Source organism: Dromiciops gliroides, chromosome 3, assembly GCF_019393635.1.
Source record: "Dromiciops gliroides isolate mDroGli1 chromosome 3, mDroGli1.pri, whole genome shotgun sequence".
NCBI lineage: Eukaryota > Metazoa > Chordata > Mammalia > Microbiotheria > Microbiotheriidae > Dromiciops > Dromiciops gliroides.
Genome location: NC_057863.1, coordinates 203,577,445 through 203,721,623, shown reverse-complemented (window position 1 = coordinate 203,721,623; position 144,179 = coordinate 203,577,445). Strand labels below are relative to the sequence as shown.

The 144,179-nt window shown below is 35.5% G+C and overlaps 1 protein-coding gene across 1 annotated transcript; it reads right to left on the bottom strand.

Annotated features, from left to right (window-relative positions):
- Positions 1 to 26,608: 26,608 nt before the first annotated feature.
- LOC122747344 (proto-oncogene tyrosine-protein kinase ROS-like) lies at positions 26,609 to 122,607 on the bottom strand. The gene is made up of 8 exons (XM_043993425.1): positions 122,425 to 122,607; positions 121,431 to 121,531; positions 56,245 to 56,540; positions 52,225 to 52,401; positions 50,506 to 50,720; positions 48,182 to 48,320; positions 30,604 to 30,833; positions 26,609 to 26,668 (listed from the first exon to the last, which is right to left on the bottom strand). The coding sequence occupies exons 1-8, from the start codon at positions 122,605 to 122,607 to the stop codon at positions 26,609 to 26,611; spliced, it is 1,401 nt and encodes a 466-aa protein (XP_043849360.1).
- Positions 122,608 to 144,179: the final 21,572 nt, after the last annotated feature.

The window sequence follows — 144,179 nt, the reverse complement described above, 5'->3', positions numbered from 1 at the left end:
TTTGAAAAGCCCTAGACCAGAAATAGGATTTTATATGAGGAACCTGGGATTCCCTGGAGATAAGATTACTTAGAGACCATATGATAGCTGTCTTTAAATTTATGAAGGTCAGCCTTATGTAACAAATATCAGAACTCTTCTAGCTGGCCCCAGAGACTAACATATCAAAGAAGACTTAACAATAAGGAAAAAACTGCCTACTAATTAGAGATACCCAAATGGGATAGGTTGCCTCAAGTTCTAGTGGGATTTCTCTTTGCTTGAAATAAAAGACATGAGGATTTGAATTGGATGCTGTATGGGGGAGTTGGGGGTATATAGCCAGTTTGGACTATATGCTCTCTGAAGACTCCACCAACTCAGAGACTTCTAGGATCCTGTGAAAATTAGCACAATATGTCCTTTCTACCTCAAAGGGTTGTTGTGAATATTCAATTCTATTCAATACAGCAAGTATTGATTAAACCACATTATGTATGCCAAGAACTATGCTCACTGATGAGGATACAAAAATAAAACAAAATGTCTGTGCCCTCAAGTAGTTTATATTGGGGGGGGGGCGGATTAAAATGCACAAATAAATATTCAGTCAACGTTAATGAGCTCTCTCAAGCTCTAGCTTATATAGACTGACTAATCTCAGGTGGTTTTTTTGTTTTTTGTTTTTCCTTCCCGGCTCATTATGTTCCCATTCAAAGTTTGCTCTGGAAAATATCCAATATACTTTTGTCTAGACTTACACAATTATGAAAATGTTATTCTTGATTGAAACAGAATCACTCAAGGTGGAAAGGGTTATGACCTTTGGAAAACACTGCCTGTAGTCTCTTGGGCTAATCATTTAACCAGTTGGGCCTCAGATTCCTTATTTGTAGATTGAGTGAGTTGGACTAGAAGGTCTCCAAGGTACTTTTCTACTCTAGATTTGTAAACTTGTAATCCTAAAGTTAAAAAAAAAAGCCATTACCCTGTAGAACCTCTCCTTCAACCCAGAGGAAATTAGAAGGCATAAAAAAGCACAAGAGCCCGAAACAGATAGAGATCCCATAAAGCACTCTCAGTGGCACATAAACCTCCTTCCAGAAGGCAAACATACTCTGGGGCTTCTGTATGTATAAACAAATCCCTTTTCATCAGGCATACACAGCATGAATCATTTCACGGGCAGTTAGTTCTGGTATAATGCAACTTATGTGTTCCCCCAAATCACAACACTATGCAAAATCATGCACATAAAAAATGGAAAGCTTATCAGTATAATGGGATTAGTAGGGAGAATGCTCAAAAATTTCATCAATGACACATAAAAAATCAGGTAAAGACTATTCACAGTTGAATATGTGTTAAATGGTTAAGATAGATAGATAGACAAACAGACAGAGATAGAGATGATAGACAGAGATAGAGATGAGAGTGAGGAGAGAGAGAGAGCGAGAGAGGAAAGAGAGAGAGAGAGAGAGAGAGAGCGAGAGAGAGAGAGAGAGAGAGAGAGAGAGAGAGAGAGAGAGAGAGAGGATAAAACTACTGTAAGAAGTAGTGGCTTCATTCATGGCCCAAGGCTAATGTCTGGCTTGCACTCTGGCCTCCAAGAACAAGCTACCAGGCTCTGGGCCTTGTGGCTTAAGTCATGTTAGAATGGGTAGAGTGAGGGTTAGTAGGTTAGCACCAGCCCTTCTGGACCACAGCTCCCACTGTATCTGAAGATATTCAATAAAACATGGAACTTTACCTTCACAAAGACCTGAAATTTACCTGTAGAATAGGTATAGTAATGGTTGCAGCTTGAGAGGTTTATTGCAAAGTGCTTCAGTTTTCCTGAATTCTTTTTGCTGCTTCTCAGGGAAGAAATTGGGCAGAAGCAAACTAGAAATTCATGTTATGCTCAAAATGTTCCCTAATTATCAATCATGTTGGAACAAATTCACATTTTGAAATACACATTATAAAAGAAGTGACTGCAGTAGCAGAGAGCAAAGTACATGTTCTTCCATCTCACGGCTGTCATTCTTTACTGCCTTCCAGTAATCCTCTTGTTTTTATAAGAAGCATGTTTCTTTCTCTATAAGGTCTGATTATTTTGCACTTTTGCATTTGGGGTTACTTGAGCTAATTTTCTAGACTGGCACTGGCCAAGAAATCTTCCTTCTATGAAGGAAAGCTAGATACTAGATTTGTGCTGCCTAAGAAAATTAATTTCCCACCCTGCATCTTACAATTGGTTCACGAGACTGTCCACACATATGTATATGTATCTATATCCTATATGCCCAATTACCTGTTTTATAATATAGTATACACTATAATTCATACTGTTATACAGAATGTGTGTACATATATAGACACAATATTTTTATATTTATTGTGTGTATATATATTATACATATAAATACATACATATAGATAGCTATGACAATAAATTATCTGTATCAGTCAATCATCTGTTTCTATAGGAACTGTCTCAGATATTTCTTACAGACTGCAAAAGGGAAAATATGTTACCAATTCCCAGATTGTTTCACTAGGAAGTTATTGCTTCAAAAAGCTGAAATCCACAATAATAATTTTAACTACTTAAACTCAACTTTTTAGATATTTGCATCACCTTAGTTAACATTTACAAAGTTTCTTTTTTAAAATTGTGTTATCAGTATGTAGGTACTTTCAAAAGTAGTTGACCAGGACACCACTATCAATTGATACTCATTCCCTTCTCCAGTCAAATTACAGAAGGGGCAGGTAATGGCCAATGAGATGCTATGGTCATAAATTCGGTCCTAAAGAAAAAAAATACATATCCCCTTATAAGGTGAGATGTTCACTGATCAAAAGTGATGGTATTTTAGAGGCAGTTAGCTATGCAAGATCAAGCATCATCTATGTGTCTGTTTGACCATTTAAGTTGCTAGGCACACTCTCTAGTGAGAGTAAGAGACAGCTTTTATGACCTCTATGAATCAAAAAGAGAACCATCCCTGTATGTCATAAGTTGAGTTGCAAAGAGGAACCAGTACAAGGATCCCAGATGATTTGATATGCTCAACAAAAACACATCATCATCATCACCATCACCACCATCTTCCATCACAATAATAGTACATACTAATACTTCTACAGTGCCTATTCCAGGTACTACACAGGTAGTAATTATCTGAGGCCAGATCTGAACTAAAGTGTTCCTAACTCCAGACCCAGTGCTATAATTCACTATGTCACCTTGCTTCTAGGTGAATAGCATGAGGACTCCATAAAAGAAAGGGAATGACCAACCATCAGTGTACTACAGAGTAGAAGGTTTGAATTGCCTTGGCCACATGTTATTTAAGCATATTCTTTCATTATTAACATTTTGCTCTATTAGCAACATTTATGCTACATGTCAATATGGGAGCATCTCAGGCATATAGGAAGAAGATTTGGAAGCCATTTTTTTTGTGTGTGATAACATCTTAGTAAATCCTTTTTTCTTTGAATTAATTCCTTCTACTGCCAGAATGTTAGAGGTTAGCACACTGATGAGGGTTCATGAGTTAGAGTTTTAGGACTGTGGGCCAACAAAGTTCCTCAAGCTTGAAAGTAGCTGCCCCACTGAGAACCCAACTTTTATACATAAGTAGGATAAGAGAAGGTAGCCTAGAGTAAATGCTATATAAGTCAAGATCATATAAGATTTTTTGAAAGATATAAAAAAGGGAAAATTTGGATAATTTCCTGATTATTAACTTGGATGAGATCTAAAAGAGATGCTTGGCAAAGGTATTTTCTATTGTTATAGAGGATTTTCAGTATAAAATCCAAATGAAAAAAGTAATTCTTCACAGATAATAAAGTCCTACATATCCTCCTTTTGGCAGATGACACTGTAATGAGAGTATCAAGCCTGGGAATACTGCATTGTCTCCTAAATGAGATGCACAACCCCTCAAAAAAATCACGTTTAATTATACACCCCCACACCTCAGAAAAGAGAATGAAGACTATGGTCTAGAATGATATGAAGTAGTAAGGAAAACTCATGGAAGGGTTGCTAGCTTGAGTCGGTAGAACACTGGATCTGCCATCAAGAGCTTAAGTTCAAATCCAGCATCCGACACTTAGTGTTTTTGTGACCCTGGGCAAGTCAATGAACCTTCCTCTGCTTCAATTTCCTCATCTATAAAATAAGGGTAATAATAGCACCCACTTCCTAGAATTGTTGGAAAGAAAAAAATGAGATAGTATTTGTGAAGTACTTTGCAAATCTTCAACTACTACATGAAGGATCATTTCACAATGACATAGAGCACTGGCCCTGAAGTTGTGAAAACCTAAGTTCAAATCTCACCTCAGACACTAGCTGTGTGGCCCTAGGCAAGTCACTTAACCCTCATTGCCCTGAAAAAGAATTGGAGATCTCAGGAGGTTAAATTTTTAGGACAACAAGAGTTGAACCTGATAAACAGACATGGATGGGCTGAGATTGGACACTGCTTGAAATTTACCCCCATCCATTAAACCATACCTCCATCAAAGTCTATAAAAATATATTATTTAGGAACATCTACTTACCATTTCATTTTTGCCATATCAATTGAATTCAAGAACTCTTAATAAGTGCTTAATAATCTATTTAAGAAGATAGGATCAGTACATGGATAACAATCACACCTTACAGGAGTGCTCCGACACATCCAGGAGGAATCAGATTCCCCCCCTTCTCCCTCTTCTATCTTTTGACAAGGTGTGAATTCCCTAGACAAAATGAGGTTTTTTCTTCTTGTATGTGATCCCCAATGAATCACTGTTTCAAGTTTCTAAGATTAATTCACATTTCTGAGCTATAACCTTGGGTTTGAGCTTCCAAAGGAGATCAGAACCAGAGAGGAGAGTGTGAAAGAAATAGAAAGTGAGGTTAAGGTCAGACCACAAGCTGGATTTGATTCTCCACACAGTCATTCAGCACCTCAGGGAATATATGTGTACATCAAGGAACAGATCCAAGTGGAAACCTAGATGGATGGGGATTCAGAGACACAGAGGAATGTAAAGAAACAGTTCACATGAAGATTTAGAGAAAGAGATATATAGAACTGAACCTGGACTGTATACTGTATGCTTTAGCCAAATTTCAAGAAGAGAAAGGAGGTAACTGGTTCATCAGGGAATAGGGAAAAGACTTTGAGGGAAAATGAAACAAAATATTCTAAGCCCTGGAAGTGCAAACATGGACGACGGCCCTTATCTGGCCCTCCAGAAATGGCTGTGTAATTACTTTTCCAGGGTCCTAGGAAAAGCTGGCCCACCCAAAAAAGAAGGGTATCTTTGTTCCACTATAAATGACTCCTATCTCTCATTCTTTCTTGTTGGGGGAAGAACACACAATATAACATATATGCTCTAGAATTATATAATTCTTTAGTGGAGAAAGTGTTCTACCACACATAGTTCCATTAGAGGGACTACTTAGTTCAATTAGCATATGGATTATAATAACCCTATGGCTTTGACATTAGGGGATCAGATTCACTTTGGGTTCTCTCTCAAATTTCTGGCCTTATATTTCCAAATAGGATTCTCTGGGATCAGCACTTAGCACATAGTATGGGCTTTAAAATGCTTGTTGACTAACTAATTGGAAACATCAGAATGTGGTTCATGCCATTCCATAAAAGGGCCCTCAGCTTTCATATCAGGGCAAAGCATTAAACATAGGAGAGATTTAATTTGAACTGCAAAGCTCAATTGCAAAGGACTTCTACCAAGTTTTTTTTTCTTCCCCAGAGAACCTCCTCTTCTCTTTGTATAGAGCTAACTTTTCATAATCTTACAGAATTATAAGGACTAACTTGTGTTGAGCTCTTACTCAGCATTGATAAGTAACTTGAACCCATCCCAAACCTTCACTTACAGGCCTCTGTTTGGAGGGCCTCCATAGGAGCTTTGCAATTTATAGTACTCCCCTGGGTGAGCCACTCATAAGAATAAAAAAATTGGTGTTCACTAGGAAATCCCAAGTTGATCCTCCACCTGGTGGGTCAATGCTGCCAAGGGATGTGCAACTAAAAACCAGTACTTCATTCCTTCTTTCTTCATCTCTTTCCTATGGCAGGTCTGTCTTTACTGGAAGTGGAGGTATGGATTAGCAACTGCCTGTATGAACTTCTACCTAATTCAAGATCCCTATGTGTATTCATCTCTGTGATTCCCTGACAGTTTGTATTTCCCATTTCCTATCAGATTGTGTTTTCATGAGGCATTGTTTCCTTGGTGTGGTATTAGAGTTATTTTTCATTGTGATATTCAAAGAAACTAGGACAATACAATGTACAAAATAAGAACCCTAGAAATATTCTTATTTCATGAATTATGTTGCTACATTATCAGATTTAAATTGAGATCATGACTTATGGAAAGAATGTTACTCCAAATAAGATGCTAATGAAAATTTTAAAAATTCTTCTATCTATTAATTGCTCATCTTTATGGAGTAACTTGGGCCCTAAGTCAGGTCACTTCTAAAGATTTTTACTTAAAAATCAGATATTCCCATTATCATTTAACATGTAAATAACTATGGGTTCTATAGAACAATATAAGTTATGTGAGATTTAAAATTGGATATTAGATCATAAATCTCCCCTACTTAACCTTTCCCTTAATTTATCTCCCAGACTAGTAAATGGAAGAAGCTTTTGGTTTTCTAGATGTACCTTTTATTGTTATGGTAGTCACAAGGTGATGTTGATTAGAAGGATAGGAGAGTAGAAACACAATACAAATCGTCTTAAGTCTAAGCTTAGTCTACATTCCTTATAAAAACTCACCCAAACCGAAGACCACCTTTGGAGAGAGTGAGACCGTCTGTGCAGTGCAGTCAGGAGACCAGCAGAGGAGGAAAAAGCCCCACTTCCGTTCTCTCCTTGCCTTTTCAGCTCGCACCCCAGAAGTCCAGTGCATAGCAGGAAGTCTGACATGCGCAGCAGGCGCACTGGCGTGCGTAGCTCATGCCATTGGTCTCCTCCCGAAAGGGTGGTTCTTCAAAAAACTGGCGTCTTTCAGTTATCCTAACTGACTGTTAAAAAACTTTCATATTTTTTTTACCACAGTTCCATGTGTATCTAATACGTTACCCCTCCTGTTTTATATATGCTAAGTCATATACACACATGTATCATGCCTACTCATCACAGGAGTGGGGACCAATTTATAATTGGGGAGTGTAGCTAAGCTGCTCGCACACACTATTGGGGCAAGGAAGGAGACCGGCAGCCCTCCCTCAAAACAGAACAAGATTTATTCTAACAACAAGAATGAACTTAAAAAAACACAAACAAACAACAGGATCAGTAGATCAAGGGAAAGAACTAAACTCGTGAAAGGGAAATTATAATACCTGAAACAAACTACCACCCGCCAGGAATCAGCTGAAATACACAGCAGAACACTGTGGCCTTTCCAGCTTCCACCCCCCTCGAATGCCAAATCTCCTCCCCCCAACTAGAAACACCCCCACACAGCCCCAGTCAATGGGGATGGCCCGCTCTGGACAGTCACATTGACTGCCCTCACTAGGCTTCCCAATCATTATAATTATGCCAGGCCCCATGTAGGCATTGGCGAGTGGTCATGACCTGAGGTGCCAGAGCCCTGGCAAGGGCTACAACCAGTGGGTGGGGCACTGTGTGGTTTGCGGAGCCCCAGGCCAGTGCGCGCCAATGCATAAAAACCTCAAATAACAATTAATTCTTTACAAAGGGTTAAATAAGATAACATATGGATATACTTTGTGTATCTTAAAGTGCTCTATTAGATATTATTATTGATTAATATATAAATATATAGACATGTTTAATATAAACAGATCAGTGCACTATTTCAGAACATTATAACTATACATATTAAATTATGAAATATCATATACTCTCCTGAATGAAAAACAGAAATGTAAAACTCTAGTTTGGAATTCTCCATTTTTATATATTGTATATAAATTATTCATATAGACACTAATGACAAAAAATAGGGATCCATTAAAATTATGAATATTAAGAAGAAGCAAAGTCAATTAAATTGGATGGAATTTTTAAAAAGTCTCAATATTTAATAACTTAGTAAAAAAAATTGTTTTCCTCCTCAGTGTATTAAATAACAATAAAAGCATTTAATTGTCTTCTGATTTTAGTGGCCACATGAAACTGCTTTCGAACAACACTTGGAACATGTAACTGTGCCAAAAGTAAAATCTAGAAATGGAATATTTAAATATGTTTATTTCTTTGTTGTATTTGAATTTTTTCTGTTTTATATGGTAATTTTATTTGTCAAAAGATAATTTAAAATCCCTTTATAAAGTGCAAAAATGCTCAGTGAATTATAATGGCATTATTTAATTGCCTTTACCCTCATTTTACTCTTCACCTACTTTCTCTTCTTTCCCTACTTTTATTCTTCATTTTGTCATCATAATTTCAAGGGTAGGCTGTAAAACATTTACCTGTAAATGTGCTTGACATTAACCTCCCTCTAATACATTCAAATTAAAGATGAGATATAAATCTATTGGTGACAAACAAATTCTTGTGATGGCTCAATGCACTTCTTAATTTTTTTTCTTTTAAATATATCTTCCCACCCATTTTAACATTTCTCACCAGAAAGGCAGTAGAAAAAGCACAAGTAGCATGACAGTCCATGGACAACCTTGCTTTCCCAGTCCTGACACTAGCACTTCCTAAGTGACCTTAGGAAATTCAGTCGAGTCAATTAGTCAATACAATATTTTTATAAGCACCTACTATGTGCCAGTGCTATGCCAAGCTCTAGAGATACAAAGAAAGGTATAAGACAGTCCCTGCCCCTTAAGGATCTCATATCCTAATGGGCAGACAAGATGCAAACAAACCAAATATGCACAACAAAGGCTATATATGAGATAAATTGGAAAGTCAGCCTTTATGAGCTTCCCTCTACATACTTATAATATGGGAATAATGATTCAATCCAGTATTTATTCAAGTACTTTCATGCTAGGCACTATATTAGTTATGGGGATAAAATACAAAGACACATAAAACAATCACTTTCCTTCAGGAGTTATATTTTACTAGATTATTCCTATCCTAACTTTATGTCACAGGACTACGTGAAAACCATTTGAAAAGTAGAAAATGATTATGACAATGCAAATTATTAAAACTTGATAAACATTAACATGGTTATTACTGTGCCTGGCACTAATGAATGAATGAATGAGCTTAATGAATATATAACTTTTTATCATAGGATTATGGATTTAGAGATATTAGGGACCAGAGAAGGTCAGCTAGTCCAATCTACTAATTTTACAGGTAAAACAGGAACAAAGGGTTTGTGACCAGGTCCAGAGCTGGTAAGTGTAATACCCGAGAACTCAGCTCCTATGATTTCAAATTTAGCACATTTTCCCACTATGTTCTAAGCACCAATCTAAACTAGGTGTACAAATAGAAAAGTATGACAGAGTTTCCTCTCAAAGAGTTCACAATTTTGTTGAAGGAACAACGATATAGGTGGGTACAGGTTCACAACAAATGGAAGCTCTGTTGGTCCTTAGGGTATTGTGCCAGGCAAATAAAGGAACTAGGTATCTTTAGAATATATTGCTAGAGTAGATGACGATGCCTTGCATTACAGAGGGTATAGTCACAGGGTAAATCATCAGAATTGATAATTCTTCAAGTTCCTGTGAGAGCTAGCCTAAGTACATTTTCATTCATTCATTCATTCATTCATTCATACAATGGCAAAAAATGGAACAGTGCCTACTCTCAGGTAACTAAGTAAACTCTGTAGGGGAAGATGTCATAGAAATATGTATAATGTGTGTTTATATATCATCAATCAAACAAACATTTTATAAGTACTTACTATGTGACTAGCATGGTGCTATGGGCAGAGAATAAAAAGAAAGGCAAAAATAATCCCTATATTTCAAGGGGCTCAGAAGGGAGGGTTGGGTGGAGGCATTCAGACAATAGATACAAACAAGATAGATAAACCAATAAATTGGAGATAATCTTGGAGGGAAGGCATTAAAAAGGATTAGGAAAAACTTTACCAGGTGAGATTTTAGCTAGAGACTTGAAACCAAGCCAGACAAGGCATAAAGCTGAGGACAAGAAGGGAAAGCATTCCAGGCATGGGAAAATTAGTGAAAAATATCTAGTCAGGAGATGAAGTACCTTCTGTAAAGGATTAGCAAGAAGGCCAGTGTCACTCTATGTGGAGTAGAAGGAAGAGGAAAGCTAAAGAAGACTAGAAAGATGGGAGGGAGGACAGGTAGCTTTAAAAATCAAATGGATTAGGGGACAGCTAGGTGACACATTAGAAAAAGCACAAGCCCTGGATTCAGGAGGGCCTGAGTTCAAATTTGGCCCTCAGACACTTGACACTTACTAGCTGTGTGACCCTGGGCAAGTCACTTAACCCTCATTTCCCCACAAAAAAAAAATCAAATGGATTTTTATATTTGGTATTGAATGCAATAGAGAGACACTGGAATTTATTGAATAAAAGGTTAACATGCTCCGATAAGATCATTTTGGTAGCTTAGTAGAGGATGAATTTTAGTACAAAGAGACCTGAGACAGGTAGACCAACCAGAAAGCCCAGTCTGCGGAGATGAGAACCTGAACTAATGCAGCGGAAGTGTTAGAGGAGAGAAGGAAGCAAATGAGAAAAATGTTTAAAAGGTAGCATATAAATGACTTGGCAAAAGATTAATTTGAAGTTGGGATGTGAGAGAGAGTGAGGAGTAAAGGATGAAACTTGAATTGTCAGAACCAGCAACTGGGAAGATGTTGTTACCCTTAGTAACAATATGGAAGTTAGGAAGAAGGAGAGGGTTGGGGTGAAAAGATAATTAATTTTGGATATGCTGGTTTAAGATGTCTATGGGAGGGGCGGCTAGGTGGCGCAGTGGATAAAGCACCGGCCCTGGATTCAGGAGTACCTGAGTTCAAATCTGGCCTCAGACACTTGACACTTACTAGCTGTGTGACCCTGGGCAAGTCACTTAACCCCAATTGCCTCACTAAAAAAAAAAAAAAAAAGATGTCTATGGGAAATCCAGTTCAAAACATTCAATAAGGCAACTAGACATATGAGACTAGAAGTGAGGAGATAAATAAATTTCTGGATAAATAGTTTTAAAATATCTACATCTATAAAGATAATAATGAATTCATGGGAAACTGATGGATCATCAAGTAAGATAAAAGAGGGAGAAGAGAAGAGGACACAGGACAGAGTGTTGGTACATACATACAGTGTGGCCTAATATATATAATAAATAGGAAGTTGTTTAAACAAGAGTACTAGTAGTTGGGGGGGGGGGATCAGGAAAGTCTCCATATAGACTTCATATAATTGAGATGAAGAGGATTCTTTGAGTTTGGAGGTGCAGTGGCATAGGGAGGGTACTTTCCCAAGCATGGGGGTCATGGCTAGTGAAAAGGCATGGAGACAAAAAATGAAGTACTATATTTGAGATACAGCAATAAGACCAGCTGGCTGGACCATAGATTACATAAATGGGAATGATGTATAATGAAAATAATGTATAATGTATAATGTATAATGAAAAGGTGGATAGGAACCCCACTACCAACAAGCCAATCAGAGGTATTTTTATTTTATCTAGAAGCATAAGAGGCCATGGGATAAAGATGATGTTGTTCTAAAACCAAATACCAACTACCAAATGGGTTTCTAAAGTAGCAGTGAATGATTTAGTGGCTCCTATGAGTCATATCAAATAGATAAAAACAGATACACATGAAGATAAGAGAAAAAAACCAAGACTTGTAAGAAAACTTCTTGTCCATTCCCAACTCCTTTTAACAAACTTTGTTTAGGATATTTGTTTCTATCCTGAGTAAGATGAGTTTATCAGAACAAAGGCCTTATTAACCTATCAGTGAATTTCATGAAGTCAGGTTTCCCAAACTTCTTGGCTTGTTTAAAGGGCTTGAGAAATAGGATTAAATTAAGGGAATTAATGGAGGGAAAGTGGGGATTCCCAGTTAAAAATGGTGAATGTGAAAAGTTATAAAGAAGCCCCAGTTCTCCTACATAAATAATATTTACTTCTCTGAAAATGGTTTCCAGAAAGATAAAATGATAAAGAATCTGAAATGAAAACTGAAATAAGCTACCTCTACACAGTTATAGAAACTGTATAAAATGATTACCTGAATCATTAGATGGTGATATGATAGAGGGGGGGAAAATGACTGAAGAGATGGGAACAGGGGGTTATGTCAAGAAATCCGACATGAACTCTGGTAAATGGACTCACAAACTAATAGAAGAGAGAGGAGCCATGCCAGGAACAGTAAGTACATGTTCCCCAAAATGAATTTAAAGCCAATCATTGCTTTCATTGGCTGTCAGTTGGAGATTTGCCAGGGGTGGGGCAGTGTGAGCTCTAGTAATGGGAACCTAACTAGATCTTAAGCCTGGCCTATAAGAAGTTGTAGATGGAATAGGTCCCATTAGAGCACTGAATTAGTGAATAAATTAATGAATTAACATGCAATTTTATTAAATGCTTACTATGTTGTCAACACTTGCGATAAGCACAGGACGATAGAAATACCAAATCAAGACAGGCATTGACCTCAAACAGCTTGTATTCTAATAAAAAGACAATGCCCAAAGGAAAAAGGTTGGATAGGGAGGGGGACTATAGGTCCATAAAGTTAAATGCATGGTTATTGGGAACAAAAGTGGTAAATTGATACAAAATTTGCTGGAACAATAGCAAATATGAATTGTTCAAGGAGAGCAGTTTTGGGAGGAAAAAGAGTAGCAAGCCAGATGACAAGAAAATTGATGGAGAATAAGAAGTGAAAGCATGGCTGTTTTCTGCCTTAAACACTGGTCCAGGTAAGGCATTTGTCAATTATGACTAAAGTTGTGCATTGAGCACTGAGATCCATACTGGACAACTTGGCAAACACATCTTTTAGGTCCCAGCACCAGAGGGGCTTTGCAGGAGGTTTTAAAATCCTATTGGGGCCTGTCCTGGCCATAGAAAAGTTTTAACACTGTTAGGAATCATCAAATAGAAGAAGACAGAGCCAATTGAAATCAGTATGCACAGTGGGTCATTATGACAGAAACCAGAAACTGAAGTAAAGGGAGAGACCTAATATCAGCCACTGAATCCATGGCAGTGACATTTAGACTATAAATGGGAAAAGGACAAAAACAGGGCCTACCCAATTATCCACAAGCCCTGGAGGTGGAAAAGCTAAAAATGAAATCCAAACTCAAGAATAGTATGAAAACAAGAAAACAGAGGAAAAACACAATGGAGAAATATCATGGTCTAAGAGAAGCTAAAAAGGTAAAATGAGAAAAGAGTAATACAAATACACGTACAAACAAAGCCTTAGAGGGGGAAAATGGATAGATCAGAGGATAATAAGAGTAGCTTAGAAGAATAAAGGAAGAGATAAAAAATAAAATTAAAAATTAAATAGAATTTGGGACAAAAGGTATTTGGGGAGAATAGCTTAGAAAAGCATTTGAAACTCTTAAATGGGGGGAAAAAAAAGAAAAGCATTTGAAAAAACCTTTCCTAATTAGTAGAGGAAATAGAAATAAATGACTGGTAGCAATCACAAAGATTAGAACAAAAGAATAAAGACTGAAAAAAAATAAAAGAGAATGAACTATCCCTCAACCCCATGAGTAGACGCCACAGTTTAAAAGTCAAGAAATAAGCTGGAAAAATGACAAACAACACAAAAAATAATCTGACCTAAATCTATTACTATGGGACAGGGGAAAATCAAAACAAAACTCAGAAAAAGAAAGAAAGTCAAATTGCAACATCCAAGGCCTCAAAGGAAAATGTGAAATGGTGTCAGTCCCAAAAAGAATTCCTAGAAGTGCTCAAAAAGAATTTTAAAAATCAAATAAGATAGGGGCAGCTAGGTGGCGCAGTGGATAAAGCACCGGCCCTGGATTCAGGGGATCTGAGTTCAAATCAGGCCTCAGACGCTCGACACTTACTAGCTGTGTGACCCTGGCAAGTCCACTCTAACCCCCATTTCCCTGCCAAAAAAAAAATCAAAATGAGATAGGTAGAGGAAAAAATTGGGAAAAGAAATGACAGTGGTGAAATAAAATTATGAAAAAAAAGAAACAATAGCTTGGTAAAAGGAGGCACAAAAAATACTAAAGAAAATAATACCTAAAAAAAAAAAGAATAGTCCAAATGATAAAAATGCACTGAAGGGAAGAACCTCTTTACAAAGTAAATGGAAATAGAAAAAAAGATATACAAAAATTCACTGAAGGGAAGAACTCTTAAACAGTAGAATTGGCCAAATGGAAAAGGAGGTGCAAAAACTCAACAAAGAATATAATAGTTTAAAAATTAGAATTGGCAAGTGTAAGCTAATGATTCCATAAGATATCTGAAACAAGGACAAAATAAAAAGAATGAAAGAAAAAAAGAAACGAAAAGGTAACAATATCAATTTGGAAAAATAACTGACCTGGAAAATAGAACAAGGGAAAGATAATTTAGAATGATTGGGGGGGAGGGGGGGGAGACTGCTAGGTGGCACAGTGGATAAAGCTCTGGCCCTAGATCAGGAGGACCTGAGTTTAAATCTGGTCTCAGACACTTGACACTTACTAGCTGTGTGACCCTGGGGCAAGTCACTTAAACACTCATTGCCCTGCAAAAAAAACCAAAACCAAACAAACAAAATAGAATGATTGGATTGTGTGAAAGTTGTGATCAAAGAAAAGAACCTAAACATCATCTTTCAAGAAATTTTCAAGGAAAACTGCCCTGATATTCTAGAACCAGAGAGTCAAACAGAAATTGAAAGAATCTACTGATCACCTTCTGAAAGAAATCCTAAAATGAAAACTTCCAGGGATATTGTAACCAACTTACTAAGCTCCAGGTCAAGGAAAAAATATTGTAAGTAGCCAGAAAAAATAAATAAATTCTGTGTATCCACAGTCGGATAATACAAGATTTAGCAGCTTCTCCATTAAAGGATAGAAGGTCTTGGAATATGATATTCTGGAGTGTAACCAATTGGAGTGACACTACCTGCTGGAGAGTTACTGTGGGAAAGCTCCACCATGAGGAGAAGGCATCTGAGGGCAAGCCATGTGGCTTAGAGGTCAGTTCCTTGCCATCAGGAAGTGACATTTGCTCGTGGGTACTGTCTATGAAAGCTATCAGCCAATTAGCTTGGAGGTGTGTGTGTATGTGTGTGTGTGTGTGTGTGTGTGTGTGTGTGTGTGTGTGTGTGTATTGAATGTCCCCAATTTCAGAGGAGGTTTGTGGGATGAAGAAGGGGCGAGGCTTGCTCTCTCGCGCTCTTTTCCACAAGGACTTCAGGAGGGAGAGGAGCTGGAGATGCAGGCTCCCTGAGATAGATAGTGAATAAGGCTTCTTTCTCTCTCTCTTCACCAAATTCTTATGCTCCTTAATAAATGTTTAAAAAGTCTAAACTCTTGCTAACGCTTCCAATTTATTGGTGATGACTCATTAGATTTTATACAGTATAGCTAGATAGCAACTTTACAGGAGCTAGGATTATAACCAAGAATCATCTACCCAGCAAAATTAGGTTGCAAAAATGGATATTCAATGAAATAGAAGACTTTCAAGCATTCCTGGTGAAAAGACCAAAGCTGAATAGAAAATTTGACTTTCAATTATAACTCAAGAGAAGTATAAAAAGGTAAATAGGAACAAAAAAATCATAAGGGGAATCTATAAGGTTAAAATTTCTACATTCCTACTAAGGAAGATGATACTTGAAATGCCTAAGAATATTTCATTATTAGTAGGAGTACATTATTAGATGGAGTACACATAGACAGAGGACACAGAATATGTGTGTTGAATATGATAGGATGATTTGTTTTAAAAATAATAATATTAAAGATTGAGACAGAAGAATACACTGAAAGAAGGGGAAAGGGAGAGGTAGGATGGGTATAAATTATCTCACATAAAAATATATGAAAGAGATTTTATAATGGAGGGAAAGAAGGGGGAGGTGGGACAGGGAGAATGTGAAATTTATTCTCATTGGAATTGCTCAAAGAGGGAATAGTGCACACACTCAATAGGATATAGAAATCTATCTTACCCAAAAAGAAAGGAGAGGAAAGGGATAGAGAAAGTGATGGGGGTATAAATTGAAAAGAGGGTGAATTGAGGGGAGGCCAGTAGTCAGAAACAAAATACTTTTGAAATGCAGGGTGTAAAAGAAAGAAAGAATAATATAAACAGGGGAAAAATAGGATGGAGGAAAATATACAGTAATCATAACTGAAAAAAAAGTTACAGAAAGTTTCTCTAAAGTTCTCATTTCTCCATTATGTAGATAAACGAGTCAAATTTATAAGGGATATGTCATTTCCCAATTGGCCAAATGGCCAAAAGGATATTAAACAGGCAGTTTTCATATATAAAAATACTCTAAATAACTATTGATATTAGAGAATGCAAATTAAAACAACTCTGTGGTACCAGCCCACACCTTTCAGGTTGACTAATATTACAGAAAAGAAAATGACAAATGTTTTCTAAGGATGTGGGAACATTTAGACATTAATTCACTGTTGTGGAGTTCTGAATTGATTTAAACAGTCTGAAGAGCGATTTGGAATTATGTCCAAAGGGCTATAAAAACTACACACCATTTGACTCAGCAATGCCACTATTAGGTCTATATCCCAAAGAGATTTAAAAAAAAAAAAAGGAAAAGGATGTATATGTACAAAAATATTTATACTAGCTCTTTTTCTGTTGGCAAAGAATTGGACATTGAAGGGAAGCCCCATCAATTGGGGAATGGCAGTTGTGGTGTTGATTCTGATGAATTACTATTGTACTTTAAGTAATGCTGAGCATGATGCTCTTAGAAAAAACCTGGAAAAACTTACATGAACTGATACAAAGTAAAATAAAAAGAGCCAGTAAAATATTATACACAATAATAGCAATATTTTACAATGATCAACTGTGAATGACTTAGCTATTCTCAGCAATACAGTGATTCAAAACGATTCTGAAGGACTTATGATGAAAAATGCTATCCATGTCAAAATAAATGATGGAATTTAAGTGTAGATCAAAGCATGCTTAAAAAAAGTTATTGTTTCTTTTTTCCTTGGTCTATATTTTCTTTCATAAACATGACCACTAAGGAAATATGTTTTGCATGACTGCACATGTATAAACTATATGAAATTGTCTTCTCAATGAGGGGGTCATGGAGGTAGGGAGGTAAAGAATTTGGAAATCAAAAAAAAATTAAATGTTAAAAAATTTTACATGCAATTGAGGAAAAATAAAATATTAAATATACTTTTAAATTTTTCTGAAATAGGCTGGAACAAGGAAAGAGCAGTAATAAATGAAACTTCAACACTAAGGAGTGAATCATAAAAAGGGGATTAAAAAAGTGGGAAAGTTTAAGAACTAAAGCCTTATGATCTGGGCTTAGTGAAAAGAGGAGTGGACAGGGGTATAAGAACAGGTCATTTCAATTTTAGATTAATAATCTACTGATTTTATTTATTTATTTATTGGGCGAGGCAATTGGGGTTAAGTGACTTGCCCAGGGGTCACATAGCTGGTAAGTGTTAAGTGTCTGAGGCAGATTTGAACTCAGATCCTCCTAAATCCAGGGCCGGTACTTTATTCACTGTATCACCTAGCTGCCCCTAATCTATTGATTCTTAACCAGATTCCTTCCTCTTTCTCCATACCCTTCCTTGTAAGACCAAACAATGGTTGCTAATCAATTTATTTTGTATCTGCTGCCCCTCCCAGGAAAAACTCATCACTTCTAAACTTACTACCACACTGCTTATTCAAGCCTTGATTGACACTACCCTCACTCAGCCTTCTCTCTTCTTTGATGAGAAGGCTAGAGAATAGATTATTGAGATTTTGGGGGTAGGGTAGTGAATGGCAGAAGTGACAATATTTTTAAAAAGGAAAAGAAAGAGGATCAAATGAATCATTAAAAAATGAACAAAAATTAGCATGGGGCATTCAAAATGAGATTCAAACAAGCAGGACCAAGCTAGTAACTAGCATGTTAAATATGAAGTATACCAACAACAAAAAAAAGTGGACATGCTAACTTTTTTTATTCTATTTGTGTTCATATTTATTGATGTTTGTAAAATCATAATATAAAGTACAAATAAATAAAGTTAAAGAGAAAGATAAATAATAGAAAAGTAAAGAACAAATAAATAGGTAATGTCTTGACTTGCCTATGAATTGGATTTAAGTGAGGCAGAGCTGCACAAAGTCCTCACCTTGACTCTCCTCCAGAGTCATCAGAATCCAGTGGAAGACAAAAGTCAAGAGACTGGAGATGACCTGCAATGTAGTGGGTGACCTTGACCTACTAAATTAAAGTCTTTCTGAGGAGAGGATTCTGGGGAAGATGGAGGAGTATGTTAGAAAACTTTAGGCTCTCCAAATTTCCTCCCCTCAAAAAAAACAGAATGTTGCCTAAAATAGAGCAGTAGAAATAAACAATAGTTGGGGGTAAAGCAGATGTCCTCCTAAGACAACTTGAGAGACTCCAGGGAACTACCTGATCCATGGGATGGAGGTTTGGCCTGAATGAAGTGTAAGCCCCTCTAGGTCAACTCTGGAAGAATCAACAGACAACAAGCCCTGAGGGTATGTGAATTGGGAGGTGCTCAGGAACTTTCACTTCCCAGACAGTGAAGGGGTGTGATAGCTGGGTAGGAGAAGACTAAGGACCTCTCCACTGTCCAGGGATGCCACACACAGCTGTGCGGACCATATATGGTCCTCGGTTGTGGTTGCAGATGAAAAGGAACTAGCACATGTCTGGTGAGCATGGTACCCTAGTGGCAGGAACCCTGTTTGCTGTGGGCATGTAGAGGAGAACAGGGTCCCTTGTTTCAGTTCCAGGGCAGAGAGAAACAGTGTGAAGTTTGCAGCCACCCTAGGAACACAGGAAGCAAAGAACATTTGTGGGACAGTATGACTGGGAGCCTAGTCAAGGCATAGGGGTGGAGAGTAGTGCTCAAGGTTGTGCCCTTGGACATAGCTCAGGAAATAACAGTAAAACATCCTGAAGCTTGTCACAGAATTCCTCACATCTCTGGATTAGAACTTGATTATAATAATGTAGGGATGCCGTACATTTTAAAACACTAACCCCTAAGAAATCCTTAAACTTAGACACAAAACCAAAAGAATCCAGAAGTAAAAAAAACAGCTCTGTCTTCTATCTCAGAAATGCAGTCTAGCCAGCCCCTGTATATTCAGAGACAGTTCCATCTATGGTATAAATACCAATAAGCTGTAACGATTGGAATGACGCCACCTGCTGGAGACTTACTGTAGAAGAGTTCCGCCCATGAAGCAAAGGTCTTTGAGGGCAAGACCTTTTCTTTGGTGTCAGGAAGTGATGTTGGCTAGTGGGAGGAAGAGGGAAGAGACTGGGGCTCTGGCTAGCTCTTTCCTGAGGACTCCAGTGGAGAAGGGAGCTAGAAATGCGCTCTCCCTTTAATAGATAGGAATCTAGGCCTCTCTCTCTCTATCAAATTCTTATTCTCCTTAATAAATGCTTAAAAGTCTAACTCTTGCTAAAGCTTATAATTTATTGGTGACCACTCATTAGATATTTTAGACAAAATAGCTATAATTTTAGCCCTTAACAAAGCATACCAAGGTCTGCAAGAAACAAAGATGATATGAAAGTTTCAAACATTCAAGATACGGATTCCTTGCACATCAGGATGTGTGCTACCATATCTTACTGCTAGACCATTCAATCTCCCTGGCACCCCCTCCTCAGTTTTTTTGCAATCCTTTCACTTGGCACATAGCCTTCTTTGTCTGTAATTGTATTTAAAGATCAACTCTTTTTCAATTCAGGGAGGTAGTCCTAGCCATGTATTCCTCTCTCCTAACAAATATCTCTATTTTACAAAATTTGCTGTGAGCCTCAATTTCTTTGGGTGAGTTAGTCCTCCCAAACAAGGTTGGAGCTCCTCCCAGAACATTAAGCACCTCACAAAACAATAATAAGCCTGGTAAAACAAAATAAAACAAAATAACAATAAAATGAGTAAGCAAAGGAGAAAGAACCCAATTATAAGTGGCAACTATGGAGAGAGAGAAGATCCCAGTTCATATTCAGAGAAAGAGAGCAGAGCTAAAAAAAAACAAAAAACACTCCTTTTTTAAATGGGGAACATTATATGGTCATAAACCTGAAAAGAGTTTTGGAAGAACATAAGAAGGACTTTAAAAAATCAAATAAGAAAGATAAAGGAAATATTGAAGAAAAAAAAAGAAAAAGAAAAAAAAGAGCAATCCAAGAAAACCATGAAAAAAAAGTCAACCAATTTGAAGTAAAGAATTAAAAACTAAAGAGGCAAAGCCAAGATGGCAGAGGAAAGGCAGTGAGCTCTCAAACTCATGATGTGATTGCTTCCAAAAAAAATCTGAATAATGCCATAGGACAATTCCTGGAGCAGCAAAACCCACAGAAGAATGTGCTGAAATCATCTTCTAATCAAGGACAACTTGACAGGAAGACCTTGTCAAAGAAGAGACCCCCGCCAGAGCCTCTGAATCAGCTTCAGCACCAGAGTCATCTGGAACTAAGCTCACAGTCTGGTAAGAGGGCTGAGCCCTTGGCAGGGGGGAGATTACAGGGGTCTATGCTGGTGCTGAGGCAGAACTTGGGTTTTTCACCCCTGCTGGGAACCAGGAGTTAAGCTGGAGTAGCAGTGGCCCAGGTGGGGGAGGGGCACAGGCTCATCAGAGCTGACAACCACAAACACACAAAACTGGATGATTAGCAAGTTAGTCTTGGGTCATCTAGGGACCAGGGAACAGGCCAGGTGAGTAAAGAACCTGCTCCTCCTTAAATCGTACCACATGGGACCTTCTGAAGCTTGGGATAGTGCAGCCTGGAAACAATGCTCCACTTTAAGGAGCTAAAAGTCAAGTAAAAGAAAGGCAAGATGAGTAGACAGAGAAAGATGAGGACCATAGAAAGTTTCTTTAGTGACAAGGAAGATCTAGGTCCACCCTCAGAGAAAGATGTCAACATCAGGACCCCTATATCTAAATCTTCCAAGAAAAATATGAATTGGTCTCAGGACATAGAGGCCTTCAAAAAGGACTTTGAAGATAAAGTTAGAGAGGTAGAGGAAAAAATGGAAAGAGAAATGAGGGAGATGCAGGAAAGACATAAGAAAAAAGGCAGCAGCATGAAAAACCAGATTGGCCAAATAGAAAAGGAGGTACAAAAGCTCTCTGATGAAAATAATTGCCTAAGAATTATGATTGAACAAATGGAAGCTAGTGACTTTATGAGAAACCAAGACACAATAAAGCAAATCCAAAAGAATAAAAAATAGAGGGCAATGTGAAATATCTTCTTGGAAATACTGCTGACCTGGAAAATAGGTCCAGGAGAGATAATTTGAAAATTATTGGTCTACCTGAAAACCATGATAAAGGAAAGAGCTTAGCCATCATCTTCCAAGAAATTGTCAGAGAAAATTGCCCTCATATTCTAGAAGCAGAAGGTAAAATAGAAATTGAAAGAATCCACTGATGGGCTTCTGAAAGAGATCCCAAATAGAAAACCCCTAGAAATATTATAGTCAAATTCCAGATCTCTCAGGTCAAGGAGAAAATATTGCAAGATGCTAAAAAGAAAGAATTCAAGTACTGTGGAGCCCCAGTCAGGATAGCACAAGATCTAACAGCTTCTAAATTAAAGAACCAGAAGGCATGGAATATAATATTCCAGAGGACAAAGGAATTGGGATTACAACCAAAAATCACCTACCCAGCAAAACTGAGCATAATCTTTCTTTTTATTTTCCTTTTTCTGGGGGGGGGGGGTTGGGCAATGAGGGTTAAGTGACTTTCCCAAGGTCACAGAGCTAGTAAGTGTCAAGTGTCTGAGGCTGAATTTGAACTCAGTTCCTCCTGACTCCATGGCCGGTGTTCTATCCACTGTGCCACCAAGCTGCTCCTAAGCATAATCTTTCAGAGGAAAAAAAAGGACTTTCAGGTATTCGTGATGAAAAGACCTGAACTGAATGGCAATTCTAACTTTCAAATACAAGACCCCTAGAGAACATAAAAAATTGGAGTTGGGGGACATACCTGGCATCATGCAGTGGGTGACTGTCTTGTGTCTGAGCCCGGGTTTGGGCTGGGATCCCCGTGGGTCTAAGGTGGATGCTTTGTCCATTGTGTCACCTAGCTGCCCCATGATGACATCTTTAGGGTTAAATTGAGGGGTGAGGGGGATGCACTGGAGGAGAGGGAAGGGCAGAGGTAGCATGGGGTGAAATCCTACATGAAATAAACAGGAAAGGGCTTATGGAGTAGAGGAAGAGATGGGGGAGGAACAGGGCAGTAAATGAATTTTACACACATCAGAATAGGCTCAAAGACCTTAAACTTATCAGAGTTAACTCATGGATGCATTGACACACACACACATACACATACATACACACACATACACATACATACACACACACACACACACACACAATTAGGTGGAGTAATCTATTTAATCTGGCCAGTAAATGAGTTTAACACTCATCAGAATTGGCTCAAGGAGGGAATAACATATTCAACTCAATTCGGTGGAGTAATCTAACCCTGAAGGAAAATAGGAGGGGAAGGGGATAAAGAGAGAGGGGAAGGGGCACCTAGGTGGCACAGTGGATAGAGCACCAGCCCTGGAGTCAGGAGTACCTGAGTTCAAATCCGGCCTCAGACACTTAATACTTACCAACTGTGTGACCCTGGGCAAGTCACTTAACCCCAATTGCCTCACAAAAAAAAGAGAGAGAGAGAGAGAGAGGGAGGGGGGAAAGAAGGGAGGGTAGATTGGGGGAGAGGACAGATAGAAGCAAATCCCTTTTTAAGAGGGATATGATGAAAGAAGATAGATAATAGAGTAAATATCATGGGGAAGGGAATAGGATGGAGGGAAATAGTTAACAATAGTAATCATGAAAAAGAGAAAAGGGGGAAAATTGTACAAAAAAAATATTTATAGCAATCCTTTGTGGTGGCTAAGGACTGGGAAACCAAGGGAATGTCCATCAATTGAGGAATGACTGAAGAAGCTGTGGTATATGATTGTAGTGGAATGGTATTGTACTCTAGGAAATGACAAAGAAGATGATCTCAGAAAAACCTGGAAAGACTCATATGAACTGATGTAGTTATACATCTGGGAGGACATTTTGTATAGTGATAGCAGTATTGTTATATGAGCAATTGTGAATGACTTAACTACTCTCAGCAATACAATGATCCAAGACAATCCCAAGGGACTAATGATGGAAGTATACTATCCATCCCCATAGAAAGAATGATAAAAAGAGCACTTTTGAACTGTACATATATAACTTGGTTGATGTCTTGTGGAGAGGGGAGGAAAGGGAGGGAGGGAGAAAAATTTGGAACTCTAAATCTTATGAAAATGAATGTTGAAAACTACCCTTACATGTAACTGGAAAAAAATAAAATAAATGTTTATTGTAAGCAAATAAAGCAAATTTTAATTAAAATAAAACAAAAAACTAAAAACTAAAGGAAGAAAATAATTCCTTGGAAACTAGAATTGGGCAAATGGTATATAATGAAACATTTCATCAGAAAGTGACCTGGAAAAGAGATAATATAAGAATAGTTGGACTACCTAAAAGTTATAGTCAAAAAAAGAATCTTGGTACAATATTACAAGAAATTATTAAGGAAAATTGCCTGAAAGTTCTAGGATAAAAAAAATGAAGCAGAAATGGAAAAAAAAAATCCACCAATCACCACCTAAGAAGAATCTGTTATCGGAGGATTATGGGCCCCGGTTACCCCAACAGTTATCTGGGGAGGCTCAAGTAGGCCTCTCCTTGAGCTCAATCAAGGACATACACACCCAAAAGAGATAAGCAGCACCAGATTGAACTGAGCATGCTCAAGGACCACCACCCCACATGCTAGTCCTCCAGACTACCTGTATGAGGTAATCATGTTGGGAGAGACTACACCAGGAGAAGACCACCTGGAACTGCCCGCCACCAGACTGCTTGGACCCATCAGGACAGAGTTAATGCCCATCACCAGATTGCTGGCAGCTGATCTCTCCTACCCCAGCCCAACTCCAGAGAACCCCCAGCCCCTCACGGTGGGACAGACATTCTTACCCACACCATCTGAACCCTATAAAAGGGTGCTCCCTGAGCTAGTCGGGGAAGAAAGCATTTTGTTTCTCCAAAACCTTCCTCCCGGCCAGTTTCTCTTGTACCCCAATAAACCTGTTCTTTTATTCCTAAATAGGACTTGCGTGAGAGTGTAATTCTTTACTGAGAAATCCTAAGGACCCACGTGCTTCCTCCCCATATCAGATCCCAGGAGGGGAACTTACAGGAATATCATATTAAAGTTTCAAAACTCCCAGGTTAAGGAGAAAATATTGCAAACAATAAACAAACAATTAAATAAAGAATGAATGAATGAATAAATAAACAAATGAATGAATGAATAAACAAACAAATATATAAATAAATATCACTGAGCTACACTCAGAATTACACAAAACCTAGAAGCTTCCCATAGGACTTGAAACACTATATTTCATAGAGCAACAGAACTAAGGTTATGACCAAGGGTCACCTGCAAAGTTAAATGTAAACCTGAATCAGGGAAAAAATGGACATTTAAAAAAAAAAACAAAGACTTCTAGATGTTTGTGACAAAATGAGCAGAACATAATAGAGAATCTGACATGTAAATTCCAGGAGAAATATAAGGTAAACATTAAAGACCAATTATAAGAGACCCATAAGTTTGAACTATGTATTAAATATGAAATGTTATCAATATTCTTATGACTCATCATTATTTGGGTAGTTTGAAAGAAATGCTTGGGCTGAGCTGTGTATGATGGGTAATTCTAAAAAAAATAAACTGTAGGGAGAGATAAAAATGAGAAATCTCATAAAAAAGGGACAGGAAAGGAAAAACTGATACAGAAGAAACATTGTTGAAGAGGGCTGGTAGTGCTGAAACATTACATGGAAATGGATTAAAGAGGGAAGAACAGCTAGAGGGTATAAAAGTTCTAAATTTAGAAAGAAATAAGAGGGTGAGGCGATAGGATAAGGGAGGAACTATTAGAATTGTATGTAGTTCAAAAATTTGGAGGGGGAGGGGATACTGAGGAAACTCTTAAAATGATAGGTAGATTAAGGTGGGGGAGAGGGAGGAGATTCACCAGTACCAGACCTTAAACTCTATTATAAGCCGAGTATTGTTAAAGTGTAAAATGGATAATTTCAAATATTTTAAATTAAAATTGTCTGTACTTGTGTGTAGAGAAATGTATGTATGTGTATACATATTCACATTTAATTGTAGCCTTCTCTAGAGGGAGGGGGGTACAGGAGCCAGGAAAGACTAGAAAAAAAATAAACTAAAAAGTACACAGCAGAGAACACAAGAAAACCTAGAAGGAAACAGAAAAGCTGGGTCACTTTAAAAACAATGTATGGGATTTATTACATAGGTTTTCATTGAATGGAAATTTACTGTTTATATTGAATCCTCTCTTATGTTCTGCTATATACATGGAAATATTCTTTTTGTTTTCTTTTTGCATTTTGTCTTTATGTTTAAAATGACTAAGAAAATTTTTAAAAATTAAGATCTTTCTCTAGTCTCAGTTTGTCCGAGGAAACACCCATTCAATGACTGAGGGCAAGGTAAGAATTGAGACAAAAGATGGCCTAATTTACCATCGCAAAAATATCATTCTTGGAGGGGAAGAGACTAAAAGTTCTGGCCAGAACAGAAAACAATCGCTATTTACACTCTAAGTAATCAAAACCTAAACAATGAGCCACTAAGGCTTGGGTTGGGGGCTATTATCTCCGACGACCATGGATCAGCGCCTTGAAGAGCCACAGGCCACAGTGTGGCTGTGCAGTCCAGTACGGGAGCCATAGCTCCTGCTGCAAGGAGGACATCGGAAAACTGCTCTCTCTGTTGCCAGTCAGTTCCTGCATCTCATTCGTTTTTCTTCCTCCAGAGCTTGGAGGCCCAGCTCAACAGCGCACAAGCTGCTCCTGAGTACTGAACTCCATTGGGCACGGTCCTTGGCCATCTCCTCCTAGCTGCCAATGTCTATCCCCAGAGCCCTCAAGTCCAGCAGGTCGTTGGCCTGAGGCTAACTCACCATAGAGTAGGTCTTTAGGAATGCGCCCGTCTTGCATGTGGTGCACATGACCGAGCCAGTGCAACTGTCTGTTTCAGTAGCATGTAGATTCTCGGAAGTTACGTGTGTTGGAACACTACTGTGTTGGCAATGGGGGCTATTATTGGCCATTTAATTAAAGCTAGAATGATCTGAGTTTAAAGAGTAGTCAGGTAGCTCTATTGTCCTTACCCTTAGCCTCATTCTCATTCTCCTCTTTCTCCTCCTCTTCCTCCTCCTCCTCTTTTATTCTGTTAATACCCACTAAGTCCTTTTGATTGTCCTTTAGGTAATCTTCAGTTTCAATTATTCAGAGAGTTTAGTGTTCGATGACTTACACCACACAACATCCCCAGAAGAATCTTCATTAAAAAAGATAAGTCATTTTTAAAGGGAAAAGTTTGAGGTCATTAATTGAACTTTGCAATATCCTACAATACATCTAACCCACATTCCTTCTCATCTTTAATTCTGAGTCTAATATTAGTAACCCTTAAATTACTTAACACATTTCATAAAAAGAGTTCAGAGTAGAACATATTTTCTCACTCAGTTTAACCAGTGCCTTGTGATCAAATAATGAGATAATAAATATTCCCACATTATTCCTGTTAGAAGTCAAGTGAGCAATTAGGTGGTACAGTAAGGTTTCACAACTGGTCACTGAAATGGATATGCTTAATGAGTCATGGTACAACTGAACAAGAATATACTGTTTTAAAACAAATAATCAAGGAATTAATGTTTTATTCCCTCTTCTTAACAACCTAACCTAACTGTTACTCCCATGGGATAGAGGATTCTAACTGATTCCTTTCCATATCATATAAACTATGAATATTCATGTTTAAATGCAAACTATTAAAACAAGGCATGAATAATTCACTGGTGCCCCAGAGCTGCATTAACTTCATGGAATATTACTAATTTACAAAGGCTTTCAATGCCTACCTGAGGTCAGTTTAGCATTCATAATGCATGAATCTAAAAATACACCAAGAAAAGGTACAATTTTTACTTGGAAAAAAGCCAGTGAGAAACTCAATTGTAATGAACACTAAGATTGCATCCAGGTCAGAACACTTTTTCTTTCTTCCTTCCAGGGTAGGGACAAAGTTCAGATGGAGAAGGTATGACAATAAATACAACACTTACAGAATAGGGACATAGTCTTATTTTTTTCTGAATATCATATTCAATGCCGTCTAGATGAAATAAAGAGACAAAGAGACATGGGGAACACCCTTCAATACTGAAACTTCTATAAGGAAGGATGGTACACAGTAATATGTATGAGAAAAGGAGACATAATCTGAAGAGTTTTGTGGAATGGTAGATGCTGATTAACCTTTCTCTCCTGATTATCCTCAAAGAACATAGAGGAAAGAAAGAAGAAGTATTCTAACTTGGCTCTTTAACCAAGTTTTCATGGTAAAAATAAACATAAGGATGAGGTGGAAACCACACCACGCCATTTTAGTTCTGATAAATTAACTAGGTGAGAATCTCAATCAATCACTATATTAAAAACAACAACAAAAAATATTGGATTAAGTGGAAATTGGCCTTTGAACTAGAATGTTCTTTTAAGAAATAATCATTTGGATAAGTTGAGGAGACTTTACTACACATCAGGTGTTGTCTATAAATTATTAACTGAATTGAGAAAAGAGGAATTATAGAAGTTGGAGTGAGTGTGAAATATTAGCTGAACCCTTTAAAAAAAAGAATCTCTGGGATCTCCGAGGTAGGGCAGAGAGGGAGAAAGAGAGACCTCACTTCATCCTAATCATGACCTTGCAACAAGAGGACAAAGCCAGATTTGAAGTATCCTGAGGGTGTTGGACCTCTTCCTCTTCCCATTTGAGTCCTAGAAGCCTCCTCTAGGGATAACAGCATGGCCTATATTCCCATCAATGTTCCAAGTAGTATTTCCAATCATCTGGTTATAATGTTTTCATAATTGGGAGCCAAAGATAAACTGAACTCGTGATTATACGAGAAACTCGGCAAAGAGACTATAACATGCTAAAGGGAGAACTTGTGGAGCATAGAATATATATATATATATATATATATATATATATATATATGTATGTATGATATGATTATGGATTTGAGTCAGATTAAACTCTGACCATGGGGTCTGGAAGGTACCCAGACCTGCCCCAGTATAGTTTGTTAGAAGTTTATTGTTAGAAGTCAAATTCTCACTGTCTCCTTTAAGTTTAATTGCCAATTATTTCTTTGACTTCCCAACATAGCCGAAGATAAATTTTAACCCTGTCATCCTTATCTTTAGAGACAGGGGCCTGGAGAGGGGAGTCAGTGGGAACTGTGAGATTTGAAACATCTGACTCTCACTCCCCTGTTTCCTTTTCCTTTGGTTTGACCTTGTTCCCCCTCCCCTTTTCCCCCTTGCTCCTGGAACACGTATGCATGTCTCCATACATTGATCACGAGCTGAACACGTACCTTGGATGAGACAGGATTGGATGTTAGATTGTGAGCTCATCCACCCTAGGTGTACGTGGGGACAGTCCTTTTCAAGATTACTATAAAAACCTAGAGGATTGGGCATATCTTTGCAAGACTTCAATGTGTAATTGGGTTTTGCCCGTCCTCATGAGGATGTAATAAATCTGTCTCTGCTTGACTTGGTGGTCTCCTCGAGTTATTTGGGTAAACTGAGGCAGTTTGCTCCATACATACATATATATATATATATATATATATATATATATATATATATATATATATAGTTAAGATAATGGATTTAGCAGATAAACTGATTGAATTGATTGGATTAATGGCTGATTTCTAGTTAACTAGATTCTAAGCACATCTGGCTGGTACTTGAGAATACTTAAGAAAGCATGGTTCTCAGAAGCTAACAATTTTGAACTTTGACCACCTTCCGGCCCAGTCAACCAATCAGCTTGAAGAGCCTCCCATTTATGGAAGGGGACAGGAAGGAGGAAGCTGAGCCTGTGCAGGGAGCTCTTTCTCTCTGGCTGCAAGACATTGGCATGGTGGCAGGGAACTTCAAAGGGGAGTTTAGGAAGGCGAGGATTCCAGGCTATAAGAAATCTGTTCTCAATCTTTCTCTTTCTTTGACTATCTTTCAATAAACCCTTAAAAAACAAACTCATTTATCAGTAATTTTAGTCAGTTTCCCCCCAAAACTGGGGGGACAGATTAGAACCCACATTTAGAAATTTAAATGACTATATATATATATCTTTAAGGTTTATCAAATACTCTATGAATATTTAATGTAATCCTTACAATAATCCTGACAGATTTGTTTTAATATTATCTTCATTTTATAGATGAGGGAATGATTGTAGATTGAGGTTAAAGGACTTGCCTAGGGTCACACAGCTAGTAAGTATCTGAGGCCAGATTGGTCTTCTTTCTTTTCCTTTCTTTATTTCACTACCTTTACCAATCTCCTCCTCCCTCATCTCAAAAAAATAAATAAAAAGTCCTCCCTTTTCCAACTTCTGGTCCATCACTCTATTTACCATACCACCTAGGAGAAAAGTATTTGTAGCAATCAGGAATTGTGGGATTTCCTTTGGTCATATCTACTCTTTGAGCTTGATCCCACATTTGATTAGATGTCATTCATATGTACTTGTGGGCTAGTGTGGCACAAGCAAATCATAAGAAAAAGATACCCTAGAACCCAGAAGAAGGGGAGATGTAGCCAGTCAAGCTCTAAGAACATTACTTGTTTTTGAAAGTAGGAGTTGGGCTCAAAATGCGACAGAGGATATAGGAACTATATAAATAAATATATGGCATTCTTTTACTGAAGAAATTAGAACGTAGCTGAGATGGTGACCTATAAAATACAGAACAGGAACCCTCAGCATATTGTGGTTCAAATTTTGGAAGAACATCTTGAAGCTTTTTTTTTCCCTTTGTGTAAAGAACTAGAAATGTAAAATAATAATAATAATAATTACATAAGCAGATCACAAGAGCTGCATTTTGGATTAAGTAAATCTTTTTTTTTTTTTTTTTGCGAGTCAATGGGGGTTAAGTGACTTGCCCAGGGTCACACAGCTAGTAAGTGTCAAGTGTCTGAGGCCCGATTTGAACTCAGGTACTCCTGAATCCAGGGCCGGTGCTTTACGCACTGTGCCACCTACCTGCCCCAGATTGAGTAAATCTTAATGAAGCAATGGATTTACCTTGCAGCTGTCATTATTATAATAGGCAGATATGCGCTTTGAAAACATCAACCCAAGAGAAGTAAAGTCAAATAACAGTAAAAACCAAATCTCACCCTTAAAATGTAGTCTTTTCCACCTTGAAGATTGTCAACTTGAAAACTCTTTTGTTCATTTTTGGAGTATATTTTGACTGGAACTCCTGGTCTGAAAATATTTCCATTTATCTCCACTTGATATCGAAGCTCTTCTAAAGGCCCGTTAGGTTCCAAAGGATCTGACCAAAGCACAGTGACTATCGTATCTGATAAAACAAATACAGTAACTTGCTCAGGTGCTGAGGGCACTAGAGAAGAGGGAGAAAGCAGAAAAAAGAAGTTATGAAATTGCAGAACAGAATATGACATATCATTTTCTGGATAGATGGGCATAGTAATGCATGTGCTGATCTCAGCTCTGCAGGAATAAAACACTTGCTGCAATCTGTTTTTCACCGCCTCCTCAAACAAGCCTTCATAAAGACGTTGTCATTAAAAGTAAAAATCTGTTTTCTCTGGCCTTAAGCTCAGCATTTGAAATGTGCAGACTCTCAAAATTCAGATACTTCAGAATTAGTGAGTGGAATACTTTTTCTAGGTCTAGTTTTCTGTTTGGTTAAACTATATAGTATATATCTGACTTTCACCCACTAATGCATGGAAGGAAAAAAAAACATTTATAAATAAAAATTATGTTGACCCACATACAATGACACAGGAATTATTTTCTTTTTTTCTTTATAACCACAGCAGATATGACAATGCTTTGCACACAGTAGTAACTAAATAAATGTTGGAAGTAATAAAAAATCAATAGCATGAGTATCACTTTATTTTTCAATTTTCTTCTACAGAAGAAAAAACATAACTAGCATCTAGTCTGGGTAGCTTTAAACTTTGTTACTATTATTCAGAATTCTAAAGGGAAAGGGACAAGGAAGACTTGAGTTCAAGGATACCAAGATATTTTTACCGCTAGAGACAGTTAGAGAGTTCATGGGAGAGTAAGAAATAGAGAAAGAATCATCTTTTAACTCTGACACAGATTCGTTCTCCTGCCTTGTACCTCCAACTGTATTTTGAAGGATGAATCAGGACTTCAATTCAATTTTACATTTGATTTAATCTCAAAACAGATCTATTACAGTGATTTTCCCTTTAACCATCAGTATGTCAGTTGATCCCAGTTCCCTAATCCTCTACACAGAGAGGAAGGAACTTGTGTAGAATCAAGGAGAAAAAACCCTCTGTGTCTTTAGAAAGGAGGAACAATGTACAATATGACCTGCAGGGTAGAGCATTGTTCTCCACATGCATCTTTCGTTTCCATATTTTATAAGGCAGGATGGAAAATATGTACACCTTGGCAAGTCAATCACAGGAAGAACAGCATCCCTATAGCAATTAAGTACTTATATGAAGGCTTTCTCACAGCACAGCCAGAAATATAGTAATGTGGCACTGTGTACAAACCATTGAATGGCTTGGTGATTCATTCCTTGCTCTGATGAATTTAAGCTCAGTAGACCGGAGGATATGAGATTAGAGTGCAAGAAGAAAAGGTTTTCACCTCTCTGTCAATAGGAAGTTCATATTCCCTTGTGTAGAGAGAAGTAGGCAGAATATTTCTGATTATGAAACTTCTTCTATATTCTCTACTTCTATATCAATTTGCATATACAAAATATAGCTCAAAGAACCCAATAAAAGAGCTTAGTTTAATAATATGCAACTCATTATATAATCATGTTCATCTCTCCTCCCTATAAGGCAAATGAATATTTATCAAATTAAATTCCAAGGTACCTCTTATCTTTTCTGCATTTTGAATAATTACATGGAAGGGCAATTGTTATGATGGGTGGAGGAAGAGATTAAAAGATTTGAATGCACCTTTTTAAAATGCAAACTAATCAGATTGTTCTATCATTAATGGGCTAAAACTCAGTCTCTTCCTTTAGCTAAAAATAAGTTAGAACATTAAAGTGTAAGGATCAAAAGCATATCTATAATGTGAAGATGGTCATATTAAAATTAAGATTTTAGATTTTAAGGCCTAGATTATTAAACACTACACAAGAGATCTAATGTTTTAATTGCTGTCTGATATTACTTCACTTTAGCTCAGTAATTGTTCTTAAAGTGATTTCATTAAAGAATTATAAAACAACTATCACTGGTTAATTGGCATCTACACTTGCTTTAAAAAAAAATTGAAGGTCACAAAACCAATTAGGGAAAGAATAACCATATTTACAATTCCTATATTCCTAATGACATTCCTATGCAAGGTACTATAACTTGGATAAATTTGCTACAGAGATTTCTTTTCCCCAGTTAACTATTTCCCTCCTAATTATAAATATAGTTATTTCATCTGTGGAAAAGTTTTTAAATGTAGTCAAAATTATTCATTTTGTTTTTAATAATCTACCTATCCATAATTTAAAGATATATTCTTCCATCTTCCTTAATTTATGATATGAGCTTTTATATAGATGTCATGTATTCATTTTGTCCTTTTAGTGTGGTATACAGTATGAGCTGTGAGCCTAAACTTAATTTATGCCAGATTGTTTTTCCCCTTCTCATTGTGTTTTTTGTTGGATACAGAGTTCTTACTTCAATAATTGATGCGCTTAGACTTACCAAATGCTGCACTACAATGTTTGCTTCTAGGCCTTGTTTATCTAATTGGCTTTATTGGAAAAAAAAATTTAATCCAAAATCCAACAATTTTGACAATTAGTTCTTTGAGTATAGTTTGAGATCTGGTTCTCCTAGGATCCCTTCCTTTTGACATGTTTCTATCTTAACCTTTGAGATTCTTGACCTTTTGTTTTATAGTGTCCAAGTGTCTTTATCCTTTCTTGTTTCTTATTTGCAAACAATATTTTCCAACAACCTGTATATAGTGCTGTCCTCTCCAACACCAGTCTTTTCGTTAAAGTCATTGAATATTAAATGGGAATTAATTTCAATTATTGGACCAAAAGAGAGAAGATTAGACACTTCCTCTATTCCCCCAACCCTAGAAACTAAACAAAACAAAGGGGAATAATTATACCAGAGGTATAACTATTAAAGCTGAATCCACAGAAGGAAATCAATAAGTTGAACTAGATGATAGTCTTATGAATTAATAGTAGAGAACACTGATTCTTGCTGGACTCATTCAGCACCTCTCCCCAAAAGCCTTCTAACTAAAACAGCATGCAAAAACCAATATTCACACTCACATTTTGACATCCACTCCCAGATTTTTTCTATTGCAACAGACTCTGATGACACACCCCATCTCTGTCCTTCTACTGTCCTTTAGTTGTAACAAGCAGTAGATATCAGAGCTCTGCCCCATTAGAGGAGGAAGAAGAAGAGAAATAGAAAGGGAGGAATAGGTTGGCCTTCTGCATTTCTGCTTTAGGGAATCCAAAGCTAGAGTGATTCTTCCTGGAACGACTACTTCACCCTTCCCCAACTCTACAAAAAGTAATAGATACTGATTAAACCCAGATGGACCATTAAATAATCAAGGTGTTAAGTACCTCAGTAGCCTCCTTGCTTAACAAAAAAGTTACGTGGGTGCACAAATCTCCAAGGCACCTGTAAGTAAAGCCTAAAACAGCCACAACTCCTTTTCCAGCCACTAATCATCAGGGAGTTTGAATATCACCTAGCTCACCATTCCACAAGCATTTCCCACAGCATGAAACAGCAATAGAACCTGAGCCATGATTTGTACACCAGGCCTAAATTTTAGTTCCCTACTTATTTACGATGCCTGGTTCTTCTTGGTCCTGATAAGAACTCTATTAAAAACCCACTGGGCTTTACTGGGTTTGGTGCCATCTTGCACTAAGAAGTGACATGTATGCCTGTGCCCTCATGGTCCCTTCTTACTGTATGTCCCCTCAATAAGAATGGTTTGATTTACTTCCTTTCTGCTGACTCCTACCTAACCCTGTGTCCTATCTTGTGGAATCCAGAACCTGAAATCAAATTACAAAAAGACAGGAGAGAATAGGAGCAGGGTACTGGAATGTGAGGTTGCATCAGGTCTGAAGGAAAATAATAGGAATCTTGTTCTCCCCTCCCCAAGATACTACTTGACACAGTTGGTGAAAAGCAAATTCTCTAGCATGGGACAAGGCTGAAACATGGCCTAGCTCTCCATTATCAGATAGGTGATACAACAGGTAGAGCACTGGGTTTGGTCTCAGGAAGACCTAAGATTAAATTTAGCCTCAGACCATTTGTACTATGTGATCCTGGGAAAATCACTTAATCTCTGTCTGCCTCAATTTCCTCCATTGCAAAATGGGGATCATAAACATACCTATCTGACAGGACTGTTGTGAGGATCAAATGAAATGCCTATAAAGTGCTTAGCATAGTGCTAGTAGGCACTTAATAAATGTTTGATCCTTTCCTATCAAAAAGAGAGTGGCACAGGAATATGAGGACGGGGGAAAAACACTTGAAAAGGAAGAAAATTCAGTTAACTTAGAACAATTTATAGAAACTTAAACAATGGATTAGGGAATCCATTTTCCATAACAATTCAAACATTGATTATTCCCATTTCTTGTTACTTTTGACACACTTCTGAGTATAAATTCAAACCTCAGAATTTTTGTGATTTGAATTTATCTTAGTAGTAATATTTATGAGCATTTATTAACATAAGTATTAATATTTTGCCTTTCTTTGAGAATTGATTACTCATATCCTTTGTTTCCTTATCTTTGGGGGAATAGTTTTTGGTCTCAAATATTTCTGTTAGTTGTCTACGTAACTCACATATTCAACTGTTAAGAGATACTTAATAAAAATATATTTATTTTAAATTGCCCAGACAACATGACTAACAATATGGTAGACTAGACAATTTTCTCCAGTCCACACTAAATTAAAAAAACCCAAAACTTAAAAAGAGGAAATATGCACCACTAGAGCCATTGTAGCTATTAAATACCAAGAAATCAAGAAGCCCATCATAGAAATAGCATTATGAATTAAGAGCAGAGAATGTTAATCCCTTGTAGGCACACAACACCCTTCCCATATCATTCTTCAAACCTCAGTGAGGTGCAGGACCTTACCCAGAAGATTATGCTCTGGGACCCAGCCAGCAATTTACTTGTTGCTATAGTCTCTGCAGGCACATATTACCCCTGCTCTTATTTTAGCAATCCATTTGAAAAGTAATGGACCTCAACTCTTGAAGGCAGGTAAGGTTTAAGACTATGCTCTGACTGGGACAACCATACTCAGCCTGGGGTGGCTCCCAGGTAGGAGAACCCAAAGAAACCTTGGTCAGAACATCCACTTCATCCATAAAAAACTACAGATACTAACTTAGCAGAGCCAGAGTATAAGAATGAATATAACTGAGACAAGGGTTTTTGGTGAGGCTGCATCAGGCCTAAAGGAAAGGGAAATGACATCTAGTTGTGTCCAGGTTTGCCCAAATTGCTTATACCAAGGGGTTCCCTTGAGAAGGAAATAAGACTGTTGAAAAGTTAATTGCCCAAAATTTCAGGTCAGTAAGACATCTTTCAGCTCAAGCCCCATGGTAAACTCAGGGGAAGAAGTCAGACAGTAAATGACAGGGAAATAAAGAGGAAAAAAAGACTAAAACCAATTTTAGGAGGAACAAAACAGTTAAAAAATACAGAGCAAAACAATTAAATAAAGATACTAAAATTCAAAGGGAAGGTGGCTACCAATATATCTAAAAGATTAAAAAACTCTTTAAATTACTATTGCAAAACAAAATTGAACTAACATCTGATAAAACACAGAACCCTGAAAATTCCCAAGAGACCATGGTTAAAGAGACAAACCAAAAAGCTGAGAAAATAATTTGATGAGAATAAATATAATTTATGGCTTGCATAGCAGGATTAATTAACTTTTTTTTAAATTGAATACATGTTGGTGAGTTTCTCCAAAGAAGAAGAATATAACAAAGGATTAAGAGCACAAATACATAAGCCAAAGAACATTCTGGACAAAGAAAAGCAAAAGCCAATATTATTAAAAGAACAAATGATCTCTATACAAACAAAACACATTTATTTTGAACCATAGATACAACTTATTTGTCCTCACACAAAAATAAATAAAAAAACCTTAACACTATAAGGCAATAAATAATGCCAAAACAACAACAAGAAGCCCTGTGTAGAACTTTTGGACACAGAAACAAAGCACCAATCAAAAGAATGCACAGACTGCCTATGGGTTGGAGAGAGAAATGCTTCAGACTAAAGTAAAAAGTGGCTAAATTTGTTAACCAATAAATTTGTAAGCAACCTGCCTTTAAAATATGAAGAGAATGAAATTTAAATAAATTAAAACTAGTCTACATCCACCAGAAAATGCATAAGGAATTAGAGTAATATATTCTCAAAAGCCAAGAAGCTCAAGATGGAACCTAAATTTACATCCTAATGACCTAAACCTAATCCTATTATTTTTAATTGTGTTCAATAAGAGAAGTATTCCCACCCCAAACAAACAACACCAATGATGAGAGCAGGTTATTCTACTTGCAAAGATCTCAAACAATAATAACAATAACGATAAATAAATATGTCTATCAAAGAAAGCACAAATAGTGAAATGAACCTTTCCATTTCTATATGTTATTAAAAGCTGAAAAAGAAAGACCCATGTCAGGTTAAAAAATAAAAACAAAACCAAAAGGGAACAGTATTTTTAAAAAATTTTTAAAGTACTCAAGGGTAGGGCAACTGGATGGCACAGTGGATAAATCATGGGCCCTGGATTCAAAAGGGCCTGAGTTCGATTCCGGCCTCAGACCCTTGGCATATTACTAGTTGTATGACCTTGGGCAAGTCACTTAACCCTCATTGCCTCACCAAAAAAAAAAAAAAATAACCAAGGCCTCTGGAGCATTTTGGAACTATGCCCAAAAGATTATAAAACTGTGCATACCCTTTGATCCTATAATACCACTGCAAGGTTTATATTCCAAAGATATAAAAAAGGGAAAAGGACCTTTTTGTATAAAAATATTTAACACAGCTCTTTTTGTGGTGGCTAATTGGGGAATGGATAAACAAGCTGTTGAATATGATAGTAATAGAATATTATTGTGCTCTAAAAAATGACAAGCAGAATGGTTTAAAAAACAACTGAAAAGACTTACACGAACTGATGCAAAGTGAAGTGAGAGGAACCAGGAGAATGTTGTACACAATAACAGCAATATTTTAATATGAAGAATTGTGAATGACTTAGCCACTCTCAGCAATACAATCAACCAAGAAAATTACAAAGGATTAATGATGAAGTATACTATCCACCTTCAGAGAAAGAACTGGTATTGTTGAACACAGACTGAAGCATATTTTTACTTTCTTTCATTCTTTTTTTCTTTTATTCAAGTCTTCTTGTACAAAATGACTACTATGGAAATATTTTTCTTGATTGCACATGTGCTACCTATATTTTATTGCTTACATCTCAGGGAAGGGAGAGGGTAAGGAGTGGGGGAGGGATACAATTTAGAACTCAAAATGTAAAAAAAAAGTTTAAAAAAATTGTTTCTAACATGTATTGAAGGAAAAATAAAATGTATTAAAAATAAAATAAAAACAAGAAAAGCAAAAAATATACAAGGGGATAAATATAAAAGCAGAATGCAAATTAATGGACTAAATTCAATAACATTTCTGCAGGTGAATCAATGTATTTTCTAGGATTATATTGTAAAATAAGCAGGTGCCTAAATGGGGAGAGGGCAGAAGGGATAGAGAGGAATTTGTGAGATAGCTAATAAAGTTCATCAGTGAACAGTGAAGCAAAGATTGCAGCAAACAAAAAAGCTACAGTAGAATGGGAGAGGTGGTAGAAGGGAGCAACTAACTGAAAAGGGAAAATTAAAAAGGGGAAGTCTCACCCCACTGGTGGAAGAGCTGTATATCTAAAACATTATACTGGGATATTAAAATAGTCATAATCAGTTCCGTGAGATCATATAGCCATTGTGGAGTAAGAGCAAGCCTTTGTAGAGTGTTCCAAATACTAATGAAATATCTGAGGAGCACTAAGCAAGATTATTGTGATTTCACATATACCCAATGTACTCTAATCAAAAATGGTAGGTGGTCAGATTTTAATGGAGGGTATAACAGAGATTTCTGCTGAAATGCTACAAAATTCAAAACACGTAAAGAAACAAAACACATTTTAACTGAAAGAAACTTGGGAGAAACATTTGACCGAGGAGGAATAGAAATGAATTTCTTCTTAGAAATAGGTTATGAATTTTCATAAAACTGTATGTACATGTAGTTTGATTTGAGCTCAGGAAAAACACTCTTTTGGACTCTGGAGCCTTTTTATGAAATTGCTAATTAATTTTGATAAATCCCTTTTAATATGGCAAGGACTTCCACTTGGGTTTATCAATTTAAGAGTTATGTTTGTACTCAATGGACCAAATTCTGCCCTAAGCTAGTTATGCATAACACCTGCTAAAGTTAATAGGCGTTCCACATGAGTAGCTGATTTTGCCATGGAGTCAGGAGGAATTAACTAATAATGAAATCTGGCTGATGATATCTTCAATTTTTCCATTTAATGAGTATTTGTTTTCCTTGCCTAGCTCTCTATGAATTGTTTTTAAAGCATACTCACTATATTTTAGGTGTCTCATCATTTTTTCCTCTTACTTCAATAAGCACAGTATAATCGGGTAATGAAAATAGTTTATAGGAAAGTTCTGTTCCTATTCTGTGGCCTGATGATACTAGCAGTTAATTAACCCTATGCAGTTATTTATTGTTAAAAATAACTCTTAATAGGTTGTTTTTAGCATTGGCTATAAGAATTAGAGAGAAACCCACTGACTGGAAAAATCTGTTTAGTCCAATTCAACAAGCATTTTTAAGTGCTTATTTTGTTTCAGAAACTGGAAATATGAAAAAAAAAAAACAATCCTCTCCAAGAGGCTTATGCTCTATTAGAGAAGATATAATATGCACACAGAGAAGAAAGAATAATATAGCCAAAGGAAGAAAGAACTAACAAGCTAGTTGATTTTAAGAGATTGTATGTTTTGGTATCTGGACTGTACTTTGAAAGAAGCTGAAGAGGTATGAGGAGGCAGAATAATCCACATATGAGGGACAATGTGAATGAAACAGAATTTTATAGTGGGAGTTAATTTTACTTTTTTTCCTTTACTTTGGCAGGGCAATGAGGGTTAAGTGACATGCCCAAGGTCACACAGCTATGGGAGAGAATTTTAACAATTGTTTCTATTGCCACTGAATGTATCAAAACCATATCAAAAGTTTGACAGGTGGTATAATTTGTCAATTTTACTTGAAGCATATATAGATATAACTGCCTTAGAAGTCCAAACTGAGTTATTTTTTCTTCCTACATCTTCCACGGAAAAATGAGGGAGTAGGGCATTCTGATATATAAGGTACTTTTAGCTCTAAATCTATCATCTTATGATGTGTGTACCTGGAATTCCCTCTTTCACTTTTCTGTTCCTATGCAAATCCTTCCCATATTCCAAGAACCAGGTCAAGTATCATCTCCTCCATGACACCATCTCTGACCACCTAATCCCACAGTCATTTTTTTTCCTTACCTTGAACTTTTACAGTATGGTGTGTTATGTAACATACATTTACTTATTTATTTATTTATTTATTTATTTATTTATTTATTTATTTATTTATTTATTTATTTATTTATTTAATTTTATTTTTTTTGCGGGGCAATGGGGGTTAAGTGACTTGCCCAGGGTCACACAGTGTAACATTTATTTATTAAACATTAACTCAGCTTCTACTATATATAGAGACAAAGTTTTAGATGTAATATGGTCTCTGTCCTCATGAGACTTACATGCTAAGCAAAAGTATGACCAAAAAAATCCACAATGTGTGATAAACATTATAAATTATATTCAAAATGCTTTAGAAAGTTTCAAAACATTGTTATCATTGGCAACAAGGGCGTATGGGAATACTTAATAGTGGTATTGAGACAATTTAATATTTAAATTGATTTTAAAAGTATATAGGCTATCACTAGGTCCAGATAGTAGAAAAAGCAAAAACAAAGGCATTGGGAAGGGTGTGACAGATGTATTTCAGAAACAGAGTTGATAGATGGGTTCTGCAAGAGCATAAAATGAAGATCTCTGGAGAACTTTGACTAGACAAAGGAGTTTAAAATTTACTCAGTAGACAAGGAGGTACTAAAGATTTTTAGAGCAGTGGATTGACATGACTGCAAGAAAGAAATAAAAAGTTTGGAAAATAAAAAGTGTAGAGGTGGGAAGGTTAGTAATAATAGCTAGCATTTAATATAACACTTTATGATTTGCAAGGTGTTTTTACATATATCATCTCTTTTGGTCCTTACAACAACACTGTGAAGTAGGAATTATTATTATAGCCATTTTAAAAATAAGGAAACTGAGACTCATAGAGCTTTAAGGAATGAGGCTGTGATTGGATATGCTAAAAGAGTTAAATGAATTTTGATGTTGTTGCTTTGTTTTAGTTTTGGTTTATGTGTGTTTGTAGGCGTATGAGAAGGAGCCATTTAGAAAGGGAAATATGTGAGACACAGCAAATGTCTTCTGCTTAGCAAAGACTGAAGAAAGCAAGAGGGAATTTGACCAAAAATACAGGTGAAGTGATTATCCTTAGTGGGGAATAAAGATAATCTCTCCAGTGATTAGAAAGTTGGAGCAGATAATGAGAGAAGGATGGTGAATAGGGTCTATTTTCTTGAAATGTGGATATAGGATATGGTAATGGGTTGCAATAATAGGTGGGGAGGATGAAATAGAACACCAGAAAAAGATGGCTAGATTTCCAAATAGAAGTTTGCTTTCAGCTTTAGTTATGCACCATGAATTAGTGAACTTAAATTTATTTCATGGGGTTTTTTTGTGAGTTTTGTTTGTTTTGTTTTGTTTTGTTTTCCTGAGATACTCAGCTAGCCCACAGCAGAAGTGGAGAAAGTAAATGGTTGGTTTTTATCCAAGGACTCATCACATATCCTTATCATATCCTGTTTCTTATCTTTTCATATCTTGCCCCTTCAGTTAGATTGTAAGCTAATTGTATATGGAAACCATGTCTTTTCCTTTATTTTAATATCTCTTACAGTATTTACTACAGTGATAACACAGAGTGCTCAATTAATCACGATTGAATGATAGATTGATGCCAGATCCACCAATGTTACAATGTTATGATATATTCAACTAATATAGAAACAACTTCTGGGTAAAGAACTGATCTTTTTGACTTGCTGTATCAAATACATACACAATCATTTGCAGATGTATACAACTAGAGGATATTTACTAAAGTGGATATTTCTGAGTTGCCATCCCTCACAACCTTTTATCAAGAATTCTCAATTCAACTCAACTCAACAAGTGAATTGATTCATACTTTTTTTCTGATAAAAGTATTTTATTTTTTCCAGTTACATGTAAAGATAGTTCTCAACATTTGCTTATACAAGCTTTCCGATTTCAGATTTTTCTCCCTCCCTCCCTCCTCCCCTAGACAGCAGGTAATCTGATATAGGTTTATATATATATATATATATAAAAATATATATATATATATATATACACACACACACACACATATACATATATATATAACCTTAAACTTATTTTTGCATTAGTCATGTTATAAGAGAAGAATCAGAGCAATGAGGAAAAACGTCAAAATAGAAAAACAACAGCACCAAAAACAAAAGAAATAGTATGGTTCAATCAGCATCTATATTCCATAGTTCTTTTTTTTTTTTCTGGATTTGGAGATCCCCTTCCATCATGAGTCCCCTGGAATTCTCCTGTACCATTGCATTGGTGAGAAGAATCTAGTCCATCCAGTAGATCAACACACAATGTTGATGATACTATGTACAATGTTCTTCTGCTTCTGCTCATCTCACTCATCATCAGCCCACGCAAGACCCTCCAGGTTTCTCTGAACTCCTCCTGCTCATTGTTTCTTACAGCACAATAGAATTCCATTACATTCATATACCACAATTTGTTCAGCCATTCCCCAATTGATGGGCAACCCCTCAATTTCCAATTCCTTGCCACCAAAAAAAGAGCAGCTATAAATATTTTTGTACATGTGGGTCCTTTCCCCTTTTTTATGATCTTGAATTCATTCATACTTAAGACACTGTTCAACTTACTAGTAAAATGAAAAATAAGGGTTTACTTGGGATGACTGTTTTATATTCTCTTTCACCCTGAGATAACACAGATGTTGAATGTGATCATTTAGAATAGAATTATGCCAAATAGTTCTGTGCAGAATCAAATCTTTAGGGTTTAATGGTTTTGTTCAGATTTAATAGTTTTTCTCTTAGTTAGTAATGCTTATTGACTGCCTGCCATGTGCATAGTACTTTTGTGGACAGAAGAGGCATACAGTACAATCCCAAACTTCTAGATAACTATCAATATTATTGGGTAAACAAAATAGACAGGCACTGATACACCACCACCATAAGACAACAACTAAACAAATATTCATAAAGATTTCATTAATGATCACAAATTATGAATGATGTTTCTATATACTTTTAGGACCTATATTTTCAAGGCATCTCAGAAATAAGGTTGAAACTGATTCAAGAAAGTCAGTTATCCAATACTTTTTTTTTTGAGAATTCTAGCAGGATTTCAAAAGAGATATGTGGTATTATTGCTACTGTTTATTATAACTGTTTGAGTATTTTTTTATTATTGAATAAATTTTAAGCTCCTTGAGGGTAGAGATCAGATCTTGTTCATTTGTATCTCTTCCAGTGCCTACCCTGGTGGCTAATACATGAAAGGTATTAAGATGGTGAACAAGATTGTCTTCTAAAAAAAGAAAAACAAGGAATGTAAGGAAGCAGATAAAAAGCAGTTCTACATAGGAGAACCTAGAGTGTGTTGGCCCTGAAGCTGAGGGATTTATTTTTGAATAAATGAATTAATCGATTAGTAGAGACAAGGGGCATTCTTCAAAGGCAAGATATTATGTTCAAAAGCATGGCGTTGAGAATGGAAAATATAAATGTCACAAAATTCCAGGTTTTAGTAAGCTATTTGAATGGAACTATGTAGGAATTAAGGTATGGATATGGAAGGCATCAACATATTGATGACATTTGCAACCATTTGAAGAGATAAGCTTTTTGATTTAGTATAAATAGAAAATGTTAGAAAGCTTCAAACATTATTAATGACTAGAACAAGCAAAGCAATTAAAGACTGGCCAGAGGCAAGAATAGAGTCTGGTCTTAATGTCATGGAAGTCAACAGGAGAGTTTCAATAAGTAGCTTATGATAAATTTTATGAGATGAATATTTCTACAAAATCAGGAAGAATAAAATCTGAGTAAGGCCATTTGGGTTTGAATATTGAGTGTTCATCAGTGTTCAAAGAATAAAAATGGATAAAAAAGCATTAATGAGCTCTTACTATGTGCCAAATACTGTAATGTGTTCTGAGTATATACATTAAAAACAAGACAATAATTACTCTAAAAGAGCTTAAATTTTTAATTTAGTACAAGGAAACAACATATTTAGTATGCAAAATCATTGGAATAGTAAGTGGAACCATAGTGGAGTATTGTCTTGGAATCTGGGGCCACCTCTGTATAGTAAACTACCTGCATTGGTGTTAGCATAACCTTATGGTCCTGTTTCTAAAGCTGAATGAATTTAGACCTCATCACCGGCATGGTCTCCTAAGATCCAGTGGTCATCTGAGAGCAGCAATGTGATGAATAACAAAGAGGTCACATGGATAAGGACAGAATAGGATTAAGAGACTGTATAGATAGTGGGATATATTTCAAAGACACCTGGGTTTTAGTCTTAGTTGTTTCATTAAGTATCTGTGTGACTATGACCACAGAACATAAACTTTCATGGTCTTTGTTTCCTTCCAGTAAAATGATGAAGTTGGATTATGTGAAGAATACTAAGGTCTGTTTCAACTCACCTCCCATGTTTCCATAGTTCTAGTAAGAGTCTAATGGTATAATAGGAGGACTTCAAAGGATTAAGAAGAGGTGAGCAAACAGAAAAGGAAAATGTATGAAGTAGTATAGAGGAAACTTTCCAAATGAAATAGGGACAAGTAATATTTTGTTGTTGTTGTTTTCTTAAAATGGAAGAGCTGTACACATTTAAAGACAGATGTATATCTATAAGAGCAAATAAATAGGTGCCTAAGAGAGAAATGTATGTTTAGGAAAAGCAAAGAGTTTGGTTCTATAGGAAGACAAGGCAAAGTGTACATTCCACCCCACCTCTTCAGTGTTGCTCAGTGTATCTCCTGGAGCTTGCATAGATTTAAGCTAGGGACCAGAGGGATAAGATGAATTTAAAGGAATGTGACCATCAAAAGTAAAATAGTAGACAGAACTCAGAAAGAATGAGAGGAGTTTTAAAAAAGGCAAAATTAATGTTGGTCTAATAGCTTTTAATGGCTGATTGTCAGCAACTGAATTGTTGACAAAAGAATCAAAATGATCCTTGGGACTATGGACAAAAAAAGAAGTGACACCTCTCCATTGTGAGTAAAATGCTAGTAGCAATGATGCTAGTTGGCAATGATGAAGCAGCTGATATCTGCTGAAAATTACTAATGCCTTCTGTTGGATTATTAGTTCTGCTATATTACTGATAGAGGAGGCTAAAAGGGTTTACAGATAACCTAAGATCTGAGCTCTAATCAGCAGTAGCTAAAAGGGGTTAACAGATAACCTATAGTAGCTAAAAGGGTTAACAGAGAAACTAAGGTTTGAAGTTTTACCAAAGGGTTAGTAACCAGAGGTTTACTATCAACCAAAACTATCAACAGAAGTCTAAAGAGACAGTAAGCAGGGACCATTAACTATTTATAGTCATTAATATTCTTAGATGACAGGACATCTAGAAACCAGATCTTAAAGTAAAGAGATACCATAAACAGAGAGACCCTCAGGCTCTGACAAGTCTAAGTATGTCTTTATGAGCATGCACAGAAAGACCAAATATGTCCTTAAGTTCACCTTATGATGTTTAAACCCCAAAACACAGCCCTAGTGAAAAAGGTACTCACCTTAGAGCACATCTTATTACCCCAGGAAGTCCAAATTAGGATATGAACCTCCCTAAGGAGGAGATAACCTACTTTTCTCATTATAAACAACCATTTTCTTCTCCCTATTTGAGATACCTTACTCCTTTGGGTGCTTCTCCCTGTGACCTCAAAGTATTCTAATAAAACTTGGGAAACTGAGTCACTGAGACTTGTAATTCTTTGGCATTCCTCATGATCAATCTGATCAATTAAATCCATCACCTAATTCATTACCCTCTTATTCTCTCCACTGAGCTGCTCCATACTGGAGCAGGAGATGAGCTATAAGAGGAAAGAGGTTTCAGATAGTTTCTAAGGGAAAGACCATTGAACAATTAGTAAAGAAATTGGTAAGTTTTCAATTTCAATTGTAGCAGGAAAACCTTTAGGAAAAAATCACCCCTGTAGTTATAAGGCTTATGTAAGCATCAACAGGAATAGACATAGAAATAGATTTTTGGATTAGAGTGAATGAATATAGTAATCATAATCCAGGGCAGATAGAAATTTCCAGAAATCATTTTGTATAATAATAATCAATAAATAAACATTTATTAAGCACCTAGCAAGGCACTGTGCTAAGTGCTAGGGACACAAAAAGAGTCAAAAGACAATTTCTGTCCTTAAAGAACTTACATGCTAATTGAGGAGACAACATTCAAAGATCTAATTCTAGAGATACTATGCAAACAAAATATATACAAAGCAATTTATACATAGGGTATATATGAAATAATTAGCAGAGGGAAGACACTAGAATTAAGGTACATTGATAAAGGCTTCCTGTAACAAAATGGAATTTTAATTGGGACTTAAAGGAATCTAGGAAGTTTAGTTGTTAGAGTGGAAAAGGTAGATCATTCCAAGCATGGAGGACAGATAGAAAAAATGCCTAGAGCATCTTGTTCATGGATGAGCCTGGAAGTCAATGTCACTAGATTGAAGAATATATGGTGGAGAATAATATATAAGACTGAAAAAGTAGGAAGGGGCTATGTTATAAAGTGTTTTGAATACCTAACAGATTATTTTGTGTTTGATCCTAGAAGTGAGAGGGAGCCAGTGAATTTTATTGAATAGGGGAGAGACATATTCATATGAATATTCACTTTGATGACTGAATAGAAAATAGATCGGTTTGGGGAGAGACTTGAGGTAGACTTAGAATGACCCACAGATTACTGAAATAGCTGTGATGTGATGAGAACCCCCACTAAAGTGGTAGCAGTGTCAGAGAAGGGAACAGGCAAATACTAGGGATGCTGCTAAGGTGAAATCAACAGAGATTGGCAACAGCTTGGGTATAAGGGGTAGGAGATAGTGAAGTGTCAAGAATGACTTCTAAATTGTCAGTCAAGGGGACTGGGAGGATGGTGGTGCCAGAATATTCTCATCCACTTCACAAACATCCCTATTTTTATATTAGTATTTTATTATTTTACCAAGTCTCCATACCTGCCTTTGCATGTGATCAGCTTCCCTATTTCACTAACCCAGGATTGCCCATCAGACAGGTTCATTTCCTCACTTATCATCTGTTCTGTCACTACCTTATTTAGCAACTCTGTACCCAAAAACTAGTTTGGTCACATTAAGATGTTCACATTCAGTCTCTCCTTTCCCCTCAGAGCAATGTGCCAGTATTGGCTATGTCTCCTAGAATACCATTCCTATGTTCCTGATCTTGGAGAAGAAGTTCTTAACTTATAGTCTATGACTTTTTAAAATAATATTTTGATAATTGTATTTCAACATAATTGGTTTTGTTTGTAATTCTATGTATTTTTGTATGCATTTAGAAAGAATTATTTTGAGGAGTCTATAGGCTATATCAGAATGCCAAGGTACACTATTGTTCCCATATTAAAAAAGTATAAGAACCCATCCTAGTAGAATGGATTCTTGGCCATAAATTCCTACTAAGAGTACTTATCTCTGTTTGACCGTGAGGCAAATCTAGATTTTAATTTTTGGCTTTCTTCATTCTTTTCTGTCTTATTACCCAAAGGCCCAGCTCCAGCACAATTACTTTCCTATAGTTTTGAAAACAAGGAAACTAAAAGTGATGCTGTTAAAATACATCAATGTATACTAATAAAAATATAATGCTCTTGGCACTATATGTTTGCTTGTTTGCCAAGTTCTTTACGTAATTCTGTCATTTGAGCCTCACAACCACCATCCAAAATAGGCACTACAGGCAATATGTCTGTTTTACAGATGAGAAAACTGAATCTCAGAGAGACACATTGAATTTTAGAGCTAGAAAAGCCTTTACAAATGATCTCATCCTACTTTCACTTTATTATATGAGGAAAATGGGGCTCAGAGAGATGAAATGACCTGCCTTAGGAAACAGCCAGTTAAGGGCAAGGCGAGGTGGAACCATATCTTCTGATTATGCACTGAGTGCTCTGTCTTTCTTAGTCTATAACAAAACTAGAAAACAGTTCTCTATGACATCTTTCAAGATAATTGAGCTTTGTTACCTCCAAAACATGTCCAATTCACGGCTGGTGGACCCAAATTTCTTGACAAATCTTGATAAAAGCTTTTGACAGATACTTGAATGAGATATCTAGTATAAGAATGAAGGCCATTCAGTTCCACTCTATTGTCCTGGTTCTCCTTCAAGAAAATTATTAAGTAGACACTATTGAAGATGGTCTCTCCAAAAATGGCATTTGCCACAGGCATTGAACATCAATTGAGTTATAGTGAGTATTAAAGATCATGATACTTTTAGTGACAGCCTTCATTTTTAAAATTTCTGAGCTCTTCTTATATATTTTGCAAGAGTGATAGATTCTCTCTTTCTCAAGGCAACAGAAGCACTAATATCACACAAACACTGTTATGGTAATAAATAAGAGAAAAAGAAAATCACTTAGTGCATTATGAGGTAGATGATGATCTACCTGATATAGTAAGTCCTGACATTTCATTAATTTTATTGAAATTGATTAAAAATGTCAGCATCATAGCTACTGAGAAGGCTTAATAGTACAGATGTGCATTAAACAAAACAAAACAAAAAACAAACAAAAATCATATAGAAGAGAAAGGACATTAGACATAGCAGCAATATTCTATCATTTTCCTCACTACTTGGAAGACAAAGAGCTGAGTTTCCTCTTTTACTTCTAAAATGGGATATGAACATATTTATTACTGAATCAATCAATGAGATCTTTTTCATCAATGACTCATTTTAGTTCTTGATTTTCTAGAAAACATAATTCACATTTTCCTATTAATTTATATAAAGCTAAAGCCATTAGAATCTATTAAATAGAAGAGTATCTCAGCAGGTTTTCCATATATAGGAGAAACTGTGGCTCTTTTAGCTCTTAAGGAGCCTTCAAAGACAGGTTGAAAAAATCCACTGAGGAAAGTGTTTTTACCTCAGAAAAGGAAGATAGTCATTTTGAGTTGGGTAATCTTCCTAAATACTGATTTCTGGAGAGGTGAGAGTAACCCCAGATGTAATATTAACACTGAATAGTACTTCTTTTATAGAGCTACATCTAAGGAAAGAGGTTTTTTGGATGCACATTTTGAAAGAAGTTATAAATAATGTCATCATCTTCTGTCACAGGAGAGGGGAAAAAACAATTATGAATGTATACTAGAAGTAACAAAGAGATCATTTAGCTTGAAATTTTTGGCAAACTCATTTCTAGGAAGTAATTCATCTACAACAGGTTTTTTTTTTTAATTCAGTATTGCTTTAACGTTTTTCTCTGGCAGTGGGAATACAAAGCACATATTTTCCAACTAGGCCAATAGATTTCATTTTGTTTTTCCTCTTAAATCCTATAGGGTGCTTATACAAGCAAACAAAATATAACTTGGCAAATCAGAGGTTAAGGAATACATTACCCAATACTGTTAAGCAAAAAAGGAAAATATACAGGGTAAGGAGGAAGTAGGGGCATGGAGTGGAGGGTAATTCGGTCCATACAGGAACTGCTACAATTCCTGGGAGGCTTCCAGGAATTGATTCTAGTAGCATCTAGAATAAACACATTTGGGAGCCCAGATATTTCATTTTCAACTTTAGGGTAGGAGAATAGCAACAGCTGCTGTTGCTTTATAGTTATATTTAGTAGTTGTAGATTCCTTTGTATACATTGTCTCAATTATACCCAGAGAAGTGGGAAGACACATTATTATGCCTTGTGTTGCAGATGGGGAAACTGAAGTCCCTTCATGAGATCTTAGGTAAGTTGTTCAGTGTACCTCAGTTACTAAGTGACTTGATGAGTTTCATGGATCAAGATCACAGATTGAGAACTGTAATGTACCTTAGAGGTCACTTAGTTGAACTTCCTCATTTTGGATATGAGAAAATTGAGAAGCAGAGAGGTTACATAGCTTACCTAAGGTTACACATGTAGTCAATGAAAGAGCTGGAATTTTACCCTGAGGCTTTAGAAATCCAGGGCTCTTTCCATTGCCTTAGCATTACTTGAACCATTGTTGTCTACTGCACACTGTCTCAGGGAACAGGAGAAAAACAACCTCTAAAATATATAATGTTACTTTTGTAGAGTAGTTCAATTTTAGTGAACAAAATGTTTAGCCTACTGGAATGATCACTTTATGCTGGAAAGGAGCAAAAAAAAAAAAAAGGAACAAAACATTTGTGCAACACAAGGTAAGCATAAAATATAGTGTTCCCAATGTTAAAAAAAATTTACAGTAAATTTTTAGCTTTTTAACCCTTAATAAATTTGAATGATCTCTCTTATCTTGTTCATACTTGTAAATATACTTTATACAAACAATGAAGATACCATATATTCTTTACCTGTATTGCACATTCCAATCCATGGGAACATGTAACATTTGATTCACTGTCTTGCAGTTCTCCATAATGCACTATATATGTGAGAGTAGGTCTGCTTACATGAAGACACTGAGCCATGTACTCTACTGGAGGGATATTCAGAATCAAAGCTGAGTCTGTCTTATTGACCACTTGAACTTTATTTGTATATGGTCTTGGAATCAAGCATTCACGTTCTAGTACAGACAAAAGAAAAGAAAACAAAAATCTAATATGCGATGTTTAAGACTCCAATCAACATATAATGAAAATGTATTGTTATATAAATATTTTACTTTGAATAGTTGGAATTGCTTTTGATCACTACGTTTTATTCAAGTTGGTGTTTAATAAATGTTGAATTTCTTCATTTAATATTTGCCAATCTATGATCTTAAAATGAGTGCCTTTTTACAACTCTTCTTGTATAAATAAAATAAGAACATTCCTGTTCCTCTTTCCTTTCTATTAAAGTTACTGAAAACTTGATGTATAAGAAAAAGAATCATTCAACAATTACTTAATGAGCATTTACTATTTGCCTGGTCCTAGGTGCAGTTTTTCATACAAAAGGCCAATAAGCCATATTGTTTCTGTGGACAATAAGAACAAAATACTTGATCTTAAATAAAGTATCATACTGAAGAATTTTGGAGTTATTGGTATAGAACTGAGTCTGGGTTATGTAAACTGGTCCAAGTAGTTGAGAACTGACTGTTGGCTCAATGAGATTTTGAAGCACGGAGATCATATAATTAAAATAGTGGGGCATCTAGGTGGCACAGTGGAGGGGCAGCTAGGTGGCACAGTGGATAGAACACCGGCCCTGGAGTCAGGAGTACCTGAGTTCAAATCTGGCCTCAGACACTTAACACTTACTAGCTGTGTGACCCTGGGCAAGTCACTTAACCCCAATTGCCTCACTAAAAAAAAATAGTACTTGAAATATTAATTTTCAAGTGGTATGCAAAACACTGAGGAACACTATGGCTTTCCTAGGCTTTTCATTCCAGGATACACACACAGACACACACATATTTTATATATATATATATATATATATTTACACACACACATACACACATAGAGAGAGAGAGTTATACACACATTATATAAGTATACATTTATTTTTTTCCATTGTGTCTGACTCTTTGTGATTACATTTGGTGTTTTCTTGGCAAGAATACTGGAGTGATTTGTCATTTTCTTCTCCAACTGGAAACTGAGGCAAACAGGATTAAGTGATTTGTCCAGGGTCACATAGATAGTAAGTGTCTGAAGTTAGATTTGAAATCAGGAAGATATCTTCCTGACTGGAGACCCAGCGCTCTATCCACTGTGGCAAATGGTTGCCCCATACATAAATATACATATGTACATGTACAGAGAAATATATATATACACACAAACATATCCACATCCATATCCATTTCCATACCTATATTCATATCCATATATATGCCCATACTCATTTATATAGTTGTGATGATCTTAATATTAGGTATTATTTCTGAGTCAAATAATAATCTATTCCTCTAACTCAAAGATATTGCCTGTGCTTTAAAAGCACATTATATCTAAGTAAAATCTTGGCCCAAAAAAAAAGGAAGGAAGGAAAAAAAAGAAAAATGAAAGGTATCTGAGGAAGTTTGAAGAAAAATAAATAGAACAGGAAAATCACTTCAATGAATTTTATTTTACCTGGGTATGACTGTAAATTGTCATTGTAAGCAATCATCCTAACAACCCCAGGTAATTCAGTTTGAGATAAAATGGATCCAACAAGCTTATCTGTTTTGAATAACTTTGTGTTTCTTTCAGTTGGCTGTATCCAAAATAGAGCTTTGTTATCCATGCTCAGAGACTTGATTCTGAAACCTGAAAGAAAAGGTAATACTATATTGTCATATATTGGTCAACTGTTAATTCCCTATTAATCTCATTTCTATGATTTTTTGGGTTATGTAACGCTTCAGTATACAAATTCTAGAGAACAAAGGGATATTGCTAAGGAAATTAATTCTTAGATTATGGGAAACCTTCTTCAATAAATCAATAGAAATTTATTAAGTACTTACTATGTGCTAAGCATTGTATTAGTCACTGGAAATTCAAGGACAGAAAAATGAAAAAAGTTTCTCTCCTCAAGGAGTTTACATCATATAATAGGACACATATAAGTATGTACCAAACATTTATGAAATAAATAGATTGCAGCTAAGTGGTACAGAGGATAGAGCACTGTGCTTGGAGTCAGGAAGACCTGTGTTCAAATCTGACTTCAGATATTTAAAAGCTGTGTGATGCTGAAGAAGTCAGTTAACCCTGCTTGCCTCAGTTTCCACATCTGTAAAATCAGTTGGAGAAGAAAATGGCAAACTACTCCAGTGACTTTACCAAGAAAACCCCAAATGGGGTCATGAAGAGTCAGACATGACTGAACAACAACAATTTGCAGAAAAGAATGGATTAAAAGCTGGGAGGATCAAGAAAACCCTTATATAATGGATGAGAAATTCTGGAGAAATATAAGAACTGTCAAACCTTTGAGTGTTTTTTTCTGACTTATAACAGTCTTCCAGGTGCCAGATTTCTCTCTACAGTTTTCACTTTTTCTATGCTCTTTTAATTCTTCTAATTACACTAGAGGAAAATCCTTGATTAGGTGGTGATAGTCTTTAACATGTTCTAATCTATCTTTTCATAAGGTCATTAGCAGGCTGGAGTATTTCCAACATACTGAGCAGTCAATTTTTAAAATTACTTATCCCAAATCTGCAAATCAGGAGTGTTGCCTATTTGAGAATAATCTATAATGTAGTGAGAAACTGATCCCATATTGTTCAGTGCTGAACTCAGCATCAGGAAGGCCTCAGTTCAAATTATGCTATCCCTAGACAAATCACTTAAACATTCCAGCCTCAATTTCCCCATATGTAAAATGGGAATAGTAATCGCACTTATGTCACAGGGTTGCTGTAAGAATTAAATTATAGAAAAGTAGAATGACTTAAGAGCTATATAAATGGCAAACTGCAAATCTTTGTGGGTTTTTTGTCTTGTCTATGCCTTCTTACAGCCACAGGACAACCTTCCATATACTTAAACACAGCTGCCACACTCTAATCTTTTATTCTCCAGGCTAAACACTTCTAATTTCTTTAAGTGATCTTTATATGACATGGAATTAAAGTCCCATTCTCATGTTTACTCTCTTCTGGATGTTATATGGCTCATAATTGGGATGCATTTCATATTTTAGTAGGACTTGGACATTTAGAAATTGGCTAAATTCTAAATATCTAGTTAAAGCAGTAAATTGTGTTAAACACTTGGAATACAAACAAAAGAATGTTGCCCATTTTCCAAGGAACTTACCTTCTACCTGAGGGGATTCTATATCTATATCTATATCTATATCTATATCTATATCTATATCTATATCTATATCTATATCTATATCTATATCTATATCTATATCTATATCTATATCTATATCTATATCTATATCTATATCTATATCTATATCTATATCTATATCTATATCTATATCTATATCTATATCTATATCTGCAATCCAAGATAATTTAAGGAACTACAGAATACTAATAACTGAGGGGGAATATTGTAAAGCTTCACAGAGGAGGTATAATTCTATGTTTTATTTTTTTTAAAGTATAGGTATAACCCATAAAAAGAAAAATTAAAGAAAACCACATAACACTGATTATGTACTTATGACATGTATCCAGGGATGTTCTGGTAAATTGCTAGTTTAAGAACTACTTATTTGAAAAGCAAAAACACTTTTAAGTTTAATCTATATTATTAGTATTTTCTTCATCATTTTATTAAGTCTAGACAGGAAACAAAACAATAAATCAAGCCCCATTTTGTAACATTTGGTTGATTTCCAAGCTAAATGCTCACACTAAAAATTTATCAGCCAATTCTTGTGAGCCAATGCAATTTAAACACCATTTTGACATATCAATAGTATTTTAAAAAGTACTCATTGGTTCATGCATATATTTCTTTAAACATAAACAGAGATAAAAATGGGACTTATCTTTCTCCTTGTCTATCTGAACAGTGAATATAGGGACAGAGAACAGAAGAAATATGCCCCAGATTAGAATGCCAGTATTCAAGGACACCTCAGTTCTATTTTTTAAAAATAAAATGTGAGTCTTCTTTCAGAAGAATTTGGTAAAACAAACCATGCAAACATAGTTAACATAATATATGGCAGAGACAGAATTCAGAAAGACTGCAATAGATTTAAAAAATGAACCTAAACAAACAAAAAAATTGTTAGAAGAAATAAAAGTAGAGTCTGACATTTAAGGTAAAAAAATCAACTGCAGAAGTACAAGATGGGGTAATACTATTCTTAAAGCAGTTCACATAAGAAATGCCTAGAAATTTTAATCACCAACAGTATGACAATGATATGGATGCAAAATTGCTAATGTGATATTAAATTGCTTAAATAGATGTATAGCATTTAGATGAGAGGAGTTAATAGGTCTACTGCCCTGTGTACTAGTCCATAGCCCATAAAATACTCAGTTCTGGATGTCAAAATTTTAAAAGAATATTGATAAATTAGAGCATATACAAGAAAGTGAAAATTTTGAGAACCCCAATCTGAGGAAACTGTAGAATGCTTAGTCTGCTGAAGAGAATATTTAGTGCATGTATAATAACTATCTTCAAATATGTGAAAGTAAATAGGTAAGAGTACTGGGATAAGTGAAAGAACCCTGGTTTAAATTTTGACTCTGCTGTATTGAATCTATGACAATGGGTATATTTTTTCTGAGCCTCAGTTTCCTTATGTATAAATGAGGGAACTGGATTAGATTATGTTTAAACTTCCTTCTGTTACACTTAAAGGTATGTGATAGTGTCCTAGAATTGGAGTATAAGCAAGATCTAAGTTCAAAATTTGATTCAGACATTTACTAGCTATGTGAACCTGGCATATCATTTAACCTCTCAGTGCCTCAGTTTCTTCAACTCTAAAATGAGAAGGTTGAGTTAGATGTCCTCATATTTCTTGTAGTCCTACATATACCATTTTATGATTATATAGCCTGAGTCTATAATGCTATGCAGAAAAAAGTAGAATAATGCTAGGTGTCAGATTAGTACTAATAGATGATATTAACAAGTAGACAAATTTCAGCTAAACACAAGGAAGAGCTTTCTAACAAATATACCAAAATGTGTAAAATTAGTATACAAAGCAGTGAGCTTCCCAATCCAGAAGAACCCAGGTGACAATCTGTGAAAGATGTTGTAGAAGTATTTTTTTGTATTGTGAATTATTTTGGATTAGATGTTCACTGAAGTTCCCTTAGAAATTAAGGTTAGAGAAGTATAATTAAGTAGTGAAATATAATTGAAAGAGTGTTAATTTTGAAGTCAGAGGACTTAAATTCAGATCATATTTCCAATGTGTACTATCTGTGTGAAATTGGACAAATTATTTAATATTCCCGGACCTTACTTTCCTCAACTGTAAAACAAGAGGTTTGCACTAGATGGCCTCTGAGGTCCTTTACAGCTGGAGATCCATAATCCTATTATTTTAATAGAAGAAGAAAAGATGCTCTGGTTTCAATATCAATAATGGATTGCCATGGGGTAAAAGAAAATGTGTCTACTTGAAATCTGAGAGGGGGGAGATATTTCCCTTTAAAGAAATTATAGTACCTCTATTTCCTATAAAATTCATAATTTTCCAACACTGACAGCCATTTAAATCAGAAGACCATATCTCTTGATTCTGAGTAATGAAATAGAGTTTTGTGTCTTTATAGTTTGTAGTATCAACAACTATAGGTCCATCCAACTGAAGATTAATCAAAGTACAGTTGCAATTTCTTTCTTCAAAGCAGGAGGTGTTGCTTTCTGATTGAGAATTCAAAAGTATCTTAGCTCTTTTCTTGACTAAATCATAAGCAACCAATGCCACAGAATTCAGAGATTTCTGAGTCCAAAACATAATGCTAGAAGAAAAAAAATAAAGATTCGTGAAATAAATACATTTAATAATAAGCATACGAATGCATTATATTATTAAAATATTTTAGCATTATACATAGAAAATCCACTTGATTGTGCAAGTCCTAATGGTGACACCATGGAAAACTATATTTAAATGTTCAATATGTTAATGTGCCAATGGAATTTCTTTAGTTAATCATGCCATAAAGGGGGAAAAGATTAATATCTAGGCTACAGGCTAAAATACAACATATAATATTGTGCATATACATATAGATAGGTAAACATATGTTCTCATTCTATATAGTTGTTCAACCACAGGAATCACAGTTTCACCCATGACATAACTGAATCTTTACATGAGCCATTATAATGGGGTTCTAATTTTTCTAGTATTTAATGAGCACTCTAGTTCAGACTCACATCATTTCTTAAATATACTATTGTACAAGCCTACTACTGGTTCTGTCTGCTTTAAATCTCTTTTCTTTACAATACACACATAATGTAATTTTCCTAAAGCATAGTTTAGTCCACATTAGTTGCCTGCTCAAAATGTTCTCTCCATCTCCCTGTCCTCATCCCTCTCCACATTCCTCTCCTCTTTTTAATTTTACACAAATACTTAATTGTGTCCTCACATCTGCCTGAGAGTTAGATGGTATTACTATCTCCATTTATAGATGAGGAAACAGAGTTAGGTACACACTGTGATTCAGTCATTCAGTTATACTAGAGTGTTTTGCCATTTCCTTCTCCAGTAGATTAAGGTAAACAGAGTTTAAGTGACTTGCCCAAAGACACAGAGCAAGTGTCTATGTCCAGATTTGAATTCAGGTCTTCCTGATTCCAGGCCCAGTCCTCCATCCACTGAGCTACCAGCTGCCTGCTGTGACTTGTCTGAGATCACCCAATTATTAAGTGTCTGAAGCCAGATTTGAACTTAAATCTCCATGACTCCAAGCCCAGAACTCTATGCACTGAGCCACTAACTTCCTCAGAAAGACATAGAGCTGAAAGACATCTGAAGATATGTTTGAATTTAGGTCTTCCTGACTCCAGGTCTAATATTCTATTCACCAGTACACCAAGATGTCCCTGTTCCAAAAGTTCTCATGACTTCCTATTGCCTCAAGAATAAATACAAACTCCCATTTAACATTTCAATTTAAAATACTTCATAATCCAGACTTTTATATATATAATATTTAAAATGATTTATTATATGATATGACACATGATATGATTAATATGATATATATGGTGTGATATATCATATAACATCACATCAAATCATATATCATATCATGTTATTAAATAATACAATATTTTCCCTTTTGGAAAACCCTGTTACTTTAATGAATACCAGTATGAGATTATTTATATGGGATTACTGATATATGGAGTAGACACTGTGTCTTGAGACACAATTTTTAAAAAATGGATTGGGAATTAGATTAGGAACATCCAATATGATTGTGTTCTATGAATTACTAGTCTCAGATAATTGGTCTAACAAAACTGACAAAATTCAAATAAAGGATAGTATCTGAAAACTAGCTTAAATTACCCTTCCAAAAGCAAAGTACTATAGAAATGTTGCAAGATTAATGACTCAAGTTGATTACATAGCATAGCAATTGAGATACAAGCTTGAAAATTACATTTCAGTACTCAGTTATACAAGAAATTAAGTTAAATCCTTGGTACAAGGGATACCTCATTTGTGAATGAGCCTGATCCCATATTCTGCATACCAAAGGTGAGAACTCTACCTGTTCCTAGTCTGAGGGGCAGATCATCAAAGCCAGATAGCAGCAAGAAATCTATGAGTAGGTCAAAGCAAATCTAAGGTATTAGAAAGAGATAGCTCACCTGCATATTAGGAGAAACTAAAGACCCTTAACTGAACAGAAAAATATATGTGAGCAAATGTAGGACAAGATATTTTGTTACCAAAAAACATGTGAATGCACATAACCTGTTTAGAAGACCACATAACACTAAAGTTATGATAACTAAAGAAGGATTGAAAGCTATATGACATTGAAAATGTGGTTTACAAGCAAATGGAAGCTGAAAATTTGGGACTTCCACCAGTCAGATTACCAGCAATGGTGACACATCTCATTCCATTGAACCAAACTTCTCTGCTTCAGTTGTCAGCAGATGACTAGCAAAAAGAGCATATGGCTGAAGAAGGATTGTAAGATAAGATACAAGTCAAGAAGTGAGATGATAATGCCAAAGAACTCAGGTGCCAGTCCCTTGGAAGCACTTTATTCTTGTGACAATGACAGAAATTGGAGATGTGCAATGAAGTAGAGAACCAGATTGTCACTGATTCCACACATGGTAGCAAGAAGCAATTGGTGCTACCTGGAGCATATTACTTTATGGCCATGAAAGCTTTATATAATGACTTTAGACATATAGATCAAGAAGAGATGCTACAGTTAACATGAAACATATTTTAGTAGTCCAAGATGACTGTAGATATCACCAAGAAATATGAGAAGTGCTCATTGCATACAAAGAAACTACTACCAACTTGTGCTGAATATTTGGAGAATATAAGCACTAGAAAACCTTTGCAAGTTATCTGTATTGACTTCTTATATTGGGAAGGACATAGGAAAAACCTAAGTCATATATTAGTAGTGAATGACACTGCAAAAAGTGGGTAAACATCTAGCCAATCCTGGAATCATAAAAGTTTGAAAAGTTTTGTGGAAAAAAAAAACTATTTCAATGTATGGACTTCATGTCTGAATCCATTCAGAACTAGATAAAAATGATAAATGTAAACTGTTTAAGGAATTTTTGCTTTATCTGGTATCACAAAATCTATAATTATACCTTGACAACCTTAAGAGAACTCACAAGCTAAATATTTCAACCATATATTATGTTAGGGACACTGAAATCAGAACAAAAACCAAAGGTTAGACAAAATGTGGCTCTCTTAGTTCATCTGTACAGTTTCAACAGGAATTATGTCATTAGCTTTATAGCCTATCTGCTGATGTTGGGGTATGAGTCATGTTAACCTACTGACATGTTTTGGAGTGTGAGGATAGAGAAACTACAAATACTTTAAACCAGTGCCACATCTCTTGGCAAAACAAGAAAGTAAAGGAAGATTAACACCTAGCTTTTAAAAAATCCTAGAGGAATACTGAAAGAAATAAACAAGAATATGATAACTGTCAATACCTTAAGCAGATGACAGTGTTTTGCTGAGTAATCTTATCATTCAATAGACGCATAAGTTTTTGGATCAATGGAAAGTTACTTCAGGCCAGTTCTGGAGAGACTGGGCAACTTGCCTATTAACAAAATAGCCCAGGGCAGCTAGGTGTCGCAGTGGATAGAGCACCGGCCCTGGAATCAGGAGGACCTGAGTTCAAATTCGGCCTTAGACACTTGACACTTACTAGCTGTGTGACTCTGGGCAAGTCACTTAACCCCAATTGCCTCACTAAAAAAAAAAATTTAAAAAACAAAACCAAACAAAACAAAATAGCCCCTGAGATTTCCAGGGGCCCTGAAAAGCCAATCCTCTACAATTGCTTATTTCCAAAAGGGAAACTGATGTCTATTCATCTTAGTAGACTCTAAGATAAAAAGACAGCCAGCCCATCATGCAAAGACTGGCCCAGACAATGACAGAAACAAATATTTCAAGTGAATACAGCTCTGTGAACTTTAACACAACAACAAATTCAAGCAATGGGTAAGGACTGAACCAATAGGCATTCTCTTTTCAGCTTAGGAATTCAGCTGCACTGATATCTACCAGTGAGAAACACCTCACAAAATACAGTAACACCAGTATCCAGCCTCAACCTTCTGCTACTTTACATTTAGATAGGCATGATGATTGTTATGATGAGCATGATAACCAGCCTGTACCCATAATTACCTCAGACATAGGGACAGACAGGTCACTAGGTGATATGACTGAGCCAACTTAGAATGTCCAAGAAGAAACAGTTACAAATGTAAGCAGATGAGAATACTAATGTTAAAAATATAATTGCACATAATCATTGCTGCATGTTAATTATTTCTCCTTCAGTCAAACAGCCTCCTCACCCTGGAAGAACCCTCTACCTCAGAGGCCCCATTCTTTGATTGATAAGTTCCTCATGGAACCTACATTTTGAGAAAGCACCAAAGCCAGCTATGCCCACACCTTCACTCCTCTCCAGGGTCCACTCCCACTCCTGAATCTCTACATTTTTGTCTATGCTCCTACATAGATACTTTCTTCCCTCAAAGCCACCCCACACACACACACCAAATTCTTTTCAGCTTTTTTTTTTAATGTATTTTCTTCCTCCATGAAAACGTAAGTTCCTTGAGAGCAGGGACCGTCTTTTTTACTGGTATCTGTATTCCCAGCATGTAACACAATTCCTGGCATGTAGGTAAGTGATTAATTAATGCTTTTTGACTTCAATTACAGCATATATTTAGTGTGCTTCCCTTGTTATTTTGCCATTTATGTTTATTTGCTTGTTCTAGCTATCATACCTGTATTGTATTTACATTAATCTAAATCTATTTTGCTGTTTGCTTATTTGCATAAACTCTGCTGTTTCTTTATATTTTGTTACTTCACAGGCCTGATGATTCTATTATTTCTTTACCTTTGCTCATTAATTTACATATTTGTTTTTGTTCTATGGATATGTAGATACTGCTGTGACATGTGCATGTATTATTTCCTGCATGTAATTTAGACCCGCAGTCACCAAAATAGCCTGTCAAGTGATGCTTTGTACTGTGCTATATCTACTGAATATATTGTCTATGTTCATTTGTCATGAATGGCACCCTAAGGTGGTTACCTGGGGTGCTAAGTTAATCATCCGTTTACTGTTAAGTGCCTGTGTTTATTTTGGTGCTATGCCTTATTACAACAGATTTTAAATGCACTGCAGCTGACTTTGGGAGGGACTACCAAATACTAAACTTTGGGGAGGAATATTACCCAAGCTCCTCAGAAACTCAGAGAAATTTATGGTCAGACCTGAAGTGCCATGGTTAGAATGGAATCTCTCATGTTGTCAATCATAGAGAATAAGCACTGGGTGTAAAAGAGAAGGGAGAACACTGAGCTAAGATGGCCAAGTATAAGACTGGAAGAAACATTTAAAAAATTGGCACAAAAACAGCAGTGGCAGCAGTGGATGCCATGATCAAAGACTAGAACTGATGCCCCCGCCAAGAATGTTGAATGTTCACTAAAACTGGGGCAGTGCGGCAGCTAGAATTCTCCCTCCTCCCAGTTCTTCTTAAAGTCCACTAGGAGGTTTGACTAGAATAAATTGGAGCTAATATCAGCAACAGAACAGGAAATATTTCCTTTATACTTACCACCTATAGATGACAGAGAATTACTTCTAAATGACTCATTTTTTTAACAATGTTTATCTTGATATAAAATTGAGATCACTCATACTTGCCATGTGTCCTATGTATCTTTTAATTGCAAAGAGAGTGCTGCAATTGAGTGACCCAATGAAAGGTTTGTGATTCACAGATTACACAGGATAGAAGTATGAATCTCACTATACAATATTAGAGTTTCCTCCATGGCATGGGGACCCTGAGCCACAATTGTAAGAGAATCATGTGGGCTTTAGTTTCAGTTTAGTTTAGTTTGTTTAAAAAAAAATTAGTAATCCTAATTAGCTTTCCAAAAATAGGAGCGACAAAGCCATGTAAAGCTGTGTCTTCAATTTTTTCAACCTAAGCTGAAATTGTGAGTTGGTAGCCATGTTCATTTGTAGAGAGGTGGGGGGTGCACTATAGAATCATGTTGTTATCACTACCCTCCTGCAGCCCTTTTCTGGTCTGGGCCTGACCAGTGGAGAGAGGATGGTAACTGAGGAACCTAAAAACAAGTTTAATTGGAAGTTATTTCCAAAGCAATTATGCAATTCCATCTGTAAAAGAATTTCCTTATCACATTTATGAGAAAACTTTTAAAGCACCAAATGGTACTGTAATTTTGACCTTAAAGAAAACCAGAGTGAGAAATTTTTTATTTTTCAACTTTAAAAGATTTTTTAGATATATTTTTGAACTAATTGTTTATGTCCATTGGCCCTTTCTACTTTCATGCCTATTTCTTCTCCTGAAGGTTTTCCAGAGCTACCCCCTTCCCCATGCATTTCCATTAGTTTTTCTAATTTGAACTTGGGCTTCTTGAGCATCCTGACTTTCTGAACAAATACATTATAGAGAAGGTTAATGGACTGATAGATCCAGTGGGAGAAGAAAGTTGGAGTTTGGGAAGAGTTGTTACTATCACATCCCAAAGGTATAAGGGCCACAGGAAAAATTATTGTCTCCTTTTCACTCTCACTTTCTTTTGTTTTGTTTTTGTTTTTTTTATGGGCAGTAGGGGTTAAGTGACTTGCCCAGGGTCACACAGCTAGTAAGTGTCAAGTGTCTGAGGCCGGATTTGAACTCAGGTCCTCCTGAATCCAGGGCAGGTGCTTTATCAACTGCACCATCTAGCTGCCTCTCATTCTCACTTTCTACCTTAAATCTCTAAACCATGACAAAAAGCATCACCAACTGAATGCACATATATCCACTAGATATTTCAATCAAGTTGTTTTGTGGCTATCTCAAACAACATGTCTATACCAATTTTTTTTTTTTTGTGATGGTGGTCGTAGTGGTGTTTACTTGTTTCAGTCATGTCCAATTCTTCATGACTCAGGGTTTTCTTGGCAAAGATAGTGGAGTGCTTTGCCATTTCTTTTACCAGCTCTTTTTACAAATGAGGAAGCCGAGGCAACAGGGTTAAGTGACTTTCCCAGGTTCATACAGATAGTAGGTGCCTGAGGCTAAATCTGAACTCAGATCTCCCTGACTCCGGGTCCAATACTGCCAGCTGCTTCAAGTTTCCTTTTATATGTATCAAATTTTATCAAAATTCTTTAGAAATCACAAAACATGAACATTTTGAAATGTTTTTAAAGTCGTCATTTTGTTCCAAGATGGTAGAATGAAATACAGATTAAATTAAAGTCTTCTTATTACTCTTATCATAGCAGTACCTATTTGTCTATGCCTCTAAAAGATTTTTGGAACAGACAGGCATACATCCAAAATATCAAGGGCTTATTTTAGTTCAGAGCCCTTAATTTTAGTAGTTGGTAGTTCTTTCTTTAAAGAAAAAAACCTTTTTGAATCATTCTGGCTTCAACTAGGGAAAAAAATATGTTGACTAGCAGCTGACATAAGAATTTATCTCCTTGACAGTTAGAATTCTAACTGTAAATCCACAAATTGTCACTCTGGGTTACAAATAAAGCTTATTTGTGTTTGAGTTTTATCAATCAGTTCACCAATGCATGATTTCATCTGTGTGAAATAATAAAGATTGAGTTTCAAGCCAGATGTCTAGATTATGAAATAAGGGTTAATTATTCCAAACTATATGTCATGCAATCCCTGAGCCTTTCAATCCAAGACAAACTCAATTTCACAGGAAATGGTATACCTGCAAGTACTTTCATTCCCAATTAAAATGCAAGCTTGCCCTTTTAAATTGATTTTATATTTATTTTTCAATAAAAACACTTAGTCAGGGTTCAACTAGTTTATAATATCAGGTCACCATGGTACCAGATAATTTCCTTATGGTGCCTACAATTTTCAGTACAATCTTTCTAGAAAATATAAAAATATACTCCTTTCTTGCTCATGCATGTTCGCATTTTACTATTATAATACTTTTTGTTGAAAAAAGACCTTACTTCATATGGGTAATAGTAATGGTGGAGGTCAACTCAAGGACTCCTCTGACTTTTCACCTGACAGTGGACCTATTTTTTTCCTCTGGCTTATAATATACTGGATTTGAGGACCACAGGGGTAGTTAATAAGAGGCGGGGCAGGGGTTGAGGGGGGAAGGATCTTTTAATAAAGACATATCTGTCTTATACATAAACCAAGAAATGCCCTAGACAGATGAAGGCAGCTCCTTTTCAAAATCCTTCCAGACCATTATTTAAGATCTTTTCATATGCCCCAAAGTACCTAAATTGGGGTCATGAACTGCTGTAAAGGAACCAAAGTCCAATAGCAATGAAGTAGGTATTTTGTTTTGTTTTTTCTGCTTGTCTGAAGGATGAACAATTTACATCATTCCCAAATTTGGGAGCTGATTCTGATGCCCAAACCAAATTTATTAGGTCCTGGTCTTAGTTATGTTGCATTACCATATTCTGTATGAAAGACAATAAGTTTATATCACCTGTCAATTCTAGAAGTGATCTTGACTTTAGATTTCATCAAAAGAGCATCATGAAATTTTGATAGTGGTTTCTCTCCTGGCCAGCATGAAATGAGTAGGATGAGGGCAAAGGTAGAGAGGTGAACCTTTTGAACTTTTGTACCTTCTGAATATATGCATAAATCTCTCCTACATTTCCTATTCCCTGACTTATCAGCTGTTTATTCCTGATACAGTAGAATATTAGGGCATGTTTCTCTTTCCATTCTGTGTTGTAAAATTCTAATATCCTATGTTAGTAAAGTTGCTTTCATCTTATTATACAAAATATCAAACAATTTTCATATTGTTTTTTTATTGGGTACATCTCCAAATGTATGTGGCATGGCACACCCAGAAAAGAAATAAATATTCCTCTCTAATCTGACTCCTCTTCCAAACTTTGTTATTTCTGTGAAGTTTAGAATTATATTTAATTCAATGGCAGATAGGTAACACAGGGGATAGAGTGCTAATCTTTGAATCCGGAAAAACTGAGGTTAAAATATGGCTTCAGACACTTACCAGAAGTGTGACACTGATAAGTAAACAAAAAAAAGAAACACAAGCAATCAGTAACTCCATGAATAAATAAGAAGATAAACGTAAATTTAAAAAAAACCTATGAGGTCGTACCTCATGCCTATTATAAAGATGACAAAAAGGAGAAGAACAATTGTTGGAGGGCTTGTGGAAAGATAGGAATATTAGTGAACTATTGGTGAAGCTTTGAATGGGTCCTACTATTCTGGAAAGTAATTTGGAACTATGCCCCACCCTCCAAGTCATTAAACTGTGAACACTGCTTGACTCAATGATACCAGAACAAAGGGGTCAAAGAGAGATCAAATGTACACATATGTAAAAACAATGATAGCACTTTTTGTGGCAAAAATTTACATGTCTTCATTTTGGGGATGGATAAGTAAGTAGTAGCATATCATTGCAATGAGATATCATTGTGTCATAAGACATGATTAAAAATCATGGATTCAGATAAACTGTGAAAGGTTTATTTTAACTGAAACAACATGAAATAACCAGAATCAGACAACAGCCTGAATCATTAATGAAATGATGTAAAGGAAAACAATTTTGAAAAATCAAGAACCCAAATCAATGACCAATGACTTCATAAGACTGATAATAAAACATGCTTCTTATCTCTTGTCAGGGAGCCTAGAATATGACATCCATTTCAGAAATCATTAGTATGTGACAAACTTTTTTCCCCCATAAGAGAGCTTTTATGGGAAGAGGAGGAGAGATAGACAGTGTTGGTGGAAGAAAGAAAAAATATGATCAAAACATTAGAGGAGAAGGGAATTCAGAAGGGGATATACAAATGGAGCAATTTGGTTACTATTTTTATCTAATATAATAAACAAACTGTGTAATATAAGTCAATTTTTCAAATATGTTCTTTTAGTTTTTTCAAATCAAAATGTTCATGTTCATTGATACTTGTTTTTTGTTTGTGATATATGAAAAAATATCAGATAAACACATTTACTATCTCCCTATTGCCTTTAAAGTAAAATACAAACTTTTTACCTAGATATTTAGGATGGTGATGATGATAGCAGAAGCTATAATTTATATAGCAATTACTATGTGCCAGATACTATGCTAAGCATTTGACAAATATTATCATATATGGACCTCACAATAACCTGGAGGTAGGTGCTATTATAATTTTCATTTTATACTTGAAGACACTGACGCAAACAAAAGTTAAGTGACTTACCCAAAGTCACACAGCTGTTAAGTGTTTGAGGAAGATTTGAGCTCAGGTCTTCCAGACTCCAGTCCTAGTGCTCTATCCACCGTGGCACCGAGATGCCTATGCCTACTCTGGTTCTAAATTATCATTTAAAGATTTATTTTAGATTTATCACCATCATGTGAAGTACTTGCCACCCAAACAGGCTTTCTGACTGTACTCTGAACTCTACATTTCATGTTCTCCATGCACATATTTCCTGACTCATACTTTTTTTCTGCCTTTCCTTAATATTCCTTCAAAGCTAATCATCTCAGGTGTCGCCTCCTACATCTATTTGTCCTTGATGCCACAAAGTTTTAGTGTTCTCTCCCTTTATAAATATTTTAGAGAACTTTGCTTGATCTATCCTTAATTTTCTTCATTCCTTTTCTTGTCATACTTTTATGTGTAAATATTTCATCTGTTCATTTAGGCTAATTTTCTTGAAGGCAGAGACTTTTTTTCATTTTTGTTTTTCTATCTCCAGTGTTTTTATAATGTCTTACTTATATGAAATACTTAATAAGTGTTTATTGAACATGTTTTTCTTTACCATGGAACACTGAACCTAAGCTATAGCAAGTGGGTACCTAATACATATTTATTGAAATGAAGAGAAAAGAGGTACAAAGGTTTGTTCTGGTCTGCTTTACTCCCAAAGATATAAGTGAAAAAATATAAAATTTCAACCTGAGTCCCTAACCAGGCATAGGAATGCACAATGAATTATTATTACAACCAAATAACTCTGGACCCCTAATAATATTTTCTACTTCCTCTCATTGTTCAGCCATATCTATGCCTGTCATTGTTGTTGTCATGACTTTCAGTAAACTGAATTTAGATGAGGGAGAGCTGTGCAAGGTCACTAGCTTCACTCTCTCTTCCAGAGCCATCTGGGTCCAGTGGCAAGATATATATCAGGACAACTGGAGATGACTCCAGATATTTAAGGCATTTGGGTTTAAATTATGTACCCAGGGTCACACAGCTAGGAAGTGTCTGAAATGAGACTTGAATTCAGGTCCTCCAAACTTCAGGTCCAGTATTCTATCTACTGCACCAGGAATTGCCCTATAGCTATGTTTAGGCAAAAACTAAATTCATCAAGGAATTATTTCATTCATGAATAGGGACAAAATTCTTCAATATGAAGTAGTGAAAAATATTGTACTATTCCCAATTTAGGTAATTTTAAAACACCCACTTAGCTATAGCTAAGTTTTACTTAAGATAAAATCTCATTCCATCTGAATTTACTGTTTTTCTGCTACTATCATTAATAAAAAGGGCCTTTATAATCCCTAGAAATAGAGTTTGGGGTAATTTGCTTCTCAACTTACTTTAATATATGGGAAATTTTTTTTGGAAAAGATAGTATTGACAGGAAGTGCAATATGATGCAAAAAATTAACAAAATATAATATATAGATTGGTAATAAAATTTAAAATTTTAGCATCACTTTACATAGAGAAAACACAAGACATTCTATACTTTAGAGACAAATCTAATATAATAATAAAATGAAATGTAGTAACAATATTAAAATATTAAAGAAATAAAACTTTAATTTCAGAATAAAATTGAGATTCCTAAATAATTCAGAGAGGTACACACACACTATCTCACGTTTCTGAAAAGTCTGAGAAAGAATCTTGTTGACTTTTAAACAGGAAAGTTGAAATAATGTTTAAAGTAAAAAAAAAAATCTCCAAAAGTGGTATGTTAAATAACATTTCAATTCAAAAGATGCTATATATGGCATAAGTATATTTCATCAGTAGGACCATACATGTCACAAAATACCTCATAAACTTTAGTAATTAAATTAATATCCTAATCACATTGATTTTCTTTTTCTGTTTTGTTTTGTTTTGTGTGGGGCAATGAGGGTTAAGTGACTTGCCCAAGGTCACACAGCTAGTAAGTGCTAAATGTCTACGGCTGGATTTGAACTCAGGTACTCCTGAATCCAGGACCGGTACTTTATCTACTGCATCACCTAGCTGCCCCTGATTTTCAATATCATATATGTTATTTTATTTCTACTTTCTTACATGTTTTCCCCACATTGTTCTCATTCCCTCCAGCTTTCATTTTATCTACTTTATTTCTTGTCACATTCTTTAACAAAAACTAGAATAGTACATACAAATAATTCAAACCTTCCTTTCTAATATATCTTTTATTCTCACTCATTGCTGTGCCTATGACATTGTTAAAATTCCCCTAGAGCCATTGTTAATTCCCAGAATTCTCATATATGTGTGTATGTATATATGTATAATTTTTACCAGCTTTCTAGTTTCCTTTCACTAATGATAACATCTAATTTATTAGCAAGAATAATAGCCAGGGGGGATAGCTAGGTGGTACAGTGGATAAAGCACTGGTCTTGGATTCAGGAGGTCCTGAGTTCAAATCTGACCTTAGACACTTGACACTTACTAGCTGTGTGACCCTGGGCAAGTCACTTAACCCTCATTGCCGAAGAAGAAGAAGAAGAAGAAGAAGAAGAAGAAGAAGAAGAAGAAGAAGAAGAAGAAGAAGAAGAAGAAGAAGAAGAGGAGGAGGAGGAGGAGGAGGAGGAGGAGGAGGAGAAGGAGGAGGAGAAGGAGAAGAAGAAGAAGAAGAAGAAGAAGAAGAAGAAGAAGAAGAAGAAGAAGAAGAAGAAGAAGAAGAACACAGTAAGTAAGTGTCTGAGGTCAGACTTGAACTCATATCTTCTTGACTCTAGTCTCAATGCCCTATCTACTGCAAGCTCAATATGTCACCACGGTCACATAGCAGTCAAAACAAGCTAATGGTATCCAAGGCTGCGATGACAGATGTAGTGACTATGATTTTAAAGTCGATAGTCTAAGTTTACCCTTCCCTGATCAAATTATTTGTGCACTATCTATGTTCAGTTCCAGGAGGATCACATTTTAAGAAGAGCATTAAAATATCATAATGTATCCCTAAGAGATTTACCATTATGTTAAAGGATTAGAGGTCACTAGGCAGAAACTGGTTGAAGGAAAAATGTGTGTGGGGATAGGAGGTGTAGCATGAAAGAAACAATATAGGGGGTAGGGCATGATTCAGCTCAAGTTAATAATTATTTCTTAAGTGCCCATTATTAATTAGGCACTCTGCTAGCCACTTGAAAATATAAAAACAAGAATTAAAATGATCCCTTCGCTCCAGGGGTTTTCAGTGTATGAGATATACAAGATAAATGAATATAAACTTGTTTTAGTGTTGGAGAAAGAAAGAACACTACTGGGGAAAGCAAGAAATGTGTAAATCGTGTAAGTTGATGCTTGAACCTCTAGCTCTTCTGGGAGGGAACTTGAACTAGGATGTGATAAAAGAGATTATTCCAGACATGGGGAATAGCCCAGGCAGAAGATCAATCAGTCAACATTTATTAATCAGCTACTATAATATCCCTGAACAGTTATGTGGTGCAATGTATAGAGTGATGGACCTGCAGTCAGGAATATCTGAGTTCAAATCCAGCCTCAGACATTTGCTAGCTATGTGACTCTAGACAAGTCATTTAACTTTGTTTGCCTCAGTTTCTTCTTCTATCAAATGAGCTGGAGAAGGAAATGGCTAATCACTCTTGTATTGTTGCCAAGAAAATCCTAAATGGCATCACAGAGTTGAACATGACTAAAATGACTGAACAAAAACAACATAAGACATTAAGATACAAATGGAAAAGTGACAGTTCTTAACCTACAAAGAGCCTAACTTCTACCGAGAGATGAAACCTGTTCACACATAAGTATATTTTCAAATTAAATACACAGTGATAAGGAGAAGGTAATAACAACTGGGGAATAATGAAAGGCTTCTTGAAAGAAATGTCTCCTGGCTGAGTCTTGAAGATAGCTAATAGTTCTATTGTGACAGGAGTGAGGATGGACAATATTCCAGTCATGGGGGACAGCTTGTGAAAAACCTAGATTATAACATATGAGGAATAACAAGCAAGCCAGCTTGGCCAAAATGGATAGAATACTGAACATGGAGTATGGAAGACAGACCTACATTAAAATCTTGCCTGAGACATTTGATAGCTGTGTAACCCTGGGCAAATCACTTAATCTCTCTGGGCTCCAGTTTCCTAATTAGCAAAATGAATGGATGGGAATCAATAAATCCCAAAGTCTCTTCCAGCTTTAAATCTAAGATACTATGACAGCTAACAGTGAATGAGGGAGAATGATGTATAATCATCCTAAAAAGATCAGCTGGGATCAGATCATGAAGGACTATAGATTCCAAAAAAGGGTCTTCCTAGAAGTAATAAAATGCCCATGTGTGTTTTTAAGGAGGGTAATAACATGGTCAGACTGATGATTTAGGATCATAAGTGTAAAACTCATGGACATATTTGTGGTGGGACCCTAGGTAAAAATCTCTTAAGCAAAGTTTAGATTTGACTCTTTTCTAGGGCCTGTCTAAAAAAATTAACAAGGTCTCTTGCAGAAAAGTACCTAATGTGCAAAAAATTAGTTATAAGATATTTACCTCTTCAATTCTAAAAGTAATATTTAAAACATAAAAAAACTCATTACGTTCAACAATAAATATGTAAAATGATTCATCATACAAACACTACGTTTTATTAGGGTGTTGAAAAACTTTTGTAGTACTGCTGACTAGGCATTTTACTTTTTCCCCAACTCTATAATTTACTCGAGACATACATACACACATACATATGGACATGACATGGACTCATTCTCCTGGCAATAGTCATCTGCTCTCTAATGAACAGGAAATAATTTAGCCATAACATGTTTGAGGGCCAAAATTAGATATACTGAGAGCTTTTTGGGTGACTCGCCTTAAAATTGGGGTCCCGGAAATATGAGGGACCTTTTTTTAGGTTTAATCTCCCCTCTGAAGTATTCTTTTTAGATACTTCTCACAGGCCAATAAGAAAAGAACCTCTAAGCTTTAGTTCACAAAAGGATCAGATTTAATTACTCAGGAATTGATAAACAACAAAGGTGAAACTAATAAAAATCAAAGATAAGGAAATGGGAAAACAGAAATACAGATAGATGCTCTTAATTTTAAACTTAGCCTAAGTTGGTTCAAAGGAATTTAGGGTTTTCAGTAGGTAACTGACCAACCTGAACAGCCTGCCAGTCTAAGGTTGCTCACACGCCACCACGACCTCACTCAACTGCCAGAGAGAGCTATCCGCATTGTGGAAGTGCCTGAGAGCTTAGCCTACCAGAAGTGCCTAGCTTCCCTTCAGGTTGAATTCAATCTTTCCTCCTCCAAAAGGGGAGGTCCTTCAAAAGCTGCTCATGGAGAGTTCTCCTTCTGACCTCAGTAGCATATGTAATCTCAGGATGGGCCAGGTGTGGCCCCTCCCAAATGATTCAGCTAAAACTTGTGATATTAATCTTTACCACAAACAATTTTTACCACACATGGAAAGGCTATTGAATATATATACGCACAAATATAAATATTTATACTTACATATATTTCATACATAATTTATTATACATTTATATGTAATATATTATATATAATATGTAATACAATAATGTAATAATATTTAACATAATATTTATACATAAAATTACACTTAGCTTGGGTAGACACACCCTTCTTTGTCTCCAAAATTAAATGCATCTGGATATCAGGGCACTTGAAGTGACTTACAAGTCACTTTAAGTTGAAAAACCTCTATTCTTTGCACGTATCCCTTTTTATGTTGTTAGGTTGATAGGGTGCCATGTCAAGATGCCTAGAGGTCACCAGGATGCTAGGTCAATGGAAATACATCTTGAGTCTTTACCCACTGAGCCAATTAAGTCCTCCTCTTTCAAGGGAAAAAATTTAAAAAAATTTTAAAAAATGAAATACAATAATAAAATAAAATAAAACAAAACCTAACTCATTTGGAATAGGAAGCTCTGGTAGATAGTCATCCTTTAGTATATCTACTCCAACAAGCTATCTCTGAGTTCTTTCCTGTTGAGCAATCAACTTCTGGACCTAGGAGCTCTCAGTCTCTTGCAATCATGGGTTTTCATTTGAGTCTAAGAAATATCCATCCCAGGATGGTTACCTGTGCTCAGGGAATGAATGACAAAGAAAAAGAGGGAGCCAGTGACTTGAGGTCCAAGATCAAGTTTACCTAGACAGCACCTGCTTTCTCTGTCATACTTGAGCAGCTGGGGGTGGAGTAAGGGTAGGGGAAAGATATTCAATCACCCCACTGTGGAAAGTTCAATGGAGATCTGTCAGAGTCCAAAGTCCAAGAGTGTGCTGGGAGTTAGATCTAGCTGACTTATGAAAGCTTATTGCTAAATGTTTCAATGTGAGCATTTACATTTCAGAAATGTATATAAATCAGGACTTGATTTGTTTCATGGATTGCCTAGATTTAGTAACCTGTTACTAATGTAGATTAAATTTAAGAATGTGTGTTTTTTGTTTTGTTTTATTTTGTTTTCAGAGAGCCAGGATGTTAAACATTTAGCACCATACCCTTGTATCATTCTGCAAACATTATTTAAGCTCAGCAGGAGTTCACTAGAAGGCTCAGGGAATTAAATCATCATCAGACTGGAAGGCTAGTGAATGGAAACTAAAAACCAAACAAAAAATCTTGTATTTGTCTAGCCCTTTATAAGTACTTCACATTCATTAACTCATTTAAGCTTTATGATAACCCCTCCCTAAGTCACACATCCAAAAGGAAAAAAGGAATATTAGCATAAGTTTCTTTGTGAAAATGAGAAGAAATCAAAAATGATAGCTTAAGCCAGAAACAGAAGATCAAATTATCATGTAAAGGGTTCTACCAAGTAAGACAGTTTTGCTGAAATGTAGAGCCTTCCAGGGAGAGTAATATAAATAAATCTGGAAAAATAGATTGTAATCAGATTGCAAAGTACTTTAAATGAAACCTGAGTGATATCTTCAACAGAAATAGGAAAATTAAAGCAAGGGATGGTTTTAGGGGGAAAGATAATGAATTCCATCTTTAGTAAGTTGAGTTTGAGGTGGATATGAGCTATTCTAGTAGAAATGTTTAGCAGGCTATTGACATTGGTGCTTCCATATTCTTGAAGAACTGTCTTTTGGTAGCAACATTAAATTTATTCTGTTTGGCCTCAAAAGGCAGAACTTAAGGAATGGGTGAAATTGAAGACAGATTTCAGTTTAATGAAAGGAAAATCAATAAGAGCTGTCTTATGTGTTAGTCGTTCCATCTCATTGGACATCTTCTGGAAGATCATCATCACCTTCATACATTGTACAAGGCTTCTTTGGCCTTGGATTAGATGGTCTCTGAAGTGCCTTCCCACTCTGTTTATAGGACCCTTATTCTATGAACTCTTCAGAAATCTCCAAGAAAGTGATGTTACTTTGCAAGCTGCTGTTCCTTTAGCTGCTTCAGATCAATTAGTCAAGCCTGGTGATAGCAAAGTCAATCCTTAGCAGACCCAATTAGATATTACAAAGTTATGTTGCCATATTATCTCAAAATTTGGAGCCCTTTGGTCACATGATGAGCCCTAGACAGTAGAGACAGAGGCAAATCCATTGCCCTTACTACAAAAAATAAATTGTGTAACTTCCTGGTGGGAGTTAATAATGCCATTTACATTTATGAAGGATGACAATTTATTTCTTATCCTTATTATTCCATAATTATATTCAATCCCAAACTATCCTCTTTGTCCTTTCTTAAAATGAATATGCTTCACTTTAAAGTGAAGCACAGCAATAGCTTGTGTGGTATAGTAGAAAACATCTGCGTGGTGAAGTAGAGTATTAGTGCTGGGAACCTGGGGTAGATGAGGCAGCCGAGGAAGCTGGGGCAGCTAGAGCCCCTGGAGCAGTTGGGGCAGAAAACTCTGCTTTCTTAGTGACAAGGGCTCCCATCTACTAGAATGTGTGTGGTGACAGAAAGCTGAGTAGATAAACTCCACAAGAAATTCAGTGTAAAGTTCATGTTGTGAAAAGAAAGTGAAGGATTAAGGAAAAAACTAGAGCTTCTAAGGAAGACCAAAAGCTTTTAGGAAACGTAAAGAGAAGTATGCCAATCTGGGGGAAGAGGAGTAATAGGAGAATATATATTTTAATGGAATCCATATTTAGATCTCAGCACTACCTAGGAAAGGAAGATTTTGTGGGTAACAAGCATCTCTCTGTTTAAAAAAAGCCTATTGCTTTAATTCTAAGGAGATTGATTAGACTAATAAATTAGTAGGGAAGGGAGTCTACATTAAAACCATAAATTATTACTCTTTGAGCAGTAGTTCCTACAGATCAGATTCTTACAAATCATTAAAAAAAATAAAATCAGCTATTGTAAACTTTAGAAAGTGCAATGTTCTTCTACTCTTCATATTCACTTCTATACAAGTTTTAGCACACAATTCCCCACAGGAAATTGGTAAATTACATTTCTATCACTTATGTCATGACAGAAATTTGTAGTGTGTGTGCCTTGCATGCAGGTAGTATTGGTGGAAGTATTTAAGATAAAGGAAAAGATGATTACTTTTATCTCTTGTCTTTGATAACATTTACTAATCAAAGGTCCTTGTTGTTCATCCTTCAAAGAGGACCATGACATCAGGCTGAAGTCTTGACTTCCACTGAATTGTATTTGTGAGGCAGGGCTGTGCAAAGTCATCAGCCTCACTTCTCCTCCAGAGTCATCTGGGTCCAGTGGCAAGAGAGACATCAGTATGACTCGAGATGGCCCTTACTAATCAATGTGATGCAAATCAATGTGATGCAAATTTACAAAAGGAAATGAAAGAAGAGCATCAGTGAAGTAGAATACAACAGGAAGATTGAGAGGGAGATACTGGCGAGCAGGACAGATATGAAACTAATGGGTTGAATTTATACTATACTTTTTAAAAAGGAACAGAGATAGAGAATCACAGTTATATACACAATTCTCCTTTTTTCTGTTTTGCTTTGTGTATGGAAATGTTTATGCTTGTTGGTATTGTGTAAATTCAGAATAACAAAAGCAAATAAAACTTTTAAATGGCATTAACATTGTAGATCTGGTCTCCAGTGGCCTAGGAAGCTCGATTTGTTTTAGTTGGTACTTACACACTTTCCTTGAACTTGGAAAGTGTCTGAACCCCATTCAATATTCAATTGTTAACAGCTTGAATCAAAGTAATAGGTGGAGATGGCCAGCCAAGAGCATTCTATCCATGACCATGGCAGTACAAGGATGCTCATTACAAGGGCAAGGAGAAAATGTTAGTAGACATGATTTAGGGATTCAAGTGTCTATTTCATATAGAGGACCAATAAGAAGAAATGGATATGCAGGACCCAGCAATTTTGGGGTCAGGGTCTAGGAAGAACTTTGAAAGTACAATTGAGCTGCAGTGTGTAAGTGTGGTGGTTATTGGCATTAAGTGACCCTAGAAGAGAAGATCAGGAAAGAATATATATAGAAATGGTACTAGATATTATTAATTATAATACTCATTTTTGAGTAGAGGGAGGAGTCAATAATAGAGAAGTCACCAGCCAAAAAAACAGATGAAAATAATATGCTAACGGGAAGAAGAAGTCTATCTCCTTGAAGATGCAAGCACCACCCCACCCCCAATCTCTGCAAGTATATGTAAGCAGACTAAATGTGTCACTTTCTACTTAACAAACTTGAAACACCCTGTTTCCTCCAACCTCAAATATAAACTTTATATTCAGGGTCCTATTGCTGGTTCATAAGACTGGACATAACCTTCTTATCTGGGCAGTTTGTGCTTATTAATAAAGAGAATTGACCTAGGTAAGCGTTTAAGACTAAAATAAAAAAGTAGTTGTAATAGATACTACCAGAGCCAAAGAGATACAGAAGTGTGTATGTGTGTGTGTGTGGTGGGGGGGGGGGAGAGGTTGGGATAAATAAATGGATTAGAAGAGTTAAACAATTGTGCAATTCATGTATTTGTCCCTTAGGAATAGCATGTGTTGTATTTGTGCTTGACACATCCATGAAAAGAATTATAAGTTTCTTAATATCAATGATAATTCAAATACAACCCAAGCCATGTCCTACTGAAAACTTCACCCATACTCTTGAGGACCATGTTTGAGGTAGCCAAGATATAACAATTAGTACAAAAAATTGTTAATATCAAGAATCACAAAAAAGAAAGGAAAGAGAGAATCAGAGAGAGAGAGAGACATAGACAGAGAGAGAGAGACAGAGACAGAGACAGAGAAGGAAGGAAGGAAAGAAAAGAAAGAGAAAGAACAAAGAAATAAAGAAAGAAGAGAAACAGGAAGGAAGAAAGAAGGAAGGAAGGAAGGAAGAAAGAAGTATTATATAGACTGTCAGGAGGAAAAGATTCAAACGGAACAGGCCACGGGATAATTTTCCTGCCTTTATTACTTTATTATGGTGAAAACTGATAATAGTTCTCTTACACACACATATCCACTTTGTTAAGTATACATATATAAACAAACATCACATATGGAAACCCAAGTTTCCAGGCCTGAAACTACTAAGAGGGTTGGGGTTATCAAGAGATAAATTAAAGCAGAGAACCAAATCTTTGCCTAGATTTAGGAATTTTTCCTGCCTGTTGCTTGGGAGAAGGATGCTCAGAGGAGCTGTTGATGGTATTTCTAACTTTTCATTTAATATATAATCACTAACATATTAGAGCAGGAAACCTGAGGGGATATTATATTGCCTTAGGTTAAAAACAAATCAAAAATTGTATCTGGGTGTGTTACATTGAAAATGAGAATCTTAAAATTAAAAGCAAGCAACTTTCTATTAAAAGTGAAGTATCTTTTTCATAATGCCTAGCTCTGAAAAGATACCTATAAAGTCTAATAAGCATAATAATAAATATATACAATAAATAAATAATTTATAATAAATAAAATCTCAGTAATAAATAAAGTATCATAATAAAGAATGCCCTAAGTTTCTTCAAATAAAAAAAAACTTATTAGAAAATTCAAAGTATTATTGTGAATTACCACTGGGAATCTGACAACTACTATACATTACATTTTTTTTAAATTTACAAAAAATTGCTTAAATAAGCCAAATTCTGGCCTGAACATATGGGTAAATTTACTCAGTACTGGAAAGTTTCTGAAAACAACAAAGATGTCAACATTTAGAATACATTAAAATTGAACTTGAGTTTTCAATTTCAAACTGTTAGCAACAAGCAATTTTGCTTAGTTTTTATTTCTTCTCTATGTTTTCTTAAAGTTAATATAGAAATTGTGATACTGGGAAATGTGCTGTAAATTGTTATGCTGAATGTGACAATGCCTTTACAAGTGTATGAATACATTCCTTAAAGGAGCAGTAATCTATTTCCTCATGCCTTGCAATAACATTACTTCCTCCCTGAATCCTTTGCACATTCTTCCCCCAACCTCAATTCTTAGCATTGCTTTTTTTGGCTGTTGCAAACCAGACAATACAATAACAATGAAGATCTTTACTTAAGGCTATAAAATTACCTTTTATTAGGATCCAATCCTATGGAAATAAGTTCTTCACTAACAGACACCATTTTCTTCAGTCTCCTTGTTTTTTTGCTAGATCAAGCCAGTAAATCTCACTGTGCTTCTGGTCTTCTCCATTTATGATTATGTAGAGTTTTTGCCCAATCCAGTCAGAGCAATTGCTTTTGGTATTTCCAGGCACGATTACCATCTATAAGCTGCAATAAGTTTAAAAGATAACATTAGGGGCTGGGGGAGAGGGTTTGGCGTTGGAGGATAAGGATTTAGAATCAGCTTTTTCCTTTGTTTTATTCTCAGTCATTCTTATCCTACATATAAGACTCACTGAGGATAAATGGATGTTGCTATATTTACAGTATATTAGAGTGTAAAATTCTTACTGTTTTAGTTTTGAAAATTCTATAAGCAGACAAAGATAAATGTCTTTAGGGATCTAAGAAAAAGAAAGCAAATGTAGGTATACCCCAAATTGTCAAGTAAGGGTGTGTGTGTGTGTGTGTTGTGTGTGTGTGTGTGTGTGTGTGTGTGTGTGTGAAAGAGACAAGAGACAGAGAGAGAGAGACAGAAAGACAGAGAGAAACAGAGTGCGACACATAGAGAGACACTGAGAGACAGAGAGACAGAGAGAGGTCATAGATCTCGGGTTTCAGCCAAGAAGGCACTTCATAGGGTCATCTGGTCATACCCCTCACTTTACAGATTGGGAAACTGAGACACCGGGAGGTTAAATAATTTGCCCAAGGTCATGCACGTAGTGAGAGAGATAAGTTTTGAACCGGAGTCCTATGATTTTTCAAAGGCACAGTTTCTTTCCACTATAGTAGTTACCTCTGATATAAATCAAGTACAGCAACATCCTTTTCCAACATAGAGAAACCTTGTGAAGTATTAACTTGAGTAAGCAAATGTGAAAATAACCTCCTTTTGTCTTCTTCCTTAAGTTTTCTTCACATTTCCTTTGTAGGATAGTTAAAAGAATTTTACTATAATTTCAATTTTTTTCCCAAAATTATATTTACCATTTGCTAGTATTACCTATAGAAAAAGCATTCATGGGAGAGTGGGAAGAATACAGACTCTTGAACTAGTTTCAAATTCCTGCTTCTGTCACAATACTCCCTGTGATCATGGCAAGCTCACTCATGCAATCTTAAGACTAAAATGAAAGGTGAACTGCTGATCTGCATGACAGTAGGTGGGGACTACCTAGAAGTTTCTTGTACAGGCTTTAACCAAAAACCAAAAAAAAAAAAAAAAGCAAAAATACCCCCAAACAAACAAGCAAAAAGAGGATTAACTCTATGAGTGTAAAAGTGACTATGATAAATATTGATGGACCAGCCCTAATTTAGTGGATAGATAATGCCATCTCTGATTTCATGGGTGTACCCAGTTCCTGGTTAGGGAACTTCTACCATGTATGTCGTATCTACTCTACAATTTGGAGTCTCAGAGAGCTGCCTAGAAGCAATGAGAAGTTATGTTACTTGTGTAGGGTCACACACATTAGTTAGAGCTAGAACTTGGGACCAAGGGCTTCTTGATTTTAAGGCCACTATACAACATTGTCTCCTAGGACCCTCTCATGTTTAAAACTGATTTACAGATGTTTAAATGCCTTAAAAACAATGATTAAACTCTTCAACAACTAAATGGATCCAAGTTAACTCAAGTTTTTAAGCATCTTCTATCAAAGCTGCATTTCACAAGCATGAATATAAGAAACATTAGAAAGGTTTAGCTGACACTCTGTGACTGAGTCAAGATTCAAGGCTACAATGATGGACCAAATCAATAAGGTAAAATGTAAAGTCTTACAATTGGATTACAAAACTATAGCAAAACCAAACAACTGTAAAAGTACAGAAAGGAGAACATATGAATAGATGACAACTGGCTTGGAAAAATTTCTAAATCAATATGAGTTTTGCTGGGTGACATACTCAGTGATAGGCAGTGAAGAAGACTTAGCTATTTTGAAGCTATATAGAAGTAAAGGGATCTAGAACAAGGAGATGTGATAGACTCATCATGTTTCTTCCTTGTCCAGATTATATTTGGTTTTGATCACTATATTTTAGAAAGGAGATTAAAGGACTATATTTGTAATAGGGCTACTGGGAAGATGAAGAGAAAGAAGGAAACAAGCATTTATATATCAGACATTGTTCTAGTTGCTTTATAATTGATCTTCACAACAACCCAGAAAGTAGGTGCTGTTATTATTCCCATTTCATAGTTGAGGAAACTGAAACAGACAAAGGTTAACTGACTTATTCAGGGTCATATGGCTACTAAGTGTCCAAGACAGGAAGACTCAGGTCTTCCTGACTCTAAGACTAGAATGCTATCTACTTCCTACCTTTGTTGCTGTTCATTCATTTAAGTCATGTCCGACCCTTCATGACCCCATTTGGTGTTTTCTTGGCAAAAACATTGGAGTGATTTACCATGTCCTCCAGTGGATTCATTTTGTCAGACAATCAGAGGTTAAATGACTTGCCCAGGGTCACAGAGCTAGGAAATATCTGAGACTGGATTTGAACTCAGATCTTCCTGGTTCCAGGTCCAATGATCTATCCACTGAACCACTGACTTCTTCCTACTGCCTACCTAGCTTCTTCTTAGTACTTACTGTTGAGCATTCATTTTCAAAGGGAACCAATGACATCCCAGAGTGATGTCTTGGCTTGTAAGAGCATTTAATTTAAGTGAACCAGAGTAAAACAGTTATCAGCCTCACACTCTCTAACAGAGTCATTGAAGTCCAGTGACAAGGCAAAAGTCAAGACAACTGGCAATAGTCCAGGATGCAGTGGATGACCTTGATTGTCTTTGTTATCTAACCAAGCTCTAAGTCCTCATGTTCACAATCTGCCCATTCTACTGGGGAAAGTATTCATGTGGTTAGGGTAGACATTCCCCTAACTCTCCAATGGGTTTAATCTGTCTACTGAGATGGAGGAAAGAAGACCATGCCGTATGAAAATTCACATAAGGAAATGGGTATGTTTATCATTAAAAAGAGAAATCTAGGGTGGGGACATATAGCTCTCTTCAACTATATGAAGGGTTGAAATTTTTGAAGAGATCTTTTTGCCCCTCTCTGCTTGACTCTGGTGAGACAAACTAGAAACCATGGGCATAAATTGCAGAGGAGAAGATTTTAGTTATATGTAAAGAACAGATTCCTTAAATTCGGGCTGCCCAAATGTGGAACGGGCTGCCACAGGAGGAATGCCCTCCCAGAGGATCAATGGATGATAGAGACGGAATTCTGGCTCAGGTGTGGGTTAGGATAAGATGACCCTTGAGTCTTTTTCAGTTCCCAAGATACTGTGATCTTGTGCAGTACCCAGGTAAGCATTAGCTCTAGTAAACTAAAGAGACTGCCAAAAGAGAAAGAATATGTAATAATGAAGTTAGCTGGTAGAGGAGCAAAACCAATCATATACTTGGCAATAAACAAAAGTATATTAATACATTATAAATTAAGCTAGTGGAATGATGGGTTTTGTAACCCTTGTATACTCAGTTAGGAAAAAATTAACTAAAAAATAAGTATCTAATAGAATCTTCATTGCTGATTGGGGCAACTAGGTGAAGTGGTGGATAGATCACTGGCCCTGAAGTTGGGAGGACCTGAGTTCAAATCTCACCCCAGACACTTACTAGCTGTGTGACCCTGGGCAAGTCACGTAACCCCAATAGCCTTAAACATCCAGGACCATCTCCAGTTGTCCTGATATATGTCTTCTCATTGGACCCTAATGTCTCTAGAGGAGAGAATGAGGTTGGTGACTTTGCACAGCCCTCCCTTACTTAAATCTAATTCAGTCATGACATCACCCCAATGTCAAGGTCCTCTGAGAATGAACAACAACATTGCTGATTAAATTCCTGCAACTCTTCCTTCTCTGAGTGAACCCCCAGATTTTCCCTTCAACTCATTTATGGATTGAGTAAGTTCAGGGGCAGCTAGGTGACATAGTGGATAAAGCACTGCCCTTGGATTCAGGAGGACCTGAGTTCAAATCCGGCCTCAGACACTTACACTTACTAGCTGTGTGACCCTGGGCAAGTCACTTAACCCTTCATTGCCTACCAAAAAAAAAAAAAAAAGAATAAGTTCAGACTTTTCTAGGGTTGGAATATTCAAATGGTATTGGATTTTATGCTAAATTTATATATAGAAGACAATTCAATTGATACATTGCGATATGTGTTCTGTGTCACACAGTATACTGTTGATATGGAGGGAGCGGAAATATTAGGGGAGTAGGACAAAATAAGGAAAGAAAAACTTAGAAATGTGGGGCTTTTGGAGAAACCATAGGTTTTATAACCCATGAGGAAATCATTTAAGTTGGTTGACAAGGTAAAATGGGCCCAAAAAAAGGAACATTATAATACAGGGAAGTTTCTGTTGAGTGATTCCATAGAAGCTGTGAATAGATATTTGAGTGGCTTCAAGGAGAGCAATTTAACCAGAACCAAGGTGAGAACTGGGGACACACAAAATGACATTCTTTTTCTCTATGACCAGAAGAAATATAAAAAGCAAACTACACAGGTGGTGGAAAAAATAGAAAACCGAATTTTAAATGGCTGATAAGCCTAATTGTGCTTCGTAGATGCTTAGCATAACTATGTATTATAATTAATTAGCATAATTATGATATATAGACATTGCCAGCTTTATGTTATATACGTAAACTGTATATGATTTATCATAAGATTTACTAACACCATGGTAAAGTAACTTTTGCTATTTAAATTGTTTATATGAATTATTAGGGAGTGGCACAATAGGAGTATATAAAGGAAGGACCCTAGTTACAGGGTTATTTTCTAATAACAATAAACTCTAAGTTCCTCAGGAGTGATAATAAAATGCTACTTATGAAGAATTATTCTCTATAGAGGGAGAAGTTGCCAAATGTTTCTGGGCCATGACGTGGTGCTGTTGCATAAAAACCTAATACATCACAAAGCCTTCTAAATGATACCCACAGCAACACAAGAGAGTTCAGACCATATATCCATATAGACAGAACACCACTGGATAAAGGGTGACATTGTCCAGTTGAAAATATGCAGCAGGATTGACAGCTCATAGACCTTGTCTTTCTGTACATATATATTAATACATATGCCCACAATAAGTTGGGCCCAGAATTGAACATGAGGAGAAAAGTAGGTTGGATTGTTTTTGGAAAATTGAACAGTTCTTTTTTTGTGACCCCAATATTCTTCCTGAAAGAAAGTCCTATCTTTATTAATACCAATATTCTTCTGGTGGTGCAGCATGGCTTCAAGTCATGGAATCTCATAGCTTCTAACGAATTAAGTCTGAAGGGCACAAAAAGGGCAAAGGAACTTGGATGTCAGGCAGGACTAGGCTGCAATATATTACAATGAAAAATTACATGAAAGAGGGAGAATAAAGGTATTTTCAGAGAATCATGTGACCAGAAAAAGAAGATGGCCTAGTCATGGAGTAAAAGCAAGGGATAATTGATTAACTGATGGGAGGTTCATGTGCTCCAACTGGGATACACAAATTTTATAAGACCTAGAGGATAGTCCCCCAGGAGTTAGAGTAGATCCCCATGATGATTCAGGAGAGAAATATGATAAATTCATGTAGAATAAGAAGGAGTGGATGGATTGTAATCTGAACTGCTAGAGTATCCAGAATGATGACATTATAGATTCCCTGTACCTTATTAACATTTTAGATTTTCACTGGGGAATGTAGAGAACTTGATAATTTTCCCTCTTTGGGTTATGGGACAAATCCAGATATGGAAGAAGAAAGGAAGAGTAAGAAGAAGATGAAGAAGAAGAAGATTCTACTAAATTTTCTCCTTACACTGATTCATTCCCAAATAAACAGAAAAAATAAGTGGTTGTCCCTAAAAGTTGTTTTGACTATGTTGGATAAATAAATTTGTGATTTTTAAAAGATTATTATATAGGAAGTGTAGTGACCAGAGAATCTTGTGTTAAATACTTTTATCATCCATATTCATATTCCTGCCCCTGAAAATTTTACATCATATGTGTTGAGAACTATAGATAAACAGACACTGTAACATCACTACATTGTAGAAATAAGGGATAGAGGGAGTGGGGGATAAACCTGCCTGCTTCTTGGCTTTCTGACATATTTAATCTCATCTTGCCTTCTTGAACACATTCACTAGAAGGAAAGAGAGGAAGGAATAAGAATTTAGCTATTTTATAAGACTACCTTATTTTATGTTGAAGCAAATAGAATTTTAATTGTTTTAATAAACTGTCTTCTATAGCATACATTATGAGGCTACGTATAACTTTAGAACTGGAAACTGGTATAAAATTCACTTATGATATGGAAATTAAGGAGTGTCTTAGCCAATAAGTATGTTTTCCCTTGCCACAAGTCATCTGTAGGGAAGAACCAGAGTAATAAGGAGAATCTTTCTGAAACTGAAAATGCTTTAGACAAGCTTTCTAGTGCACATAATACTGTTTTTAATTGGTTTCTTAACTAAATTAATTAAGCTGATATGACTCACTATCCAGTCACAACTCAACTTGGAAAACACAAAAGGGTATGGCTGGAATAACAAAAGCAAAGAGCCCTGAATTACTTCTGATTTTCATATTAACAAGGGAGTTCAGTCTAGAGAGAAAAGGTTTAATTTGTTTTTTAATAGGCTTTTGAAAGGACGTGATCAGGTCTAGTGTGATAATTTATGGTTAATCATATGTTTAAATGCAAAATGGATTAATCTATTAATATTAGAGTCACTATTGTCTAACAAAAAACAAAACCATCTTTGCAGTAACTTTAAAACACCAGGCTTCCTTTTGAGAAAAAGTGGCAGATTGATAAGCCAAGAAAATTGAAGTTTTCTAGTCAAAAGCATCAGTGTACATGAAGGCCTAAGTAACAGGAATACCCCCACTTAAGCCTAGCTTATCAAGCGCCTCTCCTTAGTTCTACCCACTCTGATCATTTCAAGCTTATTTCGACAGGCTTTACTGATGGTGGCACTGTACACTCACTACTGAGCAAGAGATGAATGCATTTTGGGTCTTCACTCACCAAATTAAAGAAAAATCTTCTCAGTAAGTCATTGCAAAAAAAATAGAATTACTGGAGCAGAAGATTACTAAACTCAACCACAGTTACTTTAGTACATTGAGGTTTTGAAGGAAACTCCTACAAAGGAGACATGAGTGTAGAAAAACAGTGTACAGCAATAATGCCTCCAAATCACGTTAAGAGGGGCATTAGGAACAATCATTTTCTTACATTGGCCCACAGTAAACACTTCATTTTAAGAAAGAAATAAGAAAGCAACAAAGAAATAAACAGTGATATGTCATGTGTGAGACCTACACTTTAGGAGTTAAAAACCAATCTCATGCTGCTGAGTACAGAACACAATCTGTAGAGACAGGGTCTTACTTCTTAAGCTACCTCATAGGGATGGATCCAAACATGCGGTTGAATTCTTGAGCAACAGACCTACTTTAGAGGCAGTCAACTGTTGTGAACAGATGGGATCCATGAAAGTTCTTTATTACTTTTTAGCGAGTATACAGTGACAAAGTCATGGAAAGAACAGAATTGGTTCATAAAATTCAGAAATCAGCTATTTTCATGAAAGGAGCAGATATTTTATATTATAAAGACATTAAGTCATACAGTAGAGGTTTCCCTGAAGAGTAGAATGTAAATCATTTTGGGGAATAAAGATTCTATTTCATGTAAGATGAGGGGATTGTAATAGATCACTGAATCAAAAGTTGAAAGTGACCTCACTGGTGATCTGGTATAACCTTGGTAGTAATAATCTCTTCCAATGATTCTCTGATCATTCCAATGGGAAACGTCTAGTTACAAAACAGCCACTAGCTCCCAAAGAAGCCAATTATCCTTTAGGGAATTTTATTCTAAATTTAGGAAGCTTTTCTTATATTAGCCAAAACCAACCCTTCCTCAACTTCCTCCAGTGTTTCTGGTTATGTTTTATATAGAATAAGTATAATGTCTTTTGCTTAAAATATTTGATGGCAGGGGCAGCTAGGTGGTGCAGTAGATAAAGCACTGGCCCTGGATTCAGGAGGACCTGAGTTCAAATCCAGGCTCAGACACTTGACACTCACTAGCTGTGTGACCCTGGGCAAGCCACTTAACCCCCATTGCCCTGCCAGAAAAACAAAACAAAACAAAACAAAACTGGGGCAGCTAGGTGGCACAGTGAATAGAGCACTGGCCCTGGAGTCAGGAGTACCTGAGTTCAAATCCGGCCTCAGACACTTAAACACTTACTAGCTGTGTGACCCTGGGAAAGTCACTTAACCCCAGTTGCCTCACTAAAATATATATATATATATATATATATATATATATATATATATATATATATATATATATATATTTGATGGCAGCTATCATGCTCTACATTTCTTCTTTAAGCTAAAAATCCCTAGTTCATTCCTTTGGACCTCTCTGGGCAATTGAACAAAATGGTATAGTGTTTAATATACTAAATGGTATAGAGTTTAATTTCAGACAGCTATTACTAGGTAAAGACTTGCTACTGAACAAAACTGCTGGCAACCCTGGAAAGCAATCTGGCAGAAAATAGGTTTAGGCTAACTTACCATAGTCCCCAATAAACTCTAAATGAATTTGATATAAAATGCTGAAGCATAAACAATCAGAGTAACAGGAAAGAAGATATATTTTCCAACTATAGCTAGGGGAAGACTTGACCATTTGAATAGGGATGAGTATAAGAGATGAACTGGATGATTTTCATCACATATATTTGAAAAGCTTTTGCAAAAAGAGAACCAATGCAGCTAGAATTAAAAGGGAAACAGGTTACTGGGGGGAAATGTTGCAGCAAACTCCTCTGAGAGATTTGATATAAAAAAATATAGGTAACTCATGTGAGTTTATAAAATCAAAAGAAATTCCCCCATAGTTAGTCATAGTATATAAATAGGCAATTTTCAAAAGGAAAAATGCAAATTACTAATAACCATGTGAGAAAAACATTCCAAATCACTATATTAAGAGATGCAAATTAAATTAATTCTGAGTTTCCATCTCATACTCAACAGGTTTATAGGAATAAGAAAATGAGACAAGACCATTTTTAGAAGGACTATGGGAAAAAAAAGCCATACCAATGCACTGTGGGTAGAGTTATTAATTTTCAACCATTCTGGAAATCATTTTGAAATTATACACAAAAAGTCACAATCTATGAATCCCCTTTAATACAGTGATATCACTAATATATCCCCAAAGAGGCAAAAGAAAGAGGGGAAAATATGTATAAAATATTTATAGTAGCCCTACTGTAGCAAAGAATTGTAAACAAAGTGGGTGAACATCAGGAATAGATGAACAAGTTCTAGTGTGTGAATGTAATAGACCATCCATTCATTATGAGAATAAAGCAGCATTCTCAGGCTGATGGAGCTAAGTGGTGCATTAGATAGAGTGTCAGGCCTGAAATCAAGAAGACTCATCTTCTTAAGTTCAAATCTCACCTCAGACACTTACTAGCTATGTGACCCTGGACAAGTCACTTAACCCTATTTGCCTCAGTTTTCTCATTTTGTAATATGGGCTGGAGAAGGAAATGGCAAAACATTCTAGTATCTTTGCCAAGAAAACCCCAAATGCAGTCACAACAAATCGGACAATTGCACAACAACAATCCTGGAAGCAGACTTTGAAGCAGATGCTGGTGTTCTAAGACTGTTCCCGATCTGATTATTGAATGCCTTTTTTGATTTGCTTCTGAGAGGGAACTAGAGATACATACAAAAGATTCCTAAGCAAGTAACTCTGTCTCTTGACTCTGTAGGTATGTCAAGTGATGAGATGATAACTGCAATAAAAATCCTGATGAGGAGAGTGCCAGCAGCCAACTCTCCTCACACAAGTCAATGAGAAGCTATGAGTACATTGCCCTTTTGTTGTATCTGTCCTTGGTGTGTCTATTGTTCTCTAAGTGAAGCAGTTTTAGAAATATACTAGACTAGGTTGTTACCTGATGAATTTATAAGGCCAGGAAGCAATGTAGGTTCCAAGAACTGGAGTGCATGCCAGCGTGAATGGGCCGCTGAGTTGAGTGACGAGCAAAGGATCAAGTGACCTGCTTGACCTACTATAGTGTTGGGTCAGTGCTGAATGGGAGAATGAGCCAAATGCATTAGAAAAACCATAAAGTCCCTTAGAGGAGACCCTAGAACCTGGAGGAAGTAGAAGAAGCTAGTTTCACTCTGGGGACCTGCCTTAGAATGAGTGAGAACTAGAATAAGGATGTCCAGAATCTATAGAGTCTATGTAAGAAATGACAAGCTTGAAAGTTTCAGAGAAATATAATTGAATGAACTGATATGGCGTGAAGTGAGAAGAACAAGGAGTACAAATTATAAAATTACTACAGTAATTTAAAGGAAAACAAGTTTAAATACTCAAAACTCATGACCAATCATGACTTCAGAAGGCTGATGATGAAGCATGCTGCCTGCAGATGCAGGCACATCAGTGATGCCTTAGGGTTGTGAAATGAGAAATATATTTTTGAGTATAACTAAAGTGGGGATTTCTTTTTCTTGGCTATTCTCATTTGTTACAAGGGTGGTAGGGGGAGGCTTTGGCAGGATTGTAAGGAATGAATTGTGATTTGGAGTTTTTATAACCCCATCTTTGCTTCATCACGTTCATACTAAAAAGATGCAAGCTTTAAAAGCTTAAGAGAAGATGGGTATGTACTTTAAGAGGTTATAGAACAAAACAACACAAAGAACATTTATTGAGTCAAAGTATAAAATCAAAGTACTTAAACCCCACCGAGGAGTTCCCCCACATCCACATGGGCCTGGCCAAATTATAATGGCAATAGCCCAGGGGGTATGTTAAAACCAATTGGCGACTCAGTCTGGCTATAGAACCACCCTGCCTGTGAGGGAGGTAGGAACGGGGAGAGAGACTCTCAGAGAGGGACAGAGAAGGAAGGTGGAGAGAGAGAGAGAGAGAGAGGAGAGAGAGAGAGAGAGAGAGAGGAGAGAGAGAGAGAGAGAGGAGGAGCTGGTGTGATGTTTGATCTTCAGACCTAACCAGGAGACCCTGCAAAGCTGATTCTCCTTGGAACTACAGATTCCTGGTGGTGGTGGGTTTGTGTTATTGAAGCGAAGCTGGCTTATTAGACCAGCTGAGCTGGAAACAAGTTTAGAGTTCGAGTTTGTTTTTGCCAGATCCAAGCTGTTCTGAGTAGCTGAGGAAGTAGAGGTTATTTGAGGTACCTGGGGGCCTTTTTACCCTAGACCTCCTCTGGGAAGTGGGTCATATTTTTCCTTTTCTCTATCCCCTTTCTCATTGTCCCAGGGCTATATTAACTACACTTGTGTTGTAAAATTTGTTCCCATTAATAAACCTGATTTGTTTGTGAAAAGAGGCTGTTTATCTCCTTTCTTATCAGTCTAGGAGACATAATAAAAAAGAGGCAGTTTGGAGAAGGGGAAACTTTCTGAACTTCAATATTACAGTGAGCCACCCAATTAACTCTCCCCATATTAAATTTGGCCCTAACAGGATGAAGGCAAGGGTAGTGATCAACAAAAGAAGAAAGGAGTATCAATAAAACATTCAAGGAAACTGAAAAGAACAACAGCAATTTCAGAATGGGATACAGACAAGGAGAGATGTTTTGTTAGTATCATGTTGCTTTCAAAATGCATTTTAAAGATAAACTATATAATAGAAGTTTAAAGGTTTCTTTTTCAATCCTCTTTTTTGTACTTTGTATATTGAAATGTTCATGTTTGTTAACTTCATATTAAAAAAACAAAACTTCAAAAGCCTTAAAAAGAAGAATGTCAACATCTAGAAAGAGTTAGGAATGATGAGTTTGGGGAATTTCTTAAGACATGTTTGCTATCAAAAACATATTCTTAATTATACTGTACCTCCATACATGGAACAGTGCTTTGTGCATAGTGAGTGCTTAATAAATGTTGGTTGAATTGAAATTTCTATTTAATACATAACTTAGTAATAGTATCCTACCTGGGCATGTGATAGGTTTGTATTATTTTCTAAAGATAATAAATTAATCCAATAATAGACATTTATTAAGCACTTATTGTGTTTCAGACACTGTGTTAAGTGCTAGGATTAAAAGAAAATTCAGCCAGTTCCTACCCTCAAGAAGCTCATATTCTAATCATGAATAAATCAGAACATACAAGATAAAATACAGAGTAGATGGGGGGAAAGGTACCTATGAGCTGGGAACCCAAGAAAATTACCCCTGGAGAAGATGGCAGTAGAACTGAAGAATGCCAGGGATTCCAAGAGTAAGAATATGAAAGGCAGAGTATTTAGATATGTGGAATAGCCAGCATCAAGTTCCAGATATGGGAGATGTGATGAACAGAGAGTGTTGGAGGGAAGAAGAATAAAGAAAATTGGAACCATAGGACAGAGCCAAGTTATGAAGAGTTTTAAATGCCCTGTAGGTAATAGGAAACTATCAAAATTTATTGAGGGAGATTGCTTAGCTTACTCAGTGAAATCTTTGCTGAGGACTGCAACTCAAGTCCTTTCTCTCTTCTCTGAACTCTGATAGCACTTAGTCACTGGACTCTTTCCTCATTTGTCACTTTATCACAAGCTGTCCTATGTTAATTATCTTTAATATGTATATAACTTGTAGACAAAACTGAACTGTGAGCTCCTTATAACAATTACTATATCCCTCATATTGTCTTGTATTTAATAAAGAACCTAATAAATGTTTTTGATAGATTATCTGATTAAAGCATAATGATCATGAAACTAAGATCATGGTACTTGGCATACATTGCAAATATTTTTTTACATAGTGATCCAAAGTAAGTCACAACCTCTCAGCACTCTGGGGAATTCTCTGAAACTTTGAATTGTAGAGAATGTTTCAATCTATATTGGTGGAAGTTTCCTAATCTAGTTAGTAAAATCATAGTCTAGTCTCTATCCCTGTTAAATAAACGAATAAATGATAGCTGACATTTATAGAGGACTTTAAATTCTCTCAACAATCTTGTGCCCATTTTGCAAATGACAAAAGTAAGAAGCTGAAGCAGATGGAGTGATGTTTCTTTGTCACCTAGCTAGTGTCAGAAGCATTGTTCAATTTATCTATGGATAGTGGTTAGCTTTACAGTGTTCTGAGGAAGCCATTTTGAAAGTGCCCAACTGCAGAAAGTCCAGTCCACTAAGTCGAATGCATAAATCTGCATAATTTCTATCATAAGGAAAAAAATCTTAGAGCTTAGGCCCACCTGACAGTGAGCCAGTACAATCATCTCTATATGTAAAAGATATTACTTTTTTTTTAATGTGGAAACGAATTGCTTGTAAATTTGGATTAAATGACTTCTATAGTTCCTCTCAACTCTGAGACTCTTATGATTCTATGAGCTTCAAAATAGAAGACCAAAAAAAGAAAAGATCATCACTTCTAAAAAACTACTACTAAATTGCTATTTCCCTCAAATTAGGTCAGTCTCGAAATAAAAGTAGGTCTATTCAAATATTTGATTTCAAATGACCTCCTGAGAAAATTGTTTCAAGTTCAACATATATTATTCCAAATTACTTAATGACCACTTATAAAAGCTCTCTGCAGTTATGGTACACCTTATTTAGACTACTAATGCAAATAATAGACTCTAGATTGATATTAACTGATATTTGGGTGGCAGTAAATATGTAAGTAAAAAAAAAAAAACTCTTAAAAGCCTTGAAGTTTAGCGGTCATACCTGTGTTTTCCTAGCAAAATCCATATTAATACTCAAAAGCAAATTTTGTGACAAAAAATAGAGCATGCCATTTTGTTTTATGTAAGCAATGTCAATAACTGATGACAGAGATATCTTCTGAGCAACTTCCTTGGTATCCATATCAAAAAGTATAATTTGTCTGTCATCTACAATCCACACATAAGGAATAGGCCCAGCATCTGTTAACAAACAAACAAACAAAAAAGAATATTACTAAAAAGAAAAGTGTTTTAAGGGAAAAAAGGACAGATTATGGCATCATCAGTGAATGGAGGGAAAAGCCACGTGGATGTGGCTAAAGTTAATAACAAATTTCTCATATAGAACTTACTGTTCCAAACCAGCTAACCTTGTGTTCATTCTTCTTCATTACTTCAAACTTTTGTCCTCTTAATGTTTATGAGAGTCTTTATCTTTAAGATTAAAAAAAATGTTTCCAGGAAACCTTACTCTTATCAGCATCCACAACTCACCCCAACTCCATTCTAATATCAAGATACTGCTTTTCATTTTCCATGGTATAATATATCAGAATTCTGAGCTCTCATAATTTATAATGGCTTCAGTGCCTTATTCTGGAAGCAAGGGTGGGACAATGAGAATTGTGCAGCAGGATACTGAGCAGGAATGTTGGAATTTACTGCTACAAAGAAGTTCATAGCATCAAAAAACCCATAGAATCTCTCAATTCTTTTTTTCTTTAGAACCCCAGAAGGGAAAGGGAGTTAGGCTAAGCTATCTAACAAGAATGAATCACCCATCACAAGCTTCCACCTTCATGCTTAGCTGCTTGTTTATTCTGTCTGTATTTTTATTTGAGAAGTCTCAATGCAAGAAATATTACAAGAGTTGGACAAAGCATTTTTTTCATAGATTCTGGATGCCCTTGATAGTCTGTCTCTCCCCTGTCTCTCTCTCCATACATCTATGTATCTATGTGTGTGTATGTATGTGTGTGTAAATGTACATATATATGTGTGTGTATACACACACATATGGATACACATATAGATACTAATAATAATTGTTTTTTGCACAACCATTCCACACACAAAAAAGCAAAATGCTTTTGGTGGACACATGGAGTAATTTCCTTATTATTCATGGGTAGTTACATCAGTTGGATGCAGATGTGATTTCTGGAAAAAATCATGACTGAAAAAGAAATCATTCTTTTAGCATTTATTCACAAAAGGAAACATTTTAAAACAGTAGTTCCCAAATTTGCGGGGCATTGACCTCCATGTAGTTACATGTTTAAACCTTATTGAAAAGTGGGGGAGGGCAAAAAAATCCACATGTGCATTAGTCCACTATCATTTTTATTTTTGTTTAGTTTCAATATATCATTTATAACCCAGGAAAAATAAGTAAGTCTTTTGTAGATTGAAAAATTAATGTGGCCCATATTTATATGTATATAGATATACATATATGTATACAATATAATTTTTAAGAGGATGAAGATATTATTTTAATTAATAAAATGAAAATTAACTTAAATTTTTTAAAAAAGAAATCATTGTTTTTCAAGTTTGATATTGCCTGGGAAACAACCTTGGCATGTCTCATTTTCCTCTGTTATCTCGTTCCTAGAATGGGAAGGTGAGGAAAAGAGCCTAGAGACAAACAAATCATAATGGAGAGAGAAGAGAGGATGGCACTGGGGTGAGCATATGTAGCTATTGATTTGTAACTATTGACCTGTCAGTAGCTGGATGGTACATGTATATGAAGGTGTAGAATTTTAAAATGATAAAAAAAAGAAAATGTCTCATGGTGGGGGTGGGGGGGAGAGTCATTAAATTTGGAATTAGAAAGCTTCAGTTTCCTTATTTATTTTTTTAAGGCAATCATGGGTTGACTCGCCCACAGTCATACATCTAATAAGTTTCTGAGGCTAAATTTGAACACAGGTCCTCCTCATTCCAAGGCCTGGTGCTCTATCCACTGAGCCATATAACTGCCCTCAGTTCCACATTTGTAAGATAAAAAAATGTTTGAACTAGTTTACTTCTGAGGCTTTTTTTATTTAAAAATCATATATTTTGAAATACTCAACATTTCCATGAATCTATGATCTCATTGAGAAAGGGTACTTCCCTCAAAGAACAGTATAACTATTTTATGCCTTCTTATATTTTCTAATTCTTATCCCCAAGTCTTTCCTACAAATCCTCTATATGAGGTCCATCTAACATTCTGTATCTTACTATAGAGGTTTTTTGTTTTTTTTTGTTTTTTTGGTTTTTTTTAGTGAGGCAATTAGGATTAAGTGACTTGCCCAGGGTCACACAGGTAGTAAGTGTTAAGTGGTCTGAGGTTGGATTTGAACTCAGGTCCTCCTGACTCCAGGGCCGGTGCTCTATCCACTGGCGCCACCTAGCTGCCCCCTAGAGGTCTTGATACTACATGGATAATAATGAAACTTTGGGGGTATTTATTGGTTATCCCTTATTCATTCTACATAACTAGTCTACCCCCCTTTCACAGTTATGCTGCTTCTCCCTAAATAACATCTCCTTTGAAATGATTTAACCCTAATCCTACTCATACCCACCATGAACCTGTCCACTAACATTTGAATTACCTATTACTTTAATAGAGCACCATCAAACAAATATTCATTTTGAAAACTGGATATTACTTCAGCAAAATTCTTGGAATGGTGCAGGGCATTGAAAAGAATTGAAATTCCTCATATAGAATCTAGTTTGCTCACTTCTTCATACTGATTCTGGGCTTAGCTCACAGTCCATACTTATGGACCAGATCTATGGACTATCAATAGACATTCTTCATCCACTTGATTTACTTTGTAAATAGGTTGAAGTTTTTTGATTGATGTTGTATTTCATTTAGGAGATTCTACACTCTTCTTGGTCTCAAAAAACAATCAACACATTATTATTCATAAACAAGAGAGTCTGGAGTACTTCCTACTCATATTTGGATCTTCTATTCTTCAGATATCTTAAGAACTGATTGCTCTCAGTGCCTATAAAATTATGTCATCTCCAACAATGATTTTCTCTGTGGATATTGGGTTTAGTCTCATCTTTGTCTTCTCTGGTGACATACCTACTTCCTCATGCAGCATATTGGAAACTTTCATTAAAGTCTCAGTGTGGTCGCTCCATTCTCTTCAGGAGGATTTGTTATAAAAATGTTTACAGTTGTTTTCCATTATTCAGCTGTATGTTGTTATTCCAGTGTGAATGCTTCCATTTTTTAATATCCTTGGGATTCCTTTGCTTTCTCTTTTCAAAGCTTTCTGAAAACTTATATTTCCCCCTTCTACTTCTTGTTTTATGATGTAATGCTGCTCATAACCTTCCATGCTCAACAAGATCATAAAAATTAAACAGGTGTCATTCTCTGTTACTATATCTTCTCAGCAAGTAAATAAATGTTTTCTGAATGAGGTGGGCTCTGTGGTCTTTTATTCTCTGTGTGGTAATTAATTTTTATTAATTTAATTTCCTTAGGAAATGGTTTTAGATTATTTTGATGTCTGATAGTTATGTATATCCCATTCTTTCAACATCCATATTTTCTTCAAATGGGTTAAGTTGGAACTGTTTCACTTTGGTGTCCTATCTTGTTACTTTTGGTATTTTTTTCTTTCTAATTTTAGTATTGATCTTAGGCTTTGCTCAGTAATGCAACTAGCTGATTCAGAATAGCTGATTCAGAAACTACTCCAATGTTAGTTACCAGGCATTTCCCATAAGTTAATACAATCAATGCCATTTGGGCTGTACGGTGATATTTCAGTGCCATTTTCTACATAAGGACTTTTTGCATTTCCCCACTTCCAGATCTTCCCCTCATCCCTTTACCAATTCCCCTTATACTACTTATCTATATTCATTTTTTCTTTTCAATAAAATGTAAGTTCCATGAAGTCAGAGATATTTTATTTTTATTTTCATATCCATAGTACTTAGCACAGTGCCTGAAGCATAGTAGGCATTTTAAAAATGCTTGTTGAATAAGTGATTGAATGTTCTGCTTCATGACCTTCTTCTTGAAGTATTCACATGGCTATAGTACTCATTCCAGGAGTATATGGCTGGAGATCAGTTAGGTATAAAGAGTGGAGACACCTTTTCCTAGGGCATTTTATAGTCTTCATTGATACTGGGAGAGTGAAAAAAGCCTCTCTTCATTCATCTTAACACCCACCCAAACTTGCTGAGCCATGGGCCAATTGGTCGTGCTCCCCTAACTAAAGCAAGAGAAACCCTAAGCACTAGGGATAACAAATACAGAAGGAAGAGGCAGTTCATAGACTGTTAGAGCCATCTGAGCTTGTAGCTACAAAGAATCTGTTGGTTAGACTAGCTTAAGGGGTTCCAGGGGTGTTCTCTTGGAGTAGAGACTCTTTTATTTGCCTTATATACTTCCTGCTTTTTACCTGTCCTAATAGATAACAGGGATGAGGGAGAGAAAGTCCCTACTGGTTGTAGACTGAGTAGCCAGCATTAGGCCTCTTATCTCTTTAAGTGATAATTTTGGGTTTTCCTGTTATGCCTTTGAAACTGTTAAAAACAGATAGCTTTCAAATCTGTTCCAGTTCTACTTACTTGAATGCAAGCAGGGAGGTTTCAAAGGAGGGAGTGTGGTGTTGCAACCAGAAAGGAAGGAAATCTAAATTACTGAGCTTTTGTAAACTCAATGTGGATTTTTTTTCTTTTTGCTAGTACAAACTGTCCAGGGATTTAAGCTATACATTTAATAGAAATAAGAGTCTATTTGAGGGGAAAAGAGAAACATTCTCAGAAAAATAGTCCTGGAAACTTGAAACAGTATCCATAGAAGTAGGTGAGTGAGTTGAGATGGCAACCATTTTTTTTTTTTTTTGCCTTTTCTGCCCCAATAAAGCAGTGTGCCAGGTTAGAAAGAAAAAGCAATGTTACACAGGGAATAAGCTTCTAGGGAAGCCCCTATATACACCAAAAGGGGTGTATAGTAGGGGGATTGGAAAGAGGGTGATCCATTCCTTGAGCATGCACAGTCAAGGATTAAAATAGAGAAAGTTTAGAGAGTGAATGACAACTGTTTGCCCAGCTTACCAACTTCTGTAGGGCATGATACTTTCATATAGTCTACAAAGTCTAGTCTTTAACCTTTTCACGTAGAAATGTGAAATGTGCATTCCTAAACCAAGCTTACCAAAATATTTGTCAGAATCTTCCCTTCTATTCATTTTTTTTCACTGAATATACTAAGTATGAGGGGTTTTAAGGGTATTAATGAGAACTGTAATACAAGATTAGAAAATGCCCCTATGAAAATGATTTTTCTAGTTACCTTAAGACACAAATAATAAAAAACCGTGTCCTTTACTTGTCTCTCCAAAGAAAACTGTTGAGTTCTCTTTCCAGCTACCTAACACTTTTTTTGTCTTCTGGTTTTCACTTATAATGATGATGTCAGGATTGATGTCATTCAGTTTTTTCAGTAGTAATTCTGTAATTCAGCTTGTTATTAGGCAAAGATCTAACATACCTCAGAATAACAATAGTGAAGTTAATGTCTGGAAAATCTTGTCATTTTTAGAGTTCTTCTTTCTAGCAATATCTAACAAAGCAGTATCCACAAGGGAATTTGCATTTCCATACTACTTTCAGTCAAAAGCATGATTTTAAAGATATGGCCTATTGTAGGATAATATTTATAAAAACCCTGCCTATTGCCTTCTCATATATTCATTATGGATGCCCTCAATATGTGGAGGGAATATTCTCATAAAGAATTTTTAGAGATAAAAAATTGATTACAGCATGTAGTACTATTCTCTCAATTGCCTATGTCCTGGTAAGAAGCTCAGTTTTTTGGGGGGATTTTTTTTCTCATTATCTTAAAACAGTATCTTTTCCAGCTCAGACTTCTTTTCTATATTTTATACAGTTCAGTTTTTTCTCAGAGCCATTTAGACTTCATAATGTAACACATTGAGGACTGTGGTATCAGAGTCCAAATGTGGTGACTTCACTGTCATTGATAGAAGACACAGTTCGTTATAGTCTTGATGACAGTTCTTTTGCCATAGTTTATCATTTTTTTAGTTCTATCTTTAATGGTCTTGGGATGATCTAGCTTAACTGGATCTCCTTCAAAACTTCCTATAAACTTGTTCTTTATTTCACTACTTTCTAAACTATTTTGTGAGCAATAAATACTGATGATGATCTTCCATATTCCTTATGGGTAAGAGGGATGGCTGTAATCAGTGAGTACTTGGAATTTTAATCAATCTCTCATCACTCATTACTCCCTATTGACCATTCTAAACTTATCAACCTTTAACTTTCTGTAGTTTCAGGCTTATCCTGAATCCTTATCAACAATACCCATCAATTTCAATTAGTTAGTTGAGATTAATCTAAGACCTTATTCTTTAATAATAATAATTTACATGTAATAGCTTACAATTATACATTTTCTCCATTCTTGGACCTTTGTTTGAATGGATACTTTCCAAAATGCAATCAATCCACCCTTCTTCAATTATTCATGGTCCAGATCAAATAATAGGATTGTAAAATTTTGGATTGGAAGGACGCTCAGAAATGAATTAGTTCAAATCTCTTATTTTACACATGGAGCACTAAGGTTCTTTGGGGGTTAAGTGACGTTTTCCCAGATCTTGAAGGTAATAATGCCAGATGCCCTATTGAGCATTTCTCTCACAAATCATTTATCCTTTTATGTTGCATACTATAGTATACATATTAAATTTTTCTAAAAAAATGTCTGTTGAATAAATTGATTTACTTGGTGAGAGAAAACTTACAAGAAACTATCTCATGCAATAGGTAGTAAAAAGTATTTTTATCCCCATTGTAGAGATAAGGAAAGTGAGCAGTTGTCTACAGTCATATAATGGGTGAATGTATGAGTCCTGCATTCAAAAACCAAGTTTTTAAGTTCATTAATTCTAATTAACTTACAGAACATCACACTGCCTCTCGATATTTAACACTTAAATCATTATAATGATATAAAGTGACCCCTTGGAATGTAGAATACACATTGCCCTTACAAATATATACAACATATTTAACCATATGTATTTACTATAACAGATAAGTTAGGAGATGATTAACACAATAAGCAGACCTCCATTTGATTTTAAATAATCTTCTGACATATTTAAAATATGATTTGATTTCAGAGAATTATTTGCATGGAGTATCTTTCTTGATATAATGTTAGATACCTGCAGGAGCAAAAAGAAGAGTCAAAAAATTACAGAGTCATTGTTCTATTTTTCCAAACAGTAGATACATCCTAATTGAGCTGCTTAATACAGTATTATATTTTTTTGGGTCAGTATTACATTTTAAAATATGATATCAGACATATAAGCACCATAACACTCGCGTTGCAATATATATTTTTTAAAATTACTTAAATATCCAATATCAAAAAATGACTTTGGGGTCGTATGGGGGGAAAAGCCTTATATTTTCCTCCTTATGCCTCTATATTTAGTCTCTACTCTATTTTAAACTTCATGTTTTTAATTAGGAAAATCTATGGAATGAATCTTCAATTTATGTATACATATACTATGTGTGTATATATGTGTGTGTATGTGTATAAAAGTAGATATTTCTATATAGATATATGTACATATATACATAAGTATCTCTACATTCATATCTCTGTTTATGTGTATGTATATATATTCATATATGCATATATACACAGAGATGCATTCATAGCTAATTTCAGAGAGCTAATATATTTCAGAGGTCAAATTTAAACCTAGGTCATCCTGACGTAGAGGCCTGGCTCTTAATCCTCTTTATCCACTATCTCATGTAATTTTGTCACATGAGGGCAAGTCCCTGGGGAAGTCTCTTAAACCTCTTAGTGTCTATCTAAGTTTATAAATATGAAACAGTTGCTTTTATGCTTTGATTATGTGCTTCTTTAGTAGCGGAGCACAAGCAATTAAATCACAAGTCTGGACTAATATTTTTTAAAAGAACTTTTATGTTAAAATTGATTTTTTAAGGAAAATAGTTACCTTCTATACTTTTCATTTTCCACTCGACTGTGGGCCCTGGACCAACCTTCGTAAAACCAGCAATCTATGAACATAATTGATTAAGTGTTACTATGCCACATTTCTCTTATACACTCACTTAATAATGCCTGTCTTTTTTAACTAACATTGCTTTAAAATATTTTTGCTAATTATACCTCAGAATTATTCCTGTATTAATTAAGGTAAATGTCATTAACTTGCCATCCATTCATTTTGAAATCTCAGAATTTATTTTTAGTAACAGAGGTAAGGATTTAGTGCAATTTATCTACTCACATTTCATTTTTTTTGTTTACAAAATTGCTTTACTGTGTATAGAATGACTATTTATGAATTGAAAAGCAAAGGAGCAGGAGGGGACTGGAAGGAAATAGTCAGGAGATCATCGAGAAAAGGAAGAATGGTGGGAAGGGAAAGGCATCAAAAGTCTTTTGTATAGAAAAATAAAGTTCATTCAAGTTCATTCCCACCCAAAAAGACTCAAGTTAAAAATGTCAGATTTGCAAAGGAGTCATTTCATTTAATATCAGTCCCTAGAATAGGTCTCCCATGACAATTTTTTAACCTTTCACAGAAACAAAAATATCACCTTCAAATAATAGTGTATACTCTTTTAATAGTTACTTAAGCCTAATTAGGATAGCTTTTTAAGCCTTATTCACAATTAAATATACTGAATATTATCACAAGATTCAAAAATGAATCAGCTTTTTTTGTACAATAAATAGAACAAGAAAGTATTAAGGGGTCTTTAATGAAGTAGATAATAATGATATATAATTATCAATTATTTGCATAAAATGGCTTTCTAGAGTTATTCAGGACAATTTGTTCTCATAGAAATATAGAATTCAATTCAACAAACATTTATTACTTAATTTCTTATGGATAAGGCAACCATGCCAGGGCTAGCAGTATAAAGAATAAATAAGTTATAAATCCCTACCCTCAAGGAGCAAAAAATATAATTGAGGAAACTATACTCATGAGTAAGTATGATGAGACGAAGCATGTAATAAGGCAAAGGAGAGATCAAGGAAAAGTGCTAAAAGAAATTGGAGTAAGAAGAAATAACTTTCATTTAAGAGTATATAAAAATCCTTGATAAATGTGATATATCTGAACTGGACCTTGAAGGAAAGAACTTCAATATGCTATAACATGAAGAAAATTCACTTGAGCCATGAAATGAATGCACAGAGGGAGGAGCTCAAATACAAACAACAAACAAACAACAGTTTGCTTAATGATTGAATTCTTAAAAGGATATATAGAAATGAAAATGGAAAGTTAGGTTTCACTCAAAGTGTGAAGGATCATGTTTGTCCAAGACATCTTTATTGTATCGTATGCAGAAAGGAGGCAATCTAGTACAGTGTATAGAGGAATGGCCTTAGGACTCTCAAGACCTCAGTTCAGTCCCGCTTCCCACTGTAGACACTGATTATGTGCACTTGGGCAAGTCACTTAACTTCTCACTGTACTAGGCAAATATCAAACATTGAGTTGAAGAAAAGAGGCCAAATTAGATTTGTAGAGAGATCCAGTCCTTTCCGATAAGCACTGGTAATTCACTGAAGTTTTGGGTTAAGGGCAGAGATATAAAGAGACCTATATAATCTGAAGATTCTTTTGATAGCTAAATGAAAGATGAGTTAGATACAGAGGAGGAGAGGGCAAGACAAATCAATTAGGCTATTTTAACAACCTTAACCAGGGGTTAAGCTGAACACCTCAAAGAGGCTGGTGCTTCTACTCTATGAATGGAGAAACAATAAATAGATGTGAAGAGATGGCCAAGTAGGATTAGCAGTACTTGAAACTAATTGGATATGGGTTGAGGGAATAGAGGGTATTTAATTTAAGGGAAGGAAAGACAAAGTTGACTGAAACCTAGGGCAACTGGGAAGATATGTCATAACAGAACCAGGGAAACTGAAAGGAAGAACATTTATTTTTAATTTTGGAGGGGGGAAAGATTGATGTGTTCATTACAGATGTTTTGAGTTGGAAGTGCTGAGAAGATATGCGGTAGAAATGATAAAACCATAGAATATCAGTGTTAAAGCTGATATGAATTCAGAGGTCCATGTAGCCCAAATGTATCTGAACTCCAATTTCTCTTTATTGATCTTTAACAATGTTTCAAAACATCTACACTTCCAGTGATGGAGAACTCACTCCAAAGGCAGTCCATTTCATTTTTAGATAACTCTTATTTTTCAGAGAATATTTCTAAATCATATCTTTTCCTTGATTTTAGATAGAAGGATACATAGAAAAAAGCTTCTCTGCAGGCCACTAAAATGAGGGACTGTTGCTCAGAGAAGAGATCAGTCCTGGAGGCAGAAGTGTGGGAGATATCTCTTTAGACAAGATAGAATAAAGCCATGGGTTTAGATCTCTAAAGAGAGAGCATAGAGTAAAAATATATACTGTTTGCTTTAAAAGATTGTATAAGACATTTCAAGCAAAACTTTGTAATGATCTATAATTTTCAACTAATGTGGTCCAATTTAATGAACTTAAGTATAGCAGCAATAGCTAAGGAGTTCAAATCAGAGGACCTAGGTTTGATTACAGCTTTATTATTTATCAGCTATAATCTTAGGATAAGCTGCTAGGTGGCACAGTGGATAATGTTGGGCCTGGAGTCAGGAAGACATCTTCCTGTTTTCAAATCTAGTTGAAATCTAGTGTCTGATTTACTAGTTCTTTGACCCTGGTCAAGTCACTTAACCCTCTTTGCCTCAGTTTCCTTATCCATAAAATGAGTCGGAGAAGCAAATGACAAACTACTCCTAGTATCTGCCAAAGAGAGTCATGAAGAGTCCGACTTGAATGAAAAGTGATGGAACAACAAAAAATCTTGGAATAGACAATACAATGGAAAGAGCATACTAACTGTACCCACAGAAACTAGGTTCAAATCTTTCATTTTATCCATATTAGCTGTGGGAATTAAGGCAAGTACCTCTCTGAGTCTTAGTTTTATCATCTACAAAAATGAGAGTTTGGACCATAATATCCTCTTAGGTCCATCTTCAGATCTATGGTCCCTTGAGCATTGAGATTATTTCATCGCGTTTATATCTCCAGTGGATCTCAATAACTATTTCTTGAATGAATGAATGTCACCTGACTTCCCCTGGACTTTAGCTTACTCATATGAAATAATAATATCTTCTTTGTACATCTTTTAAGTTTGCAAAATATTTTATTACATATTATTTACCTTTGAACCTCACAACAACTAATAGAGTTAAGGTATTAAAGGTATTTATTTTACTTATCTTACAGGTAATCCCAAGACTCAGATAAAAGTTGACTGACTTGTATATAATCAATGACTCAAAGAGCTAAAGGCCATATTTGAACCCAGGTAAATCCCAATTCAATGTCTAACACTTCCCATGTTGTACTTTCCATCTTTAAATATACAATTTTAGTAAGTTAAAAAAATTAATTACTATAGGAGAGGGGAAATATAGCTTCTTTTTTCTTTCTTTCTTTTTTTTTTTTTGCAGGGCAATGAGGGTAAGTAACTTGCCCAAGGTCACACAGCTAGTTAAGTGTCAATTGTCTGAGGCTGGATTTGAAACTCAGGTCGTCCTGAATCCAAGGCCAGTGCTTTATCCACTGTGCCACCTAGCTGCCCTTGAATTATAGCTTCTTAAAAAGGACAGTAGATCAATAGAAGAAACAAACAGATTGGCTGCTTCATGTTAAAATCAAAATGAGATGGCAAACAAAGCACCAAAAAAGAAAGTAGAAAAGAAAAAATAGACAACTTCAGTAATATTTCTCTGAATTCTTGAGGAAGGCACTTCAATTCTAAACTTTCCCCAGGCATCCTTCCCCCAACTACCCAGGGCACATTAATGGTCTTTATAGTCTCCTGTAGCATTTAGCATTTGTAACATACATTTTAAGACAATTTGTAATTAGTCTAAGTTCAGGTGATACATTGTGATAACTGTCCAAAAGGTAGCTAGAAATGTGTGTAAGGAACTCAAGGGAGATAGAAGAAGTAGAAATATAGATGTGGGAGATATGAGCAAAGAAGTTATCATGAAGCCAAGATCTCAATGGAGAAGAATAGAAAGAGAAGAGAAATATGCTTTGCTGATGACATCTCCTCAAAAAGATTATAAATTCCTTGAGGGTAGAATCCCTCTTTTGTACTTTATTTGGAATATCCCTTCCCCCCACTAGAACTGATAGAGGTTCACATACTTTCTAACTATAAATGGCATAGTAACTAGTTATCGTTTAACTTTTACCCCAGGGAAGTTTCATGAATGTAGATTTAAGGTAGCAAGTTACAATCATTTCCCCTTTGATTTATACTCTTTTTTTCAAACAGAAGTATGTTTTGATGGATAACATATGAAACTCAGGATAACTGTAATTTGGCATAAGCATTATTTACTACTTTCTTGGTAATTTTTGGTTATTCATGCTACTTTTTTAAAACTAATAAGTGTCACATGGCCCTTTTTTTTTAAATGCACCTTTTCTAATGATTATTTTTAGAGGTTAAAATGTACCTGAAATGTAAAAGATTGTTCAGATACACCTTTCACCAACTTGAACCTTGTCACATTTGCTGGTAATATTGCACGATCCTCTTGCATCTTCATATTACCTCCAACACAATCAATAAGTATATAAGGACACCATGTATCCATGGAGAATTCCGTTAGGTGTACTAGGAGGATTCCCATCTAACTTCCACTTCAGTATTTGTTAAATGAGAAAGATGTTATATGATATAGTCACAAAAACCCTTGGGTTTTCAGGGGCAGATGGTTTCTGTGAATAAAATAGGTATAAAGCATATTAAAATGAGAAGAATGACTTAATTGCATGTTGTAATGAATGAACATTTTATGGGCCCTATAATACATTATCTTAAAACTTATTCAAAAAGCCTATAGCAGGGGCAACAAGGTGGTGCAGTGGATAGAGCACTGGTCCTGGATTCAGGAAGACCCGAGTTCAAATCCAGCCTCAGAAACTTAACACTTACTAGTTGTGTGACCCTGGGCAAGTCACTTAACCTTCATTGCCCTGCCCCCCCCCAAAAGACAACCAAAAAGGCCTATAGCTATACTTTTAAAATCAGCTAGAAGATAAGAGGTCAATCTATTTTGTGCCATTATAATATTTAAAAATGGATTTAACAAAACATTTGTGTTAATACTACTTCAACTAATATCACTCATATTTTAAATTTGTGCAACTTTATAAAATGGTTTATAGCTATTATATTCACGTATAATCATCATCCTTTTTCACCTCTTCAAGTTCAACTGATATTACCAATAGCCTCTTTCTCCGTGGTTTTTTCTTAAGTTTTTCATGACAATGAGCTCTCCTGGTTCTTCTACCTGTCTGACCACTCATTTTAGGTATCCTTTGCTGGATCTTCATTCAAGTTATGCCCACTAACTTTGGAATGTTTCCCAAGGTATAATCTTGAGCCTTCTTCTCTTCGCTCTCTATAGTATTTTTGTTAGTGATCTGATTAGCTCCCACGGATTCAGAAATCAGCTCTTTGTTGATGATTATTATATCTATTTGTTCAGCTTTAATCCCATTTCTGACATGAAAGTCTCATATCTCCAACTGCCTCTTGGACATATCAAACAAGTCGTCTCATAGACATAAAAAATTCAACAGGTCCAAATAGAATTCATTATCTTTCTCCAAATTCACCCCTTTTCCTAAGTTCTCTATCATCATTGAAGGTAAAACCATTTTCCCAGTCACTTAGGCTCACAACCTAGATTTTATCATTAACTCTTCCCTCTATCTTCTCTTCCCATATCTAATCTGTTTCCAAGCTCTGTCATTTCTTCTCCCTTTGTAACATCTCTTATATATGCTTCCTTTTCTCCTCAGCCACTGCCACCACCTTGGTAGAGATCATTTATCACCTCATACCTGGATTGTTGTAATAGCAATCTTGTTGGTCTCCCTATCTTAAGTCTCTCCTTACACCAGTCCATCCTTCACTCAATTGTCAAATTGATACAAGTCTGAGCATATTACCACCCTTTTGCCTATTTAATCAATTCCAGTGGTTCCCTATTACTTCTAGGAGCAAATATAAAATCCTCTGTTTGGCTTTTAAAGCCCTTCATAACCTGATCCCCCTTCCTGCCTTTTTGTCTTTTTACATCTTCCTCCCACACTCATCTTTACATACTCTACAAACTAGTGACACTGGATTCTTTGATATTTCTCTTGCAAGGCATTCCATCCCCTGACTCCTGACTCCAGGTATTTCACTGTCAGTACCCATATACCTAGAATTTTCTCCTTCCTTACTTTGCCCTCTTAGCTTGCCTGCCTTTACATTTCAGTTAAAGGTTATTCCTTCTATAGGAAACCTTTCATATTCTTCCCTAATCCTAGTGTTTTCTCTCAGAGATTATCTCCAGTATACACTGTATATATTTTATTTGTACATAGTTGATTAAATATATGATGCCCAATGAACTTTAATTTCCATAAGATCAGGGGGATATTATATATATATATGTACACACACCACTTAGCACAGTCCCTGGCACATAGTAGGTGCTTATTTAATGCTTGTTAACTTCCCTTGACTTAAATAGATTCATTATGGTAGGCAAATACACAACACATTTGTCCTTAAAGCTGGTATATGTCCAACCTACAAAACCTAAAGGACAGGTTTAAAGTTATAGAGTTGCATTCAAAATTTTGGCTCATTTTGTATAAAATTAATTATTTTGTCACTTAAATGCTGGAAAACTAACAATGTTGTTTCAAACACTTTCATGTGTAGTCACTTTTTGTTAACAAAGAACAGAACTTTGTCTTTTCATGGCTTAAGTCAAATATGTATCAACCTCCTTCTGGATCTGATTTATCCAACATGTAGAAAGGGAATAGGAAGAATGACAGTGAATATTTAAGAGAGTAAAGAATGAATGAAAAAAAACACATTTATTAACACTTATTGTGCTAACACTGGAGATACAAAGAAAATAGCCAAAACAGTCCTCCACTCTCAAGTAGCTTACATTCTAATAGGAAAGATAATGAATATAGAAGAGTTGAGGGTAGCTAAGAGGCACTTGGGGTAAAACTTCAGGCCTGGAGCAGGATGATCTGAGTTCAAATCCAACCTCAGAAACTTACTTGTGTGACACTGGAAATCATTTAACCCTGTTAGCTTCAGTTTCCTCATCTATAAAATGAGGTAGAGAAAGAAATGAGCTGGAGAAAGGAGAAGAAATGGAAGCAATGTCAGGTTTTGAATTCTTGGGCTCAATGATCACTGCAGATGGTGGCTGTAATCATGAAATTAAAAGACACTTGCTCCTTAGAAAGAAAGCTATGGCAAATCTGAACAGCATACTAAAAAGCAGAGACATCATCTTGTTGACAAAGGTCCATATAGTCAAAGCTATGGTTTTTCCAGTAGCAATGTATAGCTTAGAGTGTTGGACCATAAGGAAATCTGCACATGCAGAATTACTGCTTCAAATGGTGAGGTGTTTGGAGAGAACTTTTGAGAGTCCCTTGGACAGCAAGGAGATCAAATTAGTCATACTTAAATTAATTCAGGCTATTCACCAGGAGTTCAAATACTGAAACTGAAGTTTGAACTTCTGCCACATGATGAGAATATGGGACTCAGTAGAAAAGAGTCCAATACTGGGAATGATTGAAGGCAAGAGGATAGATAGTGTCATTGAAACAATGAACATAAACTTGGACAGAGTTTGAGAGATGGTGAAGGATTGAAGGGTCTGATGTGCTGTGGTCCCTTGGATCATGAAGAGTCAGACATGACTGAACAACTGAATGCAGCAGAGTTGTGGACAGGGAGAGGCATATTTTGGTCTGGTCCAATAGCAAATGATTGGTTTGACCTTTCCAAGAATGTTAGTTTTGATTTGATTATGATTCCCAGAGCAAGTGTGGTGATTTCTCATCAACCTGGAAATTAGGAAATCAGCAGCACTATTTCCTCTTCACATGATTTTCTCTTTCACAGAAGAATCAATAGTATGGTTATTAGTATAGCTCGTGCTATATGAGGATCAATCATCTTAGAGAAGACCTTTTCCTTCTTTTTCTTTTGTTTTTAATCCAAGATGAATGATGATACTGGGAAGCCTTAAGGATTAGAAAGAAAATTTTGGGTCTTCCAACTCCAAATATTTCATGAAAGTAGCAAATTATCACTTACTCTTTGGCGGTATTGGAGTATGGTTGTAGAAACAAGGAAGGAAACAGATATTTATCAAATACAAGCTATGTGTCAGTTACTGTGCAAAGTACTTTAAAATATATCATTTGATCCTCACAACAACCCTGTGAAATAGGTTCAGAACTTAATTCACTCTGCCATCTAGTCCACCCCTAGCTGGATCCTTAGGGAGAGGAAAAGATTAGTAAAAATCCCTGACAAATATCGAATGCTAGTAAATATCATGAAGCTACTGAACACTAAAGGTGCAAACACCGACAATTGTATCATGACACTGTAAGGATCCTTTTTTGACTTTTTGGCCTGATTGTGAGTTGGCTTACTACATAGATCAGAAAGTTCTTTGCAAGAGATAGGACTCCCCCCCAACCCAGGGCAATGAGGGTAAGTGACTTGCTCAGGGTCACACAGCTAGTAAGTCTCACGTGTGTAAGCGCCAAATTTGAACCTCAGGTCCTCCTGAATCCAGGGCCAGTGCTTTATCCACTGTGCCACCAAGCTGCCCAAGAGATGGGACTTTTAAAGACAGTATGGACCAGGTTTACATTTGCACATCATCAGAAGTAAGGAAAATGTTGCAGACTAAAGCTCTGGTATAGAAGCAACATGATCCCTCATGTAGCTAAAGATCTTGACAAATCTTATCCTAGGGAATTCAAAGTATCTTAAGAATTTTGACTTCACAAGAGATGAGAAAACTGAGGTTGAAGGTATGACTTGCAGGTAGTAAATAATAAGTTCAAATCCAGGTCCTTTGATTCTAAATATACTATTATTTTTGTTTTGTTATAACAATCTTTCATCCATTTATCTTAAAATATTTTGAAGCTATTTTGGTTTCTTATTGGTAAGGTGGTCATCATTAGAATTGGAATCTTATTGTGGGTTAGGCCATGTTTATTCTGCTCCCCTGTTCATAGATTACATCCCTAAAGCCATCCTTAACCATATAGCAAAGATGTGCTACTGGTTTCATAGTCCTTTACACTAAAACTCCTTATAAGTTAACAATGATTTTACAATATTGCCAAGAAAAAGTATCTTTCATAACTGAATCTGAGATAACAAGTTGTATTGCATGATAGATAAAAAGAACATAGTCAAGACACCATTAAAAAAAACCATACAGGAGTCATGTAATATTTCTAGAAATAGTGAAACACATCGTTCTACATGAAATCAGACAATTTTCTCAAATAGAAAAAGTTTTAATACAGATAGATATATTTGCATCCATTTTGTCATTTCCATTGTACCTTTAATAAATGAAAACACAGTGACAATATACAAAAGATTACTTGCATAGCAATAACAATAGCATGTATTAAATAAATACATAAGGGAAGAATCAAATTAGTGGTCAAGTTAACAAAAGGAAGGATACTTTCATTAATAATTTGCATTTTTGCCAATTATCTTGAGAGCTATCTTACTGGCTTCATTACTTTGTTGTCACTCAAAAAGCTAAATGAAATTCATGTTCCACTTAAAATGCTATATGAGATAAAAACAAATTGTGGGTGAATATTGTGGTTAGCTAGATGCAATTAATATTGTTTTTTTCTTTATAGCTCATAAAATGGTGAATTTTGCTTTATTTTCATAATTAGTTCTACCCAATGTGAATTTGAATTTGTGTTTCTATTCTTATATATAGAATACTACTATCATTAAAATGAATTATAATTTCTACTTATTAGAAATTCTAGAACTCCATAGGCTTCTAGAACTCTTTAGTCTTTACATATAGCTAATATGCAACTTTCATGATACCAGTTTTTTTCTGGTTGTATAAGAAAAGAAAGGAGAGAAGGAAACAAACATTTATTAAGTGCCAGCACTTTATAAATGTTGTCTCACTTAATCCTTTCAACCTTTGGAAGCTAGATATTGTTTATCCCAATTTGCAGTTGAGAAAGCTGAGGCATATGCATCGAGTGACTTGCCCAGATAAAACAACTAATAAGTGTCTAAGGCTGTATATAATCTCTGGTCTTCTTGACTCCAAGCCCAGAACTAAGTGCATCTTAGTTTAAATGTCCAACTTGAGTATATACTTCCCTCTATTACCTTAAAAAAACACAACAAAAACCCACTTCTCTTTGGCTCTGAGTTTTCTCACCTGTAATACAAAGGGATTATGCTAGTTAATTCCTAAAATCCTTTTCAATTAAAAACTTTTGGGACCAATGTACAAAAAGTAGTTTTTAATGAATGATAACATACCTTGAATCAAGAAAAGACTTTTTAATTTTAATACAGAAAAGTTTACTGGGGAAAATTCTCAATTCTGTTTTGAATTTTTTGTTTTGATTATCAAAATTTTCCTTCTTGGGAAACATGCGAGACCAAATAAATATTATCTTCCCCATTTGTAATATACTATGTTTGCACTATTTCTCCCTTATGAATATGATCTTATAAATCTTCATAATGAAGGGTAGAGAGGAAATCAGGCTCAAATTGTATTGTAAAAATAATGATTGTTTCACATATATGCATATAAATTGGTAATGTGTGTCATCTTTATAATTTATATTTTTATGTATAGTTAAATTTTAAAAAATCAGTTTCGTTAAGTTTTACATCCTTTGTTTCAGGAAATAAAAATAATATCCTTTATGGTGAGCATATAATAATGTTCACCTTAAAAATAAAATCTATAGGTACAAATTAATGAAATATATTTTTACATACCTATAGTGCTACAAGGTAGGTAGCAGATTGAGTCCACTGAGAAGCCACAGAATGTTTCTTAGATTCAAAGTTAACAATATTACATTAGTTTTAAGGTCCTAGAGTAATATTTTTATTTATAGAAATATTCTTTTATAAAATTGTCATTGTACACAATTTCCCTTTTCCACTAAAACATAGTAATTTCAGACTATATTCAGTTGCAAAACATACCAGATTCTGGAGAATGTAGAATTCATAAATGTTTCAGCAGCAGATCCCCAATAAGTATAAGGCTTTACACTTACATCAAATTCTGAGAAAGGATGTAGGCCCCGCAAGCATACTTAGGTGTAGTAAGGTCCTTGGAACAAAAAAGGAGATACGATGAAAAGTAAAAGATTGCCTAAAATAATACAAAAAATTTAAAAACCCTGTTAAATGGCATAAAATGATATCAATCATATATTTAGGGGGTTTTTATTCAATACTAAAGTAATAAACACCTTTCTACGAGGGTGAATAGAATCTCAGGAAAGCACAATCATATTTTAGCAATTAAACCTCAGGGAGCATGTGTTTACAGTCTTTTGTGTTATAGGAATTGAGTCAAAGACAAAGAAATGGAAGAAAGGACTATAGTTTGTACAAGACACAGTTAGGGTAATTTCACTAAGGAATTCAATATCTGAATATATCACTTTCCTCACAAAGAACATGTTACTTTTCCAATAGAAATCTATTAATTGAAAGATTTTTTTTTTCTTTACTGTCATTCAGGAGGCACTGCATCTATGGGAACAAGTGAATGAACCTCAGGGGAGCTATCAGAGTGGACCAGATGGTGATTGATTATAAACTTGCCTTGTGTAAGGAATCTATTAATGAGATGAGGAGAAAATATTTCTCCCCTCTTTCTAGGGAAGGTGAAGAATTTTCTGTTATTTTTTCTTTGTATTCCCCACACAGCACCTAGTTTAATTCTTGCATGTGGTAGGTTCTCAATATATTTTTATAAGATAAATTTGAGTCACAAAGGCTTTAAATTCATTTTTATAATAAAAATAAGATATCTAAATATATAGGTGTATTGATCAAGAGCTATTTAAAAACAGGCAAGTAGTCAAAGGATTCAAAGGGTATTTAAGAGGAATGGCAAACAAAAAAGAAGCTGAAAGATGAGATATGAAAATAGTCAGCATTGGAAGGGTCTGCAATAGGAAACACAATAAACTACCATCTATAAATTTGTTCAGCTTTGTGGAAAATGAATTAGAATTATGTAAGAAAAGTGATGAAATTGTTCATCCTGTATCCTTTGACTCAGTTCTAACCATACCCCTCCAGGAATTAAAAGATAGAAAGGATATATTTGTATGTGTGTGCATGTGTATATCATGCACCATCAGTTTTATATTAACAAAAAGTGGGTGTTCATCTATTGGAGAATGGGTGAACAAAGTATGGAATAAAAAAATAGAATAGTATTGAGCCATAAGGAATGACAAGCAAGAAATGTTAAGAGAAAATGAAAAAAACTTGTATAAATTGATTCAGAGTAAAATAAGCAGAACTAGAAGAGCAATATAATACATGATAAACTATACTATCATACCTAAAAACAACACTAAAGGGACAGTCAAACTTTGATTAAACAAATGGGCAATCATGTCCTCATGGAAGAGATGAGGTAACATACCTTAGTTTTCTAAGCAGAGAGTAGAGATTAATAGTGCAGACTATTGCATATAATATATAATTTCAGGCATGGTAATGGTACTGACTAGTTTTACTTAAATTATTTTATTTTTCTTACAAAGAATGGTTTAGTGATGGGGCAGCATATGGGGAAAATGACTCATATAAAAATAAAGGAAATAATAATAAAAAGTTTAAATCTTTACTTATAGTCAATTGCCATGTGACATTTTCTAACTTCACCTGGCTGTGCCTCAGTTTCTTCATATATAAAATGAGATAATTGGACCTCTAAGCTTTTTACCAGCTTAAGATTTGTGATCGTTGTGGCATATAATAGGAACAAGTATTCGCATTCTTCAGCAAATTAGAGCTTCTAATATTTATGCTCAATCTTTATTTAAAAAGATAACAACCCTTTATAATAAAACCTATTACTACATTCATTTAATTATATGGTCATCAATTCATATTTGACAAAAATTAACACTAATTTACAGTCTGAAATAGGGTAGTTATTCAATATGGTATGCTCAGATGCTAAGTCTTGCTATCAACACCAATACAAATGTATTGACTACATAAATGACTTCCTCACAGCCTGGCTCTAAGCTTCCCTTCAAGCCCACTTTATATTACTCTCCTCATACCTTCCAATCCTGCCAACTGGTTACTAGCTATCCTTCAACACATGAAATTAGTATTCCCCATGCCTGGAATATACTTCTTCCTCAAGCTCCATCTCTTAAAATCATTTCCTTCAAAGTTCAAATCAAGTATCACCTTCTATGTGCAACCTTCTATTATTAGGTCCTCATCTAACTATACTTTGTATTGAGCTTTGTGTACACATTATAAATACACATACATGTATGTGAGGGCAAGGGACTTTCATTTTTGTGACTGTGTGCCCATCAACTAGCAGCAGGCCTGGCACATAATAGGTTCTTTTTTTAAAAAAGTTTTTTAAAAGTTTTATTATTCAACATATTTTTCACATAATAGGTTCTTAATACATTCCTGTTGATTGGAAATCTGGAAATGTACCATAAGACTAGAGAAGTCTAAATGTAGTCCTGAATTTTTTCAAGGAAGAGACCCTGAAAGTGACAGGCCAGTGAGCTTGACTTTGGTTTCTGGGAAAGTTCTTGAAAGAATAATTAAAGAGATGGTTGGTGAAGAACTAGAAAGAAAATAATTTATTGGTAAGAGCCTATATGCTTCATCAAGGACAAGTCATGCTAAAGTAATCTCATTTCCTTTTTTTGACAGAATTATTAATCTAATAGATCAGAGGAATGCTAAGGATATCATTAATCTAGATGTTAGCAAAGCTTTTGATAAAGTATTTCATACTTTCCTTGTAAGAATATGGAGAGATATGAATTATCTGATAAACACAGCCAAATGGATTTAAATCTGTTTGGTTGATTGAATTCAAAGAGCAGTTGTTAATGGTTCAACATCAAAATGACAGGAGGTCTGTAGTGGAGTACTCCAGGGATCTATACTTGAACCTATGCTATTTAACATTTTTATGATCTGTACTAAAGACATAGATGCTATGTTCATCAAATTTTTAGATTACAGAAATCTGCGATGAATAGCTAATATCTTAGATGTCAAAGTCAGAAACTAAAAAAGATCTTGCCTGACTACATCATTCAATATGGATAAATGGAAAGTCTTCTACTTGGATAAAATAATTAATTTCATGGATATAAGATGGGATATACTCTCAATAGACACATAGAGGCAAAAATGACGAATTCAATATATCTTGAGATCTTGTTGCTTGGAGATGCCTAGTGACCCAGGGCAGGAGTCTAGTATCTAACTTCAATACTTTTGATGAAGATTAAAAACCAATTCTGAAGTACTACCCCACACACATCAGATTAGCTAAATGACAAAAAGAAAAATGGCAAAATGCTGGAGGGGCAAAGGAAAACAGTTACACTTATGCACTATTGGTAGAACCATGAAATAGCCCAAACATTATGGAAAGCAATTTGGACAATGTAATCGAAGCTATTAAATTGTGCATAAACATTTGACCCAGCATTCTTTTTGATATAACCTGAAAGATAAAAAGAGGCAAAGAACCCATATTTACAAAAATATTTATAGCAGCTCTTTTTGTAATGGCAAATAATAGGAAACTGAGGGAATGCCCATTAAACTAGGTAATGGCCTGAACAAGTTATGATATATGAAGTGAAGGAGAATGATGAACAGAATGGTTTCAGAAAAGTTGGGAAGACTTCCAAGAATTGGTGCACAATTTGAAGTAGAACCAGGAGAACAAATTAGGAGAACACAGACACAGAATATTGTAAAGGTAATCAACTTTGGAAGACTTTGTAATTCTGATCAACAACAATGACCAACCACAATTTCAATGGACTTATGATAAAACATCTATCCATTTACATCCAGATAGAGAGCTGATCAACTCAGATTGCAGATTGAAACATTTCTTCTTCTCCTCCTCCTCCTCCTCGTCTTCCTCCTCCTCGTCTTCCTCCCCCCTCGTTCTTCTTCTTCTTCTTCTTCTTTTCTTCTTCTTCTTCTCTCTTCTTCTTTTCTTCTTCTTCTTCTCTCTGTCTCTCTCTGTTTCTCCCTCTGCCTCTCTCTCTCTCTCTGTCTGTCTCTCTCTCTCTCTCTCCCTCCCCCTCTCTCTCCATTGCCAACAGACGCTTATTTTGTATGAATATACATGTTTGTAATTGGTTTTGTTTTTCTTCTCTTCTAAATGGGTGGGGGAAGGGGAAAGCATATAATTTGAAACTAAAAATCAAGAAAAATTGAATTAAATAATAAGAAAGAATATGCTTCCTAATAAGAGAATAGTCCAAGACTGCTCATTTTTTGCCAGAAGAAATAGACTTGAAGTTATCTGGACAGCAAAGAACCAAGGTGAAATGCAAAATGACTAATTAGCAGTCTTGGAAGCTTATTTATGTGCGTATGAGTTCTAAGCATTAGCCTCTCAAGAAGTTGTAATGATATTTATAAATTAAGTTACTGAATTCTGTTTTAGTGGTTAATCAAAACCACACTTTGAGGTTTTTTGTTGTTTTTTTGGTTTGTTTGTTTTTCTCTAGTCTCTTTTGATAGGAATAAATGCATGCCTACTTTGCCCCATACTTGATTTTCATTATACATTAAGTACCTTATTCCTTTTTTAGGAAAGTTTGATAGACTTTAAACCCAAATCTGAGCTTTAAAATTTTGCCCTTGGGGGATGGGGTGGGTGGTCAATTGTTAAAGAAACAGGAGCCCTCATCCAAATTCTATGGAGGCAAGGATCTCCAAAGTTTGAACCTAGCTGGCACTGCCCTGTTTCTTTCAAAAGAAGAGAAGAGGGTGGGGATAGCCAAGATGGTGAAGGAAATTAAGCATTTTATGAGCTCTACAACCTCAATCTCTAAACATTTTGAAAAGACCCCCAAATCAAACTCTGAACACAATAACACCCCCCACACCAAATAAAAGTCACAGTATGTCATTTTCCAGTCTAGGGACATCATAAGAGGACTGAAAGCAAGGTCTGTTGTGGACACTGAAGTAGGAGCTGGCTGGAATGCATATGGAAGAAAGCAGTACCTCTGTGGGATCTGGAGGGAGAAGGAAGAGGAGGAGGAGAAGGAGAAGGAGAAGGGAAGAAGGAGAAGGCGAAGGAGAAGGAGAAGGAGAAGGAGAAGGCGAAGGAGAAGAGAAGGAGCAGGAGAAGGAGAAGGAGAAGGGAAGAGAAGGAGAAGGAGAAGGAGAAGGAGAAGGAGAAGGAGAAGGAGAAGGAGAAGGAGGAGGAGGAAGGAGAAGGAGAAGGAGAAGGAGAAGGAGAAGAGAAGGAGAGGAGAAGGAGTAAGGAGAAGGAGAAGAGAAGGAGGCACCAAAAGCTGTAAGGAAACTAAAATCCTTGTCAGAAAGCTATCACAGAGGAGCCCTGTACTAGCACTGGCTGTGGGACTATGTGCCATTTAGAAGCTATTTTGTCCATTATCTAGTCTGGTCTCACTTCCAGGGCAGAGAGGAGTAGCTCCAGTCTGCGGTCATGAGGGAGTAAAGGCCCTACCTGGGTAAGGACCAGAGCACAGACCAGGAAGATAATAACCAGAACTCTTCCTGAATTATACCACCTTGGAAGCACCAAAAAACCTACAGGGCCCCACATCTAGTCACAGAACCTCAAGTTAGCTATCCTTTTAACACCCCAGAGGTGATCAGAGACAAACTATAAAAGAAAGTCCAAAGTCAAGAAATAAGCTGAAAAAATAAACAAATAACAACAACAACAAAATAGTCTGATCATAAAAAAATCTTTTATTGAAAGAGGAAACTCAGAAGACAATGAATTGAAAACGTTTACAAGGAAAGCCTCAACAAATTGTAGATTACACATAAACCCAATAAGAATTTCTAGAAGAGCTAAAAAACATTTAAAAAGAACAAATAAATGGTATTAAAAAATCAAGTAACAGAAGTAAAGCAAAATTGGGAAAAGAAATGAGTAATATAAAAAATTTGAAGAAAGAATTAAAAGTTTGATAAAGGAAATACTCCTCATTAAAGGTTCTCCTCATTAAAGAAAATAAGTCCTTGAAAATTAGAGTTGGTCAAACTGAAGATAATTACTCAATGAGACATCAAGAAATAGTTAAACAAAGTCAAAAGACTGAGAAAATAGCAGAAAATGTGAAATCTCATTGGAAAACAACTAGCCTAGAAAACAGATAAAAAAGATATAATTTAAGAATTGTTTGGACTACCTGAAACCCATGACCAAAAAATTCTAGACATAATATTTTAAGAAATTATAAAGGAAAATTGTCCAAATAGAAAAAGAGGTAAAAGTACAGATTGAATTACTTCACAGATTGCTTCTGTTCTTTTTCAGTCATGTTGGGTTCCTCTCTTTCCATATGTCAATAGATCTGTGACCTCATCAATATGTGTACTTCCCCCATCAGTATAGATAGAATATCATCTATGTATAGATGGATAACTAAGGGAAATTCTGCAAGTTTTCTTATTTCGTGTGTTGCCATATTGGTCAAAACATTGATCAACAAGAGCCTGCCATATTGGTGATAAGCCCTTGTTTTCTTAAGCTCCAATGGTCTTTCACTGGTTTCTACACAAATCTTTTACATACCTATGAGAGGAAATGCTCTGCTAACAGAGGTAATTTTTTTTTTTGGGTGGGGCAATGAGGTAAAGTGACTTGCCCAGGGTCACACAGCTAGTAAGTGTCAAGTGCCTGAGGCCAGATTTGAAACTCAGGTACTCCTGAATCCAGTGCTTTAACCACTGTGCCACCTAGCTGCCCCCATAACAGAGGTTATTTTCAAGAAAAATGGAATAATTTCCATAATATGGAAAGTCACTAAGACTCAAATGTGTGTATACACACACACGCACATACACACACACGTATATATGTATATGCATGTGTGTGTGTGTTTATGTATGTATAAAAATAGTTTCCTTCCTGCTCCATTACAAAAAAAAAAAAAAAAGAAAAAATCTTTGGTTGCCATATCTATTGCCTTGGTTATATAATTATATAGTGACTGAGCCTGGACTATAATACCAGTTTCATGCCTTCCATTCTAACATTATTTTCTATAATATCATACAGCTTTTAAAATTTTAAGGAAAGAATACTAGATTGACATTCTGATGACTTTGGTTCAGCTACTAACTTACTATGTGACCCTAGAGAAGTCAAAACTTTAGTTTCCTATTCTGGAAAGTGAGGCTTTTGTACTTGACCTTTAAAGTACATTCTAGCTCAAACATTTGAAGGACCTAATAACAGATCCATGAATAGAAAGTATCTGAAGCCACGTGATGCAAAAGTAAGCAAATAAGAGTCTGACCATCCATTTTTATTTAATTTTAAATCTCACCATTGGGGTTGCATGGCTCCCCCAAAATGACTTTTATTCACTGATTATATCAAATGTCTGCTACTCCCTACTTCTCTCTCCCCACCCACTCTTGATCAGCAGCCTTATTTGCAGTACCATCATATAAAGATGATATCTTTGGTGTGCTTGAATTTTCCTAAACTTTAAAGGACAGATTTTGGCTGCCCACTGGATAGAAATGCCCTGCATAATTCCAAGGGATAGATTTCTCTGGGTTAAGTATTTACCTCTACAATAGAAAGGGCAAGCGATTTAAACAGGTAATATATATTTCCATGGTTAACATTCCCAGGCATGTTCCAGCTAATGCAAAATGCTGATGAGTTTCCAGTGATGTGGAATGAATTTCTGGAGAGAGGCTGAGGAATGACATCAGGTTTCACGAAGAAATCAACTAAAAAATGAAAGACCAATACATGAAAACTTTTCTTCAATTTAGCATTGCAGTGGTCTTTGATGATCACTTAGTGCTCTGCTCATGCAAGAAAAGTAATATTCAGAAAGCAGGTTATTAGTACCATGAGGGAGATAAATCATTCTAGGAAGAGTAAGATATAAGGTAATTGCCTCTTTCTTTTTAAAGCATGGAGCTATCACTGCACCTGATACTAATTATTATTTAATTAATAAATTTTGAAATTATTATTAGTTACTGAAAAATTCAATTTTCAAGTGAGATATTTTTCTATCATATAAGTTTACTTTATCTTCCTTAAAATAGCCAATAAGCTTAGGGTAGAGATAATAATTTTTATGCATGCACCTTGAAAAGATTAGGTATAAATGTTTCAGTGCTCAGGGTCATTCTTATTGGGTTCAATATATTTCATAAATCCAAATATGGAGTAAATTATAGTCTCTCAATTTGGAAAAAAAATTGCAATATTTCCAGTGGTCAGAACAGCACTGCTCAAAGCTTTTCAGTTTTCCTCTGCTTATCTCAATTTGCTCATATTGATTTTATGCAACTAAAATGCCTCCCCAAATAAGGAGGATTTAATGAAGCATAAAGAATGTTGTCCAGGATCTTCAGCAGACATCATAATCATTACCCACAAGTAATATCAGATCCCTCACCTGAAATTAGACTTTCAAATTTATCCCCTTTGCACAGATAATTCCCCCATAGGTTATAATGTTATCAAAACTTTGTAACTGATTAAAATTCAGATGGTGTCATAAGCCATTGTGTTCTTTTCCACACATCATTTAAATACCAGTAATAAGTTACTAACCTGGTAAAGGCCTAGGTTGGATAACTGTGAAAGTTATAAGAGTGGTAAGATTCATCCCTCTGTTGATTTTTGTCATCTGCAAATTGGCAAGTTCCAAGCTGTAAATAGTATCTGCTTGACTTATCCAGGCCAATCTACCACTATAATATTGAAGTACAGGATAAGACAGTCTCATTAAATCAACTGATATGATCTTGGAAATTGAAGTCCTCATACAGTACCTAAGAAAGAAGTTTATTGATAGGTCTCATATTAGACTGATCATTTCAACACACCCACTTGTGCTTTTTGTGATCAGCAATTTCAGAATTTATACCCTTGATTTCTGACTCCTAAAACTTAGGACATTCTTCATGTTCAACCTATTCTTAAATCTTCACTCTATTCTTGCCTTAATTTTGACATCTGCTCTTTTTCTTGTCTCCACAATTAATTCCTACTCACTTTTTATGAATAAATCTATGAGAATAACCACAAAGGAAAAAAATCTGTAAATGATAACTATTTGCTTTGTGGTTTTTTTAAGGATATGAGAATCTTTAGATATTTAATGGACCTACAAATGAAAAAAATAATCACTTTAAATTAATTAAATAAAATAAGGAATATACCAAGGCAATGACCAAAATTCCATTGGTAAACAGCCATTCTTCAGATTCATAATTAAATCAGCTCTTTTATGACTATGGCATTTTTGCATTTTTCATAAAGATGAATCACTAAAGAATTCAATTTATGCATTTTCAATTACCACTTGCACATTTATCCAAATTGATTGTAAAATAAGTTTTAGGTAAATGATTTGGTATTCACCAAAAACTACCTTCAATCACTCCACACCTAATGATTGAAAGTAAATTTCTCCTCAGAGAATTTTCCCCATCCCTTGCTTAATTGGGTCAGGCTGACGAACAAAACAAAATGAAACCAAGGTTATGTAGAAGGATACATGATTCTTGGGCCTGCCCTCTTATAACAACCTGATGCAGAGTTACTAAGTAGTAAGCTGGACACTAGGCTTACTTAGATCTTTTTTATTATCATTAAAATATAGATTTGACTTAAATGACAAATAATAGAAATGTTCAATGATCCAAACTACGTAATAATATGATACACTAAACACATATAAGAATTACATATCAGGGATATCAGAAAAGGGTCTAAAAGTTATATACATATATGTTTAAGTGTGAATATACACAAATACATATTTCAATATCAAAAGAAAAGCAGTATACTCAGATCCATAATATCACTGGTATAGGGAATTCCCAGTGAGGAAGTCCCTTCTACCAAAGGAAATGTGCAACTGTTCTACTACTTACAGTCTTAGAAAGTTTACTGGGGCTCTGTTACAGTCATTGACTTTCTCAAGGTCACACATCAGTATGTAACTAACTCTAAAGCCAGCTAATTACTATGCCCAAGTCACCTCAGTGTGTTTGTATGTGTATGGGAGCATAACACACATATACATACACCTATATAAACATTATCTTTTCTCACATTTTTCATTTAGAGTGTTATATTTTATGAGTCTGACAGCTTTAAAGCTTAGAAAATCCATAATGAAAATCTTTAATATTATTACCTTTTCTTACATAGCTCAGCTTGATATATTTCAATTCCAAAGTTATCTTGGACCAACCAGTAAAACATCATGTGTTCAAAATTCACAGTCAAACCTGCAATCTATAAGGGAAATATTTAACTAAAAAAGGTCTTTGTATATGCAATAACAAGTCCATTACAAATATTTCAGATACACCATGCAATTCCCATGATTACCAAGTCACTGATTATTTATAAGGCTTAAGGCTCCACAGCATCAGGATACAGAAAAGATATCATTACTTCCACAAATGGGCAATAGATACATACTTTCCAAAGGTAATGACAACTTATAAAAGAAACTGTTAGTAACATCTGGAACATTATAAGCCTTTTAATGTTAAATGGCAGTGATTATTATAATATTTATAAATAAGAAAAACTGATTAAAAATTATGTTCCAATGACTAAAATTCCTGACTAAATGTGATCATAGTAGAAACATAAAAGGTTAGTTTTCATTTAATTTTTTATGTTTAAATAAATAAACAGGCTATCTACCTTTTGAATTCTAAATTTGAATATTCAGTATTATTAATAGTCAACTACATTCTAATAGTATATATAGAATTGTAATATGATCTTTTGTGATGTGGCACATTTATATTATTAGAACTATAAAAGATAAACAGTAACAGCTAGGTGTTGCAGTAAATTCAGTGACAGCCCTAGAGTCAGGAAGACTAAGATTAAAATTCAGTATCACACACTAATTAGCTATGACCCTAAGGAAGTCACTTAACCCTATTTGCTTCAGTTTCCTTATCTATAAAGTAAGCTGGAGAAGAAAATAGCAAATCACTCCAGTATTTTTGCCAAGAAAATCCTAAATGGGACCACAAAGAGTTGGACACAATTGAGGCAACCAAACAACAACAATTAGGTAAAAAAAAATGTATATATATATATATATGTATGTATATGTATAAATGTGTGTATACGTGTGTGTGTGTGTGTGTGTGTGTGTATGTCACCTGTCTATTTGAGAAGTTAGATTCTTCCATTATCATGTCAGGATAAAATCCATTTAGGAGAGCACAATCAACAGTATGAATTGTTGTCCAGTAGACATAGCCTTCCAGAGGATCCAGTTGCAAGTCGATTATTCTTCCTGAAGCCATTATCACTCTTTCTGAAATCTCTGCATCCAATGGCATGCGCAATATCTAGAAACAATCAGTGAAATAAGGCAAAGGCCAGTGCAGGGCTAATGTTTCAAATTTTAAAAGAAAAATGATTTTCTAGCAAATGATTAGATTTCAAATAAAAATTAAAGTATTCAATAATCCAACTGTTTAGTACTGTCAACAATAAAGTCACCAGGTTCCTCTGGACACAGCCTGATAGAGTTTTATTTCTTCCACCTTTGTAAATAAGGGGCAGGGGAGAAATGGGTAAGTAGAAATTGACATATTTCCTATGTATATAAGGTTTTAAGATGTCTCATCTAAGTAAAACACTTAAAGTTCAAAGCTAATCCAGTTCCTGCTTTCTTTGCCCTCATTTCTTTATTGGAATTTCAAATTATAAATCATAGTCACAGAATTTAGAGGGGAAAGAATCATCTAGTCTATTTCATATAAAAGAAAAAAATGCCTCTTTTTTTGTAAAGACAAAACAAACAACAGACCACTTTCTCTTGTGAACATAGAGTTTGCAGATTAAAGGTTTCAAACAATGACATGTTTTAATTTTTTTTTAATTAGTTGAAAAAACTGGGCATGTCTACCTTGGAAAAGATTTAAGGGAGGTGGTAGACATTATAGCTCTCTTTAGGTATTTGAAAGGCTGCCAAATGGAGTAGATAATGGACTTGTCATATGGAATTGAGATTAAACCATTTGTTCTCAGAGGTCAAAACTCTGAACAGTAAGTGGAAAGAGAGAAGAGGCAATTGTAGGGTATACAAAAGTAGAATGGGATTACAAAAAATATGGTGGGTCACTGAACCTCAAAGATCTTCAAACAAAGGATTACTTACCAATTGCCAGGAACATTATACTGGAGATTTCTTTCAGGTATTAGTTGTACCAGATCAATAATTCCTAATTTTTTTTTTGGTATAAGGAACACTTTTGGAAATCTAGTGAAATATATAACCCCCTTTTCAGAATAATATTTAAAAAATATATTAAATAAAATAAATAGGATTGTAAAAGAAACCAATTAGTTTGAAATAAACTTATCAAGATACATACATACATACACACATCTAAAATTTCATGATCCCAAGGTTAAGACCTTGAATTAAATGATCATTGAGGAAATTTCCAACCCTTAAATTCTTGGAATTTTCTATTATATAATCTCTACAAGAGATCTGTGATGGTATCTCCATAAATACCAAGTAAAAAAAAAAAGAAAAAGTATAACCTATCAAATTCTTTGCCTTCCCCACCCCAAAAAAAGGAAAATAGTCTCACTGATACCATGAAACAAATTTTGTTTTGATTACCAGGAATTTTATATGTATATACATGCCTACCTGTAGTCTATATGTATGTACATAGTATATAAGTGGGTACAATGGAATGATTCATATGATCAAATTATCTGTGACTTCTTCTATGACCTCGTTAATTGATGGTACCCAAAAATACTTGTTCAGTGATTAGTCAGGTCAATTTAATGATTTGAATTAAAACAAAACTGTTTTCTTCAAATTATATTTCACTAGTGGATATCTAGACATGGAAATTGACTTCAGTTTAAAAATAAAACTTTAAATGTATATTATATATATACATATATGTGTGTTATAATTTTAGCATTCATATTACACAATAGAGAAAATGTTCTTCATATACAATTTATATAATTCCTGTCATGGGGGTGAGACCCCAAGTACATTGAATGGGGCTAGTGTGGTGAGCTTATGAAAAAGCATGGACCAAAGACAGATAGAAATGGCCTGCATTGATGGCTTATGATCTGCAGTGTTCAAGGAAATTATATCCATTGTAGTCTTCTAATATGTTGGGGGAATTTTGGAGGGACAATAACTAAATTAATGATAGTGGACACTGATTATCTTTGCTGTAAAAACTAGAGGGTTTTTCCATAGAGAAAGGTCTCAAGTAATGTCTCTCTGTCCTCTTGGCTTTTAAAAATAGAATTAAAGAATTAACCCAGAAAAAAAAAAAGCAAAATGGTTGGATATTGTCAAAAAACTGGGAAATTTAAACACAGCACAGAAGAGAAAGAGGCAAGTGAATTTGGCACTACAGGAACTAGAATTCTCTACTTGAAGAGCTACAATGCAAATTCAGCTCTTCCTCTCCCTAAAGCAGGATCTAATCCCAAACAAAGTAGGTTTATCACAGATAATCCTGGGGCTGGGACATCAAAAGCAATCTGCTAAAACACATATCTTTAAAGAAATTAATCCCCTCAGTTACAGTCTCCATTGGGAAACCATATACAAAAGAAATTCATCTTTCTGGAGTCAAGTATGCAGAACTCCCCAAAAACAAAACAAACAGAGAAGCAAACAAACAAAAAGGACAGGATAATCCCTATCCAGGATTTCTGATTAGTTCAGTGGATTTTGCAGGATCCAATTCTCTGCAAATTCTCCAATACAATGAAATACTATAGCTGAAAAAGAATCTCTGAGTTCATTCCTTCACTAAACATTCATTTTAATAATTCACGCTGTTTGCTGTTTAAACTTCTACATCTTTTCCAGTTCCTTAGTGGTAAAGTCTATTTATACCTATCTATTCTTTGACTTCCTTGTTGGGGAAGTTACTCCTTTGAATGTAGTATCCCAGGGTAGTAATAGGACATGCCAAGACTCTTGTCAGCAACACCAATGCCCAATCTTTATTTTTACCAGCTTCTATTCTCTTCTATTCCTCATCTTGGCAGGATTTCACTACATTTTCACAATATTTCCTTTAGGTCAGGACGCTTTTGTGCCTTTTTTGTTTTTCAAAATGACTTTTCCTTGTTTAATAAAATGTTTTTCCAATTTTTATTTATTTATTTATTTATTCACTTATTTTATTTATTTGTTTGTTTGTTTGTTTGTTTATTTATTATTTACTTATTTTGGTGAGGCAATTGGGGTTAAGTGACTTGCCCAGGGTCACACAGCTAGTAAGTGTCAAGTGTCTGAGGCCAAATTTGAACTCAGGTCCTCCTGACTCCAGGGCTGGTGCTCTATCCACTGCACCACCCAGCTGCCCCCAATTTTTTTTGATTTTTGAAATGAGTTTTTGGTAACTAAATAACAAACTAAAGCAGGTTTAGAAAACACTACTCATTGGCACAGGATGCTCACTGGCAAGAGCAGCAGCAGCAGGTCTCAGTGTCAGGAAGTGTCTGAGGCAAGGTTTACAGACTCTCACAGATAGCATGAGAATAATTTTGATACCCCTACTAATCAGTATTTACTCAGTTCATTATAATTTATGGGGATCAGTGATTGTCTATAAGATAAATAGGATAGAATTAAGTTTAATTGTTAGAATAAGGATTATGTAGTTGGAATTAATTAACCCACTATGTATTCATGATAATATACATGTATTGACAATTATATTGCTTTTAAATAGTTTCTAAGATAGATGTATACTATAGAGATTTATAGTTTGTTATTTAGGCGTGTGTTAACCTGCATTAGGGAGAAAATTAGAGGCTTCTTGTAATATTTCATCACCCCTCCCCCTCTTATGAATGTTTTAGATTCCCGCCCCCCCCCAAAAATAAAACTAGTTTCCCTATTTTCTATGGTTTTTTGCACCTAATGTCAGTAACACATTTGCAGAAAGGCCCAAAGCCCTGTTCACTAAACACTGATTAAACACTCATGATTGATCATGTGTGGAAAGCTTGATGGCTAAATTTTGGTGATTAATGAATGGACATTTCCTTAGCTAACCATAAGTTGTCCCTGCTTTTGGAATCGACCAACTGAAGAATTATACCACTCAATCTGCTTTCTTACCCAGCCTTAATCACTGAGTGGGCATTGTCTCCTACTCTATCGGAGCCATGTCCAGTTATCCTATTGTATATCTTGCCACTGGACCCAGATGGCTCTGGAGAAGAGAGTAAAGTCGGTGACCTTGCACAGCCCTACCTCCCTTAATTAATGCACTGCAAGTCATGACATCACTTCCTTGATGTCATGGTCAACCAACAACAACAACAATAGCAACTGCCAGGGGGTTGTGTCCTAATGTTTCCATGCAAACAGCATTTTTTACAACCTTGGTGGGTCAGTGTATTTTGTACTCAGATTCTACACATTAACACAATTACTTCTGGTTAAAGAGTTCTCAATTTGTACTGAAAACCAGGGTGGTGAAGACCCTTAATTAATCTTTTAGTTTTTGTTTTGTTTTTTTTCCAAATTTCATTATAAAGTTGGTAGATATACTGGGAGACATCAGGAGCTCAACACTTCATCAGTTTCTACTGCCATGACTATTTCCCTTTTCAACTGTGATTTAATAAAATGCAATAAGATGCACGAGACATTTCTTTGCCTCGAACACCCTCTACTTACAGGTTGAAAGCTCATTCACTTGTTTCTAATTATTAAATACAAATGAACAATTTATCTTTAAGGGAGGGAGGATGAATCAGCGGAATCAGCACAGGGTATATTTAACCAGAGCTTTCCTAGAAAGCTGCAGGAGCTCCAGAGACATAGTGACTCATTATTTGGACTTTCTGAGGATAACAAACTTCCTGGCTACATGAAGGTCCAAAACTCAAAAGACTTCTTGCTTTGGTATGACCCTGATCAAGTGGTTCATCGATCCTTCTACAACTTGTAACAAACACCAGGGCAGGGTGCTATACGACTTAAAAGGAGAAGTAGTTTACTCTGACTCTCTCTTCCCTCAAAGCTCAGGTGGTATCATGTAATTCTGAGACTTCCCATGAGGAAATGAGCACCTGTCACCCCAGCCACCATGAACCTGTGAACACAGGCCATCTAAAGCATAAAGTCTGTCTAGGCAAGCTTGAGGTGAAGTTTTAGGAAGTCTTCTTTTTTTTAATTTATTCTGTCCTGTCCTTAGATCAATAAGTATCTCTACCAAGGCTTAGAGGCAACTTTTTTAATTTGAGAGGTCCAAATGTCCTGGGTCTCTTCTTATCAGACCTGTATGGGAGCAAGGGGAGGAGTCCCTGGCCTAGCTTGCAAAAAACAGAAACAAAAACCAAACAAAAAAACCATAGGCAAGGAATAACTTGGATAGTACAGAACTAGGGTGAAACATAAAATGACTAATTCAACAATTCTACAAAATGCTTTGTGTTCTGATTAGGTTTCGGTATCGACCTTCCTGGTGAGTATAATAGTAGTTATAAATTGAGCTATTGAAAACTTTTCTGTCAAGTGTTCAGTCAATACACACTCTGATTCTATTGTTTGCATGAGAATTTCTTTTGCATTTATGGGAAAAAACTTGTCTCATACCTTTTTTAACTTATGTATTATTTATTTAAACTAAGTTGCTTCTCCGTTGTAGAGACCTATGAGCCAAAATACTTAGTTTTAAATAATTTGTCCCTAGGATTCTAGTTTGGGGGTTTAATGGGTCAAAGGATATGAGAAAAGGGAGCTTCATCATATCTCATTAGAGGCCAGGTAACCCCAGAGCTGACCCTACTTATCCAAGTCCAGTAGAAAGGGGATCCTTTAATGGAGAAATATGTTGGAATAATGTCCATCTCTTTGTGTGTGTATACACACACGTATGTGTATGTATGCATGTATGTATGTACGTACACATGTATGCCACACATTCATAAATGCATACAAGCACACATATACAAATTTGTATATATGTGACATACACATACTTATATGTGTATATATGTCATTTATACATAAGGACTATCAGCACAAAGAAATATATGTGCATGTACATACATATTTATATGTATATGTATTTCTGAAAACACAATCCAATTTGACAGTTGAGCTTTTCTAAAACTATTGATATATACCAAAGGATACTTGCTTTTGCTATATTTCTATTTTCTCTGTCAAGTCTCCTAAGCATCTATTGTCATAACCCTATAGGGTGACTAGGGGCTTCCTCCTTGTCACACTAAGAGGGGTTTTCACATAGTCCTAACAATACCACAAACATAGGACACCACAGGGTCCTGTATCTGGCCATCTAATTACATGAGGCTCCCTTAATTCAGCACCAGCCTTTCCCTATTTCAGTAATGAAACTATGAAGTCACTGAAAAAAACCCTCTGCTGATCATGCCAAAAATTCTACCCTAACATAGGACAGTCCTTAGATTCAAGTGTGAAAGTCAATGATGTACTCATGGGCCATAAAACAAAATGAACATACCTTTACTTTGATTAGGATTAAAAATGATACAATTTCTAGATGGATTAAAAAAAATGCTAAACCTTTCCACCACTTGATCAGCACTTGATCAAGAATGCTTCTTGAAGGTCAGTAGGAATTCAGATAAAACCTGCAGAACAATGACTCCACATTTTTTTACTGCAATTTTTATACTCCTAGACCTGCAGATAAACCAAGTCTTGAGGATGGCTACCCAAGAATTTATAAAACAGGTGCTATTCTTCCTGCACCCAAAATAAGGAATTAGGTTATATAAAGAATAGGAGTTAGGAAATGAAAACTAAACTGGCAAACTAAATAATGATAGCTGACATAATAGATCTTTGTTTTGAAGTGTTTTCATAACGTTACCCAGTTTGAGTCTCATAATAATCCTTGAGGTAAATACTTTTGTCATCCTCATTTTGCCAATGAGAACACTGAGTTTTAATAAGGTCAAGTGATTTTAGTATACATGCCATAGTTGTAAAAGAATAAATGTAGATGGCAGGGTTTAAAAACAGATTTTGTATGCCTTCAAGCCCAGTACTATTTTTGCTATCATTAGCAACTTCTCCTGGCAAAAATTATAAAATAAATTATTAAATAGGTGTTTTTTGAGCACTGTTTCCTTTCTTTAGAACAGACGTTTGTTTTTTATAAAGACAAACTAATATAATAAAAGAAAAAACAGACAAAGTAAGAAAACATTGGCACTATTTCACCAATGATGGGGTATGTGACTTTCAGTCATTTTAATGAAGCCTCCATTTTAATACCAATAAAATGAAGGGATCAGACTAGTTAGTGAGTATGGACTCCAACTCTTCGGTTGTTTTCAGTTCTGATCACTAATCCCCTAGGTCCATTCATTAAAAATGGGTTATGGGGGGCAGCTGGGTGGCACAGTGGATAGAGCACTGGCCCTGGAGTCAGGAGTACCTGAGTTCAAATCCGGCCTCAGACATTTACTAGCTGTATGACCCTGGGCAAGTCACTTAACCCCAATTGCCTCACAAAAAAAAAAAAAAAGATAAAACACATTGATATTATATAATACTATACATACAGTTTATGTATTTCTGAGTTTCTAAACATTTTTTCTTTCTGTGTCATCTGTTGGCCTTCACGTATAAGTCTGCAGTTTCCACAAAACTTCCCCCAAATTCCCATTTAATTTCTTATGCCAACCTGTGATGGAAAAGTTGTGATGAAGAAAGAATAACTGTATTATACCTGGTGCGATATAGGATTCTGACCTTGTCCTCATCCTATTCAATAATAACAGCATTTATATAGCACTTTAAGTTTTGCAATGTACTTTATAAACATTATCTCGCTTTATTTTCACAACAAACCTGGGAGGTAAGATAATAACAAGATTAAAAAAATGACTAGCAAAGACCAAATTCTGTCACTAGAAGTTTTCAAGCAAAGACTGGATGAACACATGAAAGGAATATTATAGCTGAGTTTGCGTATTTGGAGGCATTTTGGCCTACATAACCTCTAAATTCCCTTTGAATTTCAAGACATAATTCTATAAGTTCAATTATAACAAATATATTCTCAACTATCTTTTAGGGGTTCATTATCATGTGCCTCATTTGAGATGCAAGCACAATCATATATTAATTGGTTATTAAAACATGTCCCATGGTGTCTTCAAACCACATGTCTTTTTGACTTTCATTTAATTGAAAAATAAAGGCTACTTTTTGTACTTACTGAACATGCTTTTCTATCATGAAGAGCTGAGTAAAAGTAAGATTATTCACATCTTCCTTTAAATGTTCAGCATCAATTAAACTCTCTCATACCACCAGGCCACCTGCTCCCAAAGTTTTAATTCTAGAGATCCATTTCATTTACATAATATTTTTGCTTTGAGAACAGTTTATGGTAATATTTTTACATTTAGATAGGCTCAAAGGGCATTACAATTTTAAATGGATTTATAATCTAGCCATAAGAAAACTAGTGTTTCATCTTCGTTTGTTCATGCAATATTTAAAAAGGGGTAACCTTTATTTTGAATAATGCAGTTTATATTTTATTTTTTAAAAGATTTTGTTATAATCTGCAGGTTTCTCATGTGTGACCATACAAGGAATGTATTAGATACTTTGCAATAATATTTTATGGGCTATTAGCTGCTTTCACCATTTCACTAACAGGTTTAGATTATTAAAATATTTGTAATGATTTTTTTATTTAAGATAATGGAAACAAAGATCACAGTGGTAAAAAAAAGAACTCGAAGATTGTTTATATTCCATATAACTAGCAATGAAATAATTTTTACTGGCCCTCAGAGAAATGCACTGCGGATAGAAGGGGAAATAACCAGAATGAGAAGAACAAAAGTGAAATTGGTATAGAGAGGAATGAGGTTTCTTTTGTAAGCAAAGAAAAAACATCTACCAAAAGATAAATTTGTTTGAATATCTGCATTTATTAATGTAAATGCTAAAAATCCCTTCCCCCCCTTTTTCTGGAAGTAGGGAAAGGAAGAAAAGTTGGAGAGAATCTGACATGTATTGCAATGATTTGGCCCTACAAACATTAAGAGGCATGACTGAAATGGTTCTAGTTGAACGAGATCTAATTTGACGCTCTAGAGGCAATCTACCAAGTAATAACTAAGTGAATTTTGCAGGGACAATAATTCAACATGGTTGCATTTTTCAACACAGGAGAATCTGATCTATGTTACAGGCAAGTAGAGCAAAAAGCTTAACACACTTGCCAAGTCATTGATTTATGCAAATCATGAAAGGGAGGGTGGGCGGGGGAGGGGGCGTGTTAGGGGAAGAAATCTTGATTATATGGCAAATCAGGTAAAGGCAGAAAAAGAAAGGCTATGAAAAAGGGAGTGAATCGATATATGAAGAATGATATCTAATAAGAGTTCCTTTTTATGTGGCTGAAAGAGTAGTTTGGGAATTTGGGCAAAATATTGTCAAAAGAGTGGCATTTTGTCTCAAGATTTAGAAACCCAAATTGTATCCTATCAATAGGTTAGGGTCAATCTGGGATCAAATCATGTGGAATAGAACTAGGAATAACAAAATATCCCTTATAGTCCTCTAGAACCCATATCACCATCCATTTAAGCAAGTTACTAAATCTCTCAGAATTGATTTCTTCATGTGTAGAATAGAATAATCTCACTTGCCCTGGCAAAGGGTTGCTGCAAGGATCAAATGTAAGAGTGTGTGGGAAAATGCTTTGTAAACTGAAAAGCATTGCAGAAATATTTTCAGATGATGTTTGGAGCTTTTTGCATTAGAGAATGCACAAGGTAGCCATAGAGAGTCAGCTTTGAGTGTCAAGATGACCTGAATACAAGTCCCACTTTTTTTCACTTCTTTTCCCATTCTGGGATGTGACCTAAGCAAATCACTTAACTTCACAGTGTCCCAGGTTACTATTCTCTAAGATGATAAATTGCAGAATAAATACTTATCTGCTTTGGGAGGAAGTTTCCTCACTGAGAATTATAGTTATGAAATCACAGGGCCATATTAAAACATACACACAGCAACGACAACCACCAAACTCTGCATTACAAAGTAAGTGAATATGTTTCATTTCAACCTGGCAATAACCCTGTAAAATAGGTCATGCAAATATTATTTCTCTTCTTTTACAGAGAGGGAGTTTGGTTTAATGAATAGAGGACTTTGGAGTCAGTAAGACCTCTCTCTCCCACATATAGGTATATATGATACACACATATATACATGACATAAATATAACGTCTACATACACATATACATGTGTGTATATGTATGTGTGTGGATGGATGGATTCATAGAGTGAATGGGAAAGAAATTTAACTTCTTATTGATCTCAGAAAACTCTCTTAGATTATGATGATCCTGCTTGTTTGTACCACTGGTAGTTGCTTACATTGATGAAATCACAGATTGAAACCAGAAATTAAATATTATAGACTAAAAAAACTAATGTTCAAAGAAGTTGAAGGATTGAATATGGAGTTGAGTTTAGGTTTCCTGACTCCAAATCCATAGCTTTCTCCATTAAACTATGATCATAGTGAAGTTTGTGGTAGAAACAAAAATCAGATGTGTTCCCTAGCTCTTGGGGAACTTAATATTAAACTTGAAAGACTTCTTGTTCTGTCATTTCAGTCACATCTGATTCTGTGACCGCATTTGGAGTTTTCTTGACAAAGATACTGGAGTGGTTTGCCATTTCCTTCTCCAGACCATTTTAAGTTTTTATTTTTTTATTATTTGTGTGTGTGTGTGTGTGTGTGTGTGTGTGTGTGTGTGTGTGTGTGTGAGAGGCAATTGGGGTTAATTGACTTGCCCAGGGTCACACAGCTAGTAAGTGTTAATTAAGTGTCAGAGGTCAGATTTGAACCCAGGTCCTCCTGACTACAGGGCTGGTGCTCTATCCACTGCTCCACCTAGCTGCCCCTCCAGCTCATTTTAGATGAGAAAACTGAGGCAAAGATGGTTAATTTACTTTTCCAGAATCACATAGCTAGTGTCTGAGGTGAGATTTGAACTGAAGGGGATGAGTCACCCTGACTCTAGGACCAGCACTCTATCCACTGGGCCACCTACCTGCCCTTAGAAACATTAGACATATGCAATAATATAATAATAGCTTACAATTATAAATATGTGTGTATATTTATATGTACATATACATTTACATATATATACATTTACATAAATACAAACACATATATATGTGGATAGATAGATATCATTCTATTTTCATGATAAGCCCAGGAGGGAGGTACTATTTTTTTTGTTGTTTTTTGTTTTGTTTTGCTTTGTTTTTTAGTGAGGCAATTGGGGTTAAGTGACTTGCCCAGGGTCACACAGTTAGTATGTGTTAAGTGTCTGAGGCCAGATTTGAACTCAGGTACTCCTGACTACAGGGCCAGTGCTCTACCCACTGTGCCACCTAGCCACCCGGGAGGTACTATTATTACCTCCATTTTACAGTTGAGGAAATGAAGGCAGACAGAGGTTAAGTGACTTTCACAGGTAAATATCTGAGGCTAGACTTAGGCCTTTTTGACTCTAGATCCAGGACTGTATCAATTGTGTTACCTAATCTAAGGCAATTTGGCAGGAACTAAAAGTGATCAAATGAGATTTTATAACTGTATCTACATATGCTTCTAGTAGGAATAGATTTAGATATAAATATATATATATATATATAAAGATAAACAATTATAAAGTTCTGGGCAAATCATAAAGTACTACGTAAATGTTAGCTATCATAAATATCATTAGAAATTCAGAAAAAGGAAGATATTTAGCTCAATGGGCAAGGAGATTACACTGTAATAGAGCTTATTTCTTATTATCTTCAAAATATTCTTGGTAAAAGCTATTTTCTTTCAATTTCAAGTATTCCTTATCCCTTCTAATTTCATTTCTAAGAAATGTACCAATGAGGATAAAAATTCAATGAAGTTAGACAGTGAAGAAAATAATAATATGAAACAAAATATATAAATTAACTTTTTTTCTACATACCCAATTTCCTTTTTTTTCAGACCAATATAATGTATTACTAATCCAGTCAATGGCAAGTGCTTGAGCATGCTTAACAGTTTTCACCCTCAGTGTTTTGAAATCTGGGTCATTCAAATATGTTACATACACATTACCAAACGAGTTTGCCCAGTAGAGGGAGCCATTATCAATGTAGTCTAAATCTGAAATAAAAACAGCAGGTATCATTGGGGTGCTTAGAATAGGGAAAAACCCTCACAATCTACAATCAAGTAACCAGTATCATTTTACTACATGAATTAAGATAAAAACATTTAAAATTAGACATTTTCCTTACTTCAGATTTCAAAAAGAATGCCTCATTTTCAGATACGTTTTATAGGAAATAGGTTTTTTTTAAATGTGCCTTTTATGAATTGTATAACCTTTCAACTCTGTTCTTTAGATTTTAATTTATATCTACTAAATAAAATCATCTGGATACAAAAGAAATTAAGACTAGGGATCTTTTCTTCTTAAGGTACTTGTATTTGTGTTCAACTTATATAGCTTCTTTGTTTAAATATGATTAAATAAATAGATTCTCATGTAGCCTAGTTTTGTGAGTAAGCAGGTTCTGTCATTTTCATGTCCTTTAAAAGGGCATCATGAGAATCGTCTTTTGTTGGAATAAACTTTCCAACATTACTGGTTTTTGTATTTTTAATTTTGGAGGGGAGGGGCAATGAGGGTTTAGTGACTTGCCCAGGGTCACACAGCTAGTAAGTGTCAAGTGTCTGAGGTCACATTTGAACTCAGGAGCTCCTGAATCTAGGGCAGGCGCTTTATCCACTGAGCCACCTAGCTGCCCCTGTATTTTTTTAAATTAAAAAAAAACAACTCTTGATATTAATGCTTGGAGAATGGTCATAAAACTAATGTGCTTCAGTTTTGGTAGTACTGATTTTCTTAACATTATTAAAAAGCAAAAATATTTCCTGCATTTTGAAATTTTTAATTCAAAACTTTGTGTTTTATTTTCCTGAAGGAAAACAGGTAAAAAAATATAAAATAATTGTGTGGGATGACATACTTACCAGCTACATTGTTTACTTCAGGTAAAACAACATCATAATAAAAATTTTCCAGAGATATATTCCAAATACCCAATCTGCTTCCAATGACAACATAAAAATGATCCCCTATGTGAGGAAAAATAAAATATATTATGCATACTTTTAAAAATGGCTCTTCAAAAATTCATAGCCTGCAAAGGAAGCATATATTTTAAAGTAATTGTAATTGGCAATATATTAATGCTATAATTATATATTTGATTTGACCCACCTTTAGAACATTAGTCAAGTCTATGCTAGCTGTACATCTTCCTCACAGTGCTTTTCAGGTGGTAAATACATAATCAATGATTGTTGAATTGATTAACTGAAGACAGAAGACTAGACGGAAAGAATCTAGAACTGTATGACAATGTCAGGCATTAGCAACTACCAAGGAATGCTATAAGCTAGTATGGGTCCTGGAAGTAGACCCTGAAACATACAATGAATGAGTGTGATCTTTGCATATGAATGGTAGGAAATTCCTCTGGACTATATATAATCAGCAACTCTGAGATCTCTGGACCCCTAGGACTACCAAAATATTGTGAATTTTGAATGGCAACTCTAGCTCAGGTTGCATTCTCCCAGTTAACTTATCAAGTGAAAGACTCTTCTTGATGAAAGACTTTAAAAATATTCAAGACTAATGTTAGCATTTTACTGCCAAAGTTAAAGTGTAGATACATGAATCAATCAACCAACCAACCAATCAACAACCATTTATTAAATACTATATGCTAGAGATACCCCTTCATTCTGTTAAGAATCAATAATCAAACTATTTTCTGTGGGAGCATACTTTGAAAAGGGCGTTATTGGGTATTTGTTGGGATGTATATAGTGTATAAAAACACTATGCATCAATAAAGTTATTTTAAAAATTAAAAATATATATTTGAGAATAAATACAAAGATATATGAACCCTTGGGGACCTCTAAGTGCTAATTGTTTTAATTTTTATTTCCATAAAAGCACCATGAAAGTTAGAGAGAGAAGGAATTGATAATAGCCAATTATTCGAACAAGATCTTTTAAATATCTCAAACCCTTCTTTAACATTGAAGTAACTTTCTAGTCTATTTCATCCCAAACCTGAACATATAAGGGGAGTAGGATTAAGAATAACACTCTTAGGGGCAGCTAGGTGGCACAGTGGATAAAGCACCAGCCCTGGATTCAGGAGGACCTGAGTTCAAATTCAGAATTAGAAATTTCACACTGACTATCTGTAACCCTGGGCAAGTCACTTAACACTCATTGCTCCCCAAAAAAGGAAAAAAAGGGAATAACACTCTTTCAGCATGCATATGAGCACACACATACATACACACACACACACACACACACACACACACACACACACACACACACACATACACCCCCAATGTAGCAGTGTCAAAGAGAAAGTAATTCCCCATGGCTTTGTATTGACTTAACAAACTACAAATTAACATTATCTACATCTTGTTGTGTTTTGATTTATTTTTAAAAATATTTCCCAATTACATTGTGATCTGATTCAACCTGTACTCAGGAGTTTTAAGGGGCACAAGCCTTAACACTTTTGAAATGAGTGATGTCTCCTGACATTTGGGAAAATATTAGACTATGGGTATACATATCTGCCCTTATATGGATGAGGCTTTTATAACATAACACGTAGGTATGGAATACTTACAATTATTCTAGATTTATGGTAGGTGGCTATTATAAGCAAATTCAGTGTACATTAAAGGGAAAATTATATAAATTTAAAATTTACCAGCTGCAAGTTTGTTAGGTCTTGAAATATCTAGATTTTACCAACATTTCAACATAGCTTTATCTTACAAGCCTATAAAGTGTTCCTACTAAAACATGCATAATCATATTCAACCATATCAATATTACATTATTACCTTTTATACTTCACAAAACAAAATAACAAGTGATCCTTCAATTTAGAAAAATGCTGGTAGGCATTTTATAACTGACCTATTTAAGTTTTTAGAGATCTACATAAAGAGACTACAGAAATTGTTACATTATTTGGATATTGATATGAATGAAAACTTCCATATTTCTAATTATATACACATTTGTATAAAACATACATGTATGCTATATGTAAATATGCACACATTTATGTGTAGGCAAGTTTATATATACATAAAATTTTGTGATTAAAAACTTCCTGAAAAATTGAAAATCACTAATGCTTTTTCTGTAATTACCCTGTCTTTTAATAGAAAAAGTGTGCATAATTGCATATTTTATTTCATTGGTGATATTTCCTTTAGTACTTTCCTTAATTTTATAAAGAACAACTTTCAATGTAAAAACATGTAAACTATGTGTATATATATATATATATATAATGTATGAAAAATGTCACTGCTAAATTGATTCCATTTCTGATTATGATATAATATGAAACTACAGCATGCTGACACGATTTGTCAATTCCATGGGGTCACTGGTACAAAAATGCTATATAAATAACAGTCAAGAAATGCCTGTCTGAGTTAAATAGTGGTGGTAGTGGTTGTCAGTCATGTCTGACAGTGTGTTGACCCCCTTCTTTGTGGGGTATTTTTGGCAAAAATTCCTCGTGTCTTCAGGAGCTTCAGAGAAGCCTCTTCCTTTGAAGGAAAGGAAATCCTGCAAAGGTTCCTGCCCTGCCCTAAATTATAGGCACTGGGCTGTGTACTGGGGTACAAAGCAGGAAACAAGGAGCTTACTAGGATGAGAAATGTACATAATCATTTAATGACTTGTTCAAAAGCCTCCCTTCCTTCTGCCTTGGCTTCTGACAGACCCAGAGGTAGAAACTTTCAGAAAACCTTTTGGCTGAAGCTGTAACTGTTCTTGCTGCTTCTTGTAAACCCCTTGTAGTTGTTGCTAAATAAACCATTTTGACTTCAATAAGAAATACTATAGTACTATAAGATTTTATTATGATATAAAATAAGCTAATACTTAGAAATGACTAAGTTCTTATATATTCATCAGTCAATAAACATGTCTTAAACAACTACTATTTGCTGGGCACTTTGCTAAGCATCCTGCATGTAAAGAAATGAAAAAACAAACAAACAACTGCTTGTTCTAAAGGAGTTCATAGACTAATGGAGGAGCAAACATGCAAATATATCCAAAATATATATGTGCAGTCAGTTCTTGTTTTGAAAACACAAATCTGTTCCAACTCTATTGATATATTAGAGAACCATTTTAGCATAACACAAATATTGTGTTTGCTTATGCTCAATTTCTTCTTAAATAGGGAGAGAACACAGAAAATTGCACCACTTCACAATGTTTGCCATCCTCTTCCAAAAGCAAACTTCAGGTCTTAATGTAACATATCATATTTATTGTCTATCTTCTGTTGCAGTAGGAGCTGTGGGCTGATGAAGGCTAATCTACTCATCACATCCCCACTTTCCAACATGACTTAGGTCCCAGCCCTGGAGTTTTGTTTGCCTTGGATTCCCACCCCACCCCATCCCCCACTCATGGAACCAGGGGAAGGACAAGCAACAGACCCACATAGCTGCCACTACCACTATTTATTCATATTTATAGGTTACTTAAGCTTTTAACATGAATAAAACTATGTTCCTATCTTTTCTTTTAAAAAAGTGTCACTAATGAAGTTTTTGAGTTCTTATGCCAATAACCAAAATTTCCCCATCATCACTGTAATTTTTATGCATGATGTGGTAATTTTTTGGTAGAATTAAAGTAGAATTGAATGTATGGGACAAATTAGGGGTATCAACAGAAGGGAAGTACCAGAAAATATGGGGCTTGGGAATGACTTCCTATAGAAGGTAGTTTATTAGATGGAATTTACATAAAGCCAAGAGATAAAGGAGAGCATACCAGTTATAGGAAAAAGTCAGCCAGTGAAAATGTCTGGAGCCAAGAAATGGAATGTCTTGGAGGAGCATCAAGGATGCCAGTGTCACTGGATCTCAGAGTTCATATGTATGTGGAAATGTATGTGGAAGATGTATCTGAAGAATTGAAGGAGGGATATAAGTTGAAGAAGACTATAAAGATATAAAGGGGGTCAAGTTATGAGGAGCATAAGTCCACAAGTCTTAGTACTCTATTTACATTTGGCCAAATGAACTTTCATGTTTCAAATAAGTCCATCTACATTTTTTTTTTTTTGCAGGCAATGGGAGTTAAGTGACTTGCCTAGGGTCACACAGCTAGTAAGTGTCAAGTGAGGCCAGATTTGAACTCAAATACTCCTGAATTCAGGGCTGGTGCTTTAACCACTGTGCCATCTAGCTGCCCCACCCATCTACATTTTGATCTTTAAGAAAGTACATAGTGAAAAATATGTATTTCTAGCAGTGAATAATGGGATCTTCAGTCACCTATAGACAAAACACGACTCTTAAGAAAACACAGAATACTGAGAATTCCTTAGACATTCAATTTGAATGTCTTTTATTAACTCACTTTCCTACAACCCCCATTGTGTGCACCTCACCCCCAATCATGTGACTACGAGGACTGGCAGGGTGAGAGGTAACTGGCAGGAAAGGATGAGGTGGTTCCATCAGATTTTACAAAAAAGAATTCAAGGTTTATAAGAATATGTAAAATTATCCCTAAATTTATCCCCTTTCTCTCCAGCAATACCAAGGCAAAGGAGAGAAGTCAGACCCTGTGTACTTTGACACACAGTTCACAGATCAGAGACCTATGTTCACAGATATAAAATATGCTATGGAAACACACATTTTTCCCTAGGGTCCATATTTCTCTCGTGGTGTCTCTAGACTCTTAATTGGGGTGCTGTGGTTGCATTTATATAACATTTTACAGGTTGCAAAATAATTTCACATAAATTAACTCCATCTAGTCTTCACAACAAGCCAGTGAGGATTGGAATCTAGGTGGTATTGAGGATTTGGAAACAGGAAGACCTGAGTTTTAATTCTGCCTCAGTTAACTGTTTTATGTGACCCTTGGAAAATCTCTCTCAGATTTAGTTTTCTCATCTGTAAAATATGAAAGATAATAGCAACTTCATCTCAGGAGTATTATGATGATAACATAAGATAATAGGTATAAAGCCCTATGTAAATGTTAGCTTGCAATTACTTTGTTTCTTTTGTTTCTGCTAAAGGCAATGGACTCTGCTATATAAACAAGAAAACACTGATTACCAACAGAACTGAAATATGTTAGAAGTTAGTAAGAGAGTACCTAGCTGACTTTGATGAATTCAAGTCTCCTGGCCCAGATAAGCCTCATCTTTTGGTACTGAGAAAAGCTGGCAGATATGATTTCAGAGCCATTGTCAATGATATTTAAAAGACAAAAGAAAATGGGAGAACTCCCACAAGATTGAAGAAGTGTGAATATTGTTTGAATTTAAAAAAAAAAAAAGGAAGAAAACCAAGTTGGTAAACTGTAAGGCATTAAACTTGGCTTCATTCCTGGGAAAATTCTGGAATGAATCATCAAGGTGATTTTTGGCGAATATCTAGAAAGAGAATTCCATTAAGAACAAATCTTCCCAGATTAATCTTACTCCTTTTTATTTTTTTTATAATATTATTAGCTAATAGGTGGTGGGGTAGGGAGAATGCTATGAGTATAGTTTATCTAGATTTTAGCAAAACTTTTGATAAAGTATCTTACATTGTTATTTTGGAGAAGAGAGAGATGTGGACTAGGTGATAACAGAGTTAGAAAGATTCAAAATTATTTGAAAGGCCAGAAGCTGTTAATGGTTAAAATGGCAAGAGGTCTCTAGCAAAGACCTTTTCTTCTTGGTCCTAGGCTATGTATTTTTTTTTGGGGGGGGCAGGGCAATGGGAATTAAGTGACTTGCCCAGGATCACACAGCCAGTGTCTGAAGCTGGATTTGAACTCAGGTCCTCCTGAATCCAGGGTTGGTGCTTTATCCACTGCGCCACCTAGCTGCCCCTATGCTATGTAATTTTAAAACAATTATCAATGGCTTAGATAAAGGCATAGAGGGCATGCTCATCAAATTTGTAAGGGAAACAAAAACTGGGAGGGATAACTATTTTAATGTATACAAAAAGATCTTAACAGGCTAGAGTGTTCAGCTGAATCTGATAAGATGAAATTCAGTGAAGACAAGTGGAAAGTCTTACACTTGGTATGAAAATTGAGCTTCACCATTACACAGTGGTTAAGGTGTGGAGAGACAAGAGTTGAGCTGAAAAAAAAAGGTCTTGGGGTTTTAAAGGACTTGAAGCTCAATACAAATCAGCAATTTAACATGGCAGACAGAAGTGCTAATGCAACATTGGGATGCATTGAGAGAAATAGCTTTCAGAAACAGAAAGGGTAATAGTCCCAATGTACCCCAAATTTATCAAGCTTCATCTGGAGTATAGCGTTCAGTCTGAGGCAATGCCATTTTAAAATGTCATTAATTAACTGGAAAGTACCTGGAAGACGATAGTGACAGGACTTAAATCTGTGTCAAATGAAGATCAGCTTAAGAAATTGGACCTGACTTGCTGGCAGAAGAGAAGACTTGAGCAGGGAGGAAGGAGAGTGACAGGATTGCTATCTTCAAGTGTTTGAAAGACTGTCATGTAGAGGAAAGATTAGATTGTTCGTGGGCCCCAGAAGACAAAAGCAAGAACAATTATATCATGAAAAAACTTCCTCACAATTAGTTATCCAAAAGTGGAATGTGAGGGTTCTTCCTCTTGAGAGGTCTTTTACCGGAGGTTGTATCATCATTCACATAGTACATTTTAATAAAGATTGTTTTTAGGTAGGCTTTGGACTAGATGGTCAATACAATTGTATGGATTGGTAATTCTTATTTTATAGATGAGGAAACTGAAGCTTTCATTTTTGTTGTTCAGTTATTTTTCCATCATGTCTGACTCTTTGTAGATTCATTTGTTTTGTTGGCAGACACTAGAGTATTTTGCCATTTTGTTTTCCAGCTCATTTTACACATGAGGAACTGGGGCAAAGAGAGTTAAATGATTAGCTCAGGGTCACATAGCTAATAAGTGTCTGAGGCCAGATTTGAACTCAGGAAGGTGAGTCTTCCTGACTCCAGGCCAAGTACTCTGTCCACTGAGGCACCTAGCTGCCCAGAATTGAGGCCACAAAAGATTAAATAACATATTCAGAATCCTAATGCTAACAAGTGGTAGAAATGATGAATCTTTTGATAAGTGTACTTTCCACGATGACCCATTGTTTGTTTCTTTCTTTCTCCTTCTCCTTCTCCTTCTCCTTCTCCTTCTCCTTCTCCTTCCCCTTCTCCTTCTCCTTCTCCTTCTCCTTCTCCTCCTCCTCCTCCTCCTCCTCCTCCTCCTCCTCCTCCTCCTCCTCCTCCTCCTCCTCCTCCTCCTCCTCCTCCTCCTCCTTCTCCTTTTCCAGGGCAATGAGGGTTAAATGATTTGTCCAAGGTCACACAGCTAGTAAGTGTCAAGTGTTGGAGGCCGGATTTGAACTCAGGTCCTCCTGAATCCAGGGCCAGTGCTTTATCCACTGCACCACCTAGCTGCTGACCCATTGTTTCTTAGGAACATACTATAGGGTGGGCCAAAAGCAATAAAGGAGTTGCAATATTTAATAACTCTCTTTTTTGTTCTTAATTTATGATACCATATATAGTACATATAGGAAATACACTTATGTATGAACAATTAAATCTCCTAAGTGGCAAAAATAAGGGAAAATTATTTTTAAAAAAAATATTAAAACAACATGGCTTTTGACCAATCCTATAAAAAAATAAACATCATAATAAGGAAATATTAATAACCCGATCATTTGTATTAGGATACCATAGCAGAATCTTGTAATGCCACAGGGGAGAAGACATTTCTTTGAAACTTGAACACACAAATGGAAGTTCACATGCATCTAGAGTACTGGTGCAGGGTGCATATCTAATATTACCTGACTTAAGTGTGCTTCCTTGAAAAATATCTGACCATGGTCCCTTGCCTGCTTGAGAAACTGCTCTGACTTGAAATGTATAGGTCTGTGAACTATTCAAATTCTCAACATGGTACTGTGTTGTACAAATTTCTTTATAAATGATGCTGTCTTCACCAAGTATGACTTTCACTTCATACTTCCAGTTTTGCCAAGCATTAGGGCCTGAAAGAATAAGATACAGAGGGTTGTAAAAATATTTAGCATGAACAGATACTTTTAGAAATGTCTATGATGAAATGCAATGGTAGGATTTTTTTTTTTTGTCTTTTTAAAACACTTCATAAAGGTTTACATTGTATCACATCACTCAGTCTTGATTGGAACAATATACATGGCCTGATAAGTGATAGGACAGTTTTTGTTTGTTTGTTTGTTTTTGCATGGCAATGAGGGTTAAGTGACTTGCCCAAGGTCACACAGCTAGTAAGTGTCAAGTGTCTGAAGTCAAATTTGAACTCAGGTCCTTCTGAATCCAGAACTGGTGCTTTATCCACTGTGCCACCTAGCTGCCCCAATAGGACAGAGCATTTTCTGTTGTTGTTGTTTTTTTGGTGAGGCACTTGGGGTTAAGTGACTTGCCCAGGGTAACACAGCTAGTAAGTGTTAAGTGGCTGAGACTGCATTTGAACTCAGGTCCTCCTGAATCCAGGATCAGTGATCTATCCACTATACCACCTAGCTGCCCTGATAGGACAGTTTTAAGAAACCCTAATGCAACTTCTCCAAAAAATGGTCATCTGATATTGTTGTTGTTCAACTTTGTCTGAAGATCTCTATGGTGGTGGTGGTGGTGGTGGTGGTAGGGTATGTGAAATCTCTAGTTCCTGAGGC

What these genes read in the sequence shown, in the direction of transcription:
- LOC122747344 (XM_043993425.1), bottom strand. Translation starts at nt 122,607, where the DNA reads ATGCCATTGGATGCAGAGATTTCAGAAAGAGTGATAATGGCTTCAGGA. An exon ending in CAATTTACAGTCATACCCAG is followed by an intron (nt 50,721 to 52,224) that starts GTAAAATAAAAT and finishes TGTCTGTACTAG; the next exon opens with AACGTGAATGCTTGATTCCA. An exon ending in GAATTGGACATGTTTTGGAG is followed by an intron (nt 30,834 to 48,181) that starts GTAACAAAGCTC and finishes CCTCTTCTCTAG; the next exon opens with TGCCCTCAGCACCTGAGCAA.